General features: G+C 42.6%; 6 protein-coding genes across 20 annotated transcripts; 1 reads left to right on the top strand and 5 right to left on the bottom strand.

Annotated features, from left to right (window-relative positions):
- Positions 1 to 28,568: 28,568 nt before the first annotated feature.
- LOC129810817 (Krueppel-like factor 2) lies at positions 28,569 to 31,166 on the top strand. The gene is made up of 3 exons (XM_055861740.1): positions 28,569 to 28,949; positions 29,165 to 30,092; positions 30,219 to 31,166. The coding sequence occupies exons 1-3, from the start codon at positions 28,872 to 28,874 to the stop codon at positions 30,392 to 30,394; spliced, it is 1,182 nt and encodes a 393-aa protein (XP_055717715.1). The 5' UTR covers positions 28,569 to 28,871; the 3' UTR covers positions 30,395 to 31,166.
- Positions 31,167 to 38,299: 7,133 nt separating this feature from the next.
- Positions 38,300 to 73,261, bottom strand: LOC129810813 (epidermal growth factor receptor substrate 15-like 1). Of its 11 annotated transcripts, none has more exons than XM_055861729.1 (26): positions 73,160 to 73,260; positions 72,005 to 72,046; positions 71,734 to 71,823; positions 71,154 to 71,201; positions 70,939 to 71,034; positions 70,657 to 70,722; positions 70,287 to 70,472; positions 69,892 to 70,137; positions 69,620 to 69,777; positions 69,361 to 69,538; positions 68,753 to 68,815; positions 67,573 to 67,661; positions 65,040 to 65,112; positions 64,703 to 64,864; positions 62,843 to 63,040; positions 61,255 to 61,419; positions 59,037 to 59,142; positions 58,573 to 58,629; positions 57,790 to 57,947; positions 57,606 to 57,678; positions 55,948 to 56,102; positions 55,628 to 55,721; positions 48,448 to 48,468; positions 44,457 to 44,588; positions 42,419 to 42,435; positions 38,300 to 41,987 (listed from the first exon to the last, which is right to left on the bottom strand). In XM_055861729.1, exons 1-26 carry the CDS (start codon positions 73,184 to 73,186, stop codon positions 41,841 to 41,843), a joined length of 2,847 nt encoding a protein of 948 aa, XP_055717704.1. In that variant the 5' UTR covers positions 73,187 to 73,260; the 3' UTR covers positions 38,300 to 41,840. The 11 variants fall into 11 exon arrangements, 10 of the variants coding, with proteins under 10 accessions (XP_055717704.1, XP_055717701.1, XP_055717702.1 ...); XM_055861730.1 differs by having other exon boundaries at positions 41,825 to 41,987; positions 44,410 to 44,588; positions 73,160 to 73,261; XM_055861726.1 differs by lacking the exon at positions 42,419 to 42,435 and having other exon boundaries at positions 44,410 to 44,588.
- A 474-nt stretch (positions 73,262 to 73,735) lies between these two features.
- On the bottom strand, positions 73,736 to 83,682 carry LOC129810815 (UV excision repair protein RAD23 homolog B-like). Of its 2 annotated transcripts, none has more exons than XM_055861737.1 (10): positions 83,340 to 83,682; positions 81,730 to 81,811; positions 81,527 to 81,606; positions 80,882 to 81,273; positions 80,745 to 80,791; positions 80,514 to 80,641; positions 80,021 to 80,186; positions 76,768 to 76,985; positions 76,410 to 76,556; positions 73,736 to 76,281 (listed from the first exon to the last, which is right to left on the bottom strand). In XM_055861737.1, the coding sequence occupies exons 1-10, from the start codon at positions 83,406 to 83,408 to the stop codon at positions 76,168 to 76,170; spliced, it is 1,443 nt and encodes a 480-aa protein (XP_055717712.1). In that variant the 5' UTR covers positions 83,409 to 83,682; the 3' UTR covers positions 73,736 to 76,167. The 2 variants fall into 2 exon arrangements, with proteins under 2 accessions (XP_055717712.1, XP_055717713.1); XM_055861738.1 differs by lacking the exon at positions 83,340 to 83,682 and adding an exon at positions 82,994 to 83,286.
- A 512-nt stretch (positions 83,683 to 84,194) lies between these two features.
- LOC129810816 (calreticulin-like) lies at positions 84,195 to 88,709 on the bottom strand. The gene is made up of 9 exons (XM_055861739.1): positions 88,501 to 88,709; positions 87,637 to 87,738; positions 87,158 to 87,361; positions 86,836 to 86,930; positions 86,526 to 86,735; positions 85,868 to 85,981; positions 85,479 to 85,622; positions 85,301 to 85,393; positions 84,195 to 85,155 (listed from the first exon to the last, which is right to left on the bottom strand). The coding sequence occupies exons 1-9, from the start codon at positions 88,592 to 88,594 to the stop codon at positions 84,955 to 84,957; spliced, it is 1,257 nt and encodes a 418-aa protein (XP_055717714.1). The 5' UTR covers positions 88,595 to 88,709; the 3' UTR covers positions 84,195 to 84,954.
- Positions 88,710 to 98,380: 9,671 nt separating this feature from the next.
- Positions 98,381 to 115,917, bottom strand: LOC129810812 (calcium homeostasis endoplasmic reticulum protein-like). 4 transcript variants are annotated; one of them, XM_055861723.1, is made up of 18 exons: positions 115,715 to 115,917; positions 108,745 to 108,918; positions 108,441 to 108,479; positions 107,561 to 107,724; positions 107,182 to 107,319; positions 106,796 to 106,947; positions 106,498 to 106,609; positions 104,807 to 104,896; positions 104,376 to 104,565; positions 103,426 to 103,586; positions 101,182 to 101,638; positions 100,716 to 100,966; positions 100,460 to 100,593; positions 100,287 to 100,373; positions 99,914 to 100,051; positions 99,560 to 99,709; positions 99,059 to 99,339; positions 98,381 to 98,923 (listed from the first exon to the last, which is right to left on the bottom strand). In XM_055861723.1, exons 1-18 carry the CDS (start codon positions 115,737 to 115,739, stop codon positions 98,886 to 98,888), a joined length of 2,781 nt encoding a protein of 926 aa, XP_055717698.1. In that variant the 5' UTR covers positions 115,740 to 115,917; the 3' UTR covers positions 98,381 to 98,885. The 4 variants fall into 4 exon arrangements, with proteins under 4 accessions (XP_055717698.1, XP_055717697.1, XP_055717700.1 ...); XM_055861722.1 differs by having other exon boundaries at positions 100,716 to 100,973; positions 101,183 to 101,638; XM_055861725.1 differs by lacking the exon at positions 115,715 to 115,917 and adding an exon at positions 112,356 to 112,645 and having other exon boundaries at positions 100,716 to 100,973; positions 101,183 to 101,638.
- A 7,573-nt stretch (positions 115,918 to 123,490) lies between these two features.
- LOC129810811 (retinal homeobox protein Rx1-like) lies at positions 123,491 to 131,932 on the bottom strand. Its single transcript, XM_055861720.1, has 3 exons — positions 131,570 to 131,932; positions 128,262 to 128,532; positions 123,491 to 127,004 (listed from the first exon to the last, which is right to left on the bottom strand). The coding sequence occupies exons 1-3, from the start codon at positions 131,839 to 131,841 to the stop codon at positions 126,561 to 126,563; spliced, it is 987 nt and encodes a 328-aa protein (XP_055717695.1). The 5' UTR covers positions 131,842 to 131,932; the 3' UTR covers positions 123,491 to 126,560.
- Between the last annotated feature and the right edge of the window lie 12,247 nt (positions 131,933 to 144,179).

Raw genomic sequence — 144,179 nt, 5'->3', positions numbered from 1 at the left:
CTCTGCTCTGGTAGCTCTAGGCGACCAATTCTCATAGCTTTTAGCCGTACCATTATCCTACTTCTCCTCTGTTCCTCTGGTGATGTAGAGGTGAATCCAGGCCCTGCAGTACCTGGCTCCACTCCTATTCCCCAGGCGCTCTCTTTTGATGACTTCTGTAACCGTAATAGCCTTGGCTTCATGCATGTTAACATTAGGAGCCTCCTCCCTAAGTTTGTTCTGTTCACTGCTTTAGCACACTCTACCAACCCGGATGTTTTAGCCGTGTCTGAATCCTGGCTTAGAAAGACCACCAAAAATTCAGACATTTTTATCCCCAACTACAATATTTTCAGACAAGATAGAACGGCCAAAGGGGGCGGTGTTGCAATCTACTGCAAAGACTGCCTGCAGAGTTCTGTTATACTATCCAGGTCTGTTCCCAAACAATTTGAACTTCTACTTTTAAAAATCCACCTCTCTAAAAACAAGTCTCTCACCGTTGCCGCCTGCTATAGACCACCCTCTGCCCCCAGCTGTGCTCTGGACACTATATGTGAACTGATTGCCCCCCATCTATCTTCAGAGCTCGTGCTGCTAGGTGACCTAAATTTGAACATGCTCAACACCCCAGCCACCCTACAATCTAAGCTTGATGCCCTCAATCTCACACAAATTATTAATGAACCTACCAGGTACCACCCTAATTCCGTAAACACGGGTACCCTCATAGATATCATCCTAACAAACTTGCCCTCCAAATACACCTCTGCTGTTTTTAACCAAGATCTCAGCGATCACTGCCTCATTGCCTGCATCCGTAATGGGTCAGCGGTCAAACGACCTCCACTCATCACTGTCAAACGCTCCCTGAAACACTTCAGCGAGCAGGCCTTCCTAATTGACCTGGCCGGGGTATCCTGGAAGGATATTGATCTCATCCCGTCAGTAGAGGATGCCTGGTCATTTTTTAAAAATGCCTTCCTCACCATCTTGAATAAGCATGCCCCATTCAAGAAATTTAGAACCAGGAACAGATATAGCCCTTGGTTCTCTCCTGACCTGACTGCCCTTAACCAACAGAAAAACATCCTATGGCGTTCTGCATTAGCATCGAACAGCCCCCGTGATATGCAACTTTTCAGGGAAGCCAGAAACCAATATACACAGGCAGTTAGAACAGCCAAGGCTAGCTTTTTCAAGCAGAAATTTGCTTCCTGCAACACAAATTCAAAAAAGTTCTGGGACACCGTAAAGTCCATGGAGAATAAGAACACCTCCTCCCAGCTTCCAACCGCCCTGAAGATAGGAAACACTGTCACCACCGACAAATCCACTATAATTGAGAATTTCAATAAGCATTTTTCTACGGCTGGCCATGCTTTCCACCTGGCTACCCCTACCCGGGACAACAGCACTGCCCTCCCCTCTGCTACTCGCCCAAGCCTTCCCCATTTCTCTTTCTCCCAAATACAGTCAGCTGATGTTCTTAATGAGCTGCAAAATCTGGACCCTTACAAATCAGCCGGGCTAGATAATCTGGACCCTTTCTTTCTAAAACTATCTGCTGAAATTGTTGCCACCCCTATTACTAGCCTCTTCAACCTCTCTTTCGTGTCGTCTGAGATCCCCAAAGATTGGAAAGCAGCTGCGGTTATCCCCCTCTTCAAAGGGGGGGACACCCTTGACCCTAACTGCTACAGACCTATATCTATCCTACCCTGCCTTTCTAAGGTCTTCGAAAGCCAAGTCAACAAACAGATTACCGACCATTTCGAATCACACCACACCTTCTCCGCTATGCAATCTGGTTTCAGAGCTGGTCATGGGTGCACCTCAGCCACGCTCAAGGTCATAAACGATATCGTAACCGCCATCGATAGGAAACAATACTGTGCAGCCGTATTCATTGACCTGGCCAAGGCTTTTGACTCTGTCAATCACCACATCCTCATTGGCAGACTCGACAGCCTTGGTTTCTCTAATGATTGCCTCGCCTGGTTCACCAACTACTTCTCTGATAGAGTTCAGTGTGTCAAATCGGAGGGTCTGTTGTCCGGGCCTCTGGCAGTCTCTATGGGGGTGCCACAGGGTTCAATTCTTGGACCGACTCTCTTCTCTGTTTACATCAATGATGTCGCTCTTGCTGCTGGTGATTCTCTGATCCACCTCTACGCAGACGACACTATTCTGTATACTTCTGGCCCTTCTTTTGACACTGTGTTAACAACCCTCCAGGCGAGCTTCAATGCCATACAACTCTCCTTCCGTGGCCTCCAACTGCTCTTAAATACAAGTAAAACCAAATGCATGCTCTTCAACCGATCGCTGCCTGCTCCGGCCCGCCTGTCCAACATCACTACTTTGGACGGCTCTGACTTAGAATATGTGGACAACTACAAATACCTAGGTGTCTGGTTAGACTGTAAACTCTCCTTCCAGACCCACATCAAACATCTCCAATCCAAAGTCAAATCTAGAATTGGCTTCCTATTCCGCAACAAAGCATCCTTTACTCATGCTGCCAAACATACCCTTGTAAAACTGACCATCCTACCAATCCTCGACTTCGGTGATGTCATTTACAAAATAGCCTCCAAAACCCTACTCAATAAATTGGATGCAGTCTATCACAGTGCCATCCGTTTTGTCACCAAAGCCCCATATACTACCCACCACTGCGACCTGTACACTCTCGTTGGCTGGCCCTCGCTTCATACTCGTCGCCAAACCCATTGGTTCCAGGTCATCTACAAGACCCTGCTAGGTAAAGTCCCCCCTTATCTCAGCTCGCTGGTCACCATAGCAGCACCTACCCGTAGCACGCGCTCCAGCAGGTATATCTCTCTAGTCACCCCCAAAACCAATTCTTCCTTTGGACGCCTCTCCTTCCAGTTCTCTGCTGCCAATGACTGGAACGAACTACAAAAATCTCTGAAACTGGAAACACCTATCTCCCTCACTAGCTTTAAGCACCAGCTGTCAGAGCAGCTCATAGATTACTGCACCTGTACATAACCCATCTACAATTTAGCCCAAACAACTACCTCTTTACCTACTGTATTTATTTATTAATTTATTTTGCTCCTTTGCACCCCATTATTTCTGTCTCTACTTTGCACTTTCTTCCAATGCAAACCAACCATTCCAGTGTTTTTTTTAGTTTTTATTTTACTTGCTGTGTTGTACTCACTTCGCCTCCATGGCCTTTTTATATTTTTATTTATTTATACATATATCTGTTTGCCTTCACCCCCCTTATCTCACCTCACTTGCTCACATTGTATATACTGTAGACTTATTTTTTTCACTGTATTATTGACTATATGTTTGTTTTTACTCCATGTGTAACTATGTGTTGTTGTATGTGTCGAACTGCTTTGCTTTATCTTGGCCAGGTCGCAATTGTAAATGAGAACGTGTTCTCAATTTGCCTACCTGGTTAAATAAAGGTTAAATAAATAAAATAAATAAATAAATAAAAATCACTGACTATAACAACTTCTTACTGTATACTGTCATTTCAGAGAGGGTATGTATGGTGGTAATCGACATTTAATTTGGAGACCACAGTGAAAACCAAAGAAGGATCGGATGAATCAAACGCAGGCTGTCTCGGAGCCTGTTAAAAGCTGCAGGCGTCAGAGTAAGATCTGTATACACAAGTCTTTCAACACAAGCAGAACTATGATCAGTAAGCTGCCAAACTACTTAGAAATCACTTCATCCCACTGTAACTACACCCCATGGCAACAGCAAAAACTCTTTATCAAAGGGGGAAATCCAAGCGCTGTTTTATTATTATGTTTTGCAGGCCTCACCATCCAAACCTTGAGTGGAAAAGCACCCCGACGCTGCCAAAAATGCTAGTGACAGATTACGAAAGTGCCAGAGGGTATAAGGGGGGCTCTGACGAAGTTCCCCAATTAGCAAGAGACGCTGCCAAGAGACTAAGGGACTCGGAAGACGCCGGATACAAAACAATCACAGCGTGCACGAACATTCCAAGAAAAGCACTGTTCATAATAACAATCACTGAGCGTTCCGTAATCAAGACGTGGCTGCCTTCCCTGCTGCGTCCTGCTCAGCTCGCAGCCTCCCAGTCTGTAAAACACACTGAAGTAGGCATCCAGGCCCAAAGCATACCCAGTACTTACAGAAATGACCAGATAAACACTATCTAAACACATACACGCTCAGATTGTGGTTAGGCCCTGGCTTCATTTGTTTAATCAGAATTGCCTTGATTTATTGGGTGCATTAGAGGCTCAGTGTTTTGTTTTGTCTGGTTTTGATATGTTTTTTTCTTCTTCATGGAATGAGTGATAGTGGGTGGGGACCATTGCAGGCTTTTTCCGATTTGCAACAAGATTGGGTTCTGTTCTGTAAAAGACTAACGTGGAAATTATTTATATTTCTCTCATATGTGATATCGGACAGAAAATACTTTCAAAATAGATATCAAGTCTCTATGTAGCCTCAATTATGCTATTTAATAGGTCTACTAATACGAATAGGATGTGAACCTTCTCAATAATAACTCCAGGGTTGAATTCCCAAAGGTTTTTAGATGAGTCTCTCAAGAACCAAAAATATGTGTGCCCTAAAATATATATTAGTTGTGAGTGGGTGGACCTGAAATACACTTGGTTCCTTTACTATTTATACAGTATTTTTACAAGTGGACTTCCAAAATGAAGAAAGTAAACAAAGATGAAAGCATAAGAGACCGTAGCGCCATTTTTTATTTAGAGGAAAGCTAAAGATACCCATATTTTTAGATGTAACCAAGAGCACAAACACACATGACATTAGCCCACACAGTAACACACAGTAGCATCCTCTGAAATACAAGTTTTACTCAAAGCATACCTCATATGGAGAAGAGACCATCTGGGTACAAAATGATGTTCCAGGTTTAAAAATCCTGATATACCAGTACAGAGGATAAAACACAGATATATGCCTTAAGTACAGTCAGGAGGATATGGAGGTACAAGGGAATAGAGTATGAAGCCCAGGTTTGAGGTCTGGGGTCGTCAGAATAGTTGGAACAACCCTCCTAAGGGATGTGGCGGTTGCCTTGGTGGAGTGGAAAGCAGCGCGGGCTACTGGGACTTTGTATCCCACTATATTGACCTACAACTGGACCCAGGAATTTTTACTGCACTGACTAATCTTTGCCGACCCCTGTCCCTGAACAGGGTCACTTTCTGTGACCTCCACTTTGGTACCGTAACATGTAAAACATTGACCCAGGTTGTGCTTCACTGCGTATGTGTGTATGAGTGCACACGTGCCTGTGTGTGTGTGGGGGTGTGTGTGTGTGTGTCTGTTCACAGCGGCTCCCTTGTCTCAGTGTTTGGCAGTAGTCCATGCGCGATGTCTGGAGCGCTGCCAACTCTTCTGGCACGCGATTCCCTCCACACTCTCTGGTGGTGCGGCCATTGCCCCAGCAGATCTCTGACTAGGCCTCAAGGTTAAGGTGATGAATGTGCTTTAGTAAAACTGACAGCATCTTACAAGAGAGTGAGGCCCCATTCAGGCTACGTCATTGAGGCAGACAATGTGTTCCCAGCAGCTTTATGTGGCATGTTTGGATGTTTTCTGGCAGAGGCAACAGATGAGAGAGATGAGCCGGAGGGGCCGTTCCTGTATGTCATCTCGTACCGTTTTAACAACTGAGGTTATAATTATAATGTATATAATGAGGATATGCTAAATTACTGTAGCACATGAACCCATTTACATGCCTGTATAACATGTGCACACACTCGTTGTGGTCAACACTTACATACAAATAGGCCCTTACAGAGGTTGTGAAAAGTCACAAACAGGCTAGGACAAAAGCAATCCTTGATATTACAAGGTCAGGTTTTTCTCTCTGATACTTGCACACAAGAAAGTTTAAGAACGTACGCTGAGTGTCCAAAACATTAAGAACACCTTCCTAATATTGAGAAGGCCTCCTTTTGCATTCAGAACAGCCTCAATTCGTTGGGGCATGGACTCTACAAGGTGTCGAAAGTATTCCACAGGGATGCTGGCCCATGTTGACTCCAATGCTTCCTACAGTTGTGTTAAGTTGGCTGGATGTCCTTTGGTTGGTGCACCATTCTTGATACACACAGGAAACTGTTGAGCTTGAAAAACACAGCAGCGTTGCAGTTCTTGACACAAACCAGTGTGCCTGGCACCTACTACCATACCCCGTTCAAAGGCACTTAAATATTTTGCCTTGCCCATTCACCCTCTGAATGGCACACATACACAATCCATGTCTCAACTGTCTCAAGGCTTAAAAATCCTTCTTTACCCTGCCTTCTGCACTTCATCTACACTGATTGAAGTGGATTTAACAGGTGACATCAATAATGGATCATAGCTTCCCCTGGATTCACCTGGTCAGTGCATTCGGGAATGTATTCAGACCCCATGACTTTTTCACATTTTGTTACGTTACAGCTATACAGTTATAAAATGGATTAAATTGTTGTTTTTTTGCTCATCAATCTACACACAATACCCCATAATAACAAAACAAAAACTGGTTTTAGAAATGTTTATATATAACAATTACATAAGTATTCAGTTTTTTCCTCAGTACTTTGTTGAAGCACCTTTGGCAGCAATTACAGCCTTGAGTCTTCTTGGGTATGGCGCTACAAGCTTAGCACACCTGTATTTGGAGAATTTATCTCATTCTTCTCTGCAGATCCTCTCAAGCTCTGTCAGGTTGGATGGGGAGTGTCGCTGCACAGCTATTTTCAGGTCTCTCCAGAGATGTTAGATAGGGTTCAAGTGTGGCCTGTGGCTGGGCCATTCAAGGACATTCAGAGACGTGTCCCGAAGCCACTTCTGCATTGTCTTGGCTGTGTGCTTAGGGTCGTTGTCATGTTGGAAGGTGAACCTTCGCCCCTGTCAGAGGTCGTGAGCACTCCGGAGCAGGTTTTTTATCAAGGATCTTTCTGTACTTGGTGCTGTTCATCTTTCCGTCGATCCTAACTAGTCTCCCAGTCCCTGCCACTGAAAAACATCCCCACAGCATAATACTGCTGTAACGGTCGTCTTTCGGACAGTTGGTAGACCAAGGCGCAGCGGGTGATGAATACATAATACTTTATTGTAAGACGAAGACAGACACGAAATACACTTGACTAAATATACAAAATAACAAAACGAACTAGACAGACCTAAACTATGAACTTACATGAAACGAGGAACACATAAACAGGAACGACCGAACGAACGAGACGAGACAGTACCGTGTGGTGCAAAATACACACACACAGCGACAATCACCCACAAACAAACAGTGAGAACAACCTACCTTAATATGACTCTCAATTAGAGGAAAACGCAAAACACCTGCCTCTAATTAAGAGCCATACCAGGCAACCCAAAACCAACATAGAAACAGAAAACATAGACTGCCCACCCAAAACTCACGCCCTGACCATCACACACATACAAAACAACAGAAAACAGGTCAGGAACGTGACAACTGCCACCACCATGCTTCACCGTAGGGTTGGTGCCAGGTTTCCTCCAGACGTGACTCTGGCATTCAGGCCAAAGAGTTCCATCTTGATTTCATCAGACCAGAGAATCTTGTTTCTCATGGTCTGAGAGTACTTTAGGTGCCTTTTGGAAAACTCCAAGCGGGCTGTCATGTGCCTTTTACTGTGAAGTGGCTTCCATCTGGCCACTCTACCATAAAGGCCTGATTGGTGGAGTGCTGCAGAGATGGTTGTCCTTCTGGAAGGTCCTCCCATCTCCACAGAGGAACTCTGGACATCTGTCAGAGTGACCATCGGGTTCTTGGTCACCTCCCTGACCAAGGCCCTTCTCCGCCGATTTCTCAGTTTGGCCGGGCAACCAGCTCTAGGAAGAGCCTTGGTGGTTCTAAACTTTTTCAATTTAAGAATGATGGAGGCCTCTGTGGTCTTGGGGACCTTCAATGCTGCAGTAGTTTCTTGGTACTCTTCCCCAGATCTGTGACTCGACACAATCCTGTCTCGGAGTTCTACAGACAATTCCTTCGACCTCATGGTTTGGTTTTTGTTCTGACATGCACTGTCAACTGTGGGACTTTATATAAACAGGTGTGTGCCTTTCCAAATCATGTCCAATCAATTGAATTTACCATGTCCAATCAGGAAACAACTCAAGGATGATCAATGGAAACAGGATGCACCTGAGCTCAATTTCGAGTATCATAGCAAAGGATCTGATTACGTTTGTAAATAAGGTATTTCTGTATTTTATGGGGTATTGTGTGTAGATTGGTGAGGGGGAAAAAAACGATTTAATACGTTTTTAGAATAAGGCTGTAATGTAACAAAATGTGGAAAAAGTCAAGGGGTCTGAATACTTTCCGAGTGCACTGTACGTCATGGAAAGAGCAATGTTTTTCCACTCAGTGTATGATCCAGGTAAGTAAATACTTTGTCTATCACTCCAATATTAGATCTCACTCTGAGGCACTGGCAGCAGACAAGCCACAGGGTGTGCAATAACTGTGTTAAACTGGATGACCTTAACATTTGACCATCGAATTCACTCTCTGTCCGTCACCAAGTGTCATCTTCACTGTCAGCCAACCTCCGTCTGCATTAGGCATCGTAGAGACTCCATGGCATACATTTGAATGGGGAAGTCCAGTTACTCATCCTAAAGTTTAACTGGAGGGCAAAACTGTGTTGCAGCCAAAGCCCCAACGTTCCTCAGAAAGGGAACTGATAGTATTGATAAATCATTACTCATGAAGACCAACGACAAATATAGTTCAGCATGTCACAACAGGGGTTCCTTATAACATTTGCTGTTTTTCTCATCTTTGGTAATGAACACACTACACAAACAAAAGTGCTTTGGCACAGGTTTGTATAACCGCAAGTGCACAGATTCACGTCCCCGTTTCTTCAACTTTACAAACCACAGTGGAGCTTCACTTTGAAGGCAGGCAGGCTAGGTCACCCTGTTGTTCTGGGTTGTGGCAGGTGTGGCCTACCAGTGTGGTGTACAGAATACTGTGCAGATGGGCCCATCAACACTCCCTGCATACACCCAACTCTCAGCTTCTCTGTACTCCGGCTGCATGGTGAGGATCAACAGATTTCTAAGAAACAGCACCCCTGCAGCAAAAACATCACACATCTACCTTCAGTTCCAAACACTGATTTGTACTGTAGTATCTCATCTCAAAACAAATTACTGTGATTTGTGAGGTACTAATGGGTAAAGGCATTTTGTATGAATGGATTTTCCAACCAACATCAGTTTAGTTGACTTTGGTAAATAACAAAATGAAAGAAGTCTACATTCCTACCAGAGACATGTCATGCTTGATATGTATGGGCAGCTCATGATTCACAAACTCTATCAAATGAGCAAATACGTATGTTACTACGTATGATGTGGTAGAAGTGAACAGTGTTGTTACATGGAGGGGATCATGTTGAGCTCACCGCCATCTGTCTGTTAACTATGTGGAGTGACTTCACTGGGACGTCAAGAGATGCTCGCACAGATAAAGTATGATGTAACATTCTGGGGGAAAAGAGCAAGAAAAATAATAGTGAGAGTAAGGAGGGCCAGATGAGTAAGGGAGGCGCAAGTGAGGGTTTGTTTAGTGAGGATATGGGTCGTCATGGTTACAGAGGGGGAAACCCACACAGCTGTTAGCAAGTGAGAGAGAGTGTGTGTGTGTGTGGGTGGGGGGGGGGGGGGGGGGTCGGGGGTCTCCTCCAGGTTCCTGGCTGACGATTGGCTCTGAGGAAGGGGGGGGGGGGGGGGGGGGGGGCAATGGCAGGCCCTCACTGGTTTCATCATGCGAGGGGCCCTAATGCGCTGCAGATGTGGAACCAACAGCTGACAGCCAGGATGGAGCAATCCCCATTCTACTCCTGCTGCTCTTCTCTCCCCACTCCCCAACCCTCTACTCCCTTCTCCCCTCTTAGCTCTCAGTGGGATGCCAATCCCAGGCTTTGTTTGCTAGGCCAATGAGCCCCGGATTCAGTTGTGTTTAAATGCTATACAGCCAGATGCTTTCACTCTCATACTGTAAACATGTGTACAATACAGTCACAAACATCCACATGCGTTTACACATCCAAAACACACTCACATATACATACTTCCATATACATTTGTAAATGACTAAAAACACCTGTATACATGCAGTGTTTCTCCAACCATGACTTGGGCAGGATGCCATGCCCCACTACCAACCCCCAGTCCCACCTAGTTTAGTTGCCCCTGACCAAATTACTAGTGGTTTCAGTTGCAAACGTTACTGTGCAACCCAGGAAGTTGTTTTCGGGCCTATAGTATATGCCCCACCTAGGGGGAAAGTATAGGGGAACACTGAAGTCCCTACCAGGAGGTATGTGTAAGGTTAGCCACAGGTACTGAGAAATACTGAAGGCAGAGCATCCAACCAAGGCGTACAACCCAGAGAAGCGCACCTGTTGCTCCCTTTTGGCACGTCAAGGCCTTGTTTGACTTGAACCAAGCAAAACAACTCTTACCTGACCCTTTAAACTTTCACAATATGGTTGAGTGCCAGTTAAAAACACAGTCAGTCCTCTAACCAACCATATGTGAAGCCTCAGGGAGGGAGAAGGCTCTGCGCGCTGCGCCCATACAGCTACAGTACAGATCCTCTCTCTGTACCAGCCTGTGGAAGCCTCCACTTCTCAGTGCTTGCATAACCACCAGCTGTTACACACAACAGTAAACACTGCCTCAGTGACTACAGGTCGTCTTTCTACTTGTCATCCTTTCCCATGCTATTACCAAGCTACTCTTCGATTTGTTACTGTGAACGTGAACATGTTTTTAAACAACTTTCCTTGTTACAGATCGGTTGATAACTAGAGAAACAAGCTGAGAGGAGCAGAGATGACTAAGGCTAGCCTGTGTTATTCCAGCCTCTGGAAGGTTCTTTATAGAATAGTCTTTTGGTGCACCCATCACCAAAAACAAAAGACTTGTTCAGGAGATAACTGGTGTTGTCCAACAGTTCTACCAAGCTGAGATGAAAGTGTGAAAAATGTGTTGTAGCCGGTTAGGGTAAGTACGACATTTTCAAAAACAAACAAAATAGTTCCTGGCCGGGACGCCGAGCATAACTGCGCAACAGGGTTGCGGTCCAGTCGAAGGAATTGTATCAAAATTCCAATTCAAGAAAGAACTAATCCTGATCAAATTAAATGGCACTCTTCAATAATTTAACTAATTTGAATTATTTCAATTCACCTGACAAATGGACTTGACCGCAAGCCCACTGCAGGTCTCCAACAGAACAGCCCCACTCCTATCCCAGCAGGTTCCATTCCAGATAGCTGGCATCCACAGGGTGATTACGGTTGGCCCTGTCCCTGGGCCCTGTCTGTGGTGGAGTACACTGGGTAATGGCTGCCTGTAAAGACTGGGGCTTTAGCAGAAGGGGGTTTGGATCCCTCACACTTCCTCTTGGGAGACCAGCTCCAAACAAAACAACAGGTGCTACTGGCGAGTCCCAAACCACTAATCAGCACTTTGCAATAAAATATGTTCCACTTCTTCTAAACCAGAGAGAGATATTTGACTCATTTGAACAGGCTTTACAACTCAGCTCAACTGTTTTCTGTGTGGCTGCTCTCTCTTTCTCTCAGTGTCGCCCACAAAGCAGCTTTCCTGCTATCTGTTTACTCACACCATGAGTAAGACTGGGTCCTTGCACAACCTCAAAGTCACGTTGCTTTTCCCCTCTTCTCTCTTCTCTCTCTTTTTGATTTTCTCTTCAACGGCACCTAGAGATTCCATTGTGCTGACTGTGTGGAGTTGATAAGTTAAAGCAGTGCAGCGAATGGATGGGTGGGTGGTATGGCTAAACAGGAGCCAGTGAGAGGAGGAATAACAATGAATTAGTGGCGAAGAAGGCTGGTAGAACAGTCCTAAAAAGGAACCACTGTTAAACATGCTTGTTTTTCTGCATGACTGTGGACAGCAGCCTGGCCACAGCTCTGGCTCTAGGGCATTACAACACTTCACTAAGTCACAGAGTCCATTCATTGGTCAACACATCCTAGCATCATAGGAAAACAAAAGGCCAGAAGACAAAACAGAGAACTAGGAATGTGATGGATGATGTTTTATTTATTCCATTTTAACAAACAGATGGACTTGAATCTCTCTTTCTGCTGGACCACAAGCATGTTATATATGCTGGGACCTCCTGGTTTTGTCTGCAAAAGAGACATCATTACATTTTAGTAGTTTAGCAGACGTTCTTATCCATTCATAGGGGCGGCAGGTGGTTAGTGGTTAGAGCGTTGGGCCAGTAACCGAAAGATTGCTAGATCAAATCCCCGAGCTGACAAGGTAAAAATCTGTCGTTCTCCCCATGAACAAGGCAGTTAACCCACTGTTCTTAGGCCGTCATCGTAAATAAGAATTTGTTCTTAACTGACTTGCCTGGTTAAATAAAACAATAACACAAATCATCCTAAGTTAGCTAAATGAGACAACACATCACAATTGTATCATGCAAGGGGACTTCGATTACTCATTCTGGGTTAAAGGGTGAGGTTTTTGGGGTGTTGTTGAGGGGCTGGGTGTAACAATAATGAGAAGAGAACAGAAAAAACAGTTGTGCTCCTGCAGTCAAACACGATTCATGTGCAGAAGAATCGTTGAGAAGGAAGTGGTTGTATAGTACAAGAGGAAAACACCATAGATGCATTTTTTTTACTTTTCACCTTTGAAAGAAAACAAATGTTGAGTTGTGCAACCAGTTGGATTACAAGTCTTAGTAGTGTCTTATCAGACCTGACTTTAACTATAAACTCAAGCTACTTTACTGTTGTACAGAAACAGCACCAGTACTCTGACTTGCATGGAAATAAGGCACAAATCAAATGCTAGGCACTCAAAATAAATCTCAGACAGCCAAACACTGGGTGTGACAATTTGCTTGGTTGCACTTTTGAAACCGTTTCACTGACAAATCTGGAGCTTGTTAACTCATTTTGAAAGAGGTAAAAGGCGTTTCAACAATAACTACAGTTGGGACTTAAGGTGTGATTATGACTACTGATTGTACAGGGATTTTTGGTAACTGTCTACCACGTATTATACAGAAGTAGGATCTTCATTTATACCAGTTTGCTACAGAATAAAATAATCCTGCATCAACAGGAAATATGAATTATTATGGGGATTCTAATTAATGGACATTTTTGTAGGGGTTGACACATTTTCTGCAGGGGAAAATCAAGTCCGAAATGTCAAAGTAGAAACTAGCTTCAAACTTCAGAAGCCTTCATAAACCTCAAATACACTACAAGTTTTAAATGTCCATTGTTTTCAGTAGGCATATTATCAATAGCCGTTACAGTCAGTCCCAGTCAGACTTGGTGGAAAAGGGCAGACCAGTTGTGACTCCACTACATTGTGTCAAGCATCTAAAGACTGACATGACTAATGGAACAGAATCTGTGGAGCGTTGAGGGAGGTGGACAGCAGAAGCCATTAAGGTCTTGTAGCTATGATAGTGTCACTTTCCAGATCCTCACAGCAAAGGTTAACCAACCAAGACCATATGATCCATGGCTACAAAAGACCGATGAGACCTGTGAACTATGTCCTATAGCAGTGCATGCTGTTACCAAGCTCCCAGCTTTTGAATGAGAAAAACGTTCCCCTGCACACACACACACAAGGAGAGCATCCCATGATTATATCATGGTTAACAAACCATGGTTATATCACAGAGGTACTTGAACGCTAACATCACAGCATAATGAATACAAGACTGTGGATTGATGATGTCAGAGGTTAAGATCCTACAGTGAAGGACATTTGATACCATATAAACAGCGAGAGATGGGGCCAAATACCTTTAACCGTTTTAGATCAATACTGGAACAAGAAGGGACCAGCTGCACAACACTGATCCAAGATAACACACAGCCAGACACTAGCTTAGCGACTAAGCCAAAAAATGCACAAACATACAGCAATGGCCCTCTGTGCCTGAGAGAGAACTGTGGCGATTCAACACTCCTTCAAGAGGAGTTAAGTCATGTTTACCAAGGTGAGGCAGATTAAGCATGCAGGGAAGAAAAAAGGCCTCTCTGCTTTCTATCAAAGAAGGAAAATAATCTCCTATCTGTGAATATTTCAGAAAGGAAACATTGATGGTTTCATAACCTCCTACGGCGTTCAAAGCCACACTCCTTAAAGCTAGTTTATAGAAGAGGTGCACCGTGCACAAGAAAATGTGTAGGTTTGCTGAATTTCCCACGCCAACAAGAGGAAATTTAGTGGCTATTTCATAACTCCAAAAAATATCACATTAGATAAGAATCAACTTTGATTTGACCCCCTAATAAGTGATCAGAATGTAATAGGAATCAAGAAAGTATTGGGAGTGGATTCTTGTTTTCTCACATAAAGGATAAAACACAACGTGAGGGTGTCATGAGTCAGCGAGCAAGGCCAACTGTTGAACATGTCTCCTGCCTTGTTTTGATTTCCTCTCATTCACCTTATAAGGCCCTGACATTACAGGCCAATTTGGGGGCTTTATAGTCATAACAAACGTCAGTTACACCAGTAAGCATGACAGGACGGGTGTAGGCTACTCACTTTCATCTCTGGTGTGTTTTGACTTTTTAACTTCACGACCAAAACACACACATCACGGTGGCCACCAGACATGCAACTACCACTTCACCAGACAGGTTGATTGAGAAGATCTTAGTGTAGTTACAGTAACACCATTAAGACAACGTCTCTCCTCTCCTCCACTGTGTACAGTACTGTCCCCTGTCCCGTCATCCAGACAGTAAATTATCCCCTAATCACTGATCTGGGACGGGCTCTGCAACAGGAAAATACTGATGCGTTCTAGATGAAAGAGGAGACCAGAGCTATGAAAGCCCCCAGAAGCAGGGAAAAGAGCATGTTTGGCTGTTTGAAGTCATCAAATGATGACGTTGATGTGAGCAGTAATGTGAGGCTGAGGTTCGACTGTAGAAGCTGAGCTGCTGCCGTCCGGCCCCCCATCTAGAGACTGCATAATTACCCCCACTAATAAAACTGGCTGTCTACTGGCGGCATGAAGGCAACACGGACGCCTAATGAATTGCTCAGAGGAACACCCACCGCTTTAAACAGCGCTGCTACTGTAGTGACACCAGTTTGTGTGTGTGTGTGTGTGTGTGTGTGTGTGTGTGTGTGTGTGTGTGTGTGTGTGTGTGTGTGTGTGTGTGTGTGTGTGTGTGTGTGTGTGTGTGTGTGTGTGTGTGTGTGTGTGTGTGTGTGTGTGTGTGTGTGTGCGTGCAAACGTGTGGCATGTCCTGAGCATTCATTTTGCATTCCTAATTTCTACGTCCACCATTGGCAGGCATGTTATTTGGACCTTCCACCGGTATACTTTGACTTGTCTGCAACCTCCATATCCTCTTTGCTGAGCCATGGTTTCAGTTGAAACTGAATTTAGGGGAAATTTGGAGGGCTCTTCTCGATTTCCAAATATGACTAGGCAGTGTTTTTAAGCATGATCTATAGACTGACACATCAAACACTAATGGCTCTAGATCTGCAAGTACCAGCATACATCTGTTCTATCAACACCAAAGCATGTCTAAATCTGTTTCTCACCCACAAATGTATTTAAAAGCAATACGAAATATGACATCCATACTCAGTATTTCAACTTTCCAGCTCATTCTCAGTTCTTTACAACACTGATTTTTTGGGGGGGCATGTTGGATAAACCTATTGACCAGAGAAAGAAGAGAAGGAAGAAGAGAATCTTTTAGGAGAAAGACAACCAAGCATCCTGCCCCACAAAAAGAGATGCTTTCCTTTTTCTTACCAAAAGAGACAAACACAGACAGACTAACTGGTGCTTTACAGTTCCCAGGTTGTCATGTAGCACTGCTCCTACCCACTATTATACCCGGTCCAAATGTTCCATGGCTCAAAAACAATAACATGCCATTATGTGTGTGTTTGAAGCCCTAAAGCCACCCACCTGCAGCTCAGTCTGTTTTTATCCCATATGCTCCCTGTGTTTGGACTGTGAGACCACCCTGGAAAAATCCCCATTTACATTGTTACATTACCACGACATTGGACGTTTCCTGACCTGTGGCTATGGACTAGGATACCCACCAAGCAGTAAATTACATGCAGTACCAAGATGGTCTTTGCATTCTCACCTAGGTCTTATCCACTCTTAGAAAAAAGTGTTCCAAAACAGTTCTTTGCATGTCCCCATAGGAGAACCCTTTTTGGTTCCAGTTGGAACTCTTTTGGGTTCCATGTAGAACCCTCTGTGGAAAGGGTTCTACCTGGAACTAAAAAGTATTATTCAAAGGGTTATCCTATGGGGACAGCCAAAGAACCCTTTTAGGTTCTAGATAGCATAATTTTTTCTATGTTCTGTCTCAAAACTACTAGCATAGCATACAATGCTCTCTCAATAGTGGTGAGTGTGGGTTTGTGGGAATAGAATACACAGTGTGCACCAACTCAACCATTGGTGTACTGATAATGCTGCTTTAAAGAACATTCAAATTATGCAAAAATGTATTTTAATTCTATAGGTAAAGTTCCTGTAAAGGTGTTCATGGCGGTTTTCTTCTTAACAGTGCCTATTTGTGAATTATCTGGTAAACATCTATGTGCATGGAGTGTGAAGCGTTGGGCGTGTGTCAGAAAGCCAGAAAGCCTGCCCACCAAGCAAAGGGGCCTAGTTGTGAAACCCTTTCGTGGTTTGACAGACCACACATCCTGTATCTGCTGCTACACTGCAAACCAGGTCGCTCAAATCGCTGTTGGAAACACTGTTGTGTGCCGTGAAGAAGTGTGAAACAATGATACCAGAGGTTGCTTGGTCTGACCGAGCAGAGATCAACCGCAGAGGCATCTGGATTCACCACTCACAGTGAAAGGCACAGGTTTAACAAGCGAGCCTCTGTCACAGTTTCATTTTCTTAGTTGGTTCCAACGGAACGCCAAACAAGATTAGTTTTTTTTGTTGCACTGTTCAACTGTTTTGTATGACACAGCATGTCTCCACAGACTCTGTTTGCCTTTTGGGGTGCTATCTAGATCCGAAAAGGGTTCTTCGACTGTCCCCATAGGATAACCCTTTTGGTTCCAGGTAGAACCATTTTGGTTTCAGGTAGAACCCTTTTGGGTTCCATATAGAACCCTTTCCACAGAGGGTTCTACATGAAACTCAAAAAGGTTCTTTCTGGAACCAAAAAGGGATCTCCTATGGGGACAGCCGAAGAACCCTTTTGGAACCCTTTTTTCTAAGCACGTACTACAGTATGCTCATGAAAAGGACATTTACATGGATAGTTGGCTACAACCTGGCTTCAAATATTAGATGTAACATCATCCATTTTAATCTGTTACATTCCTATTAGTATGATATGTTACGTTTGGTATGGTTACATAAGACAGAAGGTTACTTAGGCCAAAAATGGGAGGTTGGTCAGGGAGGATAGGTGGGTCTAGAAACCATTTTCATTTTTGAATCACATCAAGGACTACTTACTACTTTTTAGCTACTTTGCAACTTTTGTATTTATTTATTTCCCCTTTATTTAACCAGGTAAGCTAGTTGAGAACAAGTTCTCATTTGCAACTGCAACCTGGCCAAGATAAAGCAAAGCAGTTCGACACATACAACAACACAGAGTTACACATGGAATAAACAAACATACAATCAATAATACAGTAGAAAAATCTATATACAGCATGTGCAAATGAGGTAGGATAAGAGAGGTAAGGCAATAAAAAGGCCATGGTGGCGAAGTAATTACAATATAGCAATTAAACACTGCAATGGTAGGATGTGCAGAAGATGAATGTGCAAGTAGAGATACTGGGGTGCAAAGGAGCAAGATAAATAAATAAATACAGTGTAACGTCCTGACCAGAGTTATTATGTGTTTTGCTTGTTTAGTGTTGGTCAGGACGTGAGCTGGGTGGGAATTCTATGTTGTGTGTCTAGTTTGTCTGTTTCTATGTCCAGCCTAATATGGTTCTCAATCAGAGGCAGATGGTACTCGTTGTCCCTGATTGAGAATCATATATAGGAGGCTTGTTTTGTGTTGGGATTTTGTGGGTGTTTGTTTCCTGTCTGCACCAGATAGGTCTGTGTCGGTTTTTGCACATTTGTTATTTTGTATTGTTGTTTGTAGTGTTTTCACTTGTTCTTTATTAAACATGTTTAACACTAGCCGCGCTGCACTTTGGTCCTCTCCTTTACCCCTGGAAGAAAACCGTTACATACAGTATGGGGATGAGGTACATTGGATGGGATATTTAGATGAGCTATGTACAGGTGCAGTGATCTGTGAGCTGCTCTGACAGCTGGTGCTTAAAGCTAGTGAGGGAGATAAGAGTCTCCAGCTTCAGTGATTTTTGCAGTTTGTTCCAGTCTTTGGCAGCAGAGAACTGGAAGGAGAGGCGGCCAAAGGAAGAATTTGCTTTGGGGGTGACCAGTGAGATATACCTGCTGGAGCGCGTGCTACGGGTGGGTGCTGCTATGGTGACCAGTGAGCTGAGATAAGGCGGGGCTTTACCTAGCAGAGACATGTAGATGACCTGGAGCCAGTGGGTTTGGCGACGAGTATGAAGCGAGGGCCAGGCAACGAGAGCATACAGGTCACAGTGGTGGGTAGTAAATGGGGCTTTGGTGACAAAACGGATGGCACTGTGATAGACTGCATCCAATTTGTTGAGTAGAATGTTGGAGGCTATTTTGTAAATGACATCGCCAAAGTCGAGGATCGGTAGGATGGTCAGTTTTACGAGGGTATGTTTGGCAGCATGAGTGAAGGATGCTTTGTTGCAAAATAGGAAGCTTATTCTAGATTTAATTTTGGATTTGATATGTTTAATGTGAGCCTGGAAGGAGAGTTTACAGTCTAACCAGACACCTAGAATATGTGGACAACTACAAATACCTAAGTCAGAACCGTCCAGAGTAGTGATGCTGGATGGGCGGGTATGTGCAGGCAGCGATTGGTTGAAGAGCATGCATTTAGTTTTACTTGCATTTAAGAGCAGTTGGAGGCCACAGAAGGAGTGTTGTATGGCATTAAAGCTCATCGCGAGGCAATCATTTGAGAAACCAAGGCTGTTGAGTCCGCCAATAAGAATGGTGTGATTGACAGAGTCGAAAGCCTTAGCCAGGTCGATGATTACGGCTGCACAGTAATGTCTCTTATCGATGTCGGTTATGATATCGTTTAGGACCTACACTGAACTAAAATAAAACACAACATTAAACAATTTCAAAGAGTTCATATAAGAAAATCAGTCAATTATTTTTCCACTCAATTGTCCAGTGTTGGTGATCGAGTGCCCAGTGGAGCCGCATCTTCTTGTTTTTAGCTGATAGGACTGGAACCCGGTGTGGTCGTCTGCTGCAATAGCTAATCTGTGACAAGGATCGACGAGTTGTACGTTCCGAGATACCGTTCTGCGCCGTTATTTGTCTGTTTGTGGCCCGGCTGTTAGCTGTTTTCTTGCCGTTCTCCTTTGACCTCTCATCAAAGAGCTGTTTTCGCCCACAGGGATGACTGGATGGTTTTTGTTTGTCACAACATTCTCGGTAAACCCTAGACACTGTCGTGTGTGAAAAGCCCAGGAGGATGGACGTCTCTGAGATCCTGGATCCGGCGCACCTGGCAACGACTTCCATACCACGCTCAAAGTCACTTAGGTCACTCGTTTAGCCCATGTTAACGTTCAACAGTAACTGGATGCCTGTCTACCTGCTTTATATAGCAATCCACGGCCACGTGACTCACTGTCTAGGAGTGCTCCTTTTTCTTGAACAGGGGGAAATGTACCTAATAAACTCTCCAGTAAGTGTATATTAAAAGGGACCTAACTTGTTGCAGCTAAGTATAGATAGAAGTTGGCGAAAGCCGCAAACCGTGATAAGTCTAGTAACACACAGCGTCATGCAGCACAAGAGGAGGAATGTTAATTGGTAAGATTTTAGTAGGATGGCAGTGGTGATTAAGGAGAGTGGGGACAGGTGTGGAGGCTCATTAGCGATGAGTTACAGCTGACGCTTGTTGAGGAGCTGCGTTCAAGGCAACTAGTTAAAAGGGTTGCAACAGGTGTAGAAGCTGATTGGCAATTAGTAGCAGCTGGTGCTTGTTGAGTTGCTAGGGAGCTGCGTTCAAGGGAACTAGTTAAAGTGTTGCGTTCAAGTCTGGTCCTCTCTCCTGAAATTCTTGTTCACCACGTGTCAAACTTATTCCACAGAAGGCCGAGTGTCTGCAGGTTTTCACTCCTCCTTTAGTGTTGAGCAATTATGGTCACTAATTAGTTATGAACTCCCCTCACCTGGTTGTCTAGGTCTTAATTGAAAGGAAAAACCAAAAACCCACAGACACTAGGCCCTCCATGGACTGAGTTTGACAGCCCTGCTTAACACCATTAAAAGTGGAGTGAAAACAAGAGTCAAAGTGCGATAGGCCTACCTCTGGTACGTCAAACTTAAAAGTGTCTCATTCATAACTTAAACAACAATCACCATGCTGCACACATTGGAGAACAAACTGAATGTACATTAGAAGAGTTATTCAACCATTCTTGGAGGAAAAAATAAGTCACATTTCTTTAAGTACTAAATTGCTATTAAAAGTCAATATGTTTTGGTTTATAAACCTTCATCTGGAGGCGATGCCTACCAATACCAGAGGCATCACCAGAGATCTCCAGGCTTCAACAACAGTTTCCTCTTCACAAGGTGCAGTAGCTGTGTTTGTGAAGGAAAGAATAACGTAGGGGTGCCACATAAAGAGATGGGAAACTCTATGTCTCATCCACATGTGTCCAACAGAAGTGTGTCTGGCCTTTAAAAAATACTTAACTCTGGAAAAAGCACACCTATCTGATCCCAGTAAGGATGGGGAACACCATGAGCGTAGATTTTCCCATGATGCCCTCCAAGCAGAGTATACTCCCAGAGACCCACCTGAAAGACATGGAATAACTAATTTGATGGGGACAGATGGTAAAGTTTGTTCCATTGGCTTTTACTTATGGTTTCTCATCCGATTCCCTGATTATGTCTCTATGTCACCAAGGTTCCAATTTAATTCAGCTGTTATAAATCCTCAGATTCAAATTTGGGCATTTGAATCCGTAATGATAACTCTCTTCGGGCTTAAATGACGTAAACTGAGAAATAAAATGGATTGTCTGGAGTTTAAATGGAATGGACACAAGCTATGATATAAGGTATTAAAGCATACCATTTTGAAGTGACACAGTTCACAGATATCGCTCAATTGAGCTTTATGACATGAATGGTGAAAATAAATCTAAATGTGTGAGTGCTTTCCATGGCAACAGGAAACAATACCCTTCTAGTGAAACCTGCTTAGTGCTGACTACAGTGATACATCTTTGACAGAGGTTAATGTTGGCCAACTTAATATAGACTTAATATGCTCAAGGTAAAATAATACACTGTGAAATAAAGATCTCTTTGAATATATATATATTTTTTTTAAGTACAGTAAACCACAATGAACATCCTTGTTATGACTTGCTCTTGACTTGTGGCGTTTTGACACGTATGAATACCTTGACAATGATAGGGATGACCAAGTAGGAAAATATTGTAATATCAAAGGATGTCTCAAGTAGCATTTGGAGGAGTATCCCACTAAAAGAATCAAGGAGTGTTGAAAAATTCCTCCTCCTCTGTGCCAAGGAATGTCTCCTTAATTTGTGGATTGGTAACATCAGTTTTTTAGGTACAGAAACGCCATAGTGCATTACAAGCAGTAATCGTACAATGGTGAGTTCAAAGTGGGAATAAAGAATAACCTGTGTTTGAGACCAGGCTATAATATTTATACAGCTGGCACAGTTTAAGGCAACATGTTCGAGTGTGTGCGAGTTTGCGGTCTGAGTTGTGTATAAAAACCCTGTGGCCTGCCTCTGCTTTAGAAACTCAACTCTGCATTGTAACAAGTCGCTCTGTAATTCCCGCTCCTAAATAAAAAGGAAAGACTGTTTTTGGCAGATCCTCCGGCAATCCTGTGGTTTCGAGACTTAGAACGGAGGGGAATCTAGAACGTTGAAATTACACGAACACTGCCAGGTTCAACTCCAAAACATTTCAACCTAGGCTTATGATTTCCTATTCTAATGGTTGAAACGCTTTTGCTTTGTTCCTCTTTGTATAATAAAGACCCAGGTCCACGACACAGTATTGCTACAATGGCTGTCCAAAACAAAGTGATGAAGTTATTGCCTTTTGACTGGATCTCAGTTCTCTCTCCGGCCTTGAACTCAGCATCATGGAAAGGATCATATGAGGATCCCATGGAAAGGATCATATGAGGAACCCCAATTTCATGTGTTTGCAGTAACACCATAGCATGGCGTGATCATCACTATGGGAGGTCACACAGAGAAACTGACTGACTCAGCCAAACACATCAACAACACAGCCCCCAGGCATGATGGCAAGATGTCTTGAACTGGGGAACGGTGTGATTCAGCAGCACTTACATGGTAGTATCAGACAGCAGGTATGAACTATAAAGTTCATATAGAACTTGTACATTGTTGACACGCAACTCTGAGAGCAAACATAAGGAAAACTGAAAAAGAGTAAGTCTGTCTGTTTTCATTACTTCAATAGATGGCCCCTTTTCACCACACGGGAATAAACACATTTCCAACAGCCAGGATTACGGTATGTATCCGTGGTGCAACAAGACCTGTATGATTTGAAGTGTTAACAGCTAATGAATTGTCTTATTCTCCCCAGTGAATAACCAAACCAATTAGATCCATATGGACTCCGTAAAACATGCCAATCATGGAATAAGGCCTTTCGTGTTGTTCTGGCACGTCCTGTTTTTTAAGAGGAGGTCTCTTTAGTGTGCAGCAAAACCAGAGCTACACTGTACCCACTGGGCAACCACTGGTTGAATCAACGTTGTTTCCACGTCATTTCAATGAAATGACGTTGAATCAACGTGGAATTGACGTCTGTGCCCAGTGGGTAATGTTTATAAAAATGCGCCAGTGTTTCACTCAAGTTCAAACCAGATACACGTTTCTGCTCATTCAGACGTGTTGTTAAATGGCCAAGCCTCCTGTTGAGTATGTAAACCAACCTCCAGTACAGTGTTCTGAGCCTTTTATAAATTACCTCACACCTACTCACTACATTGAGTGGCTTAATCCAGTAAAAATATATATATATCCCCTTTAAAAAAAAACTAATACCACCAAATTGCTAACAGACATGAACATCCTTAAAAACATCCCAGAGTTAAACACTATAAATGATTACATGAGGGACTTTTCGAACAGACCATATGTTGTTTTTGACCAATTTCACATATGAAACCACTCACTCAACTCAGGCTAACAGAGAATAGTTGCCTGTGACGGCAATAATAGAGTAGAAAAGACATTGGCTGATTCATTTCCAACCTGTTCTCAGAATGGACCATACCTATTCTTTAAAACCATGAATACAGCACTGTATAACGGTAATGAACCCACCCATCCAGTGTAAAGCACTAGTATGCATGGAATTCTCTCTCCCCTCTCCTTCTCTCCCTCCCATTTTGCTATTCTGTGTTTTGACACAGGCACACGGTCTCCAGCCTGCCTCAGTCACAGAAGAGGAATGTTTCTCTCTCTGTCTCTCTGCTGGCAGGTCGGAACCCCAGAGCATGACGGATTCCCCCAGGGACATAAAAATGTAAACAGGAGCAGCCAGTCTCGCACTTATCAGTCCCACTGTTTCAGACTGAGATACTCCGAGAGAGGTGATCTTTAACAAGGCCTGGAAGAGGCCCGGCCGGCCGCTGAGACCCGCTCTCTCAGACTCTGTACAAGAGCCAGAATTTTGGAGAATAAAATTAATCCCCCCCTCTTTTTTTCCCTCTCGGAGCCTGGCCGTCTCAGCACTATCGTTCCCTAATTCCCTTTGAATCGGCCCGCGTGTGAGCAGGATATGGAGCCAAGCGGGCTTCCTGCGTGGCCCGGAGAGGAAGCGCTGTAATAAGCAAGGGGTGTGTGTTTAAAAATAACCCGCCTATATAAGAGGCGAGCAGGAGCCCACACACTCTCAGAACTCTCACTCGCTCTCTTCGGCACCGGCAGGGGCTCTCTGGCGCTCTTTCTCTGTCCAGCGCTCTCCGTCTCCCTCTCCCGAAAGCACACACGGAAAACGGGACAGCCTTCCTGCCGTGCGGAGAGAAGAGGAGAAGGGGAGCAGGTGTTTCCAAGAAGTTTAACAAAGACATAAAATATGCAATGTGGAGGCCCACTTTATCCAAAGCAGGCATTCATAACTCTCAGACAGGGAGAAATCCAGAGCTGTTTCAAATAAGAAATAAGGACACAGATAACGTGATTCAGATAAGCCTCTTAGAAAAATGCTTTCACATAGATCTCTTTTACTTTGTAGCCTACAAAGCCTTAGCTTTATTTTATTATTATAGCTTAAAAGCTGAAGATGTACAGCAACTAAGATAGTAGACCTGAGGGCTACAACTCCAGAGTTGTAAATCCTTGTCATAACTATGGCATGGACACTGATTATCACATGTGTAAACTATCTAGCCTTAGGAGGCAACCCTTTATTAAAACATGGATATCAACACTGACACAAAGTGACATCACGCAAAAACACACTCAGTCAAAATTGTTGGCCATGAAGTGATGAGTGGTGCTGCTGCCTTGGGACACTAAAGTGCCTGGAAGTATGTACACGATCATCAGTGAGGGCTATGTGGACAGATGCAGGTGGTTATACACTATTTCACTTTAATGAACCACATCGTTTGGAAACAAAACACGGAGGACAGAGGAGATGGGACTCACTATTTAGGAAGATATATGTCTTCCACATTGATCGTACTATGACGTGCCAGGAAACTGCCTACATGCCAGAGTTGTAAAGCACATGCTGTAACCTCACATTCATATGGCGACCAACTGGGAAATAGTGTTCAACATGCTATCCATTAATAACTAATACAAAAGGCAGCGTCTGGGAAGTGAATTACTGTACATGGGAATGTACTTTTTATTGCCTGGGTAGTGGCGGTACATAAAAGTACTCAGCAGAGTATGTTATGTTCTGTTCAGTTGTGCCAAAGCGAAGCAAATAATTAGCTAGCAAAAGGTATCCTCCATGACTACAGATACATTAACTTAGGATGGCACTTGAATTAAATATTTAGAACCACTCAAGGAGCCTTCCATCTGAAAGTTATGAGCCTGCGTTAATATAGTACTACTCACACATAACCACTGAGTATTGACTTCCACCTAACCACCTAATCAGCAACAGTTGTGGCCTCTGTTTAGATAATCTGTCAGGGGTTGACCCACAGGGGCAGTGAATAGTTCATACCTGCTGTCTGATACTACTATGTAAGTGCTGCTGAATCACACCGTTCCCCTGTAGTCATACGAGTGGCCTCTTGGACTGCAGCCTATCGGGATTGGCTCTGTGATCTGCAACACTGAAATTCCTTATAACCTAAACAGGTGTTCAGAGATAAAATGGTCTGACTGGACATCATTCTAAGAAAGCTAAAGGAAACTAAAGTGGAAACAGCTGGTACCAGCTGGTACCTGTACCTGTTAGCTATCAACAAAATGAATGATATCCATCTCTGCGCTTTAGTAACTTTCATGGATAGACATAAAAAAGGGAAACATTTCGAGTAGCCTATTTACTGCAATATTCTATTGACTTTGTGAGTCACTAATATGACTTCACATCACTGATGTTTCACATCAATCTAACCACTATACCAATCACAAGTTTGAGGTGACCCAGGAGACGTGCCGTTTTCACCAACCCTCTCATACACTGGAAACAATGTCTGGCCGTCGAACAAACCGCTTCCCTTGCATAACTGCTCTGAATCATCAAACAAGGGGAAATAGGATCAGGATACTCTTCAATGCACTCTTACTAATGCAGGGGGGGGGACTGAAAGTGTAGAGAGGGGAGGTAGATGTGTAAATAGCTGCAGGTCTACTGGGGACGATGTTCATCCATTAGGCCTAGAGTTCCTGTAAGACACGGACTCCGATACCTTTCTGTGCTGTGACCCCCGGAGAGCCTTTTAAAAATGTCCTACAAACGTTAAGATGAGCAGAACAATGTTTCTAGAATCTAGCCGTAGCTCAATAAGCCACGCCTATGAATTGGGTCCAGGCAGGGGCCTTGAGTTTTTCCTGATCCTACAATGTTAGGCAGGTGCAAATAAAGAAAGCACATCAATTCTAGTATAATCCTTTCTATTTTAGAACACTGTTGCGACACCTGACTTGATAGAGAGACATAGTAGGTACGAAATCTTTTCTAATTATGTTGGAATGTCACACATGTACGTGCAGCGTATGTAAACCACATCATCCCAGATTTCCAACATATAATTAATACACAGAATGTACGTTGGCCTGAGGAAAGAACAGGTTGTAAAGTACAGATTAAAGCCACACCCATGTTTCTTTATGTCCATGGTGGTTGTTCACAATATAATTACTTGTGTAACTGCTGCTCCTTTCATGCTGTGGGATACAGTTGTATCCGACAATCAGATCATATCCATATGGCTTTTATTCACTTTTCTCATTTGTTGACAGAATTTATGAGGATTTTCATCCATTGTTGGATGTATTTAGGGTTATTTAAACTGAGGAACAGCAGCAGTAACATGCATGGTTTGGTAACTGGTTAGTTGTGAACTCTCTCAAATAAATAAGAATATAGTCAGACATTTGCCAGAGCCCAACTGTGAAATGCCAACCGGTTAGCCAAGTTGTACTGGCACAAAGGAACCAAAATTAGTACCCGTGCTTTGGCAATTTAATTGAGGTTGAACAGATAAACAGGCAAAGAAAACATTAATGGCAGTGGTTACTGGTTGTAGACTTCCTGGCATCGGAATGACCATATTTGGTTGGCTGATTAGGGAAGGTCAGATGAATCATTGGCCTTTATGGTTAAGACCCAGAGGGATATGAATTGTGTAAGGTGGATGATAAGGTAAGCCTATTCATGTACTGCCCTTCCCCAACTACTATGTAAACACACGAACAGATAGAAAGTGAGAATGGTTTGACACATGCACACAGTTGACACTTCACAGAAATAGAAACAAAAACACTTCAGTTCCATTGTGCGAAAAGAAAGTTATCATTCTGGTGCACCTGCAACTAGCAGTGCACTATTAGGAATTTAACAACATAGGCAGTATCAATTGACAAGCAGTGAGAACTAGGACATTTGGATAACAAAATGAATGTACTCAGGGCATGTCATTTGAGGATGATATTTGCAGTTTACCTTATCCTTAACTGAAGGCTGTTTGTGAAACTGGCGGAAGAGACCCGATACCAACGTGAATACCTCGCTGGACAAAGCAGGCTCAGCAGCCGCCCATTCAGCCTCATTATTTGCACCTGAATGGGGCTTCCTAGAGGCTAAACGCTTTTTTTGGCGCGTGTTTACGGGAGAGTTTGAAAGAGTGAAAAGATTCAGATGTAGGCATACTTGGCGCCTGGTGGCTGCAGCGTTGTTTAAAGCCTGCTGCGCTGGGTGACTGGGCTTCTCAAAGGCTGATGATGATACGCAAATGACCTGAGGAGTAGAGAGATGAGTTGGTCAGGTGATGGGAGAGCCAACTGATCTGCCAAATGAAAGGTGTTATAGGTCTATGATAAAAGGAATATGGGGTTATTTTATATATATATATATATATATGTATTTTGAGATATTTTACATTTGACTTGAAGTGTAATCATATAACAATGTTTAGTCTTTTTTACCTTTAGGCAAGTCAGTTAAGAACAAAACTCCTAGGCCTAGGAACAGTGGGTTAACTGCCTTGTTCAGGGGCAGAATGACAGATTTTTACCTTGACAGCTCACGGATTCGATCTTGCAACCTTTACAAGTCCAACGCTCTAACCACTAGGCTACCTGCCGACCCAGTCTAGTATCAATAGCACAACACATTACTAAAGTCTCCATATAGCCTATCCTGTGATCACACTCCAATAATCTATTCGTCTACAATTGAGAGGACAAAGCACTGTTTCCAACGTCGCCATAACCTACCCTGCAGTATACATCTTTCAACACGGAGCAACACGGCGTTATGCTCTATGCTGCTCGGAGAACTACCCTGCATGCGCATTGGACATGTCTTTCATATGTGTTTGGAGATAAAAACGTGTGTTTTGGTTTTTGTGTATGAGGATTATATTGGGTTGAAGGAGAAGGTGTGTAATGCATTGGGATGTACTAATATTAGCCTATATTGAAATACAATGCGTCATATTTTATCCAAAATGCGTAACGTTGACTCTCGTACCGTGCGTGCATCTTTCGGTATCGTTACCCTATTCGTAATGTGTTAATTGCTTGCTCTTCTTTTTTCAAGGGGGCGGACTTTGCCAAGCGCAGCTTTACGGTTATACTTGTTAAACTCGTTTCTGTGCAGGAGGGGCTTGTATAGAGGTGTCTTTAAAGCTCGCACGAGCGCAAGAGGGAAAGCAAAGAGACTACAAGCGCTCACTGGGCTCACTGGGTTTATATAGGGCTAAATTTAGGGACGTGTAGTGCGTGTTTCCGCCGCTTCGTACAATTGGTCCAGCTTTTCAGCTACAATATTTATAAGGTATAGGAACTCCTACCAATCAAACTTTCACATGACTCTGAAACAGTACTTGAAGTGAGAAGTAGTGGTTTATACTACTACAAATAGTTTCTCGTGTGGACTCCAGTCTGCATCGCGTTTGCTAATATTCTTAGACAGAAATAACGTTTTTTATTCAAGAAAATTACAACCTATGGAAATGGCCTTAACCGGGACCATTTTACCATCCATCGCTACATTTGCGAACCAAAAGGAAAAATGCTGGGAAAATGTAAGTATATTGGATTATGTATTTCGAGTTGTTTGATGGTTGTTTTACATGTTGTTGGTCAATTTATGTAATAATAAAGAAATAGCATTTCAGTCCCAATGTAGAATCAACCCATATTTGTTGGTAAAGTTTGGCAATTTAACAGTTAGCCGAAATATATATAGAGTTGTATTTTTATATTATAATTTCACTAATGGTATCCTTTATTATTCCAGAGGTGGAAGGGAGAGATGGACAGGTCTGTGCATTCCAGCTGTGCTGTGGTGGAGAGCATGGACAACTGCATGGGCAGAAAAGACGAAGAAGAGCTCGATAAATTCCTGGATCTGGAGTTTATTCTCTCTAACACCACCGGCACAGACAACACTCCATCCTCCGGGACGGGAGTCGAGTACAGGCTAGGAGAGCAGAACAGCATGTATCACTCCGGGATGCAGTCTACCTACACGCTGCCCGAGATGAGCAGCCCACCTCCACCTTACAACAGCCTGATGGCTGAGCTCCTGCGCACTGAGCTTGACAGCAGCTTCTGCCACCAGCTTTCCGGCAACAGCATCCATGGGAGATTTCTAGTCAGTTCCTCTGCCTTCCCAAATCAGGACTTTGTAGACAACATCAAGGTCGAGCCATCCATGGACAGTTACGGACCGCTTATGGGCATGGTGCCACAGAGCTGCCCAAAGATCAAGCAGGAGGGGAACGTTTCGTGCATGATGTCCTTCGAGCAGCCGAGACTAGCCAACTCTCCACAGGCTGCGGGGAACATGACACCGCCTCTCAGCCCAGACGACCTGATGAGCTCCGATTGTCAGCCCCAGATGTGCCACTCCATGACTTTCCCCCAGAGCTACCGCTCCGCAGCGGGATACCCTCACTCTCACCCGCCCCAACAGATGCAGCTCCCGTACCAGAGCGCACACCAGTTCGGGATGTATGAAGACGGAATGGGTATGCAGCCCACCAACCAGAGAGTGCTACTCACTCCACCGTCCTCCCCGCTGGAGATGATGGACTCAAAGCCAAAGAGGGGTCGGCGCTCCTGGCCAAGGAAGCGCACAGCGTCTCACACTTGCACTTTCGCTGGATGCGGGAAAACCTACACCAAGAGCTCGCACTTGAAAGCGCACCACAGAACGCACACCGGTAAGGAATATTCCTCATTTTCTCTTTATGCTTATTGCAAACTTGAACTACTTGGCTCTATGTGTTGCAAAGAACTGGGTTTTATATCAGTATACTTATGGTCTTTTCCATTTTGTAATTCAACAGGTGAAAAACCATACCATTGCAGTTGGGAGGGTTGTGGCTGGAAGTTCGCCCGCTCCGACGAGCTGACGCGCCATTTCCGTAAGCACACTGGACACAGGCCGTTCCAGTGCCACCTGTGTGAGCGCGCCTTCTCCAGGTCCGACCACCTCGCGCTGCACATGAAGCGACACATGTGAGAAATCACATACGATTGAGGACTATGCCAAATTAACCAAGAACAACATCAAGAAAGATGTCTCCAAAATATGTATTTCGTATTTTAGTTTATTTAAATTTGGGGGTGGGGGGGGGAATAGGAAAACAGCATGAGAACACAAAACGTGGTCCGACTTGACCAATTAACGAATTCTATATACAAATACTATTTTTGAAATATGTAGCTGGTACTACTTTGTTATTTTTTATCGAATAATATTTCTATAAAAAGGCTTTAAACATGCATTACACGATGTTTGCATTTGTGAATTCAAGTCAACATATGAGGCTGGCCCTATACACCTCTGACGCAACTGGAATCTGACAATTACATTGTTTAACATGATGTGTTTTGATAGTCACGATAGTGCCTTCTATTATATATATGCATCCTACGAGTGCCATATTTTCTAATGGCAAAAAAAACTAAGTTTATGTAAGTGTTATAACTGTAAACAGAACATGAAATAAGCTTTAAGACAATGTTTTGATCTAAAACTGCCTTCCAGTCTTCAGAGGCTAGAATTGAATGTTCTGTGTGTGCATTTATCTGTGGAATAACATTTGATGTCAGGGTCTTTAAAACTATGGAAATAGTTGTCCATCTCAACATGACAAAGGGCTAAATGTCTTGTGACTTAAAACTGTTCTGTTTGGTTTTCTGAGTAAATGTATTAATGCCATGTAAATACATTTTTATATAATGTAAATAGTTTATTTTAATGTACATATTAAACTAATTGATCAACATTATTCTTGACTTTGAGTGAAATCCTTGTGGCTTTCTGTCTATTATCCTGACAAAGGAAAATGGAACAGCCCTGACATCTGTGTATCATCATCACACCAGTCATAAACTCATCAACAATACTTCCTGTATCTTTACATCAACCATAAGCTATAGTTGTCCCTGTGTGAATGGCTTGCCAGCTATCCTATAGGCCAGTTCACGCCTGAGCAGTTTACAATATGAATGTGAGTGCAATGTTTTCCATCTGTCACAGGGCCACTGCCAGAGTCTTGTGGCTCATACAGCCTATAAATACAAACATTACATTTACATAATTACAGAGACTTAATATAGATGTCCCCTCTCTGGGTCTGGGCACAGGGGCACACCGCACTGAAAGAGAAAGGAACCCTAGTCCCTGCCTCAATGAGAAGACCCAATGGGACGAGTGGAAAGTTCAGTGGGGCTTAGAAGAGAGTGACACGAAGGTTATGCATCTGTTAGCCTGGATTTGAGTCTCACAATGAATGTACTTGTTCCTTAAATATTCTATAGAATCAAACCTTTGACTTCAAGTAGTCTCTGAGTTAGGCTCTATTGTCTTATTTCAATGTTGATAAAGCATAAAACAGTATTAAACAGCTATCACTTAAACATGGTTGCACATTCTTAAAAGTACATTTTTAAGTTGGTATGCTATCCAAAAACAAAGCACCTCCACTCTGGAAGGAGCAAGGAGTTAAAATCACATGAAGTGGCCCAGAGTACAACAACATTTTACCCATTTACCCTTAATCAGGGGCCTTCAGCCTGTGTATTTGGGTCACATGACAACATTCCTGCACAATAAGTCAGGTGTAGTTAGGTGCCTTCAGAATAAATTCTTCTTTACTGTGTTATGGGCCTAATTATGTACTTTAGCTATGTATAAAAACAGGCAGAGAGAGAGAGAGAGGAGAAATGGGCCACCTTTTTGAACTGACAAGCTCACAACAATGTCTCTACATTGGCTCTATGGGGAAGCATAAAAGACAACTTTTTCTTCAAGTGTTACAACTTTTTAGGGACCGTATCATCTTCTGGGTGCCTATGCCAGTTTAGAGAAAAGAGGAAGTAGGAGTGCCACTATGATTAGCCAATTTACTCAAGTGAAAAATCAAACATTCTCATTTCACTTTTTGCTCAGAGTGTAATAATAACATCTAGAAGCGAGTGTGGGAAGATTGAAGTGTGAGTTAGGGGACAGAGGTCATGTATCCATATGGTTAATGCATTCTGTCACCCATGTAAGCTGTCTATCTATAAACAAACAAAAAAAGAGTGTGTATTCCACAGGCTTTCATTGCTATCTGGTTTCCCCTTTAGATGGCTCAAATTACAGGCTTACAAAAAGGAATTTCCTTCATTACAATATGTTTACATCTATTCCACATCACATATACAGCACATCATTGTCATTCAGAATTATCTCTGAATCTGATCTAACGGATGGTGTTTTTCGAAGTTCATGCCTTGCTTTTGAAACTCCTTTCGCCACAATAACACTCAAGTTACTCTGCTACAGAGTCAGCCGAAAATGTATCTGTATCTCTTAGTATGAAACCATTCATAACACACAGCGTTCGCTGGCTCTTTGCCATGGCACACCTGAAACTGCATGATAGAGATCAAAATCAAAGAACATTTACAGAGCCAAGAGGCACGAATGCTGTTATGCCTACTTTGTTGTTGAATTTAGTGTTGGTGTATCAGAGCTGTTCACGGAGGTGATTGTCATAGTTTTAGGACTATCTCCTAATGTTACCATCCTTATGTGCAGATGTACAGGTAACTGCCAAAATAAAGGAACCACCAACACAAAGTGTCTTAATAGGTTGTTGGGGCACCACGAGCCAGAACAGCTTCAATGCACCTTGGCACAGATTCTACAAATATCTGGAACTCTATTGGAGGGATGCGATGCCATTCTTCCACAAGAAATTCCATCATTGGTGGTGGAAAAACTCTGTCTCAGGCACCGCTCCAGAATCTCCCAAGTGTTCAATTGGGTTGAAATCTGGTGACTGAGACGGCCATGGCATATGGGTTACATTGTTTTCATTCTCATCAAACCACTCAGTGACCACTTGTGCCCTGTGGATGGGGGCATAGCCATGGTAGCCAAAATAATGGCCAAAATAATGGCCTTCCCAGCATTGTTATGCACAACCCTAAGCATGATGGGATGTTAACTGCTTAATTATATCAGGAACCACACCTGTGTGGAAGCACCTGCTTTCAATATACTTAGTATCACAAGTGTTTCCATTATTTTGGCAGTTACCTGTATGTAGGCCTATTTAAAGTTATTTTATATTAGCTATACTTTAGTCTGAAGTGAGCACTTTCAGAATTTCTGCCAGGTCAGAGAAACTATCCATAAACATGGTTGGCTGCATTTAGCTGCAGTTTATCATGCATAAATGCTTTACACAGAGAATCTTCACAAGCAACAGCATAATTGTATACAATTCTACAGGGGATGGTTCCATAAAAAAGGTCAACAAAGTAGGAAGTCCATAGAGAGGACATGGAGAAGGCAGCTTTTTAAAGCTCTACAGCACAAGCTATAGACATATGTTTGAGTTTTATATTAAAGCTCGGAAAGGGGGAAAGAGCATTGAGTGCTGAAAATGAAGGGAGAGTGAGTGAGTCAAATAAGATGTTATTTGTCACATGCTTCTTAAAACAACAAGGGGTAGACTAACAGTGAAATACTTACGGGCCCTTGAGTGAGTGAGTGAGTGTGTGGAGATCCCTATCACAGCTGGCCTCCAATGGGCAACCAAGCACACACACATTTCACTTTCCAGTAATGCCGATCGACAGTATAGTCACTAAGACTCTGAGAAACACGATAGTCCTGGCCTCCATATTCAATGTGAAGACCTGACATCTCATATTGACATCCTGTCTGAGTCAAATGTACAACATCAATCATACCAGGAAAGAGTTTATCTCAGTGGATTCCTAGACTTCACGCAGCCAAGGGCCATTTACCACGTGGGGAAAAGTGGGAATGTCATGGGATGAGTACACCACCTACTGGAGCTGTTTGGAAGCTCCTCGGTGGAAGACACTCATCCGGTCTATGGAGGAACAACATGGATTAACTTTGGCACTGGCTAAAGAATGGCCTTTGTAGAGTGATACTACATGTAGAGTGAATGAGTTGGGTCTTTTCCCAACAGACACATGATACGATGGGTCACCTTTCCTGAGGATCATTATGCGCTTGAGGTCAGAAAGACACAATTTAATTTGCAAGGCACTTGATATATACACTATGTTTATATTCATTGATATATGTTAATGTCTCGGTTCATTTGATAGAAATGTATAAATTAAGGACACATTACATAAAAACATACATACCAACATCAGCTTAGTTAAATGGTAAACATCTCCCCTCCCCAGCTGCATGTAGGCCTAGTATTGCTTCAGTGCATAGACCAAAAGATAGATTTCTCAAAGATAAGCGCCAGACTATGAATTACATGGAGTGAGAGAGTACTACAGAGGGTCCATCTGGACTGTTTTAGCCAGCATTCCTCCCCTGACAGTCAGTCCTATTGGGTTTGTTTTTTTCCACAATATCCCTGGGGCACCCCTGCTCTGGAGCAGCAAGCCCCACTCTCTTCCTCCCTCACAACAGCTGATTAAATAGACTGGGCTAAGGGGACTGGGACTGCTGCTCCTGCTCCTGAGGACCAGGGCTAATTATGTATTAACTATAGCAGATTGGTTACAGGAGGGGTGGTTCTCTTAACTGTTTTCCTAGCCATTCCTAGTTCTTGGAGCTGGCTGAGAAACACTATGGCCACCAGCTAGCTAGCTGTCAGAGAGTTGGGGTCTCTGTGTATCAGCCCCAGCAGGGAGAAGGTCCCCTTACAGATACCTCTGATAGCTAAGGACCCCCAACTCCCCTAAGTGTGTGTGTGTGTGTGTGTGTGTGTGTGTGTGTGTGTGTGTGTGTGTGTGTGTGTGTGTGTGTGTGTGTGTGTGTGTGTGTGTGTGTGTGTGTGTGTGTGTGTGTGTGTGTGTGTGTGTGTGTGTGTGTGTGTGTGTGTGTGTGTGTGTGTGTATGTGTGCACATGTGGAGTGTAAACATTCTCCAACATCCTGAGGCATTAAACTAGCACCCCAAGCCCCTCCACAGCTGGGAAGGAATATCCTATTATTTCCCAGAAATCTCTTTAAAAAGGGGGGTGTGGTGCCACTATTTGCCTGGTGAAAACACTTGTGTTGAAATATGCTGCTAGTGACAACATGACTACATGTGCAACCTTTCTGCTCATAAAATGTCAAGTGCTTGCTAAGAAAACATGTAAATTCTGTCACTCTCTTTGTAAAAGTAAATGTCAACATTAGTAAATACCCCAAAAAGAACGCACAAATATGGATACAAACACTGAAGGCACAATTTGTGAGGCGATCATATCTTCAATAAGTCTCCATGACCCATTTTCCTTTTGAAAAGCAATGGCCATTTCATTTCTACACTACCATTAACATAAGGTAAATAAAAACGTACCTAGGAATTTCCTGTTATTTCATACGGACACAGTTAACATTCTGAACACAGGACTTGCTTAGGTTTCAAGTAATATGTCCAAAAATGTAGTCTGTTGACGCAGAATTATTTTCACACTTGCAGCTGTATCCTTGAAATATAGACGACTGTAATTCACTGCACATTTTACTGCCTGGTGTTGCTTTTTGGCAGGTCTGGCGTTTGGGGGACCATCAATGAGCATCTTGTCTAGAGCTTCAGAAGTAGTATTTAGTAGTTTGAGGGAGTCTTAATTCAAAAGGTCAGGAAGTATAAACCAACACACCTGGGAGGGTAAATAAAGTCTATGAACCTTTCGTTTGTTTATGTAGATTTACTGTACATACCGGTACTAGATCATAGCAGACTGAGGTTGACATGAAACAGCAACCATTGGAGTCATATTTAAGGCTAGGCTATTATTATTTATTATGGATCCCCATTAGCTGTTGCCAAGGCAGCAGCTACTCTTCCTGGGGTCCAGCAAAATTAAGGCAGTTTATACCATTTTAAAAACATTACAATACATTCACAGATTTCACAACACACGGTGTGCCCCTACTCCACTACTACCACATATCTACAGTACAAAATCCATGTGTACGTGTATATATAGTGCGTATGTTATCATGTGTGTGTATGCATGTGTCTGTGCCTATGTTTGTGTCCCCACTGTTCCATAAGGTGTATTTTTATCTGTTTTTTAAATTCAATTTTACTGCTTGCATCAGTTACTTGATGTGAAATGAGTCCCATGTAGTCATGGCTCTATGTAGTACTGTGCACCTCCCATAGTCTGTTCTGGACTTGGGGACTGTGACGAGACCTCTGGTGGCATGTCTTGTGGGGTATGCATCAGTGTCCGAGCTGTGCGCCAGTAGTTCAAACAAATACCTCGGTCGATTCAACATGTCAATACCTCTCATAAATACAAGTAGTGATGAAGTCAATCTCTCCTCCACTTTGAGCCAGGAGAGATTGACATGCAAATTATTAATGTGAGCTCTCTGTGTACATCCAAGGGCCAGCCGTGCTGCCCTGTTCTGAACCAATTGCAATTTTCCTAAATCCATTTTTGTGTCAACTGACTAACTTATTTCTTGCCATCTACTCTGAAAATAACTGCAGCTTTTTGTTAAGTGTTAAGGGTAATTTCAGTCGCTGTAGTAGCTGGCATGTATAGTGCTGAGTCATCCGCATACATTTACTCAAAGCCAGTGGCATGTCCTTAGTAAAGATTGAAAAAAGTAAAGGGCTTAGACAGCTGCCCTGGAGAATTCCTGATTCTACCTGGATTATGTTGGAGAGGCCTCCATTAAAGAACACCCTCTGTGTTCTGTTAGACAGGTAACTCTTTATCCACAATATAGCAGGGGGTGTAAAGCCATAACACATACGTTTTTCCAGCAATAGACTATGATCGATAATGTCAAAAACCGCACTGAAGGCTAACAAAACAGCCCCTACAATATTTTTATGATCAATTTCTCTCAGCCAATCATCAGTCATTTGTGTATGTGCTGTGCTTGTTGAATGTCTTTCCCTATAAGCATGCTGAAAGTTTGTTTACTGTAAAATAGCATTGTATCTGGTCAAACACCATTTTTCCCAAAAATTTACTAAGGGTTGGTAACAGGCTGTTTGGTCGGCTATTTGAGACAGTAAAGTTTTTTAAATTATTCTTAGGTAGTGGAATGACCTTTGCTTCCCTCCAAGCCTGGGGGCACACACTTTCTAATAGGCTTAAATTGAAAATATGGCAAATATGAGTGGCAATATCATCCGATATTATCCTCATTAATTTTCCATCCAAGTTGTCAGACCCCGGTGGCTTGTCATTGTTGATAGACAACAATAATTTGTTCACCTCTGAATCAGCCATCTGATTCAATGAGTGATGGAGCTGAGTTTGCCTTTTGTAAATGTAATTTAAGATGCTACAAAGCTTTTTACTATCATTCTTCATGTCATTTATCTTTGTTTCATAGTGTAGTTTCTTCTTTTTATTCAATTTAGTCACATGATTTCTCAATTTACAGTACGTTTGCCAATCGGTTGTGCAGCCAGACTTATTTGCCATTCCTTTTGCCTCATCCCTCTCAACCATACAATTTTTTAATTCCTCATCAATCCACGGGGATTTAACAGTTTTTACAGTCATTTTCTTAATGGGTGCATGTTTATTAGTAACTGGAATAAGCAATTTCATAAATGTGTCAAGTGCAGCATCTCTTTGCTCCTCATTACACACCACGGACCAACAAAGATTCAACAACATAGGAATCACTACAAAACCTTGCGGCACTGATGGAATCCTTCAGATTCATACTAAGAAAAAACACAATTTCCACTACCTGTATGGTATGTATACTGGTTCAAATGAACACAAATGAGATTTTGAACAGAGCCTAGACAGACAGGGGTATCTATTTCTGCATTTGTATTAAGATTACGAATCATATGATATACTCTATAAAACATTGTGAAATTAAATGTGATGTCCTAATATAAGTACAAAAGTAAAATCAATGAAATTAAGAGAAAAAAACACAAACCCGAGACCTATTCATTTAACTGAAATGTTTATTCTAGTAAACAATGACCATGTACAGGGGATTAGCATTTCAAATAAATCCAAGCGTTTGTATTTTTGCATATATCCTGTTTAAAGTTACACACATTTTTCCACTTCTCATGAAACAAATATAACAGACATAATATACAGTTTGTATACATCTTATACAATGCAGAAAGACAGCTGGATTATTTCTTATTTTCATCTATAAAGGGACAGTCAAAGGCAGGCCAAATGGAAAAGGAATGCACCAAGCTTTAGAAGTCAGATCAGTTGTCAGAAAACCAAAAGAAAAGCCCTCTACAATCTGTTTGGCTTGTACAATAGATATACAGGCCTCTGCATGTATCCCTATACACATGATCAAACTCGAACACCCGAACAACGAGATAATAAGAATTAAAATCTATTGCACAATGGTGGTATCAAAGACAAAATACAGCATGAGTGGTAAGTACGTAGAGAACACTAGGTAGTGGATGAGAGAACACTTGGGACCTGTTTCAATACTCTCAAAATGCATCCTTCCATCCTGCCTCCCTAATCTGACATGATTAGATGGGTGATTGAGATACATCATGGAACCCTTTCTTTCACCAATCCTATATTGACAGATCAATGATAACTTCAAAGAATGGAGTAAGAAAGGATGGATGGATTTTTAAGGTATAAAAAGCGGCATGAATTTACCAATGAACAGAGAGCTGTGGCCTGGTCTACGGCCAACCAAGCACCCTCACTGTGGATTTCCCCTAACCCGAGGACACATTACAAGGGTTCTGACACAGAGCATTCTGGGTAAGGGCGGGAGTGTTGGAATTCCAAGCTTCGGGCGTCTGACCTGTGATTAAAACACCACAGGTAGGGCTGAATGCAGACGACCACAGGTTACCTCAGCTATATACAGCAGCCCGGTTAAAGGTCAGATCTGTACCAGAACAGGTTCTTCTCATAGAATATTATTACACTGTTGTAACCACTACAGCAAAGAAGTTTGATATGTAAACATAAACAAATAAATATCAGGGAGAGATGGTTGCAATTTCCACCTAGTGGCAGTGTTAATGGTCCATACCACGGAATTGTAACTTAAATCATGTCCTTCCCCAACCCAAAGGGGAACGTAGCTTTAATAATACATTTTCACAACATATGGCTCAGGATAGGTCTTTTCACTCAGACTACTCCAATAGTAGGGGACAACAATGGCATTACATGGAAGCTTATTAAAGGTAATGGACACATGTACAGTAGGACACATATAGTTCAATACAACAGGAGAACATAAAACAAAGGGGCAATGAGTGCAACTGTCATTTTCATATGAGCTACTATTATCATCATCTCTATTCAGTTCAATTCAAAGCTTAAAGGGCAATTCTGCCACTTTTCAACCTCATATTCATTATGTTCAGCACCATACCAGTGTCTACATATGTGAAAAGGACACGTTTCTATGATCTGTAGTTAAAAAGATAAGAAGGTCCTAAAAATGCTTCTCTGTAGCTAGGTTTCCATCCAATTGGCGACAGATTTGAATGAAAAGAAAATACGCGCATTTTCCCACTAGGGGTATGTTTCCACCAAACGGACTTGTTGTGGACAAAAGTCAGCACGTAATGCACACAAAATGTAGTTTTTCATTTTAAGTGTACTGAATAAAAAGTTGAATGTGTTTCCATCTCATTTTCAACTCTTCCGATAGTTTTGTCACAAAAACTGTTGCGTTAAATAGCTAATTTTCCCACTCTGGTCTTGGCACGAGAGCGCTAGCCAACAGCTCGCAGATACAATGTGGGTAGGCTAGTTTACATGATGAGATTATTATGGATAACAGCGAGAATATTTTTATTTGTCAAACGGCAGACAAGCATCGATCAATATGTCACCAGAATAAGAACCTCAATATTTATTGGAAAGGAGCATCAAGATCACCGTGGCGTGCACTTTCACCACCCTGTGATGTTCATCATAACTTATTTCATCTGTAGTGCCGTTTTTACATATGTAGACACTGGTATTGCGCTGTTGATAATGAAAATGAGATTGAAAAGTGGTGGAATTGCCCTTTAAGTTTGAAAGTGAAGTAAGAACCACAGGTTTAATGTGGCAGTACCATCAGCAAGAAAATCAAGTAAAAGACAATGCGGCTAAAATAAAATCAAAGTTGTAACAAACTATGACACACTGTACCGCAAACCGTTGAATATTCACGTTATAGCTGTGAAACTCACGTGACCTAATGAATTTGCATATCATTGATGGTTAGCCGAAGAAAACCACAGGCCATTTCTTACTTTCTTTGACCTCTCTGCAGGGTGTGCTTGCAGGTTTATCCATATTTGCAGCTCTTACAACTAGAATTGTAATTAACAATATTGTTTCAGTCCTTTAACAAATACTACATAAAATAATAAAATAACACTTATTACGTAATTAAATTAAATAAAAATCGTACAAATCTGCAATTAAACGCTCTATAATAAAACATAGTAAAAGTTTAAAGAATTTCCCTCATCTAGTCGTTTTTGTGGTTGTTTGATGTAAATCACAGCCTTTTGAACTTACTTAAACTGTCAGAAGAGGCACAACTAAGTATCGATTCCTTCTCCCTATGTTCGCTGAAGAAGCACTGAAATATTGTAAAAAACAATGCATCTACTATCTCACACTCGGCGAGAAAGAAAATATATCTGTACAATTTGTTCTGGTCCAAGCAGACCTCTCTCTCACACAACACTTGCAGTAACCAGTCAGGGAAGCACCCAGCACTGCTCCCATGGCTCACCACATTCACATAATAAACCAATACTAAAATAATGTTTCGATCTTCAAAAGCATCCCGCCATAATCTTTAACTATTCCCTTCTTCACATCTGTCAGAGCTCTTGTCAGTCAAGTGAGGGGATCCATGCTCCCTCACCAGACAGACACATATTCTGCTCATCTTTACATGTTAAGCCAGCCTCTATAGTGCATTTAAACAGTGCATCACTTCCTTCACAAACCATGAGTCATCATCCGTTCCCCTCCCCACCTATCAATTAATTAACAGTAAGAGAGATTGTGATTGCTGGCTCCCACCCCCCACTCCAACCTCCCACCGTAAAGTAAAACCCAGTTCCGTTTCCACATAGGGTCCAGGACGACAACAAAAGTTCTGTTTTGCTTTGAGAGTTTGTCGGTCTGGGGAATGTGTGGCGAGGTGTGTGTATCTGAGTGTGCGTAGCAGGTGGAGTGTGTATGTGTGTTGTAGCGGTGGTGTGTGTCTGCATGCGTATGTGTGTGTGTGTGTGGTTGAGGAAGCGGTCATGTCTTGGGCACATCGGCCCTGAGGGAAATGGCCAGCTATGGGTCCTTCACAGTGTGTGGGGTACGGTTTGTGAGTTGTATACGAATATGTTATGCGTGTGTGTGTGAGTGTCTGCATATGTTTATGAACTAGTAACGCTAGTAAGAGTATGTCTATGTGCGCGTTTGTCTATTTGTGCATATCTCTACGTATGTGTGTCTGTGTGTGTCCAGTCCAGGTCACCCGTGGGACATCTCGGCCTTGCTGAGAGCGATGGCCAGCTCTAAGTCCTCTTGCTCCTGCTGCCGGAGTCTCTTCAGCCGCTCCCGCTCCGCTCGCTCACTCTCTCGCTTCGCCCACTCCAGTTGCTGGGCCTCATTTCCAAACTACAGAGAGAAGAGGAGAGAGGCATTCAACAAGGGATTCATCCGTCACACCATGTACAAAACACACATTAGGAGGTGTTTTGTCAGAGTATTAGATTTGAATGAACCTTATCCTGTACATTAAGAGTAAACTTCCATTTCTGCCTGGCTACCTACCGTAAGAGGACATAGATGACTGTAGTTTACTATTATAACCATATCATGTACATACACAAAAGCATCAACACACACACAAAATATACCCACTGCACAGACAATCTAACTGACCTATCCCTATCGGTACTTTAATGTTCAATTTATGTGTGTTCTGCTGTTGGAGGAAAGATGCTTCTTATTGTTAAACCTGAGTGGTTGTGCTCAGAGCCTAAGTACGTGAGCGAAATACAAAACAAAGCACTTTTAAATTTGACCGCGTTATCAAACATTCTTACCTTAACTTTTTCTGGTCCTGCGAGAGAAAAATGAATTACAAAACACCAAATAAACAATTCACTAATCGTGTATCACACCATCCATTTTACACCGAGCACACAATGAAACAGCATCACCACAAGATACAACTAACTATGAGAAGGCGACATGGAGGACCGTTTCAGTTCGTTTCCCAAATGAAAATGAATGAGCTAAAACTAAGAGCATATTTGAACAACATGCAAAGACGACATGTAGAGAGAAAATGGGAAGGACATTTTTGATTCACTGTTAAAGTGGTAGTATGAGATCGAACCGAAGTCAAGCTAGGAACTCTCCCATGCATATCAGAACGCACACACATTCTAAGATACTGCTTTGCCATCCTTAGATCTGATTCAAATGTCAGGGTCAAATGAGGCCATTCAATTCTTGGAATCATGCTGACCAAAATAAATATGGAACAGAGTCCATTGAGGCATTTAATAGCTATATTTATAATTCAATTCAGGGGCCAAGTTCATCTGGTATTTTTCTAAATAATATATTCAATGTGGAACACAATACCTCTTTAGTTTAAATAAAGTATGGGCAGTTGACTCTGTTAAAATAGTTTTGGCAACTTTGGGAGTAGTTTGGTACAAGTCAGAGATGGTAAAGCAGGATCTATGCTACCGATGTCATGCAGCTGACCAACACTAAACAGATTAAGCAAACTAAACCTAAAGAAAAGACAAAACACTGATACACACTAATACTGTATCTAAACACTAGTAGGACATACATGACTGACACACAACATAGACCTGAGGGGTAAGAACTCAGGACTGAGAGCTGAGTAGTGATACTACTGCTTCCCGTGTCAACAGATCCCACAGCCAGACCAGTGGCTTGGAGCTGTCAGTCACTAAACCACACAGGATGGGCTCCCCTTTCCGGCCTAGCCTGGCCTAGGGTACGCACCGACTGAGTGACTGTCTGTCTGACTGGCTGGCTGCCTTACTGAGTGACTGTCTGACTGGCTGACTGACTGAATGCTAAAGCCGGGAGCTGAGATGGAAAAGGTCAATATTCAGATAAGAAGATCCTGAATACATCCTGGATTATGGCTACACTGTGTGAGACACCCATTGGTTGGTTTAGACAGACAGCCCAGGCCATAGCACCACACTGGCTGGATTATTCAACCCTAACCTTAAAGCGCCGACTGGCTAGTTGAATAATACTTCACACTGCCAGAATCCACTTATTGGACTGCTAAAGAGGTGATGGAAATAATACTTTTCATTTGTGCTTGTTTTGGGAAGCCTCTAGCATTCTACACAACAAACCACATGGCAAAATATAGATATAGATTTTTTTTATGTTCCAATCGCGGCGTACACATCAAACCACAAAAAGGGCTGACACCCTTTCCTGCACGAGCACCGGGGACCACTTCTGCAATGCAGCTCTGCACTTTACTGCACAATACCGAATGCATTGTAGGTGGTGTGCAACCAACTACAAAGCATAGGTTGAGAACCCCCATAACCAAAATCATAACACAGTATAGATAAGTGAGTCTTATGCAACCTTTGAAAGGCTTACACTCAGAAAACAGCTAGACGGCAAAAATGTGTGGGAGTTCAGTCATCATCTTAGATATGAGGTAGGGTTGGATCACACAATTAATTAAAATGATGATCAGATGATCAGTGATCATGAACAGTATTGCTAGTGATTATGCCATAGCCAACAGTTACCCTACATGGTGGTTAATTTGCCATGGGTCTGAGTGGGAAGATGCCTGGCTCTGGTCTTTGTGTGGAGTGATGTTAGGTCATTGATTAACATAGATGTCTGATGGGATGCCAGGACGCAGAAAGATGAGTAGATAAACAGCCAGGGCCTTGTGGTTAGTTCCGCTCTAGATCCTTCAGGTAACGTTGTGGGAACTTAAGCAGAGGTAGTGGCTAGGTATATAAAGACTGGTCTGGACAGAGAGAGAGTATCACTGAGCTCAACTTACAGAACTGAAGTCTGCAAAACCCAAGGAACAGTCTTTAGAGGCTTTACTTGAGGCAGATGGAGCAAAAGGATCTTTGCCACTAAAGGGGTCGATGACGTCACTGCCGAACGGCTGGAAGGGGTCGCAGGGCTTGGTCGAGTCGCCCGCTCCTCCAGGCATGTTGACGGGGGTGCTTTTACCTAAGGACATTAAGACAGTAGGGACAGTCATTTCCCCTGCAGAAGAGACCACAGTGTGTGTGGTTATGAAGTCAACTACAATTATAAGGTGATGGTTTGATCACTGTCACCACGGAAATTTGACGTTTTTCCTTATCGACGTCTGCTCGCTACAGCCTTCCAACCCCCACAAATGCTGCCCGCCCCCCCCCCCCCCCAACTCCACTTCTCGTCTCACGAGAAATAGAGCATTCTATTATGAAAAGCTTTGAAAACCACAGCAGTTTCAGCTACACTCGTGGTGCACCAAAACCACACGCAGCTCAACTTAAACTAAATAGAGAGCACACAAACAATGCATAGATACAAAATTGTGCTGAAACAACATGCCAGCATGGTATGAATTAAACACGCATTTAATGACATGGGCCAATATACTGCATAAACCCAGTATCAAAATACATGGCGAGAGCTATTTTCTCTTTTATGTTGGGTTTTATGGTGAGCAGATGGGTAGAGTTTATGCCCACATAACCAACACAGGATTCAGTTCACAAGTTCATCAGATCCCTCCTCAGTGGGTGATTTTAGAGTTTTTTGTCAAGCCTAGATGCTACATGCCTAGGGCCAGGAGTTTTTAATGACCACATGACCTGCCCAAGAACAACTAACTATGGCCCAGAGTTATACCTGTTAACGTCAGGAAAAACTCCTGGCCTTAGTTATGCCAACTCATTGTATTCTCTATCTTAATTTCCACATAGCTTAAATACATAAATGATTTAACTGAACCGAGACTACTCTAAAATAAGCCCATGTTAACATGGTAGAGATGTTTCCAAGCTGTTTCTCTGTAGGCCAGCCATTGCTGGCAGAGACAGTGGGCCGTGGGAATGTAGTACTTACTGGTTGTTGTTGCTTCTGAAGGTGTTAACCACGTTGTCAATCGAGCTGTTATTTATACCAGGCCTGCCAAGGTTAGCAGTTCACAGGCCCACTGAACAGCCAGGCAATCAGTTTCTCTCTTTCAGTAAATGGCACATACTCTTCACCACAAACCGTCAGCTCCACCCTGCTCCAAAATACCAGCACATTATCAATGCTGTCTATCAATGTGATGCACAAGGCACATCTCAGAGCCCCACAAATAAAGTTGATCATATTATTCTCGTAACATATATCGATCGTATGTCCTATTTACGATTGACTGTATCTCGCAGCACAAATGTAAAGTATTGCTATGTAATGAATTCAGAAACTACCTAGAAAAATTTGAGATATCTACATCAAACTATCATTCTATGTTGTGACCTTTCACTTGTTGCAAATTCTGCTCAACCCCTCTAATTTGGATACATAAACCCAGGTGTGAAAGCAGTTTAGATATGGCATTGGCCAGGGCACAGAGTGTGACCAGAGTCGGGCAAGAGGTCGCCAGAGAAGCCACACTGCTCACCCGAGTGTGTGCACACAGTGGAAACAGAGGAAGTGGGGAAGGGTGGAGCTGAGAACATCGGGTGATCTGGTGTCAGCATGGCCAACCACAGATCATCTGTGTATTCCTGAGGCATGTTGCTCTGTGTTCTCACTGCAGCCTGGCATCAGGGTTGAGCTCTCAAGCAATAGTCATACAGTCATACAGTTCTACTCATCTAACACTAATCTCAGGCAAGGATTTTACAGATAGGGGATGATCAGCGACAATTCATACATATTTTTTAGAAATCTAATGGAAAAGTAAGTAAGCATACAAACACACATGCATCAAAGTTGTGACTACTATGCTCTAATGTGTACAGTGTACCTAGGCTACAGTGAAATTACACTGCATATTGCATACATGGTTTTACCATAAAGCGGGGCCGCTTTAATAATAATAGGTGGTGAAATCTTGATTATCGTGGCCCATTGAACTTCCTTCGTGAGGTTTAAATGGTGAAATAAGACTTTCACTCAGTAACTTTATGGCTAAAAAGCACCTTGAGTTGCTTCTACGTTGAGCAGAGTTACTGCATAGGCAACTGCAAAACTGTTCTGTTGATTCCATCTTCAAAAGGAGAATGAAAAGGACACTTGTTTGGCAGAGATGATGAACGTATCTGTACCCATGAAGTGCCTTTCCTGTTTACAACCTAGTAGAGCTCACGGTGGAGGAAAAAAAGGGGTTTTCAGGCCAGTCAAAAACAATGTTTCTGAGCTGCAGCGAGCATTGATGTTTGATCTATGACTAGCATATTCTACTTTTATCATGCAGAGGTAAGAAGGCAACACCAGCTGAGTTTAGGCTTCAAAGATTATACAGGTCCCTTACAACAGCTTCTAGTGAACTATGTTCTAACAGTCAGAAGATACAGTATTCAGACCCCTTTTCCCACATTTTGTTACGTTACAGCCTTATTATAACATTTATTTTCGTCATCAATCTAGACACAATACCCCATAATGACAAAGCAACAACAGGTTTTAAGAAATGTTTGCAAATGTATTACAAATAAAAAACTGAAATACCTTATTCACGTAAGTATTCAGACCCTTTGCTATGAGACTTGAAATTGAGCTCAGGTGTATCCTGTTTGTATTGATCATCCTTGAGATGTTTCTAAAACTTGATTTGAGTCCACCTGTGGTAAATTCAATTGATTGAACATGATTTGGAAAGGCACACAACTGTCTATATAAGGTCCCACAGTTGACAGTGCATATCAGCGCAAAAACCAAGCAATGAGGTTGAAGGAATTGTCCGTAGAGCTCCCGAGACAGGATTGTGTCGAGGCACAGATCTGGGGAAGGGTACCAAAAACCTTCTGCAGCATTGAAGGTTCCCAAGAACGCAGTGGCCTCTATCATTCTTAAATGGAAGAAGTTTGGAACCACCAAGACTCTTCCTAGAGCTGGCCGCCCAAGAGCCCGATGGTCACTCTGACAGAGCTCCAGAGTTTCTGTGTGGAGATGGGAGAACCTTCCAGAAGGACAACCATCTCCGCAGCACTCCACCAATCAGGCCTTCATGGTAGAGCGGCCAGTCGGAAGCCACTCCTCAGTAACAGGCACACGACAGCCCGCTTGGAGTTTGCCAAAAAGCACCTGAAGGACTCTCAGACCATGCAAAGCAAGATTCTCTGGTCTGATGAAACCAAGATGGAACTCTTTGGCCTGAATGTCAAGCGTCACGTCTGGAGGAAACCTGGCACCATCCCTACGGTGAAGTATGGCGGTGAGAGCATCATGCTGTGGGATGTTTTTCAGCGGCAGGGACTGGGAGACTAGTCAGGATTGAGGGGAAGATGAACGGAGCAGAAAGTACAGAGAGATCCTTGAGGAAAACCTGCTCCAGAGCGCTCAGGACCTCAGACTGGCGCGAAGGTTCACCTTCCAACAGGACAACGACCCTAAGCACACAGCCAAGACAATGCGGGAGTAGCTTCGGGACAAGTCTCGGAATGTCCTTGAGTGGCCCAGCCAGAGCCCGGACTTGAACCCGGTCGAACATCTCTGGAGAGACCTGAAAATAGCTGTGCAGCGACGCTCCCCATCCAACCTGACAGAGTTTGAGAGGATCTGCAGAGAAGAATGGGATTAACTCCCCAATAACAGGTGTGCCAAGCTTGTGGCGTTATACCCAAGAAGACTCAAAGCTGTAATCGCTGCCAAAGGTGCTTCAACAAAGTACTGAGTAAAGGTCTGAATACTTATGTAAATGTCATATACCTGTTTTTGCATTGTCATTATGGGGTACTGTGTGTTCCCTCTTATGAGGGGAAAAACTATTTCATCCATTTTAGAATAAGGCTGTAACAAAACAAATGTGGAAAAAGTCAAGGGGCCTGAATACTTTCCGAATGCACTGTATGTGATGATAAGCCATGCCATCCATACTCACAACGTTCTTCTGTGTGTTTCACTAGAAGAACAAAACAAAAGAGGGGAACACTTACAGTGAGGTGACAAAGACCACAGAGGGGAAAAGACAAAGGGATAGTAAACAATTGCAATTCTATAACACAGATGTCGGATCATAATTTGATCACTTTAGTTGCTGAGAATTTTCCTGCACAAAAGGAAATACAAACGTGTAGTGTATTTGAGTTATAAAAAGGATTCTAAAGTTTGTAATTCCCACTTAGAAATTTCAGACTTGATTTGCCCTAACGGAAAATGTATCAACCCCTACAAAAATGTCAATTAAAGGGGAATGGAAACACTTCAGGAAGTTAAGCTGAGCAAAGTGATGTATTCAATCCACTCATAACAAACATGCTTGTAACATAGAAACATCTCTATTTTAAAGTAATTTGATCTGAACAACGTTTGTTAGAGGTATGGGTAGCTCCATCTTGAATTGCCATAGTAACGACTGTTACTAGAAGTGAGAGAATTGAGTTTTATCATGGAGACTGAAAGTGAATGCTGCCACCGGGAGGCCAAAACGAGGCAAGGTAACTAGCTAGCCTACCTGATTTAGCTCTTCGCTTGTCTTGTCTTTTTGATGTAAATGTTTTCATTGATAACTGTACAAAATAAAATAGAAGAGCATTTATCATTAGATATGAGCTAGACCTAGCTAAAACAAACTGGCTAGGGATTAGATTTAGCTAGCCAGCCAGGCAGAATAGAGGGCTGCTGCAGGAGTTACGATCCCCATATAGCTAGGTAGCTACAGTAATTATTAGCTAGCTAGCAAACTACATAGCTAGGTATCTTTGATATATTATGAGTCTTTATATCTGTGATAGCTATGATTCCTAAAAATAGAAAGCCTTCTGGCTGTTGATTGCAAGAATGAATGTAACTAAGCCTGAAGCCTAACCCCATAGCTAGCTTTAATAACTTTTGAAAGCTCAGATTGGTAGTCGGCTTGGTAAATTATCCTGGTTCTTTGCTACTTACAGGCATACATTATAATATTATTTCAGTTATTTTACGTTTTCTCAAATGTGAGTGAAAAACTTTGGATAATAAAATATAACTTTGTCACCTTACAAGCCGATTGATAACTTGTACAATTCCCTTCCAGTCATGATACCCTTTTTTATTTGCAGAGGTTCATCGCTACTTGGGGAAGACGAGGACAAAGAGGATGACATTGAAATGGAGGAGCCAGAGGAAGTTGGAGCCACCACGTGATGCTGCTGCCTCTCAAACAAGCTTTTTGACTGGAAAGTAACTGTCAATGATGTATTATTGTTATATACTAATAGGCCTATAAATTTGATATTTTAAATACTCTCCCTCTCTCTGTCTCTGTTTGCAGGACACTGTGGTGGACTGTCAGTGCTCAGACCTTTTTGAGATGATTGACATTATAGACATGTCTCCTGTGCACCAGGCAGTCAATAGCTGCCACCACGGTGGCAAGGATAGACAGGGGCTGGAGAGACTGGAGAACATGCTGCTGAGGCTGCAAACAGGGCTGCGGGGAAATCACATCCTCATCCTCACATGACACATAAACTCAGAAAAAAAAAAAGTGTCCTCTCACAGTCAACTGCGATAATTTCCAGCAAACTTAACATGTGTAAATATTTGAATGAACATAACAAGATTCAACAACTGAGACATAAACTGAACAAGTTCCACAGACATGTGACTAACAGAAATGGAATAATGTGTCCCTGAACAATGGGAGAGACAAAATCAAAAGTAACAGTCAGTATCTGGTGTGGCCACCAGCTGCATTAAGAACTGCAGTGCATCTCCTCCTCGTGGACTGCACCAGATTTGCCAGTTCTTGCTGTGAGATGTTACCCCACACTTCCACCAAGGCACCTGCAAGTTCCCAGACATTTCTGAGGGGAATGGCCCTAACCCTCACCCTCACCCTCCAATCCAACAGGTCCCAAACGTGCTCAATGGGATTGAGTTCCGGGCTCTTCGCTGGCCATGGCAGAACACTGACATTCCTGTCTTGCAGGAAATCACGCACAGGACGAGCAGTATGGCTGGTGGCATTGTCATGCTGGAGGGTCATGTCAGGATGGGCCTGCAGGAAGGGTACCACATGAGGGAGGAGGATGTCTTCCCTGTAACGCACAGCGTTGAGATTGCCTGCAATGACAACAAGCTCAGTCCGATGATGCTGTGACACACCGCCCCAGACCATGACGGACCCTCCACCTCCAAATCGATCCCGCTCCAGAGTACAGGCCTCGGTGTAACGCTCATTCCTTCGACGATAAACGCAAATCCGACCATCACTCCTGGTGAGACAAAACCGCGACTCGTCAGTGAAGAGCACTTTTTGCCAGTCCTGTCTGGTCCAGCGACAGTGGATTTGTGCCCATAGGCGACGTTGTTGCCAGTGATGTCTGGTGAGGACCTGTCTTACAACAGGCCTACAAGCCCTCAGTCCAGCCTCTCTCAGCCTATTGGGGACAGTCTGAGCACTGATGGAAGGATTGTGCGTTCCTGGTGTAACTATAGTTTTGGCAAGTCGGTTAGGACATCTACTTTGTGCATGACACAAGTAAATCTTCCAAAAATTGTTTACAGACAGATTTCTCTTATAATTCACTGTATCACAATTCCAGTGGGTCAGAAGTTTACATACACTAAGTTGACTGTGCCTTTAAACAGCTTGGAAAATTCAAGAAAATGATGTCATGGCTTTAGAAGCTTCTGATAGGCTAATTGACATCATTTGAGTCAATTGGGGGTGTGTACCTGTGGATGTATTTCAAGGCTTTCCTTAAAACTCAGTGCCTCTTTGCTTGACATCATGGGAAAATCAAAAGAAATCAGCCAAGACCTCAGAAAAATTTTTGTAGATCTCCACAAGTCTGGTTCATCCTTGGGAGCAATTTCCAAACGCCTAAAGGTACCACGTTCATCTGTACAAACAATAGTACGCAAGTATAAACACCATGAGACCATGCAGCCGTCATACCACTCAGGAAGGAGACGTGTTCTGTCTCCTAGAGATGAACGTACTTTGGTGCAAAAAGTGCAAATCAATCCCAGAACAACAGCAAAGGACCTTGTGAAGATTCTGGAGGAAACAGGTACAAAAGTATCTATATCCACAGTAAAACGAGTCCTATATCGACATAACCTGAAAGGCAACTCAGCAAGGAAGAAGCCACTGCTCCAAAACCGCCATTAAAAATCAGACTACGGTTCGCAACTGCACATGGGGACAAAGATCATACTTTTTGGAGAAATGTCCTCTGATCTGATTAAACAAAAATAGAACTGTTTGGCCATAATGACCATCGTTACGTATGGAGTAAAAAGGGGGATGCTTGCAAGCCGAAGAACACCATCCCAACCGTGAAGAACGGGGGTGGCAGCATCATGTTGTAGGGGTGCTTCGCTACAGGAGGGACTGGTGCACGTCACAAAATAGATGGCATCACAAGGAAGGACAATTACGTGGATATATAGAAGCAACATTTCAAGACATCAGTCAGGAAGTTAATGCTTGGTCTCAAATGGGTCTTCCAAATGGACAATGACCCCAAGCATACTTCCAAAGTTGTGGCAAAATGGCCTAGGTACAACAAAGTCAAGGTATTGGAGTGACCATCACAAAGACCTGACCTCAATCCTATAGAACATTTGTTGGCAGAACTGAAAAAGTGTGTGTGAGCAAGGAGGCCTACAAATCTGACTCAGTCACACCAGCTCTGTCAGGAAGAATGGGCCAAAATTCATCCAAGTTATTGTGGGAAGCTTGTGGAAGGCTACCCGAAACATTTGATCCAAGTTAAACAATTTAAAGGCAATGGTACCAAATACTAATTGAGTGTATGTAAACTTCTGACCTACTGGGAATGTGATGAAAGAAATAAAAGCTGAAATAAATCATTCTCTCTACTATTATTCTGACATTTCACATTCTTAAAATAAAGTGGTGATCCTAACTGACCCAACACAGGGAATTCTTACTAGGATTAAATGTAAGGAATTGAGTTTAAACGGAGTTTAAATGTATTTGGCTAAGGTGTATGTAAACCTCCGACTTCAACTGTAAGTACTAGTAATGGGTCTCTTAGTCTTCACCAAGTAGATCAGAGTGTCACTGGTCATTTTCCCTTCCTTGCATGCTTTTAATTTGTTCCCATCCTGACTCTTTGTGTATTAGGCTATAGGCCTAGTGGAATGTGAGAGTATGATGTAACTTGCGCCTTTTTCAGGCTTGAATGAGACAATGTATTACCCTAACCTTATTCTTTCAATAAAGTTATTGTTATTGAAAGTGTCCGATCACAGAACATTCCATAGAATTCTAGAAAAATACTTCCGATGACTAAAATGGCTGTAACTCAGATGATCAATCCTTATAAAATAAGGAAAACTCAATATGCTCTAAGTTTTTCTCTATCTTCATTAGGAAGTTGTGTAAATGGCAGTTGTTTGAGAAAAATGTCACGGTTACACCCACTCCCCCACTCCGGCGCTCGACGTCGCCAGCTGTCTCAGCATTACGCACACCTCCCACCATCATTACGTGCACCTGTGCATCATGACACTCATCATGACACTCATGGACTCCATCACTTTCCTGATTACCTCCCCTGTATCTGTCACTCTCGTTGGTTCTTTCCTCAGGTGTTATTGACTCTGTTTCTGTCTGTAGGTTTCATGTCTGTACACTACTCGTGTTTCTTGTTTTTTACATGTTCATCATTATTTTTATTTTTTTTTAAATCCCTCCCTGTACTTGCTTTCCAATTCTTAGCGTACACGTTACAAAAAAAAGTTTATGATACACAAACCAGGTGCTTTTTCTTGACTGATTACGATTTGATTGATTGATGTGGTTCTATTAAATGTCATTTGAAAGGGCCGTTTCTTATCTTTCAAAATATGTACCATGTTTTCATACATGTATATGGTTTGAAACCTGCAAAGTATGCTCATTAATGTATGCAGAGGCGATCGTCTCAGTAAATTCAGAAATTCTAAAACTCTCCTACCGATGATGCAGCAATGCCAATATGGCGAGGTACAGTTACAGTGGGGCAAAAAAGTATTTAGTCAGCCACCAATTGTGCAAGTTCTCCGAGTTAAAAAGATGAGAGAGGCCTGTAATTTTCATCATAGGTACACTTCAACTATGACAGACAAAATGAGAAAAAAAAATCCAGAAAATCACATTGTAGGATTTTTAATGAATTTTTTGCAAATTATGGTGGAAAATAAGTATTTGGTCAATAACAAAAGTTTATCTCAATACTTTGTTATATACCCTTTGTTGGCAATGACAGAGGTCAAACGTTTTCTGTAAGTCTTCACAAGGTTTTCACACACTGTTGCTGATATTTTGGCCCATTCCTCCATGCAGATCTCCTCTAGAGCAGTGATGTTTTGGGGCTGTTGCTGGGCAACACGGACTTTCAACTCCCTCCAAAGATTTTCTATGGGGTTGAGATCTGGAGACTGGCTAGGCCACTCCAGGACCTTGAAATGCTTCTTACGAAGCCACTCCTTCGTTGCCCGGGCGGTGTGTTTGGGATCATTGTCATGCTGAAAGACCCAGCCACGTTTCATCTTCAATGCCCTTGCTGATGGAAGGAGGTTTTCACTCAAAATCTCACGATACATGGCCCCATTCATTCTTTCCTTTACACGGATCAGTCGTCCTGGTCCCTTTGCAGAAAAACAGCCCCAAAAGCATGATGTTTCCACCCCCATGCTTCACAGTAGGTATGGTGTTCTTTGGATGCAACTCAGCATTCTTTGTCCTCCAAACACGACGAGTTGAGTTTTTACCAAAAAGTTCTATTTTGGTTTCATCTGACCATATGACATTCTCCCAATCTTCTTCTGGATCATCCAAATGATCTCTAGCAAACTTCAGACGGGCCTGGACATGTACTGGCTTAAGCAGGGGGACACGTCTGGCACTGCAGGATTTGAGTCCCTGGCGGCGTAGTGTGTTACTGATGGTAGGCTTTGTTACTTTGGTCCCAGCTCTCTGCAGGTCATTCACTAGGTCCCCCCGTGTGGTTCTGGGATTTTTGCTCACCGTTCTTGTGATCATTTTGACCCCACGGAGTGAGATCTTGCGTGGAGCCCCAGATCGAGGGAGATTATCAGTGGTCTTGTATGTCTTCCATTTCCTAATAATTGCTCCCACAGTTGATTTCTTCAAACCAAGATGCTTACCTATTGCAGATTCAGTCTTCCCAGCCTGGTGCAGGTCTACAATTTTGTTTCTGGTGTCCTTTGACAGCTCTTTGGTCTTGGCCATAGTGGAGTTTGGAGTGTGACTGTTTGAGGTTGTGGACAGGTGTCTTTTTTTTTTTTTAACAAGTTCAAACAGGTGCCATTAATACCGGTAACGAGTGGAGGACAGAGGAGCCTCTTAAAGAAGAAGTTACAGGTCTGTGAGAGCCAGAAATCTTGCTTGTTTGTAGGTGACCAAATACTTATTTTCCACCATAATTTGCAAATAAATTCCTAAAAAATCCTACAATGTGATTTTCTGGATGTTTTATTCTCATTTTGTCTGTCATAGTTGAAGTGTACCTATGATGAAAATTACAGGCCTCTCTCATCTTTTTAAGTGGGAGAACTTGCACAATTGGTGGCTGACTAAATACTTTTTTGCCCCACTGTAGCTGGTGTTCTAAAGCCTAGTGTTTCCATTCCCTTTCATTATAATCCACATAATAATTAAAATTTCTGTTGCTGCAGGATTATTTTTCTGCTGTAGCAAACTGGCTCAAAATAAGATCCTACATCTGTAAAATGAAACGGACCTATATTGCAAAGAGTAATGCTGCTACAATAATTCATGTAAAATAGTAAATGAATCTATATGATGACATGGCACAGTGAAAGTGGTAGCTGAATCACCCAGTTGTGCAGAGCGTTGTATTATTCATAGTGAAACCTAGGTTGGTGGCATTATATGTCCTTGGTTAACACACTACCTCCCCCTCATTAAAAAAAATATCTCCTTTCCCTCTCTCTGTTTCTCGTTCTCTGTCTCTCTGTGGCACAACAATTCTCTTCGTCTCTCTGTCTCTCTCTTTCTTGTACAATCACTCTCCATCTCTAGTCTCCCACTTACTCCCCCCTCCACTTCTCCCTGTTTTCCCTCGGGCCTTACTCACCACTGGGTGGTTTGGGTCTGGGTGGAATGCTCTTCTTGGGCGGCAGAGCTGGGCCGTCCTGCTTCCTACTGAAGGGGTCGTCCACGAACCCAGACTGGAGAGGGGGAGGAAAGGACGGCGGGAGAGAGAGGGAGAGACAGACAGACATTTCACAACTGTCAAGTGCCAACTCATATCAAGACTGATGTATGTGCATTGAAGACGATGAATCAGGAAATTAGAAAAAAATACAAACGGTCCTTTGTGCACCCCTGGGTAGGAAATATGCAGTCTACTGAACGAATAGATGCTATACAGTTCATAGTCCTTGGTAGAAGTACCTGCTGGTATTCTGGAAAGTCTCCTCTTCCTTCCATCGGGTCTCTGACCTTTGACATTTGGCTGAAGTCTGCGAACCCACTGTTACTGCCAAATGAGCTGTTACTGCTTCCAAAGGCAGTACTGCTTCCAAAGGGGTCGAGCGTGCCAAAGGGATCTGAGAAAATGTCAACATGAAACATTCAAGGATGTGTAGGTTATCGAGAACAAATACACAAATATTCAAAAGGATTCTCCATGATACATGACTGATATGAGCTGTGCTTCCAGAGTCATTGCTCTAAGGTTGGCACACTGTTGCATCAAGGTTTCACTGTTTGACTCCTGAGTGTATATAAACCCTGTACAGTTTCAGTCAAGAAAAATCAGAAGCTTGAAAATAGGCTAGACAAAATGAGCTGGTGAAAAAAAGAGATCATTTGAAGTAGTTGGCGTGACACCTTTTCTCTCAGCTCATAATTGTAATAGGCAAACAAACATGAAAACCTGATCCTACAAACATTTTTACATGTACATTGTTTTTACATTTAAACGTTATTTAACTAGGCAAGTCAGTTAAGAACAAATTCTAACCCGGCCAACGCTGGGCCAATTGTGCACTGCCCTATGGGACTCCCAATCACATCTGGATGTGATACAGCCTGGAATCAAAGTAGTGTGCCTCTTACACTGAGACGCAGTGCCTTAGACCGCTGCGCCACTCGGGAGCCCAAACATCTAACTGCCACAGTCAACCCAGTGTTCTAGCATGGTTATGGGACTTCAATACTGCATGGCGTAATGTGTTTATATGGATTACAGCAATTTCCTAGGGAAAATAAAGAGAGGACTTTCTTGTGCCACCCGGTAGAAATGAAGAGTTGATTGAGAATGGGACCTACACACTTACACAGTTGCAGATTGCCCTGTCCAAGGCCTCTCTAGGCTACAGTATTTCCACCCTTACACAGTTACAGATTGCCCTGTCCAAGGCCTCTCTAAGCTACAGTACTTACACACTTAGACAGTTACAGATTGCCTTGTCCAAGGCCTCTCTGGGCTATTTCAGATGCCACAAGCCATCCTCTGGGCCCAAGCCACAACGCATCTCCTGTTTTTACTGGGACTATTTCAAGTTAATTTTAAGTGATCCATGTGCTGCTTAGAATGGGAACCTTCGTAAAAAAATATATATATAACATCACACAAGAACCTCAACTGTTTCCCAATCTTAAAACCGTTCAGGGTCATCATTTGACCCATCTTATCCATACAAATTCTATCTGAGGCATTGATGTCTTTGAACACTGATATTTGTTAACCACCACACTTCCTGGCATTATGGGAGATTTTTTTTTTTACTGAGACCTACACTAGGCCTAAAGATGTGAGAAAAACAAGGATTCAATGATTGAAAACGGATGTTAAACATGGGAACTCTTTTCACAGCTATTTGACACCTGCTCTGCTGTTAAGACAGCTCACCAGCCCACAGGCCTATAGGCCAATATAGTCAAAACAGCAGGCTTGGCCAAAAAAGGTGTGAAAAGAAAACAAATGCATTGTGCAACTGAAACAAACCCTTCTCTCTGAATACAAAAATCTGACTTTTACAAGTCATGCCTGAGAAAGGGAGATGAGGGGGGGTAGAAGAATAGGAGAAAGACATTTGAGCAAGTACCTGGTCCTGGGCCTCTGGTGGATTTTGGGCTAATGGATATGAAAGGGTCTGCACTGGTTGTAAAGTGGCTAGTCTTCAAGAACAAGCAGAAAGAAACAGTTACATACATATACACCCATTTAGAAACTGAGTTTAATATAAATATATACAAACACATTCCAAGGGTCAGAAAGTGCCACAGTACCTTGGTGGGGAGCGTGGCACTTTTACTGAAGGGGTCGGGGGTGCTGAAGGGGTCAGCCTTGACAGTGGTCTTCCTGAAGAAGTCTTCCGACGAAGCCTTGAAGGGGTCCGTCTCTTTGAATGGGTCCCCCCCAAAGGGGTCTGGGTGGTGAGAGAGATCTAGGACAGCTCAGTGTAGCAGGCTGTGGATCAGACTTGACCTTCCCTTCACATAGGCTAGTCTGACGGTACCCTATCCTTCGCATAGGGACGCGATGTGAATTAGGTTCACTGTAGACTGGAGCATCCGGACCGTAAGTCATGTAGTAGCTGAGATAATGCAAGTCCAATTTGGTTAACCTCTTCAGTAGGAATCATATCATCCAGTTAGTCACTATGTTCAATGTTAATTCCCCTTATGACAGTTCCATTTATTGTTGGTAAGGAAACTGTTTGGAAATTATGCATATTCTTTTAATCAGTTTTAAAAGTGCTGTGTGTTCAACTGTCCTTGGCTTTGCTATTGTCAACATTGAGAATGTAGGCATTCTCCATTACGCCAGACAAATGCAAGAAGTGTCTACGGACACTTGGCAATCACCATTAAGATAACATTCAACAGCCAGCAAATATTTTCTATGGAATGTATGTTGTATATTTCAAAGAGAGAGAAGTGAAGCCCGGTTGGACCCTGTTTTTCAAAGTTCCAGAATGTCATCAACTTAACAGGAGGATGGCATTGTATGGAAGTCCATGTATAAGTTTAATTGTGTATGGCTCTTTCTGGTTATGAATAAATAAATACCTGCAGCCGCTGGTAGTGATGGCTGCTTTGCAAAAGGGTCGTTTTGGAAGGGGTCACCTACAGGAGAGGAGTTGAGATGGGGGACGAGGGGGAGGGGGAGAAGACAATCAGAGGCTATGGCACAGAGGACAAAAGCTAAAACGTTGGAAGGGGGTATCTAAACACAGAAGGATCAAAAACAAATTATAGAGCACACTTAAGGCAAACAAAGGCAGAACTGCAAAAACAACGTCTTAGCCAAGCTGCAGAGGAGTCCACATTGCTTCTGGTGAAACTACAAATCATGTTGGGATAGGGAGGATGGGAGCCCTGTGGGAACATTTGAGCGAGGAGGAGAGGAAACTCAAGCAGGACTATCTGAGGAGAGGACGGAGGGATAACGGGGAGAGATGAGCGATTGCAGAGGCCATTGAAAGAGAAGGACAAGAAAGGGAGAGGAGAGGGAGAGGAGAGAGAATCGGCACCTTTGAACGGGTCTGTCTTGAAGGGGTCTTCGGAGTGGAAGGGGTCTGTGTGCATCTCCTGAGGGACGCTACAGAACCCAGATGTCTTCACCTTAAACGGGTCCTCCTGAGAATGGGAGAAAAACATATCTGTCTGTTTGGTTCTGGAGAGCCTTGGTTTATTTACACTTAAAACGGTGCCACCATCTCCAACCATTTTCCCCTCAGACAGACGTTAAGGAGAAAAACCAACGCACGTCGACTCCATTGTTTATTCAGTCGGCCGATAAGTCTTGCCGAGCTGTCAAACACGACAGCTATCAAATCAAAATACTTCATATTTCAATAAGGGCCCACTCAGGTTCAAGAGGAGGAATGTGAGTTCAACAACACTAACAGAGACCTCGACGAGAGAGGAATGTGTGCCTGAAGAAAAGCCTCCACTGTTGCTGCTTCCAGACTTGACTAGACCAGAGAGCGCCCCGGGCTTGAGTTTCACTTTAATAACACAAAGGGAATTTTCATTCTTCTGCAATTTGCCCATTCTGTATCTGCTGCGCCCCACTGCACTCAGCTGGTCCCAATGAAAAAGCTCCCAAGAGTCGGTAGGAAACAACCATCTGTTAGGGCCCACATTCTTCAGGGTGTCGGGTTTCTCTAGAAAACCTGCCTTCACGTGCCAGGCAAGCCCTGGCTATGAAAACGCTAACTTGTTATGTTTCATTAGCAGGACTTTTCCTAGTTTCAATAAGAGGCCTGACCGTGATATCTGTATTCACTCCGCCATGACATCCAACGCTGCCCAGAATTAGGGCCAAGAATAAGCGCTAAGTGTTCGAGCCCTTTCAAAACGCACAAGTAATAAAGCTTAAGACGGAATAACAGAGGGCTGCCAGGTAAAATAACAGCGTGCAAGAGTATTTAAGCCAAGATAATTACATTAAATAAGATATAACCAAACTATGGGATTAATATAAACCACTTAAGATTCTGCATGCCCCGGAGCCGCTCGTTTGAACGGAACATTTCTGACACTAAACAAGGGAAATGATACCTCTTTTCTTTACAGGCAAAGGTTTAGCATATTCCACTTATCTCTTCTCTTTATCTGATCATCTCCGGTGACACACAGGTCAATTTCACACCCAGGCCAGCAGCCGACAATGAATCATCATGTTACCATGATCTGCAGATGTGGCTGAAATGTACTACACCTTAGCTGCCATCCATTGTTCAAGTCCAAATGTACCAGATGTGTTCAGCAGAGTACTGCCTTTCTAGGTTGAACCAGTTCTCCACTAGACACCAAGCATTCAACCTCAATTGACCTCTTTTATACACACTACATGGTCCCTTCAAATGACTGGATTTGGCCATTTCAGCCACACACATTACTGACAGGTGTATAAAATCGAGCACACAGGCATTCAATCTCCATAGACAAACATTGGCAGTAGAACGGTCCGTACTGAAAAGCTCAGTGACGTTCAACGTGGCACCGCCATAGGATGCTACCTTCACAACAAGTCAGTTTGTAAAATTGAGACCCTGCTAGAGCTGCCCCGGTCCACTATAAGTGCTGTTATTATGAAGTGGAAACGTCTAGGAGCAACAACGGCTCAGCCGCGAAATGGTAGGCCGCACAAGCTCACAAAACGGGACCCCCGAGTGCTGAAGCGAGCAACGGGTAAACGTCCTCTGTGCTCGGTTGCAACACTATTGAGTTCCAAACTTCCCCTGGAAGCAACGTCAACACAAGAACTGTTCGTCGGGAGCTTCATGAAATGGGTTTCCATGGCCGAGCAGCCGCACACAAGCCTAAGATCATCAGGCGCAATGCCAAGCGTCAGCTGGAGTGGTGTAGAGCTTGCCGCCATTGAGCCCTGACCTCAACCCCATCGAACACCTTTGGGATGAATTGGAACGCTGACTGCGAGCCATGCCTAATCACTCAACATCAGTGCCCGACCTCCCTAATGCTCTTTTGGCCGAATGGAAGTCCCAGCAGCAATGTTCCAACATCTAGTGGAAAGCCTTCCCAGTAGAGTGGAGGCTGTTATAGCAGCAAAGGGGGACCAACTCCATATTAATGCCCATGATTTTGGAATGAGATGTTAGACGAGCAGGTGTCCACATACCTTTGGCCATGTAGTGTATTACCTCTACATGCTTAGGAAAAACTCTGGGTCGTAGTTACAGGGCCCAGAGTTTAAAATCCTGAGCAATGTGGTCTCCTCACCATGGCTCCGAAACCTCCATTCTCACGGTCGTGGAATCCCTCGCTCATGTCAGCCAGGTTGGTCATGCTGCCTCCGTGGGTCCCGTTCAGGTTGCTGTTGTACTGCTCAATGCTCTTATTCATCTCCTGCTGGCTGTCGTGGATCTGAGACAGCTTACTGCGAGCCTGGAGGAACAGCGCAGCACAACACAGTAGGTTCATGTAGGGTTTCTTTCAACAGAGAATATTAGGGCTGTTCGGGGAACAACAGTTATATGTGAACGCATGTGTTTGTACATCAGGTTGTGATGACTTTCATTTGAATGTGTCTTTGAGAGATTCCATCAAAATGAGCCACCATCCCAAAAGGATCTCTTTCCGTTCAATATAGTGGCCTAATAGCTTTTCTAGGGAACGGAGAGTGAGTGCATATTATTGCAGGTGATCGTCGAGGAAATGATCAACCGGCGTGGCTCTACGACCCACTCAATTGCCTTTTGACCGCGGTGTTTCATAAGACAGTACGCACGGCTCCGACAAGGCCTGAATGGGACCAGTCATTTGTGAAGAGAAACCCTCTCACAATATGGCCTCGTGCAGGGCACCCTGGGAGGAGTCTCAGTGCAGGCGTCACATGGTTCCGTTCACATTGCAGTGGCTACAGCTGATTGCGAGTATTCCCCATAGCTCCTCACAGATGGTGGTCTTGGACTACAATACTGTAATCTCAGTATGGTTTGAATTCAATGAGAGAAGAGTGATGAATGAGGATATTAGTCAACATGATTTGGCGCTGCAGGGTATGGAAGTAGCTAAGCGCTGCTATTTGTTCATAATGAGAGTAGATCGGAATGGATTTTCTCTCACTTTCCTCAACGTAACGTAAGGGACGCCCCAGCCTCACCTATAAAAGAGAACACAGCCATCTGTGTCTCAGCATCCTTTCTCAGGGTGATGTGGGGGCGTGATGTGAGAACTGAAGTGTGGGCTGGCGCTGTGAAAGTCATGTCAGATATGATGATTAGTGTGGTGCAGAAAGCGGAGGTGGTACATTTGATACTGAAACTGCCACACCCAAATCTGACGGAGGGCAGATATCTCCAAATGAGGGGTTAACTATGATGACATGCACTTTAAAAAAAAACTTCACTAGAATTTCACTGAAAATCTATTAAGTACTTCTTCATTTCCCAGTCTGTGCTGAATTTCTCCCAGAAGGGAAGACCAAGCACATATTGAATCTGGTCATGTTCGTCAATTCGTGACACAAAAACTCCCCCTGGTGGTCACACTAGGAAGTGTCTTGTAACAGGTCCTCTCACATCCCAGACACATTAGCCTGATTCACACTCACTATAGAACAAAACCGAGCCATGCCGAGCTGAATTGGGTTGGCTTGGTTATGCATCCACCATAGCTGTGCTGGAACCATGCTGGAATGGACAATGTGACAATACAATATCAAAGGCCTTATAGTGTGAATCAGGTGTGATGAGTCGTGGTACTTAACCCTAACAGCAACAAGACATCACTGTGTCTGGGACTTCTGCATATCTGACTGGGGGCATGTCTGTTGCCTCTCCTCTCCCTCTACCTGGTTCTCTCTCACCTGGTTGATCTCGTCCTGGGTGGCTTTGAGGGACTTGATGATGGTCTCCAGTTGGAACTTGCCAGCCGTTAGGCTCTGTTCCAGCTGGCTCTCCTCCAGCTGCAGCTGGTTCAGGTCTGCCTTGGCTCGACTCAGCTCCTCTTCTTGGCTCTGCAGGTCAGTCTCCTGGGAGTGGATCTGATTCTGCAGGGATGAAATCTGGGGTAGAGAAAGAGATTGACAGCAAGAGACAGTGGGAGAGACAGCGAGGAAAAAAGAAAGTGGAGGACGAAAGCGATGCCTATCAGATTGATAGTGAAGGCTGTAGAGATGTAACGGTACAACACATAAACATATAAAACACTAGGCCTACAGGCTATGTCTACACTGCATTGTAGGCTATGCCTCTTGAGTAAATCTGAGCTGAATTCTTTCTCTCTGGCTATTCCGTTCAAACAAATAGAGCCGATGTGAACATTGTAATCAAAATTCAACTCTTAATTGGGGCATTTCAAACTGTTATTTTGTGAGGTCGAAGCCGGGAACTACTACTGAACAAAAATAGAACCGCAACATGCAACAATTCCACAGATCTGACTGAGTTACAGTTCATATAAGGAAATCAGTCAATAGAAATAAATAAATGAGGCTCTAATCTATGGATTTCACATGACTGGGCAGGGGCGCAGCCATGGGTGGACCTGGAAGGGTATAGGCCTACCCACTTGGGAGCCAGGCCCAGCCAACAAGAATTGTTTTTTTCCCAATAAAAGGGCTTTGTGCACAAAATTTGAGAGAAATAAGCTTTTGTGTGTATTAACATTTTCTGGGATCTTTTATTTCAGCTCATGATAAATGAGACCAACACTTCCCATGCTGCGTTTATATTTTTGTTCAGAATAGTTCTGTACGATGGCGATAAACCAGAATTGGAGGATCCTCTATCATAGTTGAAATCTTCCGTTTGGGAACATTATGGCTTCCCTGTAGGTTCCAACGGCGATGGACAGAGAGTTGTGGATAACACATTAACGGCATGATGCCACGCTCAATGACAATAGCCTAAGCAGCTGCCAACATCTCAAATATGTTGACACGTTTACATCGACATCGCCCCAGTATGCCGTAGCAAGCAGGAAACGCTAAGATAACACAACAACACAACAACGTCTCCCCTCTGCATTCATGCAGCCCTCAGCAGCTGATTCTGACCGGGCCAAAGAAATTACAAGTGCGATAGCTAGGCTATGTTTATATTTTGTACAGTCTTTGGTTTTTGGCCATAGATATGTGCCCATTCTCTGTGGTTGATGATAGTTGGTTCCTTATGAAAGTGCTCGAACTTCCCTCTTGCACCCTGTTCAGCAAACAGGTAGTAGCCGCTCTATATCTGCAAGCCAAAGACCGAGTTTCAAATGAATTAGCCAACGCACCCTGTGTTGCGCTTACTTATTAACAGTGACATCCCATCACATTACCCCAGAGCGGGAGATGTACCCCCGTTATGAGAGTCACTAGTGCGCATCTGGTGTTGAAGGAGGCAGTGACATGGAAGTGGGAATTTACCACATACGACTGGGAGAAATCCTCTTGAACGGCCCTCAAACTGGTAATTACTAGTGGGAAACTCGTCTATCATCCTGAGCACCCACTTCTCCCACATGCCTCTGACCTCTGACGTCAACTACTAAGGAAATGGCCTCTATAACAGCATTTTCGGCAGTTAAATGTAACAACAAAACATTATTTATCAAAAGCCATCTATTAAATGTGGTTTTTGAAATCTATAATTTGTTTACAAGCATGATAGCTATATTGCTTCCATGATTACAACCAGACCACTGTCAAACCCCTCTGCTTCCCATTATCCCTTACTCTCACCATTTGGGACTCCTCATTGCACTTGATCCGGACGTCGTTGAGCATGTCCTCCAGCTTGGCCTTCTGCTGGTCCATCTCTTCCAGCCGCTCCTGGGCCTCCTGCTTCTGGGCCTCCAGCTCCTGCAAGCTGCACGTCTCTCTGTCCAGGTCGTTCTGCATCTCCTGACGAACACGCAGACACACATGTAATCAGCACAACAATGACAATCTGGGAAAAGAGAAGGGAACTCTGAACACGGTGCTGCACTACCTCGTTCCATTTAGAGTAGCAGTATACAGCATTAAAAAACACATGGTGTGTCAAAAAAGAAAATGAGGAAATGGTACGCCTGCTCACCTGCACCTCCGAGGACTTGTGTCTGATGGCCTCCTCTGTCTCTCTGATGTCCTGCTCCAATGTATACTTCTCCCTGACGGAGAGGAAAACAGTCCCATCAACACACAGCGCCGCCCTCCTCCACCTCCCTCTTCCTCATCCCTCTCTCCCTCCAGACACAAAATGACGACAAGAGAAAAAGGACAGACTGGGACAGCCAAGAGAGGGTTACCTGAGCGCACTCCAGTGTGTAAAAGCAAGAGTGCTGACGCAGCATGAAGAGTAAGTGGTGAAAACAAAAGATTGATCAAATACACACATTAAAAAAAAAAAAAAGGGTTGGAGTGGGGATGAGGTGGGATGAGGTTGAGAGGGAAGGACTCATCCACACCCGGCTGTTACCATTCTTCTCCTTCGAAGTGTCAATTTGATCACCTATTCTACTGTGTTCCATATGCAGCATCTACTAGTATTGCACGGTATACCGGTACCACGGTAATATCACGGTACAAAAACACCACGATACTTATGTAAAGTGTTTTAGAACCCCGTTTCGTATGAGACTACCATTTCTCGGCCATACAGATCTAAAGAACCCGTGTGTGCCTGTTATAAAATGCTTATAAAGTTTGTTTTGTTGACAAATTCTCTTTAAAAAAAATGTAAGCAACAGCAACTAGTCTCTTGTATGCGCAGGTTCAATAACGTCTACTTCACGTTCATGCGCATATCACGTGTGGCAACTGTAATCCGCCAGCCTCATCGCCAGTAGCCATCACTCACCTGCTTCTCTGCATCCCCTCTCCCTGCACATCTGCTCCTCCATCAGATTTTAAAATATCACTTTGGCGTGGTGGCGAGCGAGGATGCAGCTCAAACGGTTCAAAAAGAATAGGACTCATCTTACTAAAGATTCCTCTTCTTCATCCTCTGCGATTGGGAGAGCATGTTGATATCACTTCACAGGCCGTTTTAAACTAATAACAAACAACGTTGTGCGGTCATGTTACCTGGCTAGCTAACAACCTGGTAACTTGCCAACAGGTCATTTGATTGGCACAGAAAGAAAGGAAGAGGGTTTGCTACTCATGAGATCTGCTTCAAAAGGTAGGATTCATACAAGACTAAACCATATGACAAATAGATCTCTTTCTGGTGTTCCTTACATTCTGCTTGGTAACTAACATTTTTAAAGTTGGGAGCAGTGTGTATGTTGTTCCTGGGAGAGAGAGAATGGAGTGTGTGTGTTTATAAGGGAGACGGAGGGAGTGTGTGTGAGGGAGACAGAGGGTGTGTGTGAGGGTGGGAGAGAGTGTGTGTGAGGGAGAGAGAGAGTGTGTGTGAGGGAGAGAGGGAGGGAGGGAGTGTGTGTGGGAGACAGAGGGAGGGAGACCGAGAGTGTGTGAGGGGGAGAGAGAAAGTGTGTGAGGGAGGGAGAGTATGTGAGGGAAGAAGAGAGTGTGTGAGGGAGGGAGAGTATGTGAGGGAGGGAAAGAGTGTGTAAGAGAAGGAGAGAGTGTATGAGGGAGGGAGAGAGTGTGTGAGGGAGACAGAGAGTGTGTGAGGGAGGGAGGGAGGGAGGGAGAGAGTGTGTGAGGGATGGAGAAATTGTGAATGAGGGAGAGTGTGAGGTAGGGAGAGTGAGTGTGTGGGACAGAATGTGTGAGGGAAGGAGAGTGAGGAAGGGAGAGAAAGTGTGAGAGAGTGAGAGTGTGTGAGGGAGAGAGTGTGTGAGGGAGGGAGAGAATGTGTGATGGAACGTGGGATAGAGAGTATGAGGGAGGGAGAGAGTGTGTGAGGGAGGGAGAGAGTGTGTGAGGGAGAGTGTGTGAGGGAGGGAGAAAGTGTGTGAGGGAGGGAGCGAGTGAGTGGGAGGGAGGGAGGGAGAGAGAGAGTGTGTGAGGGAGAGAGAGGGTGAGGGAAGGAGAGAGTGTGTGAGGGAGAGAGTGTGAGGGAGGGAGAGAGAGAGTGTGTGAGGGAGAGAGAGGGTGAGGGAAAATGTTTGGAAAACAGGTCCGGGGGTCGAACCGGACGCTAGGCCACTAGCGTGGTACCGCGATACTACTGTAATACAGTACTTGGCCTGCTATTGTATCGTTAATAAAATGACTGGCATCATGACAAACCTTATATCTATAAGGTGCCTGTTTCAAATGGAATGCTCACTTTAATCTGTTCAGTAGATAGTCAATATATTTATTAAAAAAACGCAAGAGTATAGTTGCTCTGTTTATTCCATTTTGGTTAAACTATTACTAAAACTGCACTGACTTAATCAAGTCGTTGAGTGATGATTGACGAACAAGGAAATGAAAGGTGGAACTCATACAGGGTGATATAAGCTAGATATGACAAAGAAAAATGACTAGACATCTGGAAAACCACATCCTTTAAGACTTTCTGTGATATTGTGTTTTAAGATTCTGGATTTGCTACATCTTTGTCAGTAGCACAAACAAGCCACAAACAACAGTGAATAAATTAAATCAAAACTATTTTGTGATCACTTTGAAAGAAAATGACACATTTCATATCTCCCAGTGTTGTGAATTACCTCTGCAGCTGAGCGATCTCTTGACTGATGTCATCCAGCTCCTTGATTCCAGTGAACTCTGACCCTGACCCCACAGAACTGGAGCTGTCCTGTGGAAGGACGGACAGAAAGAGAAAGAGAAGAAGAGAAAGAAAGTGAGCCCCATTCTTCAGCTGACCTGAGAGAGAACCAGAGTTGGCACGACACTAAACCATCCAGACCAAACCATGGTAAAGAGACGGCGACAACAGGGAAGGAAGCACCACAGAGGGACGGGGCGACGGGGCGAAAAAGGCCCGAGGGGAGTTGTTCACCGCCGCTACGGTCAGAAAACTCAGGAGGTCAAGTCACACCACCATTCACAGTCACTGAGTTCTCACAAATGCTTTGCATCTCTTTGGGTTTCTGTCTAGCGAGCCATCGAAAGCATTTGTCGGGTTTTCGTCAGTTACCTACCCAGAACTTGAACATTATTTGCTGATACAGAGATATAACCCAGAAAGCGGCATTCAGCAGCGTTTAGGTTAGGGTAAAGAAGAAAACAGTGTGCGGTAAGGTCTTGGTAGGGTCTAAGCACCAGACTAGAGAAGGACAGCAGCAGTCAACGCAGTCACAGAAAGAGAGGTTTACAGGAGCCTCCAAACACACAAAGCACATCACTTCACAGAGCTCCAGGTTGCAAACCACATACAAACCACAGAAATATAATTTCACACCAAATCAATCAATTAATAGTTATTGTCCATCAAGAAGATACTCTCTCCACAACACAATACTGTAGTTACATAACACTCCCCGGCTGCCTAAGCACATGTCTTTGTTATCAAAGTGTCTCAGATGTAGGATCTTAATTTGAGCCATGTGCTACAGCAGGATAATAATCCTGCAGCAACAGGAATTGTGAATTATTATGTGGGATTATAATTATTGGACCCTTTTGTAGGGGTCGATACATTTTTCGTAAGGCAAAATCAAGTCCGAAATTCCAAAGTGGAAATTCCAAAGTTCAGAAGCCTTTTTAAAACCTCAAATACACTACAAGTTGTAAATGTCCTGCATTGCAGGAAAGTTCTCCTGCAACAGGGTGATCAAATGAAGATCCTACAACTGTATTGTCCCTTCCCTCTTTGAAACCAAGCACCTGTAAGCAGTGCCATTGGAAATTCCAACGCATTTTCAACAAGCTAAATATGGGACTCACCCGCCTCATCTCAGACAGAGCAGCCACCTCAGAGCCCACGGGAGTCATATACCCAGACATACTCTGTGGATAGAGACAAGGGATGAAGAGCTACTACTGAACACAAGAATGATTCCTAGCCATGAGACACACAGTGTCAATCCCAGACATTAACACACGATTAGATCTCCCTAAACTGTCATTTGTCTCAAAGTGTATGAACAGAAAGGAAGTTGTACTCTATATATGCTTCCAACAATTGAAGTGGTAAACCTAATAACCTTCGTCACAAAGTGGAATTACAAGCACTTTAAGTGTGTCTCCGCACAAAAATAGAAAGTGTGTGTGTGTGTTTTCCTACATTATCAGGACCAAAATGTCCCGACAAGGTAGAAAAACAATAATAATCCGTGTTCTGTATTTGTTCAAATGTTAGGTTAGGCTTAATGGTTAAGTTTAGGGTTAAGGTTAGTGTCAGGGGTTTGGGGGTTTTGATTAGGTTAAGGGTTAGGGAAAATAGGATTTGGAATGGAAATACATGTTTACTCCCCAAAAAGTTCTGAAAATTCACATAAAAGCTCTCTGTGTGTGTGTGTTCTTGTGCAGGTGTGTGATGCGTGCATGCATACATGGGAGGGAGTGGTACACACTGGCACGGGAGTGCCCCTCTCTGAAGGGGGGATCATGTCAGGGGTCAGGGCCTGAGGAGGGTCAATGCCTTTGCTGACTTTCTGCTGGATGAAGTGCATGGCCAGAGAAAACTGCTCTCGCGTCAGCTTCCCCATCTGCCTGGTGTCTGCCAGGGCCCTGGACACACAATAACAACAACATGAGTAATACAGTCAACTTCAGTCCGGTAATCAGGTGGCATCAGTCCGTCTCTCCTACCATATGTGTGCCAGTAGATTCTGGGGCAGCCCCGAGTGCATGAAGATGTCCTTGACTTCCATTCCGCTGACAAAGCCATCTACATCCAAGTCTGTCTTCAGGAAGATGTCGTCAAAGCGCCCTCTGTCTGTCACCGGGACTACCCAGTTCACTGAGTGCTGACGTTCACGGGGAGGGAAATTACATATATTAAAACACATTACACACTAATAAGTTAACCGATTGCTTTGTTGCCAATCAAGATAGTTTGCTCAACGTATGTGTGTGTTTACCTGTGCAGATTTTAGAGAATGTTTGGGAGAGAGACTGCCGGCGCTGTTGAGGGAGTTCATGCTACCGTGGGAAGGGGTGGAGCGCAGGCTGTCCTTGGGGGGCGGGGGGCTGGCGGGCAACATGGGCACCATGCCAGGAAGGGAGCCCACCAATGACTTCTTTCTCTTGTTTGGAGGGATGAGAGAAGAGGGGAGAACAGAGGGGACCGGTTCCTTCTCCAAGGCCCGGTAGACCAGGTGCATGGCCTGGAGAACAGAAGGAAAGATAAGGATGGAAGTTACACTCATTACTAGTGATAAAAAACGTTACTATCTCATACACAGGCACATATGAGCCGTGAAACATTTGTTTATTCAGATCTATTCATTCCACAATATACTGGAGTAAACCTTACCACCGCAAACTCCTCTCGATCCAGATGTCCATCTTTATCAATGTCACTGAGATCCCAAACCTTTCCTAACACGTCCAGAGGTAGTTTTGAGTTGGTTAGAACTGGTTTTACTTTGTCACCAGAGAGGAGTCCACTGACTGGTGCAAGGCTTTCAAATATGCCGTCGAATTTACCCTTTTCTTCAGGCTGGAATAGGAAATGAACCAAAATAACAATAAGCCATTGATAAGCAAAGGTAAACTCATGATTCTCTGAATTATGTTCTGTGTTTTTGCACAATAAAATGTACTTTTTCTAATATACAAAAACTCATTTTAGTATGCTCTCATCAAACAATCACATGGTCCAGGGTCAATTCTACATGACTCACCCTCACAGCCCAGTGGGGTTCACTAGAGACGGATGATGTGCTGAGAGATGGGCTGCTAGTGTCCTTCTGTACCACAACAACCAAAAAACAACCTTCAACTTTAACACTTACTTCACAATCGCCCAACCAAACATATCAATCAAATCAAATCAAACGCTATTGGTCGCATACACAGGTTTAGCAGATGTTATTGAGGGTGTAGCTAAATACTTGTGTTCCTAGCATAAATTCCCTCAACATAAAACTATCATGAAACCTGTGTGTAGTTAGGATTGTACTCACAAATTTGGGGGGAGGGATAGTGAGGTTCAAACTTGAGAGGCTGACTTCTTGTCCACTCTGCGCACAGGCCACCAACCGTAGCGCTACATAGAACCCCTATAAAAGAAGATGGGACAACGGCATTGTTTATGGGTGTACAAATAGCAGCTCAATTCCCCTCAAGGGTCCCAGTATCAAAGGCATCGCACGCATAGAGGAAATTATTCATTTTCTACCTGTTTGTCCAAGAACCCTTTCCCATCTGGGTCTGCCAAATCCCAGATCTGAGGGGAGACAAACACAAACAAGAGGATTAGGCGTAACTTAGAAAACATCAAGTAAAGCCTCAATGTGCAATAATCATTAGGGAATGTGTACAAAGTAAATAACAAGCAATCTGCATAAAATTCCCAGTTAACCAGCTGAGACAGGCTGCATAAATGTGTATCAAAGCAGAGCTAGTATGACAAACAAAAGGTAACAATACAAAATCTGGGTACAAATGGAGCTGAAACAAGTGCACTCCCTAAAGGTTCTGATATATAAAAGACATTGATCTGATCAGACCAGGCAATGACGTAAGATGTGGTCCTCTTTTCCAGTAACATTCCTCTGGGGGTACTGAAGCATGCGTGCATGTATGTAAATGGTCGTATTACCCCTCGATGACATAGACACTCAAATAAACATGATTTCCTGCTGGTCACTGTCTGCTGCTTTCAGAGCAGTTTATCAGTCTAAAGTGTCAGAGACTGTTCCCTTGGGTATGCCGCTGCCCAAAGCTTTCAGTGGCCAGCAGCACTACACAGTACCCACCTTTCCCAAAGTGACATCAGGAAGACCCGATTTCTTCAGGAACAACGCAGCTTCCGTGGGCCCTACTCTCCCTGTGTTTCCCGGGTCCACCTTGCAAAAACCACACAGCAAATCAAACTGTTAACATGAATCTATCTACACCTCCACTATACTGTTGAATGTGTTTAGTGTTGTCTAATGCGGCCATTGAACAATAAAGAAGTTGAATTCTCCCCAATCTATCTAGATATGACTAGCCTATGTAATAACCAAACCATAAAATGTGTTTTACCTGTCTATAAAAGTTCTCGTACACAGGGTTCCCACTTGACAGCTGATTGGGAAAGGTTTTTCAGATTAGACATATCATTTCAAATAGCTGCTGGAAACCATTGTCTTAAGTCAAATAGCGTGACACACCCCACAAAAACTACTACTGACATCTGGACTTCCCCTTTAAAAATCCACTTAAGGGTTTATCACAACCAGAAGCCAGAGAGGGATTTCCTGTCCCATGTCATCAAATATTAATGTCATCTAATAGGCTTTAAATCTTTTGAGTACCTTTCGAGGAGCTCTTTAAAGCATAATGTAACTTGTAAGATGGCAAAAAGCCTATCTTTGTCAGGGTTTAATTAGATGAAAAACTAGAAGCATCATGTAGCTAATGTGATTGAACCAAAATTGGTCCTCTGTGACTCCGGATGCAAACTCTGAGATTGTGATTCCCAAAATTGGCAGAAACAACACATAGCTTGGGTTTTGAAAAACGACCTACAAGTTAGGACGACAATACATTTCGGCATCTTACTGAAGCAAAAAAACAGCCAATGTAGCCGGCACCGTAAGCACACAACCTGATCAGTCATCATCCATCATCACATAACCACGTTATACCCTAGCCATTTGGTTTCACTACCCACTAACGTTACACGCCTATCGCCTTTTAGTACATTCTTCTATAGCTACAATGGTATTACATTAACTGTTCGTGTGACTGTGTTATTACACTAATGCTCTAATAGTCAGACCGTTCAGCTAGCTAGTATTGTTTAGCACTAACGTTACAATACGTTGGTCTTTCCTGGTTGCATAACTCTTGAGCCTTTGTCTTGTGTCAAAATGTAAATGTTAATTAAAAATTAATAGAATTATATTTCATCTAACGATCATTAGCTAGCTAGCTAACTTGTTCATTTTGCAAGCAAGCTGGCGGTAGCTAGTCCACTAGCCAGCTGGCTAGTCTACGGTACTATCTGCAAGCTTATCGTTACTGATAAGGCCTTGTCCCATCCAGCTAATACTAGTAGCAAGCTAGCTAAACACCCCCTTCTTTCTTTCAAATTAGATTAAAAGCAAACCACTAAAAACTGCAGCTCATTCATCGGCATGCACAACAGCTTGACTGAATGTCCTCCGCATATTTAATTAATTCCTGTTACATTACCTGGGTGAGAGATGTGAGTGCAGCCATCTTCCCTGTTGCTGCGGGAACGCACACAGTACACCCTCCAGCTCGTAGACAACACCACCTCCTAGTGGACACGCTTGCGACGTGCAAGGTCTTGATGAATGACGTGCATTAATTGACATGACAGTCTCATTCAATGTGTGGAAGTTGTCAAATTGTTTCCAGATACAAGGCCTTTTGTAATCAACGACACCATTTTAAAACTCTGTAAAGCTATTTATTTGACATAACGCTGAAATAATAACCTTAAATAAACCTTCAAGTGGTGCATTTAAGTCTAAAACCCTTTTGCTTTATTGTAGTTTCAAAGAAAAAAAACGAAAAGTTAGATGCTGAAATCTTCACTCCTGTGGTTCCACAGCATGCCATAGCTCGGCTAGAGCCTCTGTTATAAACTCATGCAATTAACCAACCCTACATATCTCAGAGCAACAGTCTTCACATAAAAGTGCTTCATTTTGCAAAAGCAGAAATTAACTCCATGTACAGTCAGAAACTCTGCTGGGTCAATCTTTCCCATCTACACACAAGAGAACAATAAAAAGCCAAGGCCAGTTTTGTGGGATGTTTACTTGTTTTCTTTTGGCTTATAGCACTTCCAGAACTTACCTTCACTCTAGCACCTTTTATGAGATGGGCGTTTACTTTTGATAGGCAACATAAATCCTATGGCACTCATCTATGCAACAACAAAAAAAAGACATATTGACTGATGATAGACCTTTGAAAGCTGTACATGACTTTGCACAAACAAACAATTACTCTTCAACAAAATGAGACAAACCACGAGGCATGAAAGAGTAATAACATGGATAAAAAACTTGCAGCATGATTTCTTTTGATATAATACATTAAGGATCAGGGGCAGTCAAAACACATACAGAAAAGTGTCCAGAGAGAACAGAATCTTGTTATATGCTTAAAGTGATTCTAAAAGAATAATAAGGACATGGCTCAATTGACTTTCAGCTTCAACTAGCCTTCAACTGTTGAGCAATGATATCGAAAAAAACAACAACTATGTGGCTAAAACTTCCTTTTGTAAAATAATTTGGTGCCTTACAGTGAAACTACACTGGGCCACATCTGGAACCAAACCCAGTATTCCCTACCATGTCTCATCTTACAGTGAAACTACACTGGGCCACATCTGGAACCAAATCCAGTATTCCCTACCATGTCTCATTTTACAGTGAAACTACACTGGGCCACATCTGGAACCAAACCCAGTATTCCCTGCCATGTCTCATTTTACAGTGAAACTACACTGGGCCACATCTGGAACCAAATCCAGTATTCCCTGCCATGTCTCATCTTACAGTGAAACTACACTGGGGCACATCTGGAACCAAATCCAGTATTCCCTGCCATGTCTCATTTTACAGTGAAACTACACTGGGGCACATCTGGAACCAAATCCAGTATTCCCTACCATGTCTCATTTTACAGTGAAACTACACTGGGGCACATCTGGAACCAAATCCAGTATTCCCTGCCATGTCTCATCTTACAGTGAAACTACACTGGGGCACATCTGGAACCAAATCCAGTATTCCCTGCCATGTCTCATTTTACAGTGTTAGAATATTTTAATACGATGACACATCAATCACAGAACATCCTTCTATTTTACAAAGAAATGTTCCCTTTGTAACAGTCAAATGAAGTGACAAAGCAACTCTCCAACATTAATATGACACTTCATTGGCAAAATAGCCCAGTTCCCTTTGTCTGAAGAAGACAAACATATTGGAAAGGTTGGACATTAATGATCAGCTGAGAGAAATAAGAAGCTTTGTGGAGACAAATAATAAAACAACGGAGTGGCTGCAGATTCTGGACCCCTCTTCCCAACAGCTAAAGGTCCCGAAGCTTCTGCATATGTGCGAAATTCTCTACTTTACGTGCAGTCTCTGCTCTACTCATAGAGAACAGGCTACCCTCTGCTCTGGTGAATGGGGCTTTATTAATAAAGTTAGATCAAAGCTGAATCAATGTCTGCAACATCACATAATGATATGATTCTACATAACAGGACCAAATATAATAGCATAGTATAATGTTACTGTAAGACAAAAAAACACCTAATTTCGTATGAGATTTTAAGATGATTGTGTGACGGGTCGGATTTTTCTCTCATGTGGCCAAAACACAAGTGTGCGCCACTAGGCATAATACTTGCTTTGATTGAAACTAAGCACCATCTGCTCTAAAATTCAATCACTGTACATAATTCAAAACAACACTATAGGCTATTTCTAAACAACACTGTCTAAGACTATCTAAATGCATATCCCCATGAAACTGATTGAGATCACAAGGTTGGTATGCAGATGCTGCATGGGCATTTCACCGGTAAAAATTAAAGAATTATCATTCACGATTGACAGTGAGAAATGTGAAGGGGGGTTCTGTATTAGAAGAGCAGAGACTGTGAGTAGAGTAGAGAATCCCACACATGCGCAGAAGCTTCGGGACCTTTAGCTGTCAGAAAGGATGGTCGAGAAATGTCGGATTCGCAGCCTCGGCCTAAAAAACAAACAACACATTTGAGTTCCAGGGCCATTTAGCTGGTTTTGTCATTTTATCACAGGACACTCAAGTATATTTTCCCAGGAGACGAGGCTCACATAACAAATATGAATCAACCAGCTAATGTATGTTCGGGGTTTTATTTGCGAGGGGTTGAAAAGCAATATATGGTGAGGGCAAGCTGCCACTGTAACTCTATAGATGGACACGGCACAAGGAGCAGTAATAGCAGCAGTGAGAGAGAGAGAGAGCCCACGGAGATCTAACACTCAGAATGGAGAAGGCCTAGCTCACAGTAACAACACATCACGTCTTTGTCCAATGAAAAGCATCCTGGAAGACCAGTCACTTTGGGTAACCTTTTCCACTCTTTCCTTCAAAAGCACATTCTGGAGCACTATTACTCATTCTCTAGCCCTCCATTCTTCCCGTTCATGCCAACGCAGGCACGTTCACTCGTCATCAAATGTTTGTTGGAGCAGAAAATTGGCAGCTAGATTCTCATTCTTCTCACATGCAAAATATGCTTGAATGACAAGTCCCTCTGGAAATCCCAAGGCTTTTAACTGTAATGAAAACACATTGGCAACAGTCAGCTCAGAAACGCATAACCAATAACACACAGGGAGCTTACCAATAGATAAGGTAATATTTAATGAGTTAAATCATAATTAGTAACCATAAATACTCCTACCCTCTCGATGGCCTCCTTCTCTTGTGGGGTGACCTGGATGTAGTTAGTCTGTGGCGCCCCCTGGGCCTCAGCTCCTTCCTCTACCATCTCTCCTCCTTGAGGCTCATTCAGCATCTGCACAAACCTCTCCTGGTGCTGGGTAATTTGCTGCAAAGAAAGAACATCTCCCTACTAACCCTTACGAATACAAATAGGATTTCCTTTTTAGTAGACTAAAACAAAACAGAATCTAAACGACAGAATATCCCCAGCCTTCCATCAGTCCAGCTTGTGTCTGGAAAGCCAAGCTGATAAGCATGGCTACGTGGATGGAGAGAGACAGCATGCAGACACTGGGATGTCCGGTCTCCCCACTAACCTGCAGCAACTGGGGGTTATCTCTGCCCAGCTGCTGGAGCAGGGCAGGAAGAAGAGCTGGGTTCTGCTGGATGATCTGTCTCATCTGCTGGAATTGTGGCTGGTTCCTCAGGAACTCCAGAGGGTTCCCACCCCCAGTACCTCCACCAGTAAGCCCACCAGTTAGCCCACCAGTCAGCCCACCAGACGAGGGGGGCTGCTGGGTTGAAGACACTGCGCCTGTTGCAAAACAAGAATGGGCACAAAGTTCAAAAACTTCTATGAAACAGAGTACTGAGCTGACAGCAGGCGCTGGTCTGCCCATTAGGAAGGATTACACGGTGCTGCATTTTCCAAACTAAACTGACCAAGACACACCTCCAACAACACATAACACCACGAATAATTCTGCCTAAAAACAATGAAAACGTATATATGGAGCCTTCAGAAAGTATTCATACCCCCTGAATTATTTCCCCCAAAATTGTGTTATAGCCTGAATTCAAAATGGAGTACTTCTTGTTTTACCCATCTATGCATAATACCCCATAATGACAAAGTAAAAACATATTTTTAGACATTTTTGCAAATGCATTGAAAATGAAATAGAGAAATATCTAACTCTGCATAAGTATTCAAACCCCTGAGTCAATACGTTGTAGAATTACCTTTGGCAGCGATTACAACTGGGAGTTTTTCTAGGTAAGACTCTAAGAGCTTTCCACACCTAGATTGTGAAACATTTGCCCATGATTATTTTCAAAATTCTTCAAGCTCTGTCAAATTGGTTGTTGATCATTGATAGACAACCATTTTCAGGTCTTGCTATAGATTTTCAAGTAGATTTAAGTAAAAACTCGGCAACTCAGGAACATTCACTTTATTATCGGTAAGCAACTCCAATGTAGATTTGGCCTTGTGTTTTAGGTTATTATGCTGCTGAAAGATGGATTCAACTCCCAGTGTATGGTGGAAAGCGGACCGAACCAGGTTTTCCTCTAGGTTTTACATGTGCTTAGCTCCATTCCATTTATTTTTTATCCTGAAAAACTCCCTAGTCCTTAACGATTACAAGCATACCCATAACATGATGCAGCCACCACTATGCTCTAAAATATGGAGCGGCTACTCAGAAATGTGTTGTATTGGATTTGCCCCAAACAAAACACTTATTCAGGACAAAATGTTAATTGCTTAGCCACATTTCTTGCAGTATTACTTTAGTGCCTTGTTTTGTAATATTTTGTTTGTTTTGTAATATTTATGTACTGTACAATCTTCCTTCTTTTTACTCTGTCAATTAGGTTAGCATTGTGGAGTAACTACAATGTTTTCGATCCATCCTCAGTTTTATCCTATCACAGCCATTAAACTCTGTAACTGTTTTAAAGTCACCATTGGCCTCGTGGTGAAATCCCTGAGTGTTTTCCTTCCTCTCCGGCAACTGAGTTAGGAAGGACACCTGTAACTTTGTAGTGACTGGGTGTATTGATACACCATCCAAAGTGTAATTAATAACTTCACCATGCTCAAAGGGATATTCAATGTCTGCTTTAAAAAAAAAAATACCTATAGGTGCCCTTCTTTGCAAGGCATTGGAAAACTTCCCTGGTCTTTGTGGTTGAATCTGTGTTTGAAATTCGATTGAGAGACCTTAAAGATAATGTGTGGGCTACAAAAATGAAGTAGTCATTCAAAAATCATGTTAAACACTATTATTGCACACAGAGTGAGTCCATACAACTTATTTTGTGACTTAATACGCACATTTTTACTCCTGAGCTTATTTAGGTTTGCCATAACAAAGGGGATAAATACTTATTGACTCAAGCCATTTCAACTTTTCATTTGTAATTAATTAGTACTTTTTTTTCCTACCCCTTTTTCTCTCCAATTTTGTGGTATCCAATTGGTAGTTACAGTCCTGTCTCATCGCTGCAACTCCCGTACGGACTCGGGAGAGGCAAAGGTCGAAAGCCATGCGTCCTCCGAAACACAACCCAACCAAGCCGCACTGCTTCTTGACACAATGTCCACTTAACCCGGAAGCCAGCCGCACCAATGTGTCGGAGGAAAAACTGTACACTGTACAGACCTTGTCAGCGGGCACTGTACCCGGCCCAGCACAGGAGTCGCTAGACTAGACTAACAGTGAAATGCTTACTTGTAGCCTACAAACTGGAGACCATATTCATGAAAATGTTATGGGACAGACCTTTTTTCTTTTCTTTTTTTTTTACATCATGCACGTCTCCGATCAAATAGTCTAAATGGTGCCCTATCAAATAAAAAGTGTGTTTTGATTTGAACATTACTTTGCATGGTAGCCCTTTCCTGCAGTCAATGACCAAAAGCGCCCTCTTTGGTCTCATGGGTGGAATATTATTCATATTTTTAATAATTATATTATTAATAAATAATTTTTGTTTTTTACAACAAAAGTTTTGTTATATTTCAGTCTTCTGTGATGTATATTTAGTGTAATATCGGGATGCAAACTCAAAATGTAATACATTTCAACTCTATATCTGACATGGTACAGGTGTTTTCTTTTTTTAAGCCCATAACCATGTGTGTAAGGTGTATACTTTGGGTTTCAAAGTCGATTTGTTTAAGACTACCAAGAAACACTCGGTGTGACCCTGATTTATCCCCCTGCAGTAAAAGGTTAACAAACACCACATCCTAAAAACAGATCAGGTCAAAATAAAATGGACAATATGGAATAAAATGAAGCTATTCACGACTGCTGTCCGAGAGTTTCACTCCCTGGGCTAAATTGTAACGAATCAGTCATTTCAATTGTAGGCCTATTCGTCAATTTTTGACGAGCTGATCATAGCGAAGAAAATACTTCTGCGTTTCCCGCTGTGTAAACACATTGATTCTGATTGCAAATAGGTGCAAAATAACTCCTGATAAACTTGGGTAGATGATATGCAGATCTTAAATAGACAAAATGATTGGTTTTAATTAAGCCTTGATCAGGAATCAGGACTAGGCTAAATAAAGTAAATGCAACTGCCTGTTTTACAAATGGTACGACACGGATGAGCTTTCATAAAATTGCATTGCAGGCCACAATGCAAGCTCGTAGGCTACATTATTCTAGTTTGCGGGGAATTGAGGGCGTCAAATTTTTTGTATCGCCTAAGGCGGCAGAACAGCCAGGACACGGGCCTGGGAGTGTGTATCCAGAGAAATGATTGGTTGGTATGAGAGCGACATAGGCCTGGTAAAAGAACAACAGAAGAGTGGGGGGGGGGGGTTCTCACTGGTGGCTGCTGGTGGGGGCTGGGCTATATCTGTGGCTGGAGCAGAGGCTGGAGCAGAGGCTGGAGCAGAGGCTGGGGCAGGAACTGGGGCAGTGGGATTGAGGTTGGCCAGAGTTGTGCGTTGGAGCGCTTCCACTGGCGGAAGGTCAGCCTCGGACGGAATCCCCTGGAAGATGTGGAGAGAAGAATTTATGATCCCTCAGGAAAATGAAATAATACTAATGAAGTGCATTTATATTGCTCTTTTGCAAGTGATCAAAGAGCTTCTCATTGGAAGGGACATAGATGGATAAACACACCGTGAACTGTGTACAGCTTTGGGACTGAAAATCCTTTTGTATTATGTGTGCATACTGCTGTCAGATTGTCAGTAGAGTCTGGCACTGAGTTTTCGGATGGAAAAGAATGTGATGTAACGTTGGAATTGTCTCCACTGCTTCCAGGTAATAATACACAAATTTACCATTAAATCACTGATAGGATAGAAATTCACCATTAGCAGGTACTCCACGGCTCTGTCTGGGTTGTTGTAACTGGCTCGCAGCGCTGCAATAACCTGCTCCCTTTCATATCCCATAGACATGATTTCAGACACCAGATTCTCATACGCTTGTCCTGTCACTGGCTCGCAGCGAGAGAGGGGAATAGGATACAGGGTCATAAATCAAGGGGAAGACGAAGCATGATATTGTGATGTGAAAGATTAGACTAGACTCTTCATTACCCAGTATTGATGCTGCTTCTTCCAAGAGACTTAAGTCATCAACAAGGCTGTTGAGAGAAAAAGCATTGATTAAAACAGACACATTTATTAACAAAAAATATGGTAGCCATCCAAAATATGTTATCATATGTCAATACCTAGAGGAGGAGAGGGCTGGCGTTGTGGCGAGGGGCAGTTCGGGGTGCTCCCCGTGAGGCTTGTCCTCTGAGGGTGAGACAGGGACGGGGCATGCTGCTGCGGCAGGAGCTGGGGCTGCACTGGCCCCCAGAGCTTCAGGGGGAATAGAAGCAGGGGCTGGTGCAGGGGATGGGGGTGTGGAGGGCTCCACTGATTTTGTGGGGTTTGAGGCAGGGGCGGGTGTGGGTGTAGGGGAGAGGGTTGAGATCTCCATGGTGGCAGGAGAAGTAGAACAGGTCATGTCTGACAGGGACAGCCCAGAAACAACAGGAGGTGCAGGGGCGGGAGCAGGGCTGGAGGCTGGGGCTGGGGTTGCCTGAGGAGAAATCTGTGGAGGAGCTGGAGGTTTGGGCTGTAGAGAGACAACAAAAAGGACTGCCCAGAGATGACCACAGTGACTACAAACAACTATCTCATCTTTAGATAATACAAATGATAAACTCCTGCTTCTACTATCATTAACACTGTAATGACAGTATTATTATCATAATAATGGCTGTCTTGTTTGTCCTTTATTAAAGTTTACTAAAAAGGAATCATTTCCATATTGTCCTCACATATGAATGGTTACCAAACAATTCATTAAAACAGTGTTGACATCTTACCTTTGTAACCATGACAACCACAAAGTTTTTCTCATCAATTTTGTAGTCTTTTAAAGGTATGTCATCATTCAAGATTTTGCCTATAATAACCCAACAAGAAGAACCTGTTAAATTAAATATATAGGCTACAACATTCCAGATGTGTTGGATTGATATTCAAAATGACTCCAACAATGCAGTTAGAGATAAGATGCCTCGCTTACCTGCATAGATGAGCTTTTGCCCTGCGGCTGGATAGCCAACCTTCCCTTTCTCAACCTCAATCTTCTCCTTCAGGGCTTTTACCTGCCAATAACAAAATGACAAGCTGTTAAACAGGACAAGAGATAGAGCCCATTTAGTTGTATCTCAATGGGCAGGACATTCTTATCATCTCTCCTGAACCTAACATGGTGACACATGATATGTCTCATCTCAGTCATAAAGCAGAATACTTGAGGATTATGGGATTTGGAGTGAAAAACTGTAATTCACATTCAGTCATTACTTCACCTTGTTGCGAGTGCTTCGAGGAAGTACACACCGATGCATTTCAATCGATCTACATTCCCTTATGTGATACACCATTAATGTATTTTTAAAGTTGACACGCATTACACACGTTAATGATACAGTAATAAGCGTTCCCGTTTTAAAACGGAGCTGTAAAGTTGCTAACCACAGTGTTGTTGCCAGTAATGTAATCTACCTGTCAGTCAATCAGCGCTATAGGCCTAGAGAAAGAGTTTGTAAAACAGATACCATAGCTTGTGCACAGTCATACTTAAGGCCTTTAGTGGGCACTTTCAGTATTACTATTTACATCTAAAGGTTACACTAAAGCAGCGTTGCTCAATTTTGGTCCCGTGTACCCTCGGGGTATGCAGGCTTTTGTTTAGACCTGTGGTACTGCTAACACACCGGATTAAACAAATTAGGGTCTTGCTAATTAGGTGTATGTAGCTACACCTTTTTACAAGGTGAGTTGACAGGGAAAGCATTCTATTTGACAGCAGTACTATAGCAGAACGCAACTCTTAAGGTAGAACCCTAGAGGTTACTGCTATGTGAGGTATTCTGGTAGTTGCCTTCTAAAGGGGAAACATCACCTGTAAATTAAGCCAGGTATATAGAGCAGATGAACATGCAAAGCAGACTATGTGTTGACACTAGAAAAGTATTGAAAACAGCAATCTGTCATAATATTGTGTAATTATCTTCTTCTTTTTTTTAATAAATTGTAATAATCGATAGCCCGCTAATTGGGTATGGCGTTATTTCAATAGAGAAAATTAATAGTTGTAATGTAGATGATATCAAATGCATATTTTTATTCATTATTACTATCATTATTATTCTAATATTATTAGTCTACTCATTTTCATTTACTGTTATTGCTAGAGGGGGGGGGGGGGGGGTAATTTAACAGCCTCTATTATACAAAACACAAATTCGATGTAGGCCTAAAGTGTATAAACAAATACACACCTTTGTCATAACAAATGTACATAACGCCCCCCTCCACCCGATTCCTACAGTCCAGAAAAAGGGGTACACGAGTGCGCCTCCGTGGTACCTATACCAGGCTCGTGAAATCTTGCGTCGTCATTCATGAGGATACAGCCAAGTAATCTCTCAAGTGCAACGAAAATCGCGATTTGACACCAACACCCAACAGTTACAATGTGACATGAACAATGAAAACATTATATAAAATAGCACCCCCCTCTCCTGATTAGATCGCATTGGCCAAGGCCCTGGTTGCTCCTAGCCCCTCTCCCCCGGCCTCAAGCGTATTTACCAGAGTCACTAACTTCCACTACTCAGTACTCACCGTTAGTTCTGGATCTATTTCAATTTTAAACGTTTGCTGCTGAAGAGTCTTCAACGTTAAGGACAACATCTTCAAGACGATTCACGATAATTGCCAGGTGCTTCTATAACCGTGTTCACACCCGTTTCTGTACTGTTGCTTTTTCCACAGTAGGCTACCTAGTTCTGTGACTCAGCTATCTCGCTGTATTGGTTGTGTTGTAGTGTAGTCAGACGCCATCTACTTGCGGCCTGAGACAAGACATACTGCTAGGGGCTAGGGGGTATACTGTACCTCGTGGATCTAAATTCCACCCATCGATGGCACGTGCATGTGATGGTTTAGCCAATATCAAATGCTGTCTAGTCCCACCTCTTAAAACAAAATGACTTAAATTATTTTGGGGGATTTAAAAGAGCATTTAAAACATGACTGAGAAATAGTCATTCATAAAAAGTATCAGTCAAGGAATTGTAAACTTAGAATGGAAACAGAGTGTTATATATATATATATATCTTGAGTAATGTCAAAAATTGCATGCATTTAAGTATCCGTGTATGGATTGTCCCAGAATACAGTTTAGGCGAAAAGGCTTCGGAGTGTCCTCAGGATGGGAAAACACACTCAAGCATGGTCAAGAGTGTCTCTACTCATGTAAAGGTTTTGCTACTGTGTCAACTCTATTTGCCTTAGTAGTATCTCGGCCTTCAGGCAAATGTCCAGATCAGCATCACAAGACACGTTTAGAGATATCCACTTTGATACTGTTTGACAGTGTGTCTACGGTAGGTCTTCAACCCCATTTTAGAAATGCTAAGACCAACCCATATCACAAAATCAGGAGCAATCTAACTTCTCTAGAAATACTTACAGTATTATTGAAAGAAAAAGCTTCATTTATTTACTGAAACTCAAAGACAGTGTGCCATGGGGACAGTCACATGTATAAAAACAAAAATTAAAGAAAGTCACAGTTTAGATCCTTAAGTCTCATACAGTCATCTCTGCAGCTGCCATACAACTAAAGCCAGGCCTGTGGGGCAACATGTACAACACAGAGCATGGGAATGGTGGACATACAGAGGATGATTGTGGGAATAAATTAAACGGATGTTAATGATAATAATAATGTATAGTACTGCATAAAAATATAACATTTTTTTTTTTTTAAGTATAAAGAAACGACAACTGATATGCCCCTGATTTGTTTCCAAACATAGACAACATCTGGTAAGATTGATGACAAATATGGGGAAATAATAATTTTCTTGACACTGAAGGGATGAACTGATGGTAGCTGATGATAAAAGCAAGGGAGCCGGTGGCAGCAGCACCTAGAGCAACTGTAGGACACATGGACATGATAGACCACATTCTGAACAAAGGGGAAAATACCTTAAATTAAACTGACGGAAACTAAACTTAAACCCAGTTCTTCAACCCTAAACTCTTTCAAAAAAAAGTAAACCTCTAAAAAAGGCAAACATTGCCTGCCCCTTTCCCACCCCTACACCTGAAAAATGGGTTCACAGGAGTGCCAAGTCCATAGGATATTACTCAATGTGATGATGCACAGCAGTCACTCCATTGGCGAGGAGATAGGGCAGGACAGACACGTCCTCTATCCGGTTTCATTTACAACTCGTCCTTGTCCTTCTTGGGATCTTCCCCTTCCTCCTCTTCCGTTGGGCTGTCATCGTCCTCCTCCTCTGGTTCATCCTCATCTTCATCTTCATCCCCCTCATCATCAGCAGTGTCCTTCTTGCTCTTCTCCTCCTCTTCTCTCGCTTTCCTCTCCTCCTCCTCCTGTGCATCCTTCATTTTCTTTTCTGGTTCCTGTTTTGCAAAGGAAAATGGGTCATTAAGAGAGAGTGCTGTGGGACTGGTGTATTTTTGTCTTAAATTTGAAAATTAATATCAAACTGAACTCATCCTAACCTATGAAAAACAGAAACTTATTATGAAAATAACAAAATCCTACCTTTGTAGCTCCCCATGTCTCGTTTCCAAACTCCTCAGCCTCTTTTATATCATCACCGATCAGGAAGTTGTCAAAGATGGTGCCAGACTTCACCTATAAAGAGACACAACTTTAACATCAAGCCCATAATTACCCTTCACCAACAACATTCACATTCATTGTCTGAGGTCTAACATACCTGCCACAGGTCCAGACCCAACACTCCAATGTTGTCAAACTTGTAGATGGCGGCATCGGCTGTGTACTCAGGGTTATCGATCTCAGGGTGCACCCAGGCACCTTTGTAGTCAGGGTTGTCAATCTGCTTTGCCTTCCACTCTCCCTGTAAATATAAGGCCAGATATAAGACTACCTGTGGTACACTAGCTGTATAATGCAGATTTAAAATCATGGAAGGAAAACACTATGATAACTTATTAATAAGAATGTAACTATTTTTAAGTATATGCTATGCATACATGAGTATTCTAGAATGTATTAACATAAAAAGTTTTATAAGCATTTATAACACTTAAATATAACTTTCATTAATAAGTTATCAGCAACTGGTACAAACTCAGTCTGTACCTGGTACTCTGGGTTGGGGATCATAGGAGGCTCCCACTCGCCATCCATGTCCACATCCCAGTCATCAGGGATCTTAGCATCAGGGTCAGGGATGTTCTCGGGCTTCTCCCAGTCCTAGTGAGAAAGTTCAATATTAGTTACAACTTGGTCAGTGACAGAACTAAACAATGTGCTTTGGACAAAAGAGATCACTCCTGAAACTAAACCGGACCAAATAGAGCTCATGCTCATTGGCCTTAGTCCATTTACTGTTAAATGCAGGAAGAAACACCATTTGTTAAACACAATGGGTCCATACTGTGGCAAAATCAAATGTGATACCCATCAACTCATTATAGACTGTGCTGATTCCATTTTGTGGCCTTTATGTAACAGTAACTAGCCTTGGGGGAACTTTGGGATCATCTGTCCATTTTACAAAGTGGATTGATTGAACTGTGTTTTCTGACTAGATGCACTGGGCTGAATAGCGAAACAGTACTGCCTGGACACCAATGGGGGAAAAAAATAGCCACCTCTTCATTACTTTGTCATTACCAGTAGCAGTACCTCTCCTTATATGTTACTGTGGACTTTGCATAACATTTCTCAAACCTGATAGGACTTAAATCCATGCTGGCTTATGTTCGATCAAATCTCTTCATTCAAAGAGGCTCACCTCTGGCTTGGTGTCGGTAGGGTCATCAATTTTGGCCCTGTCGTCCCAGTCCTCTGGCTTCTTGGCCTCAGGGTCCTTGACAGTCTTTGGGGGCAAAATGTCCCAGTCCTCCTCCAGAGTGCCTGACTCCACCTTCTCATTGTTGATCTTCACCTCGTATGTCTGGTCCGGGTTCAGGATCAGAGTGTACAGATGTGTCAGCTCGTCATCCTGAAAAGACAAAAGGAGAGAACAGCAGGGGTTAGAGGTAAGGCCTGGCAGGTAATATGCAGTAAAGGAATGCAATGCTGAGGGATTTAAAATGGCATACCTTGCATTTGATTTCTTTCTTGATGAGGTGGTTCTTGCCTTTGTAGTTGAAGATGACATGCACCTTCTTGGTGCTGTAGCCACAGATGTCAGGCCCTGTGGGATGGATGGGTAAAGAACTTCATCTATTGATTGCTAGGTCAATAAAATACAGAATCTACCAGTAAAATCCAGGCATTTCTAAAAATGTCTCACTGAATGAATGTCTCTGCTAAATGATTCAAATGTAAATGACCGAGGGTCACGAAAATAACAGAGAGGGATTCATCGCTGACTAAAAGTCACTCAGTCAGAAAAACTAGTGGTGCTCTGCACACACTCACCAAACATGATGTAATACTGCGAGTCCCCGTGCATAGCTGCCTGGTCTAGGTCTGCTGGAAAGATTTTGACATATCCACCCCCACAGTCAATCTTCTGCTCGTGTTTGACAGTGAACTGGACCACCAGAGACTTTCCCTCGTTGCTGAAGGGTTCAAAGCGGCTGGAGAGAGCATAGAAACGGGCATCCTGGCTGGTCTGGAGACCTGTGAGACAGGTAAGAAGATGCATTAGCATCAGTAGGTTTAATTGAACCCAGGTATAGGAGGTGAGTGATGCATAGTGATACTGTACTGTGTCATGTGGATTACATTTTGATTAGGGTTGACCAGAGAATACATTTTGAACAATCCACAATCTAAGGAGCCATTTGCAAACATTTGGCATATGCAAACTCAGACTTAGTGAAGGATCTGGCAAAATCTCCATATTGAAACATCTTGCCGTGATCAAACTACAATATTTTCCCCATTCAGCTCACCTTTATCCGCCTCAGCGTCACCATAAAACTTCCCAGCAGTCAGTTTCCACTCGCCATAGTCTGTCTTGTGCTCTGATACAAGCCACCGACTCTTCCATGCATCTGAAAACAACATTTACAATCTGATTAGTCAGGATCTAGGAAAGTCTCTTGAGTGGCGCAGCGGTCTAAGGCACTGCATCTCAGTGCTAGAGGAGTCACTACAGGCCCTGGTTCGTTCCCGGGCTGTACCACAACTGGCCGTGATTGGAGTCCCATAGGGTGGCGCACAATTGGCCCAGCATCGTCCGGGTTAGGGGAGGGTTTGGCCAGGGTAGGCCGTCATTGTAAAAAAGAATTGGTTTTTAACTGACTTGCCTAGTTAAATAAAGATCACGAATAAATACTGCAGGCTGTCAAAGAAGCCAAGTGAAATAACTTCTTATGATCAGATCAGTGCATTGCTGAATCTTATACTTTGAGAAAAAAAATGTATTTTTATTTCCCTTTGATACTATTACAAAATGTATTTTTCTAAATAAAAAAAAAGGTGTCTTCTACACAGTGATCAGTGTAAAAGGCTGACCATAATGATATTGTATGATATCCATTCACTTTAAAGATGCACTCAATTAAAATGGACCTGGTGAACAGGGTGTAGAGCTCATGTTCCACATTACAGAAAAGTTGTTTCAACAATAGAAATTACATAATGGAGTCCATAGTCTGGATATTGACTATTCCACGTGTAAAGAACATAGATGGTTGTTTAAAATATCAAATTGACCTAGAAAAGAGGTACGGTATGGGCCCTTGATCCCCAAACCACTATCTATCATATAGAAACATTTTAGGAATGATCAGAAAAACAAAAGGGACATTTACCTCCATCCTGAAATTGTTCTTTGAAGTATACAGTAGCGTCAATGGTGACAGCTACCGATGCAAAAACTGCTAATATTGCCACTGCGACCCTCATGCTTTCACCGTCCCGCTGTACAGGTAAACTGTGTGTTGCTTTTCACTGAAAGTCGGTTATAAACGCTGAAGGAAACAGGTAATATGATCATTTCTAACTCTCTATTCCTGCACAGATGGCCGTGGCTCATTGGACGAGATCTTGTCCAATGAAATGAGACCACGATTTATCTTTCGGAAGTGCTCGGATTACACATCGGCTCGAGGCCGAAGTAGTCCCTCACCACAGGTCTGGCATCAGATTGCCCAATCTCAAATCTGACGCTGACCCTGGACCAGCGGTTAGAGGCAACTTCCAAAACTCCTCCACATCGAAGAGCGAGCCATATTTGAAATAATTTCTCTGAAATTGCGAGGAGCAATGATAGTGGACAGAAAATATTGTTTTATGTTGTGGAAATTTGTAAGATTGTGGATGAACATTAATTTATTTTTGGAACCAAGTGTGATTATTCAAATGTGTATTATGTCCAAATGTTTCCCTAAAATCCTAATAAAATACAATTTTCCACACCGCAATAAAGTCAATTGAACGTCATACACCCTTGCTCAAGGTTGACACAGACACCCCGAAATCATGTAACACAATAAAGGCTTTCTTGGTGACTAACCATAAAACTCAGACGTCATGACTTCAATTGCACATTGAAGATAATTTTCAATGATATTGAGTTTTTATATTGTAACGCTCTTCTCGCCTCCTTCTTAAACCCATTGGATGAGAAAGTCAGAAGTCCCGCCCCTCTAACCTTCTCCTCTAATGGGGTTTGAGAAGGAGGCGAGGAGAAAGGACGCACGCAATTTATGAAGAAGCAAACATTTTCTTATTTTTTTAATCTGATTTGGAAAACTATTTAGAGTCTTTAAAACGTATACAAAACAAAATGTCAAAATAATTTATTCGCTATATGTCTGTATTTGAATTGATATAATGTGGATTCGTTGTATTTTTTAATTTTTTATTCTCATTTCTTTGTGGAATCCCTCTGGCTGTTATGTTTATGTTTTGCATGTTACTGTTAATAAAAATATATATTTAAAAAAAAAAAAAAAAAATGATGATGAAGTTTTCCATGCAGGCTTCCGTAGAATGTGTCAACGCGTACAAATGATCCATTATTTTGACCAGATACTCTAGGGGCCGCTCTAACAATGAAAATAAATGTATTTAAAAAAAAATGGAAGGCAGTCGGGAGGAGGCAAGATCAGGTGGGACCAATCCAACCAAGGAGAGGGAAGATACGCGTGTAAACAACAGGCACAACAGTTTCCACAGTCACAAAGTCAACATTGGCTAGCCTGTCGTAAATATTAATGAAAACAAAAATGTGTTTTTTGGTTTTGATTTAAGGTTAGGTATAAGTTTAGCACTGTGGTTAAGTTTAGGTTTAAAATCAAATTTTAAGAAGAGAAACGATAGAAATAGGCGGGTTTATGACTTTATGGCTGTGGTAACTAGTGACGACCAGGCCCAACTCCGATGTAATGTGTTATTTCTCAAAGTTGCCTGGATGTCATGTGTCCTACTTATATCAGTGCACTCGTAACAACCCAATCATTACGAAACTTATATTCGATCAAATAAGCCACACTTAGGAAATAATACATTCCATGTTTTATTAACCAAATTCGACACTCTTTGACCTCCATACGAAAAACGCCACCTGCTGGAGAAGACAGATTTTGGGTCCAATTATCCCTCTGATAAACCACGACTCGTCCCATGGGTATGAGGGTCGCTGTTTACGGTGAAGTTGGACACAGTGTAATTGCTACAAGGTTAATCTCAAAACGGAATCTAATCAGGTGGATACATTGTAACTGTACGCAATTGTGTACGTGTTGCAGTCTACATGACTTTGCAAAGCAGAGCGATAAAGCTTCTAAAGCCATGACATAATTTTCTGGAATTTTCCAAGCTGTTTAAAGACACAGTCAACTTAGTGTATGTAAACTTCTGACCCACTTGAATTGTGATACAGTGAATTATAAGTGAAATAATCTGTAAACAATTGTTGGAAAAATTACTTGTGTCATGCACAAAGTAGATGTCCTAACTGACTTGCCAAAACTATAGTTTGTTAACAATAAATTTGTGGAGTGGTTGCAAAACGAGTTTTAATGAATCCAACCTAAGTGTATGTGAACTTCAGACTTCAACTGTATATATTATATATATCTTTTTTTATTTACAGGCTAATTAGATTTGTCGAGAATGTGGAATCGTGGTGGCAGATTTCAGCTCTGGAAAAAGCATAGGCACATCTCTCAGGGAAGAGAATTACCAAAAGCGCTGCTGATTCATGCAACACTGAAGCATGCATGAGAGCACCGGCTGTTCAGGACTACTGTGTGATCACGCTCTCTGTAGCCAATGTGAGTAAGACCTTTAAACATGTCAACATTCCCATGCCCACAGGACCAGATGGATTACCGGGACATGTACTCAGAGCATGTGCTGACCACCTGGCAAGTGTCTTCACTGACATTTTCAACATGTCCCTGACAGAGTCTGTAATACCTACATGTTTCAAGCAGACCACCATAGTACCTGTGCCCAAGAACACCAAGGTAACCTGCCTAAATGACAACTGACCCGTAGCATTCACATCTGTAGCCAGGAAGTGCTTTGAAAGGCTGGTCATGGCTCACATCAACACCATCATCCAAGAAACCCTAGACCCACTCTAATTCGCATACCGCCCCAACAGATGTACAGATGACGCAATTTCTATTGCACTCAACACTAACCTTTCCCACCTGGCCAAAAGGAACACCTACGTGAGAATACTGTTCATTGACTACAGCTCAGTGTTCAACACCATAGTGCCCTCGAAGCTCATCACTAAGCTAAGGACCCTGGGACTAAACCCCTCCCTCTGCAACTGGATCCTGGACTTCCTGACGGGCTGCCCCCAGGTGGTAAGGGTACGCAACAACACATCTGCCACGCTGATCCTCAACATGGGGGCCCCTAAGGGGTGCGTGCTCAGTCCACTCCAGTACTCCCTGTTCACCCACGACTGGCCAAGCACGACTCCAACACCATCATTAAGTTTGCCGACGACACAACAGTGGTAGGCTTGATCACCGACAACGATGAGACAGCCTATAGGGAGGTCAGAGACCTGGCAGTGTGGTGCCAGGACAACAACCTCTCCCTCAATGTGATCAAGACAAAGGAGATGATTGTGGACTACAGGAACATGATGGCCGAGCACACCCCTATTGAGAGCTTCAAGTTCCTTGGTGTCCACATCACCAACCAACTATCATGGTCCAAACACACCAAGACAGTCGTGAAGAGGACACCACAACGCCTGAAAAGATTTGGCATGAGTCCTCAAATCCTCAAAAAGTTCTATAGCTGCCCCATCGAGAGCCACCTGACTGGTTGCATCACCGCCTGGTATGGAAACTGTTCGGTCTACAACCGCAAGGCGCTACAGAGGGTACATCACTGGGGCCAAGCTTCCTGCCATCCAGGACCTTTATACCAGGCGGTGTCAGAGGAAGGCCTTAAAAATTGGCAAAGACTTCAGAGACCCTAGTTATAGACTGTTCTTATGCTACCGCACGGCAAGCCAAAAGGTTCTTAACAGCTTCTACCCTCAAGCCATAAGACTGCTGAAAAGCTAATCAAATGGCTACCCAGACTATTTCCATTGACCCCCCCCCCCTTTTAAATACAGTGGGGCAAAAAAGTATTTAGTCAGCCACCAATTGTGCAAGTTCTCCCACTTAAAAAGATGAGAGAGGCCTGTAATTTTTATCATAGGTATACTTCAACTATGACAGACAAAATGAGGAACAAAAATCCAGAAAATCACATTGTAGGATTTTTATGAATTTATTTGCGAGGTCATGGAGGTCATGGACTACAGCGTCTCAGACACTACAGCGTCTCTTGGAGCGACAAGTACTCCAGTGTCTCGGAGAAGGACAGTCAGTCGCACATCACCCAGACTACAGTAGAATCTCTGATTCATTCAGTGGCAGCAGGGCATTCTATTCCAGATCATCTCGCTCCCACTCTGTGGCTGAAACTATCATGCCGTCTCAAGTTTTGAAGAGACGCTCGCCCAGGTGTGTGAGAGAGGCCCCGGTGCAGACCCAACCAGACGGACTGGCCTTCACCTTGTCCGAGATGCAGACCCAACCAGACGGACTGGCCTTCACCTGGTCCACCGGTTTGTCCACTAACTAAATACAGTAACATTTGCAACAAAGAAAAACATTTGCATTTTAGTCAGTGTAATGTAAAAATGTCTACCCGTCTGTCATTCCCCTGTCTGTGTAGGTATGGCAGCCCTAGGGCCGGCGGTTGGAATGGCCTATGTGGATCAAACCCATGGTGAGTCACCGTCAGTGCAGAGGCCGTGGAGGGTGTGTCTTTACAGCCACGGTTCAGATGATAGAAGCAGAATTCTCGCTCATTAAAAAAAACAATAAAAGCATATAATAAAATTCCTCAGTTGAGCCTCAAACTTCTAAAGTAGTTTTTGGATTTTATGCTACAGTAGTTGATGCACTGTTTCACCCAGTGATTTATATATACACCAGAAGATTGACAGGTGGCGCTGTTCTGAAGCCACTGTGCCCATACCATCTTGGCACTCCCCCACCATTGTACATTTTTTTAAAGGGAGCTATAGAAATGCATCTATTAATTTCTACATGTATTCTATTACAGACACCTTAATGCATACTTTTAAATTATATTACGTGAGCTAAACATACAAATAAAAAATATATAAACTATTTTCTGTAAATGCATGTAATTTTGTCCTTGAAACATTTAATTGAAATACTATAGAATTCCATTAATTCCTATGGAGGACTCCTACTGGGGAGTCAGTGGCTTCAAAGCCCCTCATTGGCCAATACACAGCATCAGCAATCCAGGGTTTCTATACACTGAACAAAAACATAAATCCAACATGTAAACTGTTGGTCCCATGTTACATGAGCTGAAAAAAACAATCCCAGAAATTTTCCATAGGCACAAAAAGCTTATTCCTCTCAAATTTTGGGCATAAATTTGTTTAGGTCCCTGTTAGTGAGTGTTTCTCCTTCACCAAGGTAATCCATCCACCTGACAGGTGTGGAATATAAAGAAGCTGATTAAACATCATGATCATTACACAGGTGCACCTTGTGCTGGGGACAATAAAAGGCCACTATAAAATGTGCAGTTTTGTCACAACACAATGCCACAGATGTGTCAAGTTTTGAGGGAGCGTGCATTTGGCATGTTGACTGCAGGAATGTCCACCAGAGCTGTTGCCAGAGAATTTAATGTTAATTTCTCTACCATAATGACGTGTAACCATGTCGTTTTAGAGAATTTGGCAGTACGTCCAACTGGCCTCACAACTGCAGGCCATGTGTGACCACGTCAGGCCAGGGACTCCACATCCGGCTTCATCACCTACGGGATCACCTAAGGGTGGTGTGGGCTGAGGAGTATTTCTGTCTTTAATAAAGCTCTTTTGTGGGGAAAAACTCATCCTGATTGGCTGGGCCTGGCTCCCCAGTGGGTTGGCCTATGCCCTCCCAGACCAACCTATGGCTGTACCCCTGCCCAGTCATGTGAAATCCATAGATTAGGGCCTAATTAATGTATTTCAATTGACTGATTTCCTTATATGATCTGTAACTTAGTAAAATCTTAGAAATTGTTGCACGTTGCATTTATATTTGATTTCAGTATACATCATTGGTTTTGGTGACCTCATTGTCACCATTGTTTAACACAATGCCTGAAGCATAATCTCTTATCTAAATAGGAAAGGCTCAGCTCTTCGTCCTACTGACCACACCTCTATTGTCTCTCATCCCCGGCCATCAGTGCATACAGCCCTGCTGTGTTTGCACTCAACATGCTGAGGCAGCAGCTGGCTCTCACCAGACACTTTGTCCTGACCAGCCGCCACCTCCACTCCTACAGTCCCTGCAGACTACACATACACCACCCTGGAGGACACCAAGGAGGTAGGCTACTCTAATGCCCAATCGTAAATTAATCACTACACACTCGTGTAGTACTGAAGGTATAATTGATAGTCAAACGCCGCTCCTTGTCACTCTTATCTGAGGGACTGTCAACCATATTTGCTGTGGACCCAATATTGTTCACACTTCTGTGCATTTTTAGTCATCATGATCCAAGACAAAAATGGACATTTTCAGTTTTTCCACTTTTCCTGAATAGACTAGATTTGTAGTGGGATTGATTTGTTGTAGTTCATTGGCTGTCACAAGCCTCCCAAGCTGACCACGGAGGCGGCCTTGGAGGAGATTCTTCAGGAAATGATGGAGCTCCACTACATCTGACACTGAGAATGTATGGATACTTTACCATTGTCCTATTAAAAAACATTTGTGTTGGGGCTTGTGAATTTACCTAGATCAAAAAGGACAATCTATTCAAATGTGTCATACTTTCTATAGAAGTATCAGTGGCGACCCCCGTTTTGAGCCCCCCTATTAATGCCAAAATACAATGCAAAATACAGTCTCGCATCGGTTTCCAATTTAAAAAATATACACTGCTCAAAAAAATAAAGGGAACAATTAAACAACACAATGTAACTCCAAGTCAATCACACTTCTGTGAAATCAAACTGTCCACTTAGGAAGCAACACTGATTGACAATACATTTCACATGCTGTTGTGCAAATGGAATAGACAAAAGGTGGAAATTATAGGCAATTAGCAAGACACCCCCAAAAAAGGAGTGATTCTGCAGGTGGTGATCACAGACCACTTCTCAGTTCCTATGCTTCCTGGCTGATGTTTTGGTCACTTTTGAATGCTGGCGGTGCTCTCACTCTAGTGGTAGCATGAGACGGAGTCTACAACCCACACAAGTGGCTCAGGTAGTGCAGTTCATCCAGGATGGCACATCAATGCGAGCTGTGGCAAAAAGGTTTGCTGTGTCTGTCAGCGTAGTGTCCAGAGCATGGAGGCGCTACCAGGAGACAGGCCAGTACATCAAGAGACGTGGAGGAGGCTGTAGGAGGGCAACAACCCAGCAGCAGGACCGCTACCTCCGCCTTTGTGCAAGAAGGAGCACTACCAGCGCCCTGCAAAATGACCTCCAGCAGGCCACAAATGTGCATGTGTCAGCATATGGTCTCACAAGGGGTCTGAGGATCTCATCTCGGTACCTATTGGCAGTCAGGCTACCTCTGGCGAGCACATGGAGGGCTGTGCGGCCCCACAAAGAAATGCCACCCCACACCATGACTGACCCATCGCCAAACCGGTCATGCTGGAGGATGTTGCAGGCAGCAGAACATTCTCCACGGCGTCTCCAGACTCTGTCACGTCTGTCACATGTGCTCAGTGTGAACCTGCTTTCATCTGTGAAGAGCACAGGGCACCAGTGGCGAATTTGCCAATCTTGGTGTTCTCTGGCAAATGCCAAATGTCCTGCACGGTGTTGGGCTGTAAGCACAACCCCCACCTGTGGACGTCGGGCCCTCATACCACCCTCATGGAGTCTGTTTCTGACCGTTTGAGCAGACACATGCACATTTGTGGCCTGCTGGAGGTCATTTTGCAGGGCGCTGGCAGTGCACCTCCTTGCACAAAGGCGGCGGTAGCGGTCCTGCTGCTGGGTTGTTGCCCTCCTACAGCCTCCTCCACGTCTCTTGATGTACTGGCCTGTCTCCTGGTAGCGCCTCCATGCTCTGGACACTACGCTGACAGACACAGCAAACCTTTTTGCCACAGCTCGCATTGATGTGCCATCCTGGATGAACTGCACTACCTGAGCCACTTGTGTGGGTTGTAGACTCCGTCTCATGCTACCACTAGAGTGAGAGCACCGCCAGCATTCAAAAGTGACCAAAACATCAGCCAGGAAGCATAGGAACTGAGAAGTGGTCTGTGATCACCACCTGCAGAATCACTCCTTTTTTGGGGGTGTCTTGCTAATTGCCTATAATTTCCACCTTTTGTCTATTCCATTTGCACAACAGCATGTGAAATTTATTGTCAATCAGTGTTGCTTCCTAAGTGGACAGTTTGATTTCACAGAAGTGTGATTGACTTGGAGTTACATTGTGTTGTTTAAGTGTTCCCTTTATTTTTTTGAGCAGTGTATATAATTGAGTTAATAAAGAAGCATACAAACATGGTCTCTTGTTTTCTTGAGTAAGGCAGCTCCAAAATGCAGGTGTTTCAGCCTAGCTCAGTGCATTCTGTGGTGGTGGGGCAGGCCTGCAGAAAATACGGAGCGTTGCGCTGTGATTGGCTCAGTGTTCTGACACTCATAGGGATGCTATGTCACCACCAAGTCTAAGGCTAGACCCCGAAAATTCTAGCCCTTTGGGTGCTGCCATAGTTACATTAGAAGAGCCCATCCACAAAGGCTCAAGGTCATTGGCCACAGATAAAATGACATCATTTCACATTATATGTACAGTAGCTTTGATTGGACTGATCATGTCAACAAACTTTTGTAATCTTAGCCAGCAGTCATCATCATGAATCAAGTCAACAATCTACTGGCAAATCATTTTTAATACTTATCATATGAAGAGAAATTATAGATAAAACTTCGGTGCTCATCGGCAATTGGACATAAACATTACACAAGTTGGAAATTGCAAATTTAACAATGACTGGTTTGGAAGCAATCAGTGACAGAGAGGTCCCAAATCTGTGATTAAGGGGCTCTTTTTCCAAGTTAAAAATTCTAAACATTCAACTTTGGCCATGCTGTCACTGAAGCATGATTTGTGCCGCGCTCAAAACAACTGTTAACTCGGCACTGCGACTTCAGTGAGTTCAAGACAGCTGGGAAGTCGGGAATAAACTAGCTCCGACGGAGAAAATAAGTTTTGAACGGTCATCCAACTCGGAATTGTAAATTCGGCCTCTTTCTAGAGCTACGACCTGAAGATCAATAAGGGAGGGAGATATGTATACGATATCTAATAAAGTAATACTAAGTATATGTTGTGTAGTAAGATGTTAGTAGCCCATGTGCCACACCCTAATAATTTGGTCTATTTCGCCTACTGTTTGGACTTGGTGGTGCACATGTAGCCTTAGAGTAGTTTTAGAGAAATGTAATCATCGAATATTGTAAGCGCTTTCATTATCTGCTTATACGCCCCCTTTATTTATCCTACGGTTCTGACTTGGTGTACAGGGAGAACACTGTAACAGCACATGTTCTGAATTCTGTTGCTGGACATGTCAAAAGTGCTAAACAAATAGTTATTGACTACGTTCGTCCTAGCTCGCTCATTAATGTCAATCGAAATTACGGATTAGCTCTTATCCACTTGTCATCATCCCTTTATGCCATAGTTTGTACATCTCAATTGTCATTAGAAACCACATTTGTTTAAGCAAGTCAGCCTTATCAGCTGTTTTCTTAAAAAGCAGTAAATGAGGCTGAATGAACTGTTTCGCTGCCAGACAAGGCTCCGCTGCTAGCCAGGTGTAGCAGTGGTAAGATGCTGGGTCAGCTTTATGTAGGCCCTAACAGTTTGTGGTCACCGTTATAGTGCAATTCATGTATTGTTTAGTGTTGTGGCTTTGCTGGCATGCATCCCACTTAATTTTTTATCCCAAGATTTACATGCTAAAATCACCACTGAAGTATAGAATTTTATACAGATCAATGAGGATATGTATAAATATTTGAAATTTGGTTTAATTAATCGGTTTTCCGAAATTTTTCTGACAATTCTTTCTACATTTCTTTTAATCGAGGTTGAGGTTAACTAATTGTGAGCGCACTTATACAAACAGAATATCAAAACACGTATTTAAAATGCTTTATTTCTCTACAGCATGTGGTTAGTTGCCTGACGACTTAAACTTAATTCTTCCGCTGCTCTATCGTTCAGCTACATACTTCATAGCAGAGAAGAAACTAACGACCGTGGGTGTAGCATCTGTCCGGAGCAAGGAGTTTAGGTAGCCAGGTAATGTGGTTTGTACAGGGTAAACTGATTCACAATTATAGCTGACATGCCATTGATTCCATGTGCATTCCTATGTTTTGTGGGATTTTCTTTTTGTTTCAAAAGAGCAACACAATACTATTTCTGTCCATTCCCAAGTCTTGATGACTTGATCCTGGAACATGAGAAGAAAACATGAACAAGTTCCACAAGAAAAGCAACATTAAAACTAAAGGACCCCAACCTTCTGGTATTTTGCAAACGGATAGAGGGAAATATACTGTTAAAACCATTATTCTGTACAAACAACTAATTATGAAGAGGTGTGTTCTGGGTAGGGGTTGTTTGCTTTACGATGCACGTCATTCAGCGGGAGGGGGCTCCTGTGGTTCCCGATTCACTGAAATAAACACACATTGGTTATTATATATTTTAGTTTGTCACATCACCTACAAATACACCTGTCCACAATGTCAGAATTTCATTGCAACATTTTCAAAAAGACCTACAGAGATCACTTGATGAAAATTCCTACCTTCCTCCCTTGCTTTCATGCGAGCTACAAAATTGTAACTCTTGTTCCTGCGGTAGTTCTCATAAGGGTCGTCCAGTGACACCCCCACTCCTTTATACTGGTCCCACTTGTCCCGGAGTTCTCCCCCCTTGATGGGGTCCTGGATGCCCTGCTCCTTCACGCCAAGCCCCCCTGAACCACTCCAGCCCATTTTCATGAGCAGTTGATGGCCCTTGTTCTCCTCTCCCAGCCTGCTGTCTGGAGGCAGGATAGAAGGGGCTGCTCCAAGCCCAGAATTAGTGCTGTGGAGATCACAACCAATACATTCAGTAATCTACAGCCTTCAATGCTCTGCTTTAAATGTTCAATGTGAGAGCAACTGCCTCCATTATGTCAATGGCATAGTTACGGTCTCTACCCTCCCCAAGCCCATATGATATGCACAGATTTGTAAGCATTATGCCAGAGGCGATATGATGTGTTAAGAGCAGGATACATTGCACACCGAGATGAGGGACCTACGGAGGGGAGGGGCTACGGGACTTCTGGGAGGCGGTGGCGGGGGCGGAGGCATGTCCGGGCTTCTCTAGCCGTCTCTTGTCAGGAGAGCGAGATCTGGAGCGAGACCTGGAACGAGAGCGACTGCGGGACGACCTGGATCGGCTCCTGCTCCTGTGGAGGGGAAAGATAAACAACATGATCCGTCAAACTTGACGACGTTCACTCCAGTGTTACTTAACACCACCTAACCTCCAACCAAATGAGGAAAACGGTCTACCAATACATCTCGAGTGTATCGTACAGGCGTATCTGATAGTATTCCTGACGAAATCTGCAATTCCTGTTAAAATCAGGAAGAATCCCATCTGCGTGTACCTGGAGCGTGATCTGGAGTAGGAGCGAGAGCGGGACCGTGAGGAGGAGCGGGAGGACTTGGAGGAGCTGGAGCTGGAACGAGATGAGGAGCGGCCCCGACTACGAGAACGGCTGTGTGAACGACTACCCCCGTGGGCACTGGGAGAGACAGAGAACACACACTTCGTTAGAGCACTCATCTCTCATACAGTACTTACAGATGGGAAACAGAGTGCCAGACTAACAAAGCATTTGTATTTACCTGTGGATTTCAAAGGCACATTTCTTTTAGGTTAAAGTGGTACCCAAAGTCTCCTTGTACTACAGATAAGTCTATGAAATGTGTGTGTGTGTGTGCAAGACATAAGGCTGGTTAGCAGGCAGTCGGTCTCACCTGTTGTGTTTCTCCTGGCCCTTTTTCCTCCTGGCTCTCATCTTGGCTCTGAAGAACTCATACAGGCCGTTCTGTTCCCAGCCCTCACTGACCGACAAAGACATTGCAATCAATAGAGCACACACATTGCATTGATCACTCAAGCACATGAAGCGAAAATGTTTGTGTTTTACCTGTTCCTGGGTCGATCATGGGATGGGGGGCTGTAGAAGGCCTCCACAGCAGCTAGCAGGCGATCACTAGGGGGCATGGGGGGAGGAAGGCGGATGTCTTTGGGATCCAAGGCTTTGTATTCATGGTCTTCAAGCTTACGCATATAAAACAGGTGGAAAACAACCGTTTAAATCACTGGGGGCCGAGAAATACATAGTGAGCTGTGGAAAATGTATCCTTGAAAATCAATAGACATCTTCATCCTGTGCTACTCACTTTGACTAGAGGGGCCATGAGTCCGGCGGGCAGGTCGAAGTAAGGGACGTTGGGGACCAGGCTGGGGTCGTCCTGGTTGACGTGAGCCGGGGACAGCCGCTGCCTCATATGTGGGGAATGGCCGTTGAAGCCGTGGGGCGGAGGGCCGAAGTCAGGGTGCTGGTTACCCCCCCAGGGAGGGTGCTCTCCTCCCCCCATGCCCGGAGGAGGGATCCTCTGGCTGGGGTGGTGGTGGGGCGGGGGGCCCATGTCTTGGTCAACACGCAGGGGCAAGGGGAGAGACTCAGTTAAATTACATGTTCTAGATAGAACGGTCAGTCCCAAATGATCATGTAAATCGATATGTGTACTGTAACTATGGATGGTGGTCAGGAAAATCAGCCAGAAGGGTGCTTATACAATAGTCATAGAAAAGTTAAACAGTGAATAATGAGCTCCCATGGTGGAACCTGTCCTGTAGTCTTACCTCCGGGAAAGTCTCCCTGTGGGTAGTCAAAGCGATGTGGAGGGTAGGGTGGCCTCTCAAAGTGATGTCTGTGTGGAAAGTCATCCTGCATGAAGCGTGGAGGAAACCGGCCGAAGTTGTGGGGAGGCGGGGGGGGCTGGTTGAAGGGAGGGGGCCCTTGCTGGTGGGGCGGGAAGGGCCCTCTGAAGTGGGGAGGCCTCTGCATGCGGGGGAATGGGGGCTCTCTTTGGCCCCAGGGGGGCTGGTCAGGTCCCTGGTTGCTCCAGGGGGGCTGGTCGTACTGACCACTCCAGTTGGGAGGTGGCTCGTTCTGTCCTCCCCCTCCGCTCCAGGGACCGCCCTCCCCCCTCGGAGGGCCTCCGCTCCAGCTGGGATCCCCCCTCTGTTCGTTCCACATGCCTTCGTGGCTGTTCCAGGGCGGGCAAGGCGGGGGCGCCTGGGTAGGGTCAAACGGAGGCTGAGGGGACAAAAATAACAGGTGTTTAAATGGACACTCATCTTCCATGTTACCGTACCTTCACCACTCACTCATTCATCAACTCAGTTTGTTTGCATAGGACTGATTTGATAGATAGGAACTACAGTCAATCTGTTCAACTCTATGAAAACAGTAAACCTGTAAATACAATACCAGTGAAATTTTTGGACACCAACCAATGCAAGGGTTTCTTTCTTTTGACTATTTTCTACATTGTAGAATTATAGTGAAGACAACAAAACGATGAAATAACACATATGGAATCATGTAGTAACCAAAAAGGTGTTAAACAAATCAAAATATATTTTAGATTCTTTAAAGTAGCCACCCTTTGCCTTGATGACAGCTTTGCACACTCTTGGCATTCTCTCAACCAGCTTCACCTGGAATGCTTTTCCAACAGTCTTCAATGAGTTCCCACATATGCTGAGCACTTGTTGGCTGCTTTTCATTCACTATGCGGGTCCAACTCATCCCAAACCATCTCAATTGGGTTGAGGTCGAGGGATTGTGGAGGCCAGGTCATCTGACGCAGCACTCCATCACTCTCCTTCTTGGTAAAATAGCCCTAACACAGTCTGGAGGTGTGTTTGGTCATTGTCCCGTTGACAAACAAATGTAGTCCCACTAGGCACAAACCAGATGGGATGGCGTATCGCTGTAGAATGCTGTGGTAGCCATGCTGGTTAAGTGTGCCATGAATTCTAAATGAATCACAGACAATGTCACTAGCAAAACACCCCCAATACCATTATACCACCTCTTCCACGCTTCACAGTGGGAACCACACATGCGGAGATCATCCGTTCACCATACTCTGTGCCTCACCAAGACACGGCGGTTGGAACCAAAAATCTCAAATTTGGACTCATCAGACCAAAATACAGATTTCCACCGGTCTATTGTCCATTGTTCGTGTTTCTTGGCCCAAGCAAGTCTCTTCTTATTATTGGTGTCCTTTAGTAGTGTTTTTTTTGTTGTTGCAGTAATTCAACCATGAAGGCCTGATTCACAGTCTCCTCTGAACAGTTGTTGAGTTGTGTTATTTCAACTCCGAAGCATTTATCTGGGCTACAATTAACGCTAATGAACTTATCCTCTGCAGCAGAGGTAACTCTGGGTCTTCGTTTCCTGTGGCAGTCTTCATGAGAGCCAGTGTCATCATAGCGCTTGATGGTTCTTGCGACTGCACTTGAAGAAATTTTCAAAGTTCTTGAAAATCTCCGTATTGACTTGTCTTAAAGTAATTATAGACTGTTTATTTGAGCTGGTCTTGCCATAATATGGTAATTGTCTTTTACCAAATAGGGTTATCATCTGTATACCACCCCCACCTTCGCACAACACAACTGATTGGCTCAAACACATTAAGGAAAGAAATTCTACAAATGTACTTTTAACAAGGCACACCTGTTACTTGAAATGCATTCCAGGTGACTACCTCATGAAGCTGGTTGAGTGAATGCAAAGAGTGTGCAAAGCTGTCATCAAGGCAAAGGGTGGCTTCTTTGAAGAATCTCAAATATAAAATACATTTTGATTTGTTTAATTCCATGTGTTATTTCATACTTTTTATGTCTTTACAATTATTCTACAATGTAGGAAATAGTACAAATAAAGAAAAACCCTGGAATGAGTAGGTGTCCAAACTTTTGACTGGCACTGTATATCAACAGACTATTCCTTATATCAGTTTGAGAGTTTTCCATTATAAAAAAGGGAAGAGTCACACAGTGCATACAAACCACACAGTAGGACCAGCTTACAGGCTGATTGGGGTTCCAGCCTCCAGGCATGTGTTGTGGGTCGAACCAGGGTTTGGAGGAGGAGTTATCAGAGTGGCCAGTGTTGTTAGCACCGGGGTCTGATCGGGGCGGGGCTCCGTCATAATCACCAGGAGGGCCAGACATGGATGCCTTCACCTCTCCTGTCGATGCCACAAGACAGAGGGAAGGATATTTGGTTAAAGGGTAAATATGGCTAAAGATATATAATCAACTGGAAACACTTATCTCCCTCACTAGCTTTAAGCACCAGCTGTCAGAGCAGCTCATAGATTACTGCACCTGTACATAGCCCATCTATAATTTAGCCCAAACAACTACCTCTTTACCTACTGTATTTATTTATTTTGCTCCTTTGCACCCCATTATTTCTATCTCTACTTTGCACCTTCTTCCACTGCAAACCAACCATTCCAGTGTTTTTTTACTTGCTATATTGTATTTACTTCACCACCATGGCCTTTTTATATTTTTATTTATTTATATATATATTTTGTTTGCCTTCACCTCCCTTATCTCACCTCACTTGCTCATATTGTATATAGACTTATTTTTCACTGTATTATTGACTGTATGTTTGTTTTACTCCATGTGTAACTATGTGTTGTTGTATGTGCCGAACTGCTTTGCTTTATCTTGGCCAGGTCGCAATTGTAAATGAGAACGTGTTCTCAATTTGCCTACCTGGTTAAATAAAGGTGAAATAAAATAAAAAAATAAAAACATGTAAACGAAATAACATCATGAAGTGCTTAGTGTGTGTGTGTTTGTGGGTCTGTATGCAAGAGAGAGAGACTAAAAAGTCCAATGAAACCAGTCACCAGCATCTCTACAGTGATGTTTTGCTAACAGACAGACCAACAGCCTCATCAACATGCAAACAGAAGTGTTTATGCGGGTGTGTGCGCGATTATGTTCCTCTCTCCCCTCACCAGGCTGTGTAGTGACTGCCTTAACATCGGGCTCTGCTGCAGCTAGCTGGCTCACTGCTGCTGCGGCAGTCTGCTGCACCGTCAGGTTGGCCACAAACTCCTCGTGCTGTGTCTTCAGGGTCTGGATCTGCTGCTGGAAGGCCAGCTGAACGGGCTGCACCACCGCAGCGTACTCTGTGATCAGAGAGGCCTGGGAGAGAGGGGAAGGCCACCGTTATGGTTACAGAGAACACTCGAGTGATGACTGGCCTAGCCGGAGTAAATCAAATCAATTACATTTCAAAAAAATAAACGTTATTCTATTTTGGTGGAACTTTGTGTGTGGCATGGGGTAGGACGTGTATATGTGGTTGACCTCAAAGTCCAATCCTTTTAATTGTCAGCCAACTTGCAGTATTTCACTTTACTAGGCCACTAGCCTCAGTCCTCACCTGATACTGGCCCAGGCCCACAGCTGGACTCTGTAACTGCTGGATCGTCACCTCATCGAAGTAGCCATTCTTTTCCCAGAGCTGCAGGAGCTGTGAGAGAAACAAGAAACAGAGGGTGTCATTCAGACCACAGGCAACATCTAAACTCAGCAAAAAAAGAAATGTTCTCTCTGTCAACTGTGTTTATTTTCAGCAAACATTTAACATGTGTAAATATTTGTATGAACATGAGATTCAACAACTGAGACATAAACTGAACAAGTTCCACTGACATGTGACTAGCAGAAATGGAAAAATATGTCCCTGAACAAAGAGGTGGGTCAAAATCAAAAGTAACAGTCAGTATCTGGTGTGGCCACCAGCTGCATTAAGTACTGCAGTGCATCTCCTACTCATGGACTGCACCAGATTTGCCATTTCTTGCTGTAAGAAATTACCCCACTCTTCCACCAATGCACCTGCAAGTTCCCGGACATTTCCGGGGGGGGGGGGGGGGGGGGGGGGGGGGGGGTGGCCCTAGCCCTCACCCTCCAATCCAACAGGTCCCAGACGTGCTCAATGGGATTGAGATCCGGGCTCGTCGCTGGCCATGGCAGAACACTGGCATTCCTGTCTTGCAGGAAATCCCGCACAGAACAAGCAGTATGGCTGGTGGCATTGTCATGCTGGAGGGTCATGTCAGGATGAGCCTGCAGGAAGGGTACCACATGAGGGAGGAGGATGTCTTCCCTGTAACGCACAGCGTTGAAATTGCCTGCAATGACAACAAGCTCAGTCCGATGATGCTGTGACACACCGCCCCAGACCATGACAGACCCGCCACTTCCAAATCAATCCCGCTACAGAGTACAGGCCTCAGTGTAACGCTCATTCCTTCGACGATAAACGCGAATCCGACCTTCACCCCTGGTGAGACAAAACCGCAACTCATCAGTGAAGAGCACTTTTTGCCAGTCCTGTCTGGTCCAGCGACGGTAGGTTTGTGCCCATGTTGCCGGTGATGTCTGGTGAGGACCTGCCTTACAACAGGCCAACAAGCCCTCAGTCCAGCCCCTCTCAGCCTATTGCGGACAGTCTGAGCTCTGATGGAGAGATTGTGCGTTCCTGGTTTAACTCGTGCAGTTGTTGTTGCCATCCTGTACCTGTCCCGCAGGTGTGATGTTCGGATGTACCGATCCTGTGCAAGTGTTGTTACACGTGGTCTGCCACTGCGAGGATGATCAGCTGTCCGTCCTGTCTTCCTGAAGCGCTGTCTTAGGCGCCTCACATTACAGGCATTGCAATTTATTGCCCTTGCCACATCTGCAGTCTTCATGCCTCCTTGCAGCATGCCTAAGGCACATTCACGCAGACGAGCAGGGACCCTGGGCAACTTTCTTTCTGTGTTTTTCAGAGTCAGTAGATAGGACACTAAAGAGGCCTAAGTTTTCGTAACTGTGACCTTAATTACCTACAGCCTGTAAGCTGTTAGTGTCTTAATGACCGTTCCACAGGTACATGTTCATTAATTGTTTATGGTTCATTGAACAAGTATGGGAACAGTGTTTAAACCCTTTACAATGAAGATCTGTGAAGTTATTTGGATTTTTTATTAATTATCTTTGAAAGACAGGGTCTTGAAAAAGGGACGTTTCTTTTTTTTGCTGAGTTTATATGGAACAATGTCTCCATTGAACAGGCAGTCCACTTACCCGCGTAACCTTCTGCTGCTTGTCCTCCTCTACAGCCAGGAAGCTGGTGCAGTAGATGGGCACCACCACCTTCTGCAGCGCTGCCAACAGGTCCCTCTGCTGCTTCCTCTGACTGGTATGACACAAGACAAGGTTCACTTAACTAACCACGAATACATGACATAATTACTTCCATTATCGAGCGCAAGCAAGTTAGTTTTGTTTGAGGAGTTTAAAATACAATATGAAAAAAGCGCAGTCTGTGTATGTGTGGCATTCTGAGAGTAAAAACAAAGCCTCATTTTCATCATGCTTCTACCAGTGATGGAGGACATCATTGGTGAGATAGATGAGGTGAAGGCGGAGTTCGAAGTGGGCTGCGTCGGCTGTGATGCGGTTCCGGAGGTGTGAGCACATCAGCTCGCAGTGCAGCGGGCCCTTGGCGTTGTTGAACATCCAGTTCTTACCAGCCTAGGAGGAAACAAAGATCTGTTTCGGATTGGAAGCTTTAACACTGTGCGGGCCTTGTTGTTCTATACTAGTGTTCTTTAATAAGCCCTGTTTATAAAGATGTGTGTATGACCACAAACTTTTCTATAGAAGGAACTGGAGAGAAACATACAACTGACTAAATATACCAGAGCATTCTCCAGTTCATCTATTGTTCATGTTGTCATGAACGTCATGACAAATTCATGAACGTACCGAGATGGCGTCTTTAGTGCAGGTATCAATGATGGGCTGCAGCAGGTTGTCAAATTCAGAAATGTCCTGCTGAGTCTCCGCTAGCAGTTTCTGGGTCTGCTGCTCCATGGCCAGAGCTATGGCTGCCGTCACTTGCTCCTGGAATCAAACAAATGACAACCATTTCAGTCTGGATATCTAGGGAAAAAAACAACAGCTGTAAAATGTATTTGCTTTGAAACTTTGTGTATTCTGTTTCGCACAATTTATGACCAGAGAATATAGGATATGGTAGCGACATTAGAGGGCCAGTGTGTGCAGGTTTTTGCACCAGCCCAGCACTAACATATCTGACTCAACTAATCAAGACTGACTGACCCTGAGGTACTGTGACCCGTACCTGTCTGAGAGTGAGCAGGTGCTGTTCTTGCTGCTGCAGATTCCATTGGCTCTGCTGGATGAGTTCATCTAGAGAGGGCGTAGCAGGGGCAATGGGGGGCGGAGCCAGGATTGTGATTGGTGGAGGGACATCTGGGACTTCCTTACCGGATGGATTATAAAGATCTGCAAAATAAGGCCAAAATGTCAGTGATTAAAGGACAAAAGCATAATAAAGAAAACATTTTCATTGTACTCTCGATGCTTTTTGTCATTTGCACAGGTACTTGGCAAGGTGACCTAAAAAAAAGAATGAAATGAAATTCCTCAAAAGAAAAGATAGTACTAAAACAAGGGCATTTTACATGCAACTAGCTTCATGAAAGAAATGTCCTCATCTTCATTTATACTCAATTCCTTTAAACTTCAAAGGAATTGAGATTGAAAAACATGAAGCATTTTGCAGTATCTCAAACAACGGAAATAAAAAAGGCGTTGTCTTTTTTTGTAACAGGATTTTGTAACAGGAGAGCATGTGGATTTTTAAGTCAAACTTTGCAGCAGCATTGAATCACACGCAACGGACAAAAACAACATAAACCTGCATCTGATATCAACAAGCATCAAGAAAATCAAAAACTCGTAGCAAACTGACATACTTAGGCCTTGCAAAGTCCAAACTTGAATTGTGGTTGAAAAGAATCTAAAACTGGAATGTTTTAGACAATAACGAAAATAGCAGGAATACAATCAACACCAGTAGTCAGGGTATCCTTCATTTTAAAATGATGAACATGAAAAACAATACAAAAACAAAGCCTTCAAGCACCGGTGATGCAAAAACACCAGATGAATGTCGAGCAAAATGTGCAAGTTGGGACTTCTATCGTCCCAGTAAATACCTTCCAATTTATACTCCTCACACTCGTGGGTAGTAGGATCTACGTGGGGAGAAGCACACATTACAATACAGTGGCATACAAACAGCCACAGATATAGCCTATCTATTATATAGAAATAAATTCAGGTCTGGTCTTCTTCCTGCAATGACTAGAAATTTGTGAGCAGATGTCACAAGTTAGGCTATAATATCTGCATGTGGTGGTTGTGTTCCAAACCTGCTGCAAAATGGGATAAAAAAAAAGACTGTTGGCATTGGAATCTAAGACCAGACAAGTTGAATTGATAGCTATATGAACTACATACGCTGGTGGTGTTCCATAGCAAGCTTGCACCGGTAATAGGTGAAGAAGTCCCCTCCAAACAGAAAAGAGAATTTGGGATTGTCCTTCTGTTTCTCCATTGTCATCTTCTCAAACTCGGGGCCATTTCGAGCCACAAACTGGGCCAGTTTGTCAATGACATTTTTCAGCTCTTGATCTGTGGAGAGAAAAAAAATAACTTTTTGGTGAGTCACATGATTTCTGATATAGCTTGACATCAATTTAGGGGTTATATTATTGTTACGTTAGCTAACTTGGCGCATAATTTAAAGCAAAGCAATCTTGATCAGGTTATTATGAGACCCTCAAACCTGGTACATCCCTATTTACGTACTGTGCAAGGTAACTGTGTAAAGGTGGGCAGAAAAGTAATCGTACATGAGGGACAACATCGACGCTAGGGCTGGGCGGTATAGCGTATTTTACTACACTGAAAGAAAATATCAAACGCAACATGTTAAATGTTTGTCCCATGTTTCATGAGCTGAAATAAAATATCCCAGAATTGTTCCATATGCACAAAAAACTTATTTCAAAAAAAAGTTGGGCACAAATGTGTTTACATTCCTGTTAGTGAGCATTTCTCTTTTGCCAAGATAATCCATCCACCTGACAGGTGTGGCATATCAAGATGATGATTAAACAGCACGATCATTACACAGGTGCACCTTGTGGTGGGGACAATAAAAAGGCCACTAAAATGTGCAGTTGTCAAACAACACAATGACACATATGTCTCAAGTTGAGGGAGTGTGCAATTGGAATGTCCACCCGAGCTGTTGCCAGAAAAAGTATGTTAATTTCTCTACCATAAGCTGCCTCCAACATTGTTTTAGAGAAGTTGGCAGTACATCTAACAGGCCTCACAACCGCAGACCACGTGTAACCACGCCAGCCAAGGACCTCCACACCCAGCTTCTTCACCTGCAGGATTGTGAGACCCACCACCCGGACAGCTGATATAACAGGTTTGCACAACCAAAGAATTTCTGCACAAATTGTCAGAAACAGTCTTAGGGAAGCTCATCGGCGTGCTCGTCGTCCTCACCTGGGTCTTGACCTGACTGCAGGTCTGCGTTGTAACATACTTCAGTGGGCAAATGCTCACCTTCGAAGGCCACTGGCACGCTGGAGAAGTGTGCTCTACAAGGATAAATCCCGGTTTCAACTGTACCGGGCAGATGGCAGACAGCATGTATGGCGTCGTGTGGGCGACCGGTTTGCGGATGTCAACGTTGTAAACAGAGTGCCCCTTGGTGGCGGTGGGGTTATGGTATGGGCAGGCATAAGCTAAGGACAACAAACACAATTGCATTTTATCGATTGCAATTTGAATGCACAGTGATACTGTGACGAGATCCTGAGGGTCATTGTTTGGGATGCTCTGGATTGACGTGTACGACAGTGTGTTCCAGTTCCCTCCAATATCCAGCAAATTCACACAGCCATTGAAGAGGAGTGGGACAACATTCCACAATCAACAGCCTGATCAACTATATGCGATGGAGATCTGTCATGTTGTATGAGGCAAATGGTGGTCACACTAGATACTGACTGGTTTTCTGATCCACACCACCACCTTTTTTTTTTTAAAGGTATCTGTGACCAACAGATTAATATCTGTATTCCCAGCCATGTGAAATCCATAGATTAGGAGCTAATGAATGTATTTCAATTGACTGATTTCCTTATATGAACTGTAACTTAGTAAAACGGTTGAAATTGTTGCGTTCATATTTTTGTTCAGTGTATATACCAGTATTGATGCAAGGACCGGTATGGGTTTTTACCAGTGGCGTAAAGTACTTAAGTAGTACTTTAAAGTATTTTTACTTAAGTAATTTTGGGGGGTATCTGCACTTTATATTTGACCACTTTACTTTATTACATTCCTAAACAAAAGAATGTACTTTTTACTCCTTACATTTTCTCTATCACACAAAAGTACTCGTTCCATTTTGAATGCTTAGCAGAACAGGAAAATGGTCCAATTCAGACACATCAACAGAACTTCCCTGGTCATCCCTACTGCCTCTGATCTGGCAGACTCACTAAACAATAACGCGTTGTTTGTAAATTATGTCTGAGTGTTGGGGTGTGCCCCTGGCTATCTGTAAATTATAACAACAAGAAATCGTGCCGTCTAGTTTGCTTAATATAAGGAATGTGAAATGATTTATACTTATACTTTTGATACTTAAGTATATTTTAGCAATTACATTTAATTTTGATACTTAAGTATATTTAAAACCAAATACGTAAAAACTTTTACTCAAGTAGTATTTTACTGGGTGACTTTTGAGTAATTTTCTATTAAGGTATCTTCACTTTTACTCAAGTATGACAATTGAGTACTTTTTCCACCACTGGTTTTACTTTACCTATAAACGGTATTAGATTGTTTGGTTTGTTAAATGTGATGTGTGTAATGTGCATTTTTAGAATTTACTCCGCTACTTGTCATCGTTTTCTCTCCATGCCTCTTTCCACACAGATTTAGGCCCGCACCGTCACTCAAAGAGCGCAATTGCGTTTAGTCTTCATGATCAATGCGACAGGTGCAACAATGATGACAACGATGCCGTTTCCGCTTTGAGTCTTAATATAAATCCACTAGCATTCTATAATTAGACTATTAGTTTGTGTTTCTTACATCTGCAAACAGCTAGTTTGTATTTTCTTAGAAAGTTGTGGCTAAATCTTGTTAGCCGCTAATGCTAGTCAGCTGGCTAGGTATTAAATGTACTGAGTCAGAGCAAACTATACAGCCTGATACCAGTGATGGTGTAGGCCTAAATCAGCATGTTTGTGCAACAGTATCTTCTAAACCAAAGAGGATTAGGCGATTCATAACTGTACGTTTTCCAGTATAAAGGACTTATAGGTTTTCTAATTAAATAACAGTTAAATAAAATGGAAAATGAAAAAAAAGTATTAGGTGAGGCATTAATATGTTATCTTCATGAAGTAGCTAAGAGAAAACATTTAATGTAGCCAAAGATTATAGGGTTCCATAGATAACTGACCAACACTTTGGTTCCTACCCTGTCACAATAACTCCACCCTGACATTTTCATTAGTTGTCATGTCAAACATTGTATTCAAAGTACCCAATATTATATTCCAATTATATAATTAGACTAGTTTACCCAAGTGTTTTGATCTAAATCCCAAGTCAAAATGCAATTGCAACATTTGGTTAAAAGACCTAGATTTTTTTGCCAATATCATTCAGCCCTGTGTGGCAGTGTTAAAATGATCTCAAATGAGTGCAGGAAATGCAGGAATTGATGAAAAAGCTTAAATCGAACAGTGTAAAACAATCAGAATGGAGAAAGACTCATTGAAATCACTTAGAAGGTATGTGATGCCACCCTAGGGCCACGCACTACTCAAAGAAAATGCATATTTTTTCTTCCAAAAACAGAATACCGTAAAAAATAAATAAAAGTATATCATATTTTGCCCATATCGACACTAGCCTAAAAACTCAACGTTGAATTTAATTGAATTAAATGAGCGTTTGGATCAGGAAGGTTTCCTCTCATGACCTCTAGAAGCCAGAATGTTGAATAAAATTATATTTTAACTTACTTTACCGGTTGTCCGTGTGGTTGGTCCTTTTGCAGGTAGGAATGAGACAGTGCCAGCGTTCTATTAAGATGTCGCGGGTTGAACCGGCCTATGGCCCGTCACATGACCGGGCCTTGCTCAAATCGAACACAAAATCTGCACTGCTCGGTTGTTGACGTCAACAACTGGCTTGCATTGGCAAGTCATATAAAGCATTTTATCAAAAGCAATCACTTTTGCATGTGAAAACACTGAATCCTACTTCACGTGCCAACCTAAATCACTTTAGTGGGCCAGACAACTCATGCACGGGAGGCAGCCCGGTTCAGGAAATTAATTTAATCACCCACTGGACCCCCCCCCCTAAACCAAGCATTAAACCGAGGAACTGTCGCCCCCCCCACACGCTTTCTCCGCTTCCTTCTCCCTCATCACCAAACAGCAACAAAGCAGACAGTACATAGGGTTCGGTCCTCTTTTTCTCTGATACTGTTTTAACTGTTTGAGTGTATGTCCGTGCGTGTGTCTGAAAGAGAGGTTTGTTGTATTCTGTTTGTATGTCCTTCCTTTCCCCTGCTCTGTTCTCCTGTCACTTTGTAGATGAAATTGGTCCTTCCTTTCAGTGATGTAAATGCACACCTGGGGGGGGGGAATAGGGAGGGGGAATGGGGAGAGGAAAGGAGCCTTTACTGTTAGGGCCCTGCACTGTTTTGATGCTAAGCACAAGCTTTTGTACATCCTGTTTGAAAGGTGTGTGTATGGAATGGGGTCAATCTGCATGGTCAGATGCACAGGTGGATATGTTCAGATGGACCCTTTAGTTTATGGATTCGAAGAACAAGAAGCGGACATGTCAACGATATGAAAACGCGATATTTTTTTATTTTTTTTAGATGCATAAAAAAGGTTTGAATCTTTGAGTTTGTTTATTTGGAAACCGATGATTAATAAAGAACCGATAATTTAAAATATTCCATCACACTGTTCACCTCACCATTGCTTTGTTTATATATTAAACTCCTCTACCCCACATGTTGAACTCATTCCACAAATGGCCGAGTTTCCGTGGTTTTTTGCTCCACCCTTGTACTTGGTGGATGAATTAAGGTCAATAATTAGTAATGAACTTCAGGGATCCCGAGTGGTGCAGCGGTCTTAAGGCACTGCATCTCAGTGCTAGAGGTGTTACTACAGACCCTGGTTCGATTACAGGCTGTATCACAACCGGCCATGATTGGGAGTCCCATAGGGTGTCGCACAATTGGCCCAGCGTCGTCTTGGTTAGGGATTGGCCGGGGTAGGCTGTCATTGTAAATAAGAATTTGTTCATAACTGACTTGCTTAATTAAATAAATATTGCTTAACAGGGCCAGCTTAATAGACTCCCATCAGTATATCTAGAGTAAAGTATAATTACATCAAGTTTCAAAGCACTGGTAGATCGTTCTGGTAGTACGTTCAGATCACCTGAAGCATGTGCACAATATAAAAATACATGCACGAGACTCACGCATACTTGCCGAGCTCGTTTTTACATGGTTCTGCACATGTTTGAGGTGATGGGAATCTAAACACACTACCAGCGCTTTGAAAAGTTAATGTATTTATACTTTCCTGTGGATATATTGTCTCACATTAGTACACACAAAAGGACCAACCGCCCAGACAATCAGTAAAGGTTGACTGAAATAAGCCTGCATCTCGCAAGTGGTTTGAGAATGATCTGTTGACTCTTCTGTATGTATGGATGAGTTTGTTAAAAAGCTAAGATTTAAAGTGGGATTCTTTTTTAGAAATAGATCTTGCCTCTCTCTAAATAGCAGGAAGCAGATTGTACAGCCAACTTTCCTGCCAGTTCTTGAATATGGTGACACTTTCGACTAGATTGCAGCAAGTACTCTTAAACCTTTGGATGCCGCCCTTCGCTTTATCACAAGTGAAAGTTTTAATACTCATCACTGCATCATGTATCACAAGGTTGGCTGGTCCTCATTAAAGTCCAATAGATCACTTCATTATTCCCGTTTTGTTTACAAAGCTCTACTACACAAGCTACTAACTTATCAAACTTCGTTGCTAACGTAGAACAGAATGAGCTACTAAACTCGCTCACAGGATTGGTCACTCTGTCTCGACGAATTTAGGTAAATCCTCCTTTCGTTTTTAGTGCCGCCCATTGTTGGAATAAACTACAAATATTCCTTGCATCTTGATTCCCTGGTGCCGCTAGGACAGTTTAGGACTCTGGTGTTGAATTCATCAATTGAGGATTGCAGTTGCTTCGATTGATTGTAGTGCTTTATTTGTTGAAACTGTTGTGTTAAATAATTTTCTTGTTTTATTTATAATGTTAATTTTTCTCCCTGTTTGAGAACATGTTTGTACACAAGGCACCATTGGGAATGAGAACCTGGTCTCAATCTGGCTGCCCTGAATAAGTTAATAAAAAATAATAAAGGGAGTACATTTTTTTTATTTAACTAGGCAAGTCAGTTAAGAACAATTATTATTTACAATAAAGGCCTACACCGGATGACGCTGGGCCAATTGTGCGCTACCCTATGGGACTCCCAACCACGGCCGATTGGGAATCGAACCAATGACGAACCAATGACGCATCTAGCGCTGATATGCAGTGCCTTAGACTGCTGCGCCACTCGGGAGCCCAAAAATGTTATTATATTCAACATTCTGGATTGTAGATGTCGTGAGAGGTACATTTCTTGATACAAACGCTAATGTACGCTAATGTGGTCCCGTGTGGCTCAGTTGGTAGAGCATGGCGCTTGCAACGCCAGGGTTGTGGGTTCATTTCCCACGGGGGGACCAGGATGAATATGTATGAACTTTCCAATTTGTAAGTCGCTCTGGATAAGAGCGTCTGCTAAATGACTTAAATGTAAATGTAAATGTATCCACAACGTTGAATCCAATGCAATAATGCCAAATTCAAAACTGGGGGGGGGCTCAAACAGGTAAAAATCGAATTGAACGGTCATCCAACTCGGAATTCCAAATCCTCTCTTTCTAGAGCTCCGACTTTCCGACCTGAAAATCACTGACGTCCTGATTTGACCTCGTATGTTTCCGAGTTCCCAGTTGGTTTGAACGCGATTCAATGTCGGATTCTCCAGGCTAAATCGACGCATGCGCGACTATACTATAGACGCCAGCTAGCTATGTAGTTTTTTTTTTTAACTGTCCATGAAGGTTAGGGAGCTAATTTTAAAATGATTAATTAGTTAATAAAAGAGGCTAGCTACTAAAAAAACTATTCTAAATCAGTAACGACAATCATGTGCCTAGCTGGCTTTTGCATGCTAACTAATTTAGCATGGTAATATTAGCATTACTAGCTAATCAAAATGAAAGATACAAACCTTCAGGAGCTGTAGGAATATCCATGTTTGTCTTCAATCAAGTAACAGCGAGACCGAAAAACCTCAAAGACCCAGGGAGGGAATTAATTTGTGAAAATTCTACCTAGTTATGTGGTTAAAAAATACAGCAGCATTACAAAATGTTAGATACTCTGGTACCAGAAGTACTTCGAGGACTTTAGGGCGCCACTGTCCAGAATAAAGCAGCTATCATGCTACAGCGTCCCCCAGTGGCTGAACAAGCACTGGGAGGACTGAAAGAGTACACAGGTAAGTACAACCTCAGCGTCATTAAAACTACACTGCTCAAAAAAATAAAGGGAACACTTAAACAACACAATGTAACTCCAAGTCAATCACACTTCTGTGAAATCAAACTGTCCACTTAGGAAGCAACACTGATTGACAATAAATTTCACATGCTGTTGTGCAAATGGAATAGACAAAAGGTGGAAATTATAGGCAATTAGCAAGACACCCCCAAAAAAGGAGTGATTCTGCAGGTGGTGACCACAGACCACTTCTCAGTTCGTATGCTTCCTGGCTGATGTTTTGGTCACTTTTGAATGCTGGCGGTGCTCTCACTCTAGTGGTAGCATGAGACGGAGTCTACAACCCACACAAGTGGCTCAGGTAGTGCAGTTCATCCAGGATGGCACATCAATGCGAGCTGTGGCAAAAAGGTTTGCTGTGTTTGTCAGCGTAGTGTCCAGAGCATGGAGGCGCTACCAGGAGACAGGCCAGTACATCAGGAGACGTGGAGGAGGCCGTAGGAGGGCAACAACCCAGCAGCAGGACCGCTACCTCCGCCTTTGTGCAAGGAGGTGCACTGCCAGCGCCCTGCAAAATGACCTCCAGCAGGCCACAAATGTGCATGTGTCTGCTCAAACGGTCAGAAACAGAATCTGTCATTTGTGTATGTGCTGTGCTTGTTGAATGTCAGCTCGAGGATTCGATCTTGCAACCTAAACACTAGGCTACTGGCCGCCCCAAATGACCCTATAAGCGTGCTGAAAATCTTTTGTCAATTTGTTTACTGTAAAATAGCATTGTATCTGGTCAAACACAATTTTTTCCAAAAGTTAGCTAAGGGTTGGTAACAGGTTGATTGTTCAGCTATTTGAGCCAGTAAAGGGGATTTTACTATTCTTAGGTAGCGGAAAGACTTTTGCTTCCCTCCAAGCCTGGGGGCTCACACTTTCTAGTCGGCTTTAATTGAAAATATGGCAAATATGAGTGGAAATATCGTCCACTATTTTCCTCAGTAATTTTCCATCCAAGTTGTCAGACCCCAGTCGATTGTCATAATTTTTTTCACCTCTTCCACACTTTACGGAATTCTACATTAAAATTGGTCAGATATACTTGGATGTGTAGTGTCAGTGTTTGTTGCTGGCATGTCATGCCTAAGTTTGCTAATCTTGCAAATGAAAAAATTATTAAGGTAGTTGGCAATATCAGTGGCTTTTGTGATGAATGAGCCATGTGATTCAATGAATGATGGAGCTGAGTTTGTCTTTTTTCCCAAAATTTCATTTAAGGTGCTCCAAAGCTTTTTACTGTCATTCTTTATATCCTATATTTTTGTTTCATAGTACAGTTTCTTCTTTTTATTCAGTTAAGTCAAATTATTTCTCAATTTGCAGTATGTGTTCCAATCAGTTGTGCTGCCAAACTTATTTGCCATAACTTTTGCCTCATCCCACACAACCATAAAATGTTTCAATTCCTCAGAAATCCAAGGGGATTTAAGTTTGTACAGTCATTTCCTTAATGGGTTCATGCTTATTAGTAACTGGAATAAGCAATTTCAGAAATGTACAGTAAGCACATTTGTGTCTGTATTGACTGGTTGTAGGCCATACATTGATATTGGGAATCTCAGGAAATTAGTTGAATGTAGGAGATGCGTTTTCCAAATGCCAACGATAGGTGGCGTTAGGAGTCTTTTGGGGCCAGAGCAAGTACCCTTGCCAATTGCCATAGTTCACAAATGTTATCATTCAAGTGGAAAATGCACAGATTTAGGATAAGGTCTTTGGTAATCTAGTTATGTGACGTGAGGACAATGCATGTGGATTATATTTTTGGATTTACTGTAGTGATGGCTTGTCTCGCTCCTACCCCGTGATAGATTATAGTGTAACAAGATTATACAAACACAATGAGCAGACTGATTATACCAGGTGTGTCTCCCCTAACAGCTCCTGCATGGCGGTGTGTGTCTGACATGTCCACGCAAAGTGTTGTTTACGTGTGTGTACGTCATCTACATTATTAACGATCTGGGATTATCGAGGGTGTTGTCCACGCACTATAATAATGGTTTTAAAGTAGCAGAACAGAAGTCACAATAATCTCACACTGAATCACAGGAGGTTGGTGGCACCTTAATTGGGGAGGACAGGCTCATCATAATAATAATTGTGTGGGTGCTTGTATTTGTCCTATTTCACACATGTACAAGTATGTATTATACACATGTGTGAATTGGAAATGTTGTTTTTTTGCATATCCCAACTCCCCCTGAAAGACCCTTGGACAGTAGGGTCACAGCCAGGGTCTGCCATTATCAACGGAGCAATTAGGGTTAAGTGCCTTGCTCAAGGGCACATCGACAGATGTTTCACCTTGTCGGCTCGGGATTCGAACGAGCGACTTTTAGACTACCTGCCGCCCTCATAGTAATGGCTGGAATGGAATAAATGGAATGGTATTGAACTCCTCAAACACAGTTTTTATTTTAGGGGGTAGATCAGCTTTAATATTGCAGATAGATTGAGGCTACCGTCAATGTAATTGTCTGCATCATTTCCAATCCCCCATATTTTGGGGGTAAATATATATATATATATATATATATGTATATGTGTGTGTGTGTGTGTGTGTGTGTGTGTGTGTGTGTGTGTGTGTGTGTGTATATACAGTTGAAGTCGGAGGTTTACATACACTTAGGTTGGAGTCATTAAAACTCATTCTTCAACCATTCCACAAATTTCTTGTTAACAAACTATAGTTTTGGCAAGTCGGTTAGGACATCTACTTTGTGCATGACACAAGTAATTTTTCCAACAACTGTTTAGACAGATTATTTCACTTATAATTCACTGTATCACAATTCCAGTTTGCCAGAAGTTTACATACACTAAGTTGACTGTGCCTTTAAACAGCTTGGAAAATTCCAGAAAGTGATGTCATGGCTTTAAAAGCTTCTGTTAGGCTAATTGAGTCAATTGGAGGTGTACCTGTGGATGTATTTCAAGGCCTACCTTCAAACTCAGTGCCTCTTTGCTTGACATCATGGGAAAATCAAAAGAAATCAGCCAAGACCTCATTAAAAAAAATTGTAGATGACCACAAATCAGGTTCATCCTTGGGAGCAATTTCCAAACGCCTGAAGGTACCACGTTCATCTGTACAAACAATAGTACGCAAGTATAAACACCATGGGACCACACAGCCGTCATACCGCTCAGGAAGGAGACGCGTTCTGTCTCCTAGAAATGAATGTACTTTGGTGCGAAAAGTGCAAATCAATCCCAGAACAACAGCAAAGAACCTTGTGAAGATGCTGGAGGAAACAGGTACAAAGTATCTATATCCACAGTAAAGCGAGTCCTATATCGACATAACCTGAAAGGCCGCTCAGCAAGGAAGAAGCCACTGCTCCAAAACCGCCATAAAAAAGCCAGACTACGGTTTGCAACTGCACATGGGGACAAAGATCATACTTTTTGGAGAAGTGTCCTCTGGTCTGATGAAACAAAACTGTTTGGCCATAATGACCATTGTTATGTTTGGAGGAAAAAGGGGGAGGCTTGCAAGTCAAAGAACACCATCCCAACCGTGAAGCACGGGGGTGGCAGCATCATGTTGTGGAGGTGCTTCGCTGCAGGAGGGACTGGTGCACTTCACAAAATAGATGGCACAACGAGGAAGGAAAATTATATGGATATATTGAAGCAACATCTCAAGACATCAGTCAGGAAGTTAAAGCTTGGTCGCAAATGGGTCTTCCAAATGGACAATGACCCCAAGCATACTTCAAAAGTTGTGGCAAAATGGCTTAAGGACAACAAAGTCAAGGTATTGGAGTGGTCATCACAAAGCCCTGACCTCAATCCCATAGGAAATTTGTGGGCAGAACTGAAAAACCATGTGCGAGCAAGGAGGCCTACACACCTGACTCAGATACACCAGCTCTGTCAGGAGGAATGGGCCAAAATTCACCCAACTTATTGTGGGAAGCTTGTGGAAGGCTACCCGAAATGTTTGACCCAAGTTAAACAATTTAAAGGCAATGCTACCAAATATGAATTGAGTGTATGTAAACTGCTGACCCCCTGGGAATGTGATGAAAGAAATGAAAGCTGAAATAAATCATTCTCTCTACTATTATTCTGACATTTCACATTCTTAAAATAAAGTGGTGATCCAAACTGACCTAAGACAGGGAATATTTAGTAGGATTAAATGTCAGGAATTGTGAAAAACTGAGTTTAAATGTATTTGACTAAGGTGTATGTAAACTTCCGACTTTAACTGTGTGTGTGTGTGTGTATATATGTATACATTGCTTCCATGTGTTTGATATCCTTCCATTCACTCCGTTCCAGCAATTATTATGAGTCGTCCTCCCCTCAGCAGCCTCCTGTGCACTGAATGCATAGCAGGCTCTCGGACACGCTATCCCAATGTGTTTTTTCTGGCGATTGAGCCTATGGAGGTTTACAACACGAGACACACACCATATTTCTCTACAAGTGTGAGGGGGGAGAACACCAAACACTGGCGCCAGCCTACAAATCCTCCACTCACACCCCCCTTTCTCACTGACCTCCAATTATGTCATGCGAAAAAGCTGTGTCCCATTGAAAGGCTCTCTTAATCAAACCCAATTAATTCCGCTCCTTTCCCTTACTATCCCCACTGAGGAACGCGTCCTTCCAATCAGCCTGTTAACTCCAGCCCGGCCCCTTTAGAGGCACCGGAATAGGGAACAAAATACTAGATTATGCAATTAATTAGTCGTTAGAGACTTTGTTGTTGCTACTTACAAACTTATTGTATTAATTGACAATTGAGTGAGTGATTCATGGAGTAAGCCATTTTTATTTTTTGCGCTCTACTAATCTTGCCGGTCAGCCACCTTCGGGTTTCCCATCTTTATTTCATTGCAGTAGCTCTGACCTTTCAAAGAAATGTTTTGTTTTGTGTTTACAGAGCATAAGAGATGGAGAAAACTAGGGAGAGGGGAACCAAAACACACAAAAAAACTTTGTTATACTGTACCTCTCTGTTAAAGGCCCAGTGCAGTTAAAAATGTGATGTTCCTGTGTTTAATATATATTTCCACACAATGAGGTTGAAATAATACTGTGAAATTTTGAAAATTATGAAAATGCCCTTTTAGTGTAAAAGCTGTTTGAAAAGACGGCCTGAAATTTCAACCTGTTTTAGTGGAATGGAGTTTTGGCCTTCCATGGTTACATCACCAGGTGTTAAATTAGTTAATAGACCAATAAGAAAGAGCGTTCCAAACCTCTCTGCCAATAGCAGCTAATTTTCAGTTTTCCCCACCCCACTCGGACCACTCCCTGACAGCCCGAGCAAAATTCTTGCTTGAGAAATTGACATTTGCTAAGAAGCATTTTATGTTGTTGTTGACAATTTAAATAAAATACATTCACAGTAAGGTACTTAATTGTTACCCAAAAATGATTTGATATTGAGATACAAATGGCTGCAATGGACCTTTAACATATGATTGGACCTTTAACATATTAAACAAATAATCTCTAGCCATCCTTTCATTGTCTCTGCTTATTGGACTACGGTTCCATTTCTTTGCTTATTCACTGACAAATGAAACCCCTTCCCTGATAAAGGGAGGTGAAAATTATTACACTGTGTACTCTAGCATGAGAATACAGTGGGATGCTCAGCTTCAATCTTCTTAGCAGCTGACTGGGACTAGGGTCAAGGATTAATCTCAGGTTAGTGTGTCTTGATAGATGTAGGACTCTAAGCATTCGTGACATCTTTTTTATTCATTGTTCATTGCGAAGCATGTGGACAAGATGTTTGTTTTTTAAGCAATCCAGATGTTTGAGGATTTTTTTTATGTACTGATTCAATGTAGAATTCACCATCAATATTGCAGACTGGAGAAAACCGTATCCTGGGAAAAAGACAGAATAATTTTGAGAGACATTTTTGGATTTCCGATGTCAATATATAAGATACTATACATTGATGACTACACTAGACTATTATCAAGAACCCATTAACTCATAAATGTTTTGTCGCCAACAATAAGAATGAAAACAATGTTTTCATGGGTTGCTGTGGGTCAATTAGAGAAGCATTCCCAACACCGTGTGTCGACAACATAGCATGCTGACTATAAATCACAAACACACTGTAAATCCACTGTGTTGGCCCTGATTCAGAATGAGAACGGAATTGGAGGAGATGGTTGGATTTCGCACAGCGAGCCCAACAAAAGCTTCTATGTTGATCTGCTGCTCTTTTCCCATGCTTTTCTTTGTGCCACTCACTCCAGCGCAACGCATGCCTACCCCGGCCCCGGCCAAGATGTCCAGCAGTCAGTGTCTGCTCAGGCCCGGCCTGGCCCAGGCACTAATCCCTGAGCTGTCAGAGGACCTTGCTCTGAACTCATCCTGGCCCGCAGGAAAAGGCTCTAATTGGGGGATTTTCTACATCATTAACCCTGATGAGCAGCCATCCCACCCTCACTACTCCCACCCTGCTCTCGCTCTCTCTCTCTCTCGCTTCCACACTAACATTTTGTGTCTGTGTGTGTCTCTCTATTGCTTACACTCCCTCTCTCTTGTCCCCACCCACCCACCTACCCCCTCATGATTAGGATGTCAATGTCCTCCCATGGCAATCCACACAGAGTGCTGTTTGTTTGGCTCTGGGAGAACACTGTTTAGATTGGATCTCCAATAACAATATAGCTGCACGTGTGCAGTGAGCTGTTCTTTATTGGTGAGAGAAACTATATTATGAAGGTCAAAGTGTGATTGCTTAATTGTTTGTCTGCCAAAACATTTTCACCAACACAGTTTAGTTTATAATCTGTCATTAAATGACCTCCACAAAAAAAACACCAGGTAGTTACAAACACACACAAATCCAAAAAGAATATTCAGATTAAAATCATGTTTTTGTTTTTACATTCCCCACACTGTTGTGTTCACTGTTCACGTTTTGGCCCCAGATGGCCCCTGGTGAGAGGTCCTCCCGGGTTCCCATCTGTCCGGGAGTGTGATTCACATGCTGGAGAGGCAAGCGCGGCAGGTACAGCCCACTGTGAACATGTGCTGCAGCGGCAGAGCCCAGGGGCAATTAGCGAGCAGCGGGCCCTGTGGCCGGGGCCCCCCCCCTGGGAGCCTGATTGATTGGAGCCTCATCTTCCTAACGGGCTGGCACCATGCCACCAGCCAGGGACCAGGGGAGAGGAGAGGAGGGGCTGGGACGAAGAGAGGCTACTTCTTCACTGTGTCAGATCCTATCTCTATCCCTCACATACTACAGTAGGCCTAATAATATACTTCAGTAGGCCTAATACTATACTTCAGATACCGTCTTATAGCCATCCATTTATATTCAGAGATTTACAGTAGATAGATATTCACAGTCAGTGGATTTATAGAGTAGATAGGATAAAGGAGACAGAAGACAACAATTCTATCAAACTATATTTGTTTATTTTTTAAGTAGATATTAAAGTTTTCTAGAACATGGACATCAACATTTCAGACAAAATAAAAGTAAACAGTAACAGAACTAGAACATGTAACAAATAGGATGTCTACATGGGGATATAAAAAGTGTCCTGTATATTTTCAGATATAAACCTAAAATAAACTTCCCAAGTTTCTAGTGCATTTTTAAATATTTTTTATATCTAAACTTTGGCTTAATCTTGGTCCCAGTATCACATGAGGAACAAACATTTCTAAACATATTGTTCAATGTTCAAACCAACCCTGTTTCTATGGTCCTGAAAATACCTGACTAGAGTTAACAGCTAAAGAGTATGCACTGATAACATCAAAACTAGACAACTGCAAGTCAATTAGAAAAAAAAGAACAGCCCATTTAATATGGCATAATTAGCAAATCAGCAATGTTGAGCGTGAGAGGTGAGCATAGAATCCAATCCCGTAAAACAACTGAATATTACTTTGTGTATTGACCAATGGGGATTTTACTGTCTATGACAAAGAAACAGATTTATATCTGCAGTAACACAGTACTAATACTTTGTAAACTCCAGTCAAACAGTAAGTTGAATGAACTGACAATTCTGTGGCAACTTTTTTAAACAGTTCTACTCTGTTACTCTGAACTAATCATATGTCCAGCAGCAGAGACATTTTGAGTTTCCTTTCAAAACAAATGCTACAACATTTCCACTTTTGTGTAATGGAATTTCTTTCCTCCATATTGGGATAGTCTACACACTATCACTGAAATAATAGTAATTAAATGTTACCCCTCGCACATTGCAATAATATTTACCTGGTAAAAGTATTGTCGAAATCAAAATGCTAAATTATTTTACATCAGAAATGTTTAATCCTATGTAGCCCTTGATATGACACGTTATCATTTAACAACGTGGTTGAAGATTGTCTTTTTTACCATACATAAACCATATGAAATATGCATATAGTCATTATCAAAACATCAATGCCACAATGGACCCGTACACCCCATGTAGTATCTCTTCGACATATGCCAGAATAGACAATTCATGCTCCTTTCTCATTCCCGGGGTCTCGCTACAGAGGCCTATTTAGTGCAGTCTGTGACCGTTTTCCCCCTCGGACTTTAGACAAAGAAGATGGCTTGGATCAATTGTGCCGAACAAAGAGGAAACTATGTAGGGTGACACATCAGACCGTTCTCCTTCTGCTGCTCTGCACGTACACACAGTGACGGAAGGCCAAGCTGCCAACACGTTTTCTTCTCCAACAGCCACTGAGGCAAAAAAAAGGTTACTTCAGTGGCCTCTTTCGCTCTGTCCCCCTGTCCTATTCCCACCCCTTCCGTGTGAGAGGGAGGTCTCCTGGCTTCCCTTCTCACTGTAGGAGGCTTACGCCATAGATCACTGACCCAAACATGTTGAGCAGCTCTCCAAAAAATTACTAAAACAGATATTGCTTCCTCAGAGAATCAAGATGTCACACACTGAGGGTGCCATCAAATTTAGAGATTGGCTTTTAATATGTAGCACTCCTCAAGAACAATTCTCAAGAAAGAAAAGCCTTACATTGTTTGGCCTACCAGCACTATCGTGAAAGAAGGTGTTGATATCAGTGTGTGTGCAGTCTATAGTGTGTATATTGACATGTGTGTTTGCAGTCTGAAGTTAGCCTCAGGGCAACCATCAATCTTCATCAAGTCAATGAAGACTAGGAGTAAATCACTTTCATAGATGTTAATTGGGTGTTAGAAGGTGTTCATGTCTTCTCAAATTAAATAGCATGACAGATTGTTTTATGCATCCCCAGCTGAAAGCTCCCTCTAGCCTGAGCCAGGATATCTCAACCATGACCCCACAACCCACGGTGTGGACAGAGGCTCTCCACTATAACTGCAGTTAAGACAGACAGAAATGTAGTGTTTCCCCTTCATCCGAGGTGGCTCTGGTATCCTTTTTCTCCAGGTGTTGAAATAACTTGACCATCATAACTGGATGAATGATTCTGTGTTTCAGGGTCATAGACATAGTGATTCATACTGCCGCAACCTTCAACTACTATTATGGGAGACATGGCATGGCCATTCACAAATACTGAGAGAATTACTGGTTAATTGACCTGTAAAATTCATGATAAATTAGACAATTGGATTAATTAGGAAAATACACAAACCTTAATTTGCAGAGTTAAATGTGACCGTGTGTGAGCACTCTGCAGAATGTCTTTTATGAAAGGATTTGGAGGGGACATGAGTTGGTGTATACTTATTATTAGATTCATGGTTAACAGCAAATAACAAAAACATTAAAACTAATCATCTTGCAAAAAATAAAAGACTATTGAGTAACAAAGTGAACACATGGACAGGCTGAGTGATCTGCATTACAAACTTAAAATACCCAATACTCTTTGGGATTTTCTGTGTCAAGTGGCTCAGTGGCTGGACAAGTTGTGGTCTGAGCTATAGAGACATTGCATTGTGCTTTGTTACAAGCAAGAATGGTTATAGCTCTTTAGCTAACGCCACAGTTAGGCCTGGCCTAAAACCTGACTAGAGTGTACAGTGTTTGCATTTTTACAGAATTACTGAGAAGGAAGTATTTGTTGCCTTTTTTATGAAATCCAAACTATTAGATAAGGATAAAAATCTAAAAGTTGCCATCAAGGGCAATTAGTGTCCAGTGGAATCCTTGTTCCAGTTGCTTCATAAAAGTTCATTAAAAAAAGTATTCTATCATAACCTTGTTAATTGGAGCAGTCTTTGCAGTCCTTTTGGAAAATTGATGTTTGTGTAGTTACCTTTGCGAGGCCTTTCTTGACATTCTGTGTCATAGGATCCAGATTAAAAACCTTTCTGAATAGTGGCACACAAAATATGCATCAACTTCCAATCCTTCACATCACTAGTACGGAAATCAAAAAAGAGACCAAGAACCATTCTAGTGCTGACAAAGGGTAGAAATGTCACTGGTGTTGGAAATCTTAGAAATACCAACAGTGGTAACTGAGCATTTGTTGGTGCCATCACTGCAATCCTGTTGTGTGAAAAAAGCCATTATCATGGCCCAAAACCCCAATCATCAGTTTCAATAGCCCTCCTCAGACCATCACATGGGCTGCCAGGTTTTGTCCATGGACTGGATGTGTTCCTTGGCTTTCATTCTCAGTGCGGCGATGCTGGAGCTCCTCTGGTCCACATCCTCCATTGGGTATTTGTCGGTGAAGGGACCGGAACACTGGTATGGGGGTGGTGCCATGGACTGCATCCCCTGGCCCATGGGTGGAGGGCTGTTAAGGAAGCTGTGGCTGGGGTAGCCACCCTGCAGGCCCTGTCCTGGGCCCATGAAACCCGGGATGCTGTGGACTGGGGTGGCGTTGGACAGAGGGGAGGTCAGCCAGGGGTCCAGGGGGAGGGCGTTGCTCATGGGCCCCATGTTGCTGTGCATGGGTGGCCGGTTGAAGGAGAGCATGGGCGAGTCATGCAGCTTCATGGTGCTGGCATCCATCTTCTCCTGGCGCCTCCATTTGGCTCTGCGGTTCTGGAACCACACCTAGAGGAAGGCAGAGGGTTTGGATTTATAGTCCAGAGTATTTACAGCACAGATCATTCCAATTGGTACCAAATGGGTTTAGAATAGTGCTTTATCAAGCTACCTATTTTGGTTTCTTAGTATCCTCATAAATGACGAATCATTGAATTGAATTGTTCCGAGACCTTCAGTGTTGTCCGTGTTTTGACCTGCTCTAAGACTTAGCCCCCTTTGCACTGCTGGCTTGCACACTTTTTGGGATGTCCCTAGAGAACCTGGGACCTGAGCCATTGTCAGCAAGGTTTGGACAGTGACACTTGTCTTAATTTAAAGTTTGGTACCTACTGGAGTCTCAGAGCACCTCTGGGCATAATCTGCTGATGTGGAGCATGTTCAAGCCCTACAGTAAAACGTCATCCCTCAGCAGGTAAAGTCCATAATATCAATGTTTTAACTGCAACCGTCTCTATTCAAGTAAACCATCTAAATAAATAATCATCAACAAATTGAGCGATGGTATTCTTGAATGGTTAGTATTTTGGATTTCTACATTTTGTTGGATTGGTAAAATAAGCAATTTGCCAATTGTAATGCACTCCAATCAATTGCCCTGGGGGCTTCGTGAACAACAGCTATAGTTGTATTTACAGTACAGAGTATTTTAACTGTACTGACCATTCTTAATCATTTCGACCTTCATCCATAGCTACTGTGTCATTTTGCCGTGCTTTAAGACTTTGCCCTTAGATTCTGCTATAAGATCTTGCCCTTTTTTCTGCACTATGCCCTGCTAAGATAGCCTTCTTATGTCTGCCCTCAGACAACCAGAGACCTGAGCTCGTGTGGGCAGGACACAGCTTGCTTTGTTACTTGTCTGTATTTATAGTGTAACGCCTGCTGTGTGTGACCTTGAAGCTCCTGAGGATCTAGAAATCTGCCCAACAGTAAAGATGTCCTATTGTCACTCACCATTATCATCTAAATATTTGGAGAAGGTATTTCTGACCCACTGAGGTTTTTCATTAGGAAACATAAGCCCTTTAACCATTTAATTCACCTGCTGATGTAAAAAGGGCTTTATAAATATATTTGATTGATGATTGATATTCAGCTTCAATCAATTTACCTGGGGGCTGAATTCACATTGGATCAAGGTCGCACCTGATCAGAGATGTTAGAATTTGAGTCCACTCCTAGTCACAATGATTGGCAAGAAAGTCAGAGGAGTTGACCAGAGCACAGCACAGTACCAGTAAAAGTGGTGTTGGACAAACCTACCTGAACTCTGACTTCAGGCAGGTTAACCTTCATAGCCAGCTCCTCACGGCTGTACACGTCGGGGTAGTGAGACTTCTCGAAGGCCCGCTCCAGCTCGTGCAGCTGGTACGTGGTGAAGGTGGTGCGGTTGCGTCGGTGCTTCTTCTTGGGTTGCTCTTCCTCGCAGGGCTCCGGACTTTTCCCTCCATTGCTATCCACACTCTTCCTCAGATCACTAATTTCCCCATCACACTTGTCCGAGTACAGTCCTGAATCTGTAGAGCCCATAGCGAGAGAGAGAAGAGATTCACATTAGATGAATCCATCAACAAAGTGACTTTGACTCCTTTTGATTTAACCAAACAAGCTTCTTTGGCTTTCTTTGCAAAGGTAAGTCGTTCTTTCTAAAGCTTTACGTAGTTAAGTATCATTAGCTTGTTAGACAAATGTTGGTTTTAGGCTCTCCTATGTCATGTGCCATATGTTATGTCTAATCAACATGTCTGTCTTAGCTAGACAGGGATTCTTCACAATTAAAAGGCCAATGTGAATGAAAAATCATTGAAATGGGAAAAGAGGGAAAAGACAGTGAAGAAAGGTGTTTGTTCTGAAAACGTCCCGGGACGCACACATTTGACACCTGCAACAATAGGCTACTGTAGGCCAAATAAAGCTGAAGTTGTGTCTTACTCTACGCATGCAAACTAAAGACATGTAGCTTGTACTTCTGCCTTGTAACGAAGCATACATGAGCAGCATACATGAACAGCATACATGAGCAGCATACATGAGCAGCATACATGAGCAGCATACACGGCGCTGATTTGCTAAGGCTTTCACTGCAGGTTTCCACTAATCCTCAGAGGGAAACAGATGCAGCCTGTTAATTCCTCTGATAGCTTCCATGTATTCTTACCTCTAATCTACGTAGGACCTTCATTTGTATCAGTTCCATAATCAGGAAAATACTGTAAACATTACAAGGTAAAGCCATAAAACGCTGTCAACGTGGCTGTTGAATTAGAATTATCCAAAGGGTAATCAAATTATATTGGGCACAAAGATGACCATCAGATCAGTTGTCTACGCATCTGCCATTATAGCAGTGATCTGTGCACTAGTCCTGTACGGTATAATTAATTGTTGGTAAACACATTATCAATTGGGACACTTTATTGGGACAGCCTTTACTGACACATTTAAAATATTACTTCATAATGGTAACATTACTCTCGTGTCAATTCTGTAATTTGTCCCACACATAAAAGTAATAGATTGTCAGTTTGGGTTGGTATTGTGGGTGATATTCATGACCAGTTCCTATTGACCACATAACTGTATAGCACATGGAGGGATAGGGACTCTTTGGGTGTTTCACTTTACAGCAGTGGTATTCAAACTTTTCCGAATTTCAGAATTTATTTTTTTTCCCAATAATTTCTCGAGACCTCACCCCAACCAAACACAATCTTAAAAACCTGTACATTTCGATTTTTACATCAACAAATAACCTTCAATTCATTACATTTTCATATTATTTCATGTTTTTTCTTCTAATTATTTTTCTGAAAAACGTTTGTATATCGTCTCATACAATAATCTGTACTCTTTGTTAAATTATATATATATTTTTTATTATTTAAATTTTGGCGACCAGGTCGCGACCCCAACTATGAATACCATTACTTTACAGTGCTTAGCAAAAACTTGATGAAAGAAACTTTCTTGCACAATCACCAAACTAAATATGGCTAGCCCAACCCAGTTCAAACCCATGACGAGTAGGAACTAACAAACCCAAACCTTGCTAAATGGATCTTCATATCAAACCAGTGCTTGATAGAGTCAGGACAGAAAGCCAAGCAAAACCTTCAATTCCCAGACAGGGGCAGCTAGGAGGATTTTGGGGTCCATTGATCTATCTCTCATTAACAGCCTACGACAATGCCCATAGTGGCACAATGGAGGGGTCAGGCTGGGTTCACTGACCAGCTCCCTGCCTGTCGGCCTGTCGGAACCGCCCGTCTAAAGACTTCGTCATGTTTACAGTCCAGCAGAAAACCTCAATGTGGAGGGGACAAAGTGATGCGATGTAGTACAAAATGCCCATTCAGATGGAACAGGGATGACTAACAAGTCAGTTATGTGTTAAGGACATGTAAATTAGTGCTGAATATTAAGTGGAAACAAACAATAATTTAGCCATTGCTGTTGCACTGGTTGAACAGTGCTTATGATCATATTTTATAATAACCAACACTGTCATAAGACACTTCCAATTACCTGGTAATTTCACGAGTCATCAAATGCTGGTTTGTGCTACGTGTTTCACTAAACCTTTTGTTTTTATGACCCCATAGATAGTACCCAGAATGTAAAAACTACCATAGATTAAAAAACATCACATTTTATGCAGAGATGAAACGTTAATGAAATGAAACTGCACCACTGTAAAATCTCATCTGTGTCCAAGAGAAGATTAGGGGAATTCCACAAGGGGGTGGGATTTGGGATGAAACCCCCTCACCGTCTTGTTTTGTGATTTATCTCTCAATCTCAGCATGATTTCACAGTATTTACAAGGTACAGACACATGTCATCTACTGCCCCCCATAGAGATACAATATAATGTTCTATTTCATTCTGTGAGCTGTTCAGAAACGACCCGGACTCTCTGCAAAGCTACAACCAATGCAGCCATTGAGGTCATCGTCGCCTCAACGCATTGATGCAATGGAAATAATCAAGTCTTAATGACTTAAGTAAAGCCGCTAATCATTACATCACTAAAAGACAAAGGGAAGTGTGCAAGTTCAGGCATCATAGACAGGATCCTCAGACACACTTTGTGGTCCACTTAATTCAATGTTGGTATGAAAATGAGAATTATATGAAAAATACACATTATCATGTATTTGTTTGGTGTCTTCCCTTGCCATCTAGATTGCATGTGATTGTGTGTGTTTTAATGCCGCACTTTAAGTCTGTAATGTGTCTTATTGTATGACTGTGACAATAAAATGTCCCCCTTGGTAATCAATACAATACATTTAATACAGTCAATCATCTGTCTCCTTGACCTCATCCTGCTCTAGCTGCTTCCTACATGCAGCATGTTCCTATCAAATGCAGCAAAGTTTGAAGTGAGAGGGCTTGATTGATAACTTATGAACACCAGCGAAGTGCTAGTCGATGTGTCTTAATGTGTTTTGGCCTTAAACATATACTGTACATGTAGAGAGTGGGCTGGCCATAAATGCCCCAGAATCAGAACAGTGATTTACAGTATGCCCAGTGGAGTGTTTATCTCACACCTAAGAGACTCACCATGGTAGGACTGCTGCTCTGAGAGGTGCCCGTAGGGGTGTGCTGGGTCCTGCTTCCCAGGGTCCCCCAGGCCATCCACGCCCACTTTGTGGGGCCCTGGGCCCCCAGATGGGCTGAGCAGGGGGTCCTGGTCTTTGCTGAAGCCCAGGATGACATCAATGCTGTGGACGCGGCCCCCCATCGCCGCCCCCCCTCCTTTCACCATCTCATGGAAGTTACTGGGCGAGAGGCAGCTGTCGTCCACCATGCTCATGGTATCCAGTGATAAATGCATTTGAACGTTTGGACGCTCTCTCTATCCTTTAGCAAGGAAAAGTAGACTTGGCTCGGCTTTGTGAAGGAACAGGTCCAAGGATGAGTTTTAAAGAGACCTGCAAAACAAAGTCACAGTCATCACATGATCAGAAGCCAGTCTTGAGTCTTTGCCATTTAGTAGTGCCACATCAAAATTCTCAAACAAACACTCTCATATACTACTAGTACTACTATAACATACAATCAATAATTGTATTAACATAATCTATTCAATATCAGCAAAATATCATCAAACATTTTGGGGGGCTAAATCAATCAGTCAAATTTATTTCTGAAGCCCTTTTTACGTCAGCCGATGTCACAAAGTGCTATACAGCAATAGTTAAAGGGTTTTATGGTATATGTGTTGTCTATCAGAACATGGATCTGTCACTGAGGTTTATCTTTTAATGAGCCATGATATAATTATTTAATTAATCGAAAGCGGATGATAAAAGACAGCCTCTTTATTCTATTGCATAAACTCATTACCAAGCACATTGAGTGCAATGAAATTGATAGACGTGATTTATGTGATAGACTTTAGTATATTATACAGCATTAACATAAAATCAATCTGTATTTGTATTTATTATGGATCACCAAGGCAGCAGCTACTTCCTGGGGCCAGCAAAAATGTATGCATAATACATTATAATAAAAATGTTAAACAATAAAATACATTTTAAAACAGATTTCACAATCCATTAAGTGTGCCCTCAAGCCACTACAATACACAATACAGGTGTGCGTGTGTGTAGAGTGTGTATGGTATGTGAGTTTGTATGTGGGTGTTTGCTGTTCCATAAGGTGTATTTTTATCAGTTTTGTTTTATCTGATTTTACTGCTTGCGTGAGTTACTTGATGTGGAATAGAGTTCCATATAGTTATGGCTCTATGTAGTACTGTGTGCCTCCCAAAGTCTGTTCTGGACTTGGGGACTGTGAAGAGACCTCTGGTGGCATGTCTTTTGGGGTATGCATGGGTGTCCGAGCTGTGTGATAGTAGTTTAAACAGACATCTTGGTGCATTCAACATGTCAATACTTCTTACAAAAACAAGTAGTGATGAGGTCAATCTTTACTCTACTTTGAGCCATGAGAGATTGACATGCATATTATTAATGTTAGATCTATGTGTACATTTAAGGGCCAGCCGTGCTGCCCTGTTCTGGGCCAGTTGTAATTTCCCCAAGTCCCTCTTTGTGGCACCTGACCACATGACTGGGCAGTAGTCCAGGTGCGACAAAACTAGGGCCTGTAGGACCTGCCTTGTTGATATTGTTGTTAATCAAAGACAAGTTGATAAATTGCTTTCTGAAATAACTTATTTACATAGCTATATTTAACACGTTTATAATGACAGACAGGCCCACAGCTTGAAGTTTAGGGCAAAAGTTAAATTTGACAGAAAAAAACTTTGCTTTGGAGAAAAATCTTGGTTAACATGAATTTATAAAATATTAACCATGAAATTGTAATACATAGCTTTATACAGTAGAGGTAAGAAACTCTTTACTGAATAAGTATACATAAACTTAAAAGGACCAAATGTGAAATTAACAAATTTTAATTATCACCTACATATTACACATTTGCATAGTTGTATTGTATTGTACTCTGTTGCATTGTATTCTATTATTTTCAATATAATTTAGTTGAATGATATTCAAGAGCACATGTTTAAGCACTAGGCATATCATTATTGTATTAAAATATACATTGTACCATGCATAGTCCTTAAAATGCAGAGTCTTTGTATTTTATATTTAACTGATACTGTAATTCTATACTTTGTGGGAAACAACAATGGTTTCCATTACTAACAACATTGTCACTTTCAGTGTCCATCTCCTCAGATTTAAATGTCATATAGACACATTATGTTAGACTAATAAAACGTTAACCTTTGTTTTATAGTTGCCTAAATGTCACAAAAAATAGTAATAGTGGTTTGAACCTACCTTTGAAGAAATGACGTGCTGAGCGCATGAAGTTGAACTGTCAATATTCCACCTGTTTCCTCCAACACTTCACTTCAACTACTGAGGTAGTTCACGCCCCTTGTCCGGCTGCTGCACACCAAAGCCGCGCAAATCTCAATCCCCGTCTATTTTACCTTGCATCCTCTCTAGCCTTTCTTCAAAAACAATAATACGCTGAAAAACACAACAAAACGTGTGTGCACAAAACAAGCTTGACAACTAATGTGGTTTTGTTTGTCTTTTCAAAGTGCAGAGAGAGAGAGAGTAGCCTAGTGCTGGTGCTGGTGAATGGAAATAAAATGAGCGGATTAAAAAGGTTATTAATTGGAATCCTTCCCCTTTAAGAATGATTGACAGTTGTTTTCTAGTCAAGTAATTGCACTAAATGTAGCTTACATTCACCCCACAGGAGGAGGCTGGGGCTAATGAAGCCATGACAAGACTTTCTTTCAGAAATCTATTGTTTTAAAGACAAAGGTCTGACTGAAAGTTTTCACTAATCCCCTCATTATTCCAGAGAAAGACTACATAAAAACTCTGGTAGGGACAAGTTCCACATGGTGCATGAGAATGGAGAACATCGTGAAGACCTGAATTTATGTTGACACATTTTTTTTAACATTTTGAAAAGCTTATGATTTAAATAATATTAAGTAAATATTAATTTAACGTATTATAGATTAAAAAAATAATAATATTAAACTTAAATCAGAAGTCAAAGTAAATATCCAGCTACAACTTATTTCAAATGTATTTATGCAACATGAAAAGTGGCAGGTAATATAATTAGCAATATGTATTTCAAATCAGTTTGTTTGTTTGCAATAGAAAAACAGAAAAGCAAATGACAGTCATCAGCATGGAGCTTTTACTTCTTGAGGCAATTAGTATTGCAAGTAGAAAATCAAGCAATGACCCATCACTAATGAGGGGAGTTAAACATGGGGGAAAACTAATGCAATTAAATGCAATTAACACTTAGAATCAAAATTCACAGCCAGGGGACACAGTGCTAATAAATATGCCTAACTTGGAGAGAGGTTAAAACAATGAAATGAAAATGTACCTCAATTAACAAATAGTCATGTAACAAATAATGTTTCCAAATAATACACTGGATGTATTACATAAATACACTGGATGTATTACATTAATACACTGAATGTGGTCATACTGAACTTGTAAAACGTCCAATTATACACATCTATAACACACCTATGTAATGAGGCATAATTAACATGAAGTAACATGTTTACAACCTGTAGCTACAAAATGTATGATGGCTAGCGGACATAATATGTCCAATAAAGAGAATAAACAATTAGTGACCAGATCAATTCAAGAGGAGTGATCTCAGACCTGTTTAACAGCTCATTAAGGATTTAACCCGAATTGTGTCAATTGGCTTGGACTAATTGTTGCAAGTGTTCATTACATGATCATACCATGGTCAATCCACATGTACTAAATCACTATGACACATAGAAACAATGAATTGAATTTTGTCACATGACGCTATTTGAATCAATTTTCTGTGGTTTATTTTTAATAAACCACGGTGATAATGCATAAGGAATCAAAATTAAGATTAGCATATGACTAAAAAGGTTACAAAATACATGAAACAAAAACAATTAGATTATTTAGTAACATAATTCATATTGGCCCATCTATAACTTAATGTCACATAAACATGTTCCTGTGTCTATGGAGGTATTGGGAGGATGCTGTTGTTTTAAGAGAGTATTTGCACCAGTTGGCCACTCTGAAACCTTGCCTGGGCTTGGAGAGGTGAGTGGCACAGAGATCAACCCTGCCTTTAATGAGATTAAGGACTTTTCCAGAGATTTCCTCTGACCTGTACGGAAGTCCAGAGAGGACATGTGAATTGAAAAAAATTATTCTATTGTTTTATCGATATCACAAAATATATTTTTTGTGGTCACAACTTAACAAAAGTTGTTTTGTCTTACATATATAACTGCAATAGTAAAGGGCTTACATGTCTTACATATATATACTGTATGTTACAGGAGAAAGTCAATTTGGGACATATATACGTTCCCCGTAACACATTTGAAACAGGAAAGGAGACAGCATATATTACAAGTTAAATCAGTTGACAGACAGAGAGCTGGTATGGGTCGTATCAGGACAACTTATCTGGGAAACAAATAACACAAATGATTCAAGATAGACTGAAAAGCATCTTTACATTCCCCTTCAGAACATAGAAGGTATAGAACAGAATGTCTCACCATATTAGTTGTCATGTTATAATGCGAGGGGTTCTCCCTTAACAATACAGACATTCTTTACATTTCAGATGTTTATTAGATGTTAATATAATTTTCTCATGATCACAACATAACAAAGGTTTTTTTGTAGAGAGCACAAGATAAACTCTATAAATAGGAGTGGATGTATTGATGATACATTGACAGTATGGCTGAGGCGGCAGAGCCCATGGTGGATCAGCACATCCGTTTTTATTTTGATTGTGGATTAACCCAGGCAGAAATTGTTTTATGTACAGTGGGGAGAACAAGTATTTGATACACTGCCGATTTTGCAGGTTTTCCTACTTACAAAGCATGTAGAGGTCTGTAATTTTCATCATAGCTACACTTCAGCTGTGAGAGACGGAATCTAAAACAAAAATCCAGAAAATCACATTGTATGATTTTTAGGTAATTCATTTGCATTTTATTGAGGTTTCTGGTTGTAGACTACCAATGAAAGTTTACCAGACTACCAATAATAGTTTCATTTAATCTCTTTAATAGTTTTAACAGGAAGGTTGGCCTGTCAAGAGCAGCAAAAACACAGTCACAAACAACAATTAAAAAGTAGAAAAATAAAATAAAACTAGTAAAACAGGTGAAGTGAATCACATTTTGAGATTTCTAAATCCTCCAGCATTTCATGTAGGCTACAGTTTATATTTCATTTCAGCCACAAATGGTGGGCAAAATGTCGTGGGGCAGAAGGACAGCTCCGTCATTCATCCATTCCTCAGTTTGCCATTGTTTGCCTTTAATTGCTGGAGCTTTGATACGAAGGCCCCGGCCTGTACACTGGCACATGGCTACTTACAACATATGTGCTCTAATCAAAGTCTTAGATCTTTGTAGAGTCTTACTGCCGCTGGTGCACTATGGCACTGCTGTCAATCTATTATCAATATGTCCACTCCTATTTCTAAAGTTTATCTAGTGAGCTCGACAAAATAACTTTTATCGTAATCTCGACATAATGAGGGAATCATTTTTGTATTTATATGTCCTCTCTAGACTTCTGTAAAGCTCAATGAAGTCTAAAGATAAGTTTAAGATGCTATGTTGATTTGTTTTAGGTTGCCTGACTTAAAGGAACAAAAAGCTGTTCAGGAACAATGCTCCTGGCCAAATCAGTTGTTCTCTGTCTGCCATAATGTGACTAAATCAAATCAAATTTTATTCGTCACATCTGCCGAATACAACAGGTGTAGACCTTACTGGGAAATGCTTACTTACAAGCCCTTAACCAACAACGCAGTTCAAGAAATAGAGTTAAGAAAATGTTTACTAATAAACTAAAGTTAAAAAAATGTAATTAATCACAAGGTAACACAAAACATTTACATAACAATAACGAGGCTATATACAGGGGGTTCCGGTACTGAGTCATTGTGCGGGGGTACAGGTTAATCGAGGTAATTTGTAAAGTGACTATGCGTAGATAATAAACAGCGAGTAGCAGCAGTTTAAAAACAAAAGGGAGGGGGGTTCAATGCTAATAGTCCAGGTGGCCATTTGATTAGTTCAGCAGTCTTATGGCTAGGGGGTAGAAGCTGTTAAGGAGCCTTTTGGCACTCTGGTACCACTTGCCGTGCGATAGGAGAGAAAACAGTGCTTGGAGTGTTGGAGTTGTGCTTGGCCACGCAGTCGTGGGTGAACAAGAAGTACAGGAGGGGACTGAGGACGCATCCCTGAGGGGCCCCAGTGTTCAGGATCAGCGTGGCAGATGTGTTGTTGCCTACCCTTACCACCTGGGGGTGGCCTGTTAGGAAGTCCAGGATCCAGTTACAGAGGGAGGTGTTTAGTCCCAGGGTCCTTAGCTTAGTGATGAGCTTTGTGGGCACTATGGTTTTGAACGCTGAGCTGTAGTCAATGAACAGCATTCTCACATAGGTGTTCCTTTTGTCCAGTGTGGAGTGCGATGGAGATTGAGTCATTGTGGATCTGTTGGGGCGGTATGCGTATTGGAGTAGGTCTAGGGTTTCTGGCATGATGGTGTTACTGTGAGCCATGACCAGCCTTTCAAGCACTTCATGGCTACCGACGTGAATGCTACGGGGAGGTAATCATTTAGGCAGGTTACCTTCGCTATCTTGGGCACAGGGACTATGGTGGTCTGTTTGAAACATGTAGGTATTATAGACTCGGCCAGGGAAAGGTTGAAAATGTCATTGAAGACACTTGCCAGGTGGCCTGCGCATGCTTTGAGTACACGTCCTGGTAATCCGTCTGGCCCCGGGGCTTTGTGAATGTTGACCTGTTTAAAGCTCTTGCTCACATCGGCTATGGAGAGCGTGATCACACAGTCGTCCGGAACAGCTGGTGCTCTCATGCGTGCCTCAGTGTTTCTTGCCTCAAAGCGAGCATAAAAGGCATTTAGGGCGTCTGGTAGGCTCGCATCACTGGGCAGCTCGTGGCTGGGTTTCCCTTTGTAGCCCGTAATAGTTTTCAAGCCCTGCCATATCCGACGAGCATTAGAGCCGGTGTAGTAGGATTCTATCTTTGCCTTTGCCTGGTTGATTGTTCGTCTGAGGGCATAGCGGGATTTCTTATAAGCTTCCAGATTAGTGTCCCGCTCCTTGAAAGCTGAGCTCTAGCCTTTAGCTCGGTGAGGATGTTGCCTGTAATCCATGGCTTCTGGTTGGGAAATGTATGTACGGTCACTGTGGGGACGACGTCATCAATACATTTATTGACGAAGCTGGTGACTGAGGTATACTCCTCAATGCCATTGGATGAATCACAGAACATATTCCAGTCTGTGCTAGCAAAACAGTCCTGTAGCGTAGCATCCGCATCATCTGACCACTTCTGTATTGAGCAAGTCACTGGTACTTCCTGCTTTCGTTTTTGCTTGTACACAGGAATCAGGAGGATAGAATTATGGTCAGATTTGACAAATGGAGGGCAAGGGAGAGCTTTGTATGCGTGTCTGTGGATGGATGAAGGTAGTCTAGAGTTCTTTTGCCTCTGGTTGCACATGTGACATGCTGGTAGAAATGAGATAAAAACGGATTTAAGTTTGCCTGTATTAAAGTCCCTGGCCACTAGGAGTGCTGCTTCTGGATGAGCATTTTCTTGTTTGCTTATGGCCTTATACAGCTCGTTGAGTGGGGACTACATGGAGCTGTATCAGGGAAGCTGTATCGGCCGTTTCTGATTTCAAATTCTCCATTTAATGCAGCGTCACAGTCCAACATGAAGTTGAAAGGTAATTTGGTTTGGATGTTTTTAACCTGTAGCTATTTAATATTTGACCTACTTAGGTGAGTAATTACAATACCAAAGTGTGCCAAACCCCAGTACACAGTTAGTTCAATTAATTAATTGGTTGAGTCAGACATACCATAATCACGACATACCATAATGAAATTAGTACAATTGTCTTACCTTGTCATAATCGACAACTAAGGACCTTTACTTCATTGTTTGTGTTTATGTTGTCATATTTGCTTCAAATGAGTACCACCAAGTGCTATTTTCGTTTCTTTGGGCAGTCTAGGGGCAGCGGACGAGACTGCTAGACTGACCCAGGCTACACCAAGTGCTATTTTCATGTGAAAATACCAGAATACAACTAATGCTTTAAAGCTTAGACCAAAAAGTGAATTTTAACATGATCTGTGAGCAATGTTCCCTCTCAACTGCGCGTGCAGAGAAGCACGAGATTGAATGTCACTCAACTTTCTAGAGTTTTCCCCCTTAGTTAACACTATCAAATCAATGTAATACTAGCCACTTTCAATGCAACATACCATAACAAAACGAACTAAGCAAGTCTTTGTATGCAAAACTATCTACGTAGGAGATTTTGTTGTAGACAGAATGCATCGGAGTAGGATTCTATTGCATTGCACCTTTTGCACCTAATACAAAGCTTAGGCCAAAAAGTGAATTTTAAGATGATCTGTGAGTCGTGTTTGCTAAATTACCATATATGAATACATTCAGAGTATGAAAAAAAACTATCCCACTGAGCATTGTCTGACGTCCATGGAAGTTGAAAAGTAGTTTAAATGTGGTCCGTCCGCCTTGGCCTTGATTTCAATGTCCACAGATGCCGTTTTTTAATCCAGACCGGACTTGATTTAGCCCAAACATAGACATCTAAACCAATTACAGACTTGGTCCGTTTCGAACCGGCCTTGATTTCAATGTCCACAGCTATCCAGACCGGACTTGATGTAGCCCAAACATAGACCTCTATAATTGGTTCAGATTTGGCCTGGACCAGCCTTGATTTGGCCCAAACATAGACGTCTATGATCAGTTCAGATTTGATCTGTTCCCGGATCAGAGCAAATCTGAACCAATCATATATGTCTATGTTTCACACGTTTGGACAGCACAGCATTGCACAGCACAGTACAGCACAGCTGTGTACAGTACAGTAAAGAAAAATAGAGTACAGTACAATGGAGCATAGTAGAGTGTCGTTCAGTACAGTACAATAGAGTACCGAAGTATACTAAACTAAACTCTGTCACGTATTGCATTGCACTCTAGTGTGCTTTACTGTACTGTGCTGTACTGTACTATGCTGTCTAACATGTGAAACATAGACGTCTATGATTGGTCTTGTTTTGCTCAAATGAAAAATACCCAGTGTGCTTTGCAAGTGTTCATTTTTACATTTACATTTTGGTATTTTAGTAGACTGCCTTATCCAGAGCGATTTACAGGCAGTGCATTCAACTAAGGTAGATAAACAACCATATAATTATAGTATTTTATATTAATACAATTGCTCAGAGAAAGAGATTTGTTTAACAAGTAATACAAATTTGTTCTCAAAAACGTAGGTGTCAAAATGATTGACACCCTTAAAGATTCTTATAAATAAACTAGTGAAAAGATTAGTATTTGGTCCCATATTCCTAGCATGCAACGACTACATCCAGCTTGTGACTCTACAAACTTCTTGGATGCATTTGCAGTTCCTTTTGGTTTGCCATTCATTTCCATTTGTTGAATGCTGACATGGCAACAGAGATACTTTAAATATTCAACAGTGCAACGGTGTGTTAGACGGAGACGTAACCAGGGGAACTTTTTAAAACAACACCGACAATCTCTACTTAGAAGAGATAAGAAAACAGTTACAGCATTATTATGCAAAACCGGTGCAAAAACAACAACAATGTTCAGTGCCCCGTTGAATATTAGCCAACCCAGGGCACTTACAATATAAACACACAAATCTAATGTATCTTTGACCTTGAAGGACAAGCTAATCTGAGGATGAGATGACTAGCGAAACCAACAAGCTTCACCATCGTCCTGCTAATCTGAGGAGATGTGGTAATCAGAGACTGGGAGCTCACTCTTAATGTCTTAATGACGTCAAGAAATGACCTATTAAACAAAGCAGATTGAATAGACAGGTGTTCTATGTTGCCTATCCAAATAGCCACAGTAAAGCATGGTTCTTCTAGGAACAGGCTTAGTATTCTCCCGAGACTTCTGCAGAACTACAGATGGTGAAAAGACTAGATGTTGGAAAACTGAGAATCATGTTGGAGGTCAAAATTTCACCTACAACATGGGCTTTGTTACAGTACAAATCTGACCATCTGCTTCATAATGCACAATAACCATTTTGTTGGATGATAATTGTAGTAGGGTGTGTTTGCAGTCTGCAGGTATAGTCATGAGAATGTGTTGGCCTGTTCTCTTCAACAAGACCTGCATTCTGCAGAACATGATCATGATGCAGATTTCTGAGGGTCTACAAAAACCTGAAGGTTGCAGGTCTGATCATAACTTGAGTATGTTGGTGTTTGATATGCAGCATACCTTGTTGAAGACAGCTTGTCCGTCGAAATGATGGTTATACAATTATTGCATCTGAGCTCCTAGAGTATGAGGCTCTCCTTTTATTTTTCAGGTGTTTGATATAACCAGCTAGCATCTGGAATGGCCCACCAGCCATATGTGTCACTTCTTTGCATCTGTGGTTACAGGTGAGTGGCCTTGCCCTGTGAAACGTGGCGCTAATGGACTTAGTGAAATGATACCTTCATTCCAGGAAGGAATCATTCTGTTGGTGAGAAGCTTTTCAGGAAACTCCTTGCAGAGGATGCTCATTAGGACTGCTGAACGCCACAGGGCAAGGCACCTCGCGTGTGGACAGGTATGAACATGCTGCAGACTGCAGGCACCCTTTCCTGGCAACGTCCAGAGGGTTGAGGCCAAGAGGATGATATGGAAATCCCTGGATCACCTGATAAGCACTTTACCCATTACCAGTAAACAAACATGGTGATAACGCTATTATGTGCCATCTTAATCATGTTAAAGATATTGCGGAACATATTTATGTTGTTCATGATCATATCCATATCATGATATGATTGATAGATCACAGTTACAGATTTGACTTCTTTGGGGTTTGGGGGCTCAGTTATCTTATCATGTTAATACATTTTTGTCCCTTTCTCGCTTGTTTCTTCATTATCCTAATTGAGTACAAATTGGTTAAGAAGTAGCAGCGCAGTTATCAAGCTGCTTAGTTTTATCAGATGACAATGTAAGTCTGCTTCATCCTATTAGAGACAAAGCAGCTAACGCTTAAACGCGCTGTGTCAGCTTACTGAGGAGATGGATGGGGGATGGAGACCTGGGTTGGCAGTAGAGGGGGTGTGAGGCCAGGGGAAGCGCACGTGATACACCCTCCAAGTCTCTCTCCTCAGGATTGAACCATTTTAGCATTTACCTGAAAACCCCTCTGTTTCTAAGACTGTTTGGCTTGGCTTTTCCCTGAGCCCCGTTCCCATCCAACTGACAGAACTACCAAGAACCATGAAAACTCCCCAATTGAAAGGTCAGCCTATGAACAATACAGTCAACTCCTTACTGTAAAGGCAATGGGATTGGGGATGCTTGGGATCCAGAGCAATTAAAGGGCAATCTGCAGTTCAAACAACAACAAAGCGGACACCCCGCCAGTGTTTTGGTAAATAGCTGAGGGATGGGGCTGGAAAAATGTAATCACTTTGAAATTCATAGGCAAAGGAATGGAAGCAAAGACTGACCATCCATGAGATAAAAATTATAGTTTTAACGATGTTTTCAGGCTATACCGTGTTTGTTTACAATTTCATTGTTTACAAACATTGGAGTAAACAAGCTTATATTTTGGGTTCTGATGGGGTATGACAATTGAGCTAAGCTCACAAGGTACACTACTGTACATGACCAAAAGTATATGGACACCTGCTTGTCGAACATCTCATTCCAAAATCATTGGCATTAATATTGAGTTGGTCCTTCCTTTGCTGCTATAACAGCCTCCACTCTTCTGCGGAGGCTTTCCACTAGATGCTGGAACTGATATTGGGCGATTAGGCCTAGCTCACAGTCGGTGTTCCAATTCATCCCAAAGATGTTCAAGGTTGAGGTCAGGGCTATGTGGAACCCAGTCAAGTTCTTCTACACCGATCTAGACAAACCATTTCTGTATGGACCTCGCTTTGTGCACGTGGGCATTGTCATGCTGAAACAGCAAAGGGCCTTCCCCAAACTGTTGCCACAAAGTTGGAATCACAGAATCGTCTAGAATGTCATTGTATGCTGTAGCGTTAAGATTTCCCTTCACTGGAACTAAGAGGCCTAGTCCAAACCATTATTTCTCCTCCACCAAACGTTACATTTGTTGCTATGCATTGGGGCAGGTAGCGTTCTCCTGACATCTGCCAAACCCAGATGCTGTTGACCCGGATCACTGGTTGCTGCAGAAAAGGAGGAGGTCGAAAGGGGGGTGAGTGTAACGGTTGTGAAATGGCTAGCTAGTTAGCAGTGGTCCGCGCTAATAGTGTTTCAATCGGTTACGTCACTCGCTTTGAGACCTTGAAGTAGTGGTTCCCCTTGCTCTGCAAGGGCCGCGGCCTTTGTGAAGCGATGGGTAACGATGCTTCGTGGGTGTCAGTTGTTGATGTGTGCAGAGGGTCCCTGGTTCGTGCCCGGGTCGGGCGAGGGGATGGAATAAAGTCATACTGTTACACTGACGTTGCTTCCAGAGACATTTTGGAACTCGGTAGTGAGTGTTGCAACTG

This window comes from Salvelinus fontinalis, chromosome 14 (assembly GCF_029448725.1).
Source record: "Salvelinus fontinalis isolate EN_2023a chromosome 14, ASM2944872v1, whole genome shotgun sequence".
Lineage (NCBI taxonomy): Eukaryota > Metazoa > Chordata > Actinopteri > Salmoniformes > Salmonidae > Salvelinus > Salvelinus fontinalis.
This window is presented reverse-complemented; position numbering and strand designations above follow the sequence as displayed.

Excerpts from the sequence above, each read along its gene's own strand:
- LOC129810815 (XM_055861737.1), bottom strand. The coding sequence starts at position 83,408 with ATGTTGTCCTTAACGTTGAAGACTCTTCAGCAGCAAACGTTTAAAATT. Across the intron at positions 81,274-81,526 it reads TGGTTGTCATGGTTACAAAG|CCCAAACCTCCAGCTCCTCC; the intron begins GTAAGATGTCAA and ends GTCTCTCTACAG. Across the intron at positions 76,986-80,020 it reads GCCCCCACCAGCAGCCACCA|GCGCAGTGTCTTCAACCCAG; the intron begins GTGAGAACCCCC and ends GTTTTGCAACAG.
- LOC129810812 (XM_055861722.1), bottom strand. The coding sequence starts at position 115,739 with ATGGATATTCCTACAGCTCCTGAAG. Across the intron at positions 104,566-104,806 it reads TGGGCCTGGGCCAGTATCAG|GCCTCTCTGATCACAGAGTA; the intron begins GTGAGGACTGAG and ends CCTCTCTCCCAG. Across the intron at positions 98,924-99,058 it reads CATGAAAGCAAGGGAGGAAG|TGAATCGGGAACCACAGGAG; the intron begins GTAGGAATTTTC and ends TGTTTATTTCAG.
- LOC129810817 (XM_055861740.1), top strand. The coding sequence starts at position 28,872 with ATGGAAATGGCCTTAACCGGGACCATTTTACCATCCATCGCTACATTT. Across the intron at positions 28,950-29,164 it reads AGGAAAAATGCTGGGAAAAT|AGGTGGAAGGGAGAGATGGA; the intron begins GTAAGTATATTG and ends TTATTATTCCAG. Across the intron at positions 30,093-30,218 it reads GCACCACAGAACGCACACCG|GTGAAAAACCATACCATTGC; the intron begins GTAAGGAATATT and ends GTAATTCAACAG.
- LOC129810811 (XM_055861720.1), bottom strand. The coding sequence starts at position 131,841 with ATGCATTTATCACTGGATACCATGAGCATGGTGGACGACAGCTGCCTC. Across the intron at positions 128,533-131,569 it reads TCAGAGCAGCAGTCCTACCA|CGCTATGGGCTCTACAGATT; the intron begins TGGTGAGTCTCT and ends TCTTCTCTCTCT. Across the intron at positions 127,005-128,261 it reads TGCCTGAAGTCAGAGTTCAG|GTGTGGTTCCAGAACCGCAG; the intron begins GTAGGTTTGTCC and ends GCCTTCCTCTAG.
- LOC129810816 (XM_055861739.1), bottom strand. The coding sequence starts at position 88,594 with ATGAGGGTCGCAGTGGCAATATTAGCAGTTTTTGCATCGGTAGCTGTC. Across the intron at positions 87,362-87,636 it reads TGACGCTGAGGCGGATAAAG|GTCTCCAGACCAGCCAGGAT; the intron begins GTGAGCTGAATG and ends CCTGTCTCACAG. Across the intron at positions 85,623-85,867 it reads TCCCCAACCCAGAGTACCAG|GGAGAGTGGAAGGCAAAGCA; the intron begins GTACAGACTGAG and ends TTATATTTACAG.
- LOC129810813 (XM_055861726.1), bottom strand. The coding sequence starts at position 73,186 with ATGGCTGCACTCACATCTCTCACCCAG. Across the intron at positions 71,202-71,733 it reads CTGATGTCACTTTGGGAAAG|ATCTGGGATTTGGCAGACCC; the intron begins GTGGGTACTGTG and ends GTCTCCCCTCAG. Across the intron at positions 61,420-62,842 it reads CCCAGGACGAGATCAACCAG|GCTCGCAGTAAGCTGTCTCA; the intron begins GTGAGAGAGAAC and ends CTGTTCCTCCAG.